This window comes from Telmatherina bonti, assembly GCF_933228915.1.
Source record: "Telmatherina bonti genome assembly, chromosome: 22".
Classification (NCBI taxonomy): Eukaryota; Metazoa; Chordata; class Actinopteri; order Atheriniformes; family Telmatherinidae; genus Telmatherina; species Telmatherina bonti.
The window spans coordinates 10,510,230-10,645,476 of NC_136631.1; the positions used below are offsets into that span (position 1 = coordinate 10,510,230).

The 135,247-nt window shown below is 39.2% G+C and overlaps 3 protein-coding genes and 1 pseudogene across 5 annotated transcripts; 3 read left to right on the plus strand and 1 right to left on the minus strand.

Moving 5' to 3' along the window:
* Positions 1–24,647: 24,647 nt before the first annotated feature.
* On the minus strand, positions 24,648–54,017 carry LOC306772743 (semaphorin-4E-like; the record flags this gene model as incomplete). The annotated part of the gene is made up of 17 exons (XM_079262345.1): positions 24,648–24,914; positions 25,511–25,624; positions 25,826–26,011; positions 42,778–42,840; positions 47,752–48,101; positions 48,214–48,260; positions 48,340–48,503; positions 48,650–48,768; positions 48,845–49,067; positions 49,160–49,310; positions 51,480–51,655; positions 51,942–52,090; positions 52,209–52,319; positions 52,551–52,650; positions 53,487–53,582; positions 53,701–53,763; positions 53,877–54,017. 17 exons carry the CDS (start codon positions 54,015–54,017, stop codon positions 24,648–24,650), a joined length of 2,520 nt encoding a protein of 839 aa, XP_079118471.1.
* A 2,130-nt stretch (positions 54,018–56,147) lies between these two features.
* LOC306772744 (serine palmitoyltransferase 2-like) lies at positions 56,148–91,919 on the plus strand (the record flags this gene model as incomplete). Its single annotated transcript, XM_079262346.1, has 12 exons — positions 56,148–56,300; positions 61,815–62,006; positions 65,514–65,668; positions 69,362–69,510; positions 73,462–73,586; positions 74,274–74,367; positions 75,780–75,885; positions 77,895–78,114; positions 78,930–79,056; positions 81,247–81,382; positions 86,511–86,640; positions 91,800–91,919. 12 exons carry the CDS (start codon positions 56,148–56,150, stop codon positions 91,917–91,919), a joined length of 1,707 nt encoding a protein of 568 aa, XP_079118472.1.
* A 12,654-nt stretch (positions 91,920–104,573) lies between these two features.
* LOC306772283 (alcohol dehydrogenase 1-like) lies at positions 104,574–110,242 on the plus strand (the record flags this gene model as incomplete). Of its 2 annotated transcripts, none has more annotated exons than XM_079261704.1 (9): positions 104,574–104,616; positions 107,803–107,904; positions 108,439–108,580; positions 108,678–108,765; positions 108,887–109,106; positions 109,223–109,483; positions 109,560–109,692; positions 109,901–110,039; positions 110,135–110,242. In XM_079261704.1, the coding sequence occupies 7 exons, from the start codon at positions 108,490–108,492 to the stop codon at positions 110,166–110,168; spliced, it is 966 nt and encodes a 321-aa protein (XP_079117830.1). In that variant the 3' UTR covers positions 110,169–110,242. The 2 variants fall into 2 exon arrangements, with proteins under 2 accessions (XP_079117830.1, XP_079117829.1); XM_079261703.1 differs by lacking the exon at positions 104,574–104,616 and adding an exon at positions 105,070–105,087.
* Positions 110,243–121,318: 11,076 nt separating this feature from the next.
* LOC306772746 lies at positions 121,319–133,103 on the plus strand (annotated as a pseudogene). Its single transcript, XR_013771849.1, has 18 exons — positions 121,319–121,415; positions 122,240–122,341; positions 123,424–123,565; positions 123,651–123,738; positions 123,848–124,067; positions 124,184–124,444; positions 124,521–124,653; positions 124,851–124,989; positions 125,085–125,103; positions 127,831–127,851; positions 129,000–129,101; positions 130,913–131,096; positions 131,230–131,314; positions 131,475–131,673; positions 131,788–132,048; positions 132,125–132,257; positions 132,455–132,593; positions 132,689–133,103. The product of XR_013771849.1 is annotated as an uncharacterized misc_RNA (transcript).
* The last annotated feature ends 2,144 nt before the right edge of the window (positions 133,104–135,247 follow it).

The following is a 135,247-nucleotide window of genomic DNA, read 5'->3' on the forward strand; positions in this document are numbered from 1 at the left end:
CATCAATCGCCCCCATGATGCTCCCCTATGATGTCCAGCGATAGGAGATTTTTGTTAGTCCTCAGACTTAGCTCAGAATTCATTTGCTTTACTTTATTTGTCACAGTAGCATTATGAGCGTACATGGATTTGTAAATCAACAGAGATGGTGATGCATGAAAAAAAACATCCAGTCTCTTTACATCCACCTCTCTCAGCCACTCTCATTTTCTCCTCATGTCATGCCACTATGATTGCGGTCTTATATTCAATCAAGCAGAGTGCTTAGCAAAATCGCACAAAATTTTTTACAGATTTTCGGATTCTGCACACACATAAGGCACACCAGCCTAAAAAGTGCACAGCTGATTTTTGCAAAAAGAAAGCAGCTTTAAAGTGTGCCTTGTGGCCCGAAAAATACGGCATGTGCACAATGGGCTTTAAACCGGAATAATTTCTTGCTCTTTGCTTTTCTGGGAAAATGTAAATACATTTAGCTCTTTCTACAGTGATCGTTTTTTTGTCTGTCTGTAACTTTTTAATGGGCCTCGTGGGTCCAAATGTTCCAAGCTGAGTCATGCATATTTCTGCTCTTTCAAACTGAGGTGTACACTCCCACTTATGCTCTTACTGGTGATCAAACAGCAAAATCAAGTTGAACATTTTGTTAGTCAGAAGCACGGAATCAATGTCGGTGCCTTCCACTGTAACCACACTGAAAGTGACGGATTTATGTGATGCAATAGAAAGCTAATCATAACAAAAGCGCTGAATCAAGCTGAAGGCCCAATTCTGCTCCCTTGTACACATAAATGCGGACGTCCATTTTAAATGATGTCATATGTTGCAATCCTCATATCTTCCATGCATCTTTATGTTGCCAAAGTTATTAAATCAGTTTATCCTCTAGAGGGCGGTACTGAGTTCACTTTGGTATTTTGACACTGGTTGGTAGCAGCTCCGCTATGAAGTTGTTTATGATTCTATGTTTTAAATGTTTCTATGCTTTTTTATGTTTTAAAAAAAAAACAGAAAAGCACAAAATATTTTTCTGCTCTCCTCCACTTCTTCTGCGACCTCATCGGTTTCTCTATTTGGTGGTTTCTGCATCTTTTTTTTCCCCCTGTTTCTCTCCTCTACTTTGTTCCTTTTTCTTGTTGCATGTCAGCTACAACCCTGCACTGCCTCTGTAATTTCAGGGGGTATTGCTTCTTTTACTGTGTTGAGTGTTAGATAGCTTTGCCACTTGAAAATGAATCCAATTGCACATGTAACCAAATGCAGGGGACAGACGAAACTGTCTGCCCCTCTGTGTATCCATCTTCTGCATAAACCGTAACTGTGCCTTGAGACTGTAAATATGTCAACATTTAAGTCTCCAAATCTAACCATCAGTGTCAATTTAAAACATGTTAAATTAATTTGGCTATTCAACGCTCATCTTCAGCCATTTCTGATGATTCAGTTGATTTTTGCTGAGATCATCCTTATATGAACAATCTGTTTATCTCAAGAATGAGATGTTAAGTTTGTCCAACAAAGCATCGAAGGAGCTCCAGATATGTGCTGTTGGTCCTGGTTGCTTTTTAAGCTGTGCACCGAATGGTTAGGGAGTCTGCACTCTTATTTAACTCAGAGCTGATGTTATAAAGTAACCCAGCAGAACTAAAGGGCAAGAGCTGTGAGCTGGGAGTACGTTGTTACACAACCCACTGATATATCACGGGCAGTAAAGTTGATATGAGCAGACATAATATTTTTAGGCTTTTCAACCGAGCCTGGTTCAGAAAGAAAAGTGCTTAAAAGCTTCAGATGTCTATCTTTCATCGTAGAGGTGCGCTGACAGTGAGCTCTGCAACATCTTAATTATTTTACCCTTCCTTTTATTTCTCTCTTATCGTGTCTGTTACTACAAAATGTATGTGTAAGTCAAATTTCCAGTGGGTTACTGTTATAATAAATATGCAGTGTAGGTTGAATACTGACTTTATCAATGTTATGTTGATTTTCCAGTTTGACTGAGGCTATATGTCTGTTTGAATTGGATTTCACAGACAAATATTAGCATAAGGTTGACAATGTGTATGGCACCCTTGTGCAATATGTGTTTGTGAAATGTTGTATTTAACATAAAGCATGATATTTTTCATTATCAAACCAGGTTGGATTCGTGGCTAAACAAAACAAAACAGAAGGTGAAGTGGAAATGAAAGATAGGTGGCGTTCACTCATAATGAAACATGTAGGTCTAACAATGAGGTTGTTCACATTTCCAGGAAGAAAGTCAAACTTTACCTGAGTGTTTGCATGCTTAGTCAAAAGGCAGCAGATGTATCAAGACAAAAGAGGTTTTCTGGATATCTCAAAGGCCAGAAACATTGTTTATGATCCTTTCGTCTTTGTTTTATTGTTTCTTTTAGTCCTTGCTCCTTACCATAAATTCTGCATTCAATTTATGTATGTTTTGTCTTTCAATCAGTTTTCCAAATTTCTGTGAGGATATTCAGTTTTAGATTTATTGCAATCTCCTTGGACACTTTGTGATACTGACATCTGCATTGGGCCTGGAGCTCGGACACTGGTAATCATAAAATGTCTATGTTTTACAGGCCCATCACATGAATATGACAAGAGAAAGTTGTAGACTAAAGTCTGCTGGGAGCATTTCCTTGGATAAGTCTTATAGAAGACTCCTCAATCCTGCATGTGTCTCAGTACAATTCAACTCAAGAGGTGAGATGGAAAATCAAGTCTCAAAGGGGCAAGGATGTTATTAGTGTTGGAATGAAGCCTTCTAAAGTAAAACTGCCCCCACCCCACCCAAAATAAAACAAACACAGAGATGTCCAATATTATTGGCATACCAATATTGTCAGCGGATATCAACATTAAAATGCAATATTAATGACATAACCTTTAGACAACGTGCACATATTATGTATTGAAGTCTTTAGCAAACTGTCATTTAACTCAAAATTACAAAATATGAGATGTCGTAGTTTTCCAGATATTTTTGTTTGTTTGGCACAACTCGACAAAAAAAATGTCTGTATCAATTGATACTGGTATCGGAAATTAGGAGTTGGACAAAATCAAAATATCGGATATCAGTAGAGAGAATAAAAGCTGATACAGAACATCTCTTTTAAAAAATATTAAAATATATTTTATTCCAAAAATAAAAATAACTACTTATCAAATCAGTAAGGATATGGCTTTCTCTGTGCCTCTTTTCTATGATGCTGCTAGCCATCCTCACACCCAATGAATAAAGCATATAAAGCACAAGAAGCCCAACAGCACTTGGTTGAAAATACCTTACAAATACAAAATCACTACATCAGCCAGTTAACTTCAACTTTTCTATTTTATTTTACTGTGAAAATAAACCAATATGCTGCTACCCGTGGGACTACCATTCCAAAAGAAATGTCTGCATGTTATCACTCTTATTGCTGTCGGTACCAAGGCCAAGCCTGTCAACACAAAACAGGATCACGTTAAATCTTAACACTGCCGTCTATTTGTTCCAAATGAAATTGCATGTGGGATTTCAGTGAATTAAACATTTGGGTTTTAGTTTTTCTGTGGAAGAATTAGCTTGTATTGTTTCTCCTGCCTGTTTTGCTCACTGATAATGATCTCAGACAGGTGTGATGAGTTTCCCAGGTGAGCTTCATTGAAGGGAAACTACTTAAGGAGGTTGTTCCACAAGTTGTTTTCGATGCAATCTGAGGGGAAAGAAAAGTATCAGCCTGCACTTCAAAAGCATGAAAGTTTTTATCGAAATGAACAAAAACAATCATTTTAAATATGGTGAAATCATGTGGATTCAGCTCTCTGGGCCTCACTATTCTATTTTACTTCCTTTATATCTGCTTTGTTTTCATCAGCCCACTTTTGAATCTGAACTCAATTGTTTATCAGTTTCTGTCTTGCTGTGGAAACATCACTTTACTGTTATATACATGACCAACACAACTCCTGCTCATCAATTAATCACCATTAAGGCATCATCTGTTTAATGTTTTTTTAAATGAGAAAACCTTTAAAATAACTTATTTTAACTTTGGGGTTTGTTTGATTGAAACTGTGTTACTTTGATATACTTTTAACAAAATGCATCCAAAAAAAAAAAAATTTCTCTTGTTTGATTTGCTTCCATCCTTTTTATTTTAGGCCTGTTGATGTTACTGTTAAATCAATGCCATTATCCCATTATTATCAATGCCATTTGCTTTTGTTTTATTTCATATGCAAATTGTTCAACAGTTTGAGCAATGAGGTGTGCTCAGGCTATTAGTTCCACTTTAACATTAATCATTAAGGGAACAACAAAGAGTGGGAAATATGGGGAGCCGGCGCTATGTCCTAAACATCAAAATATACGTTTTCAACCTTGATAATATATATGAAGTCTGTGGCAAAACTTTATTCTAAGAGAAAATTGTATATTTGAAGACAATTATAGAAAATATGACTATTCAAACTCCAGGGAAAAAAAATGGTACAAAAATGTTTTCACTGACAATCCGGCAAATTAAACTTTAAAAAAAAAAGGAAATTGCAAAAACACTGAAAAGAATTAGGAAGTGATAGGGTGTGAAAAGGGGAGAAGTGTTTGCTTTTATGTTAATTCCACAAAGATGAAAAGTAATTCCACAATTGGTTCCAGAAACCACCGGCAGATTTTTACACAATTAAAATAGCAAGATGTGTTCACTCAAAGTTTGAACAGTTCAGAGCAGGGATTTGGAGGCCGTTTTCCCCTGTTTGCATAATGAAAACGGACAGCAGCACTAATGGCAGCATGACAGTTACTGCAGCTACTTTAGAGCCAAACTCTTTAAGAGGCTCTTAAATGTTTCAGTAAGGTTGAATGCAGCACAACTACCTATTCACTGTGTGAGTTCACTAACCATCATAGATTCTTCTCCTGTGAGGAAAGCAGACAGTATGTGTATTTTGCAGTACCTAGACTAATGATGCAGCAGCATAGCTCTGGGGAGCATGAACAGCAGTTGTGTTTTAAACTATGACATGCCAGCATGCCTTAAATGAAGTAACATGCAGTTGTGTGCAAACATTGAGGTTCTCCTGAGGATGCAACCGACTGACTTTGACGCAACTTTTCTTAAGGTACTACCATGATACCCTTAGTTTGACTGAATGTCCTCATGTTTATCATGTGGATCACACTGTGTCATCTGGATAAAATAATCTATATACTGTCAATGCAACATCCAAACTATCCAAATCTGCTGGACTGTAAAACATTTGGACAGACTTTCAGGTGAAACCTGATTATGTAAACCTTTTGATTTTCTTGTGAATACAATTTAACACCCATAAATTTACACTGAACAAATATGTAAAGAAGACTTTCTCGTGAGCTCCACTCAAAGATCTAAAACTTTTTCTACATACACAAAAGAGAATTCCCTTCAAATATTGTTCACAAATCCATCTATAACTGTGTTGGTGAACATTTCTCCTTTGCTGAGATAATCCATCCCACCGCACAGGTGTGGCATATCAAAACGTTGATTAGACAACATGATTATTGCGCAGGTGTGCATTAGACTGGCAACAATTGAGAAAGCATGCTATTTGGCATTCTGACTGTGAAATGTCCACCAGAGCTGTTACCAATGAATGAATGTTAATTTTTCAACCATAAGCAGCCTTCAAAGGTGTGTTTGACAACTTGGCAGTGCATCCAACCCACCTCACAACTGTAAACCAAGTGTAACCAAACCAGCCCCTCCCACATCCAGCTCCAAGTTTACCTCCACGATCATCTGAGACCAGCCACCTGGACAACTGCTGAGATAATCAGTTTAATTAAATAAAGAATTTCTGCACAAACTGTTAAACTGCCTCAGGAAGCTCATCTGCATGTTTGTCTTCCTTATCAGAGCCACACCTGAGGTGGGATGGAATATGTCGACAAAGGAGAAATGCTCAATGCTAACACAGATTTAGACAGATTTGTAAACAATATTTGAAGGAAATGTTTTTATGGATGTCATAACCAGAAGACAAGGTCACATGTTGGAAAAGGTCAGAAGTTTTTTTTTTTTTTTTTTTTTTTCTTTTTCAATGTATTTATTTATTTAAACCAAAACCACACAAGAAGTACTGCAAAGAAATTGTGGGATTAAACTAAACTAAACAGAAATTTCAATGACAGTGTCCCCTTTTGTCCTCAGACCAACACAGAACTCTTGCGGGAGGGGATCCAATTTGTTTCCATCCCACAGAGGAGTGGAGATGGTTGACATGTTCTCTGGTTCTACCAGGATTCTAAGTTTCCCATCCAGGAAACCCCCAGATCTTTCACCCCAGTCAGGGTTTTGTTGGTAGTCTGTAGTGTACCACTTTCAAGTGGGATAAAAGTTTACTTGCTTCCACTTCAGTGAAAGTAGTGGAGTTCAGTATCCTCCCAGCGTTTGTGTGAGTCATTCTCAGGTGGGTGTTGGTAATTGTTGTGCCCAGGGCCATGTCACGTAATGGAATCTGGACAGCTGCGTCTCTCCAAACGATGGAGGGCTCAACCTGGTTCTGAGGAGAGAATGACACTTCACATCTCCAATTTAGCCAAGCCTTTCATACTCTGCCCCCACCCCCAAAGAAACCCTATACACATACCTGGAGTATTTTAACACAGGTGCTGCCTCCCCATTAACTACAGCTCTGCTTAAAGAGGATATCTGAAAGATTACATGAGGGGGGGAAAAAAAGCTGGTGTATATATTTACTAACCTAGATAACCGATCTTTCTGCAGAGTTTTGAAGGGTCCTGAATGTCGTCAGTGTCTTTGGCCACAACTGTGGCAGGATGAAGGAGTGCCAGGCCAGCGTCTTGAAGCTCTTCTGGCACAAAACTGGTGCTTCCCAGGAAAAGCTTGTATTCTAGGTCATATTAATAAAATATGGAAGCTTTTGCCCTTTAGCCTGTAACCCCTCATCCAGTGGGTGTTTCTCAATTCAGGGTCTGCACACTTCCAAGTGTGTATTCGTCAGCTGCATGCGTAACAGTGACGGGCCAAGTTCTGTCCCATTTTCAAAGTCTCCTTCGAGTCCACCCTTCAATTCCACACTTGTTTTGGCTCCAGATTAGCTTAACACAAAGGGTACAAGGGTTGTATCTTATGCGCCCTCTCCATCCCAAAATTCATTGCGCAAAAGATGGCAGATAGTGAACAGCTGGGCGGGAAATCCGAACAGTACGTTTTCAAGTATTTAATTTGTCTCTGTAAATGTGACAGCAACCAAAATGATTGATTGTTGAATAAAACAAATTGTGCCATATCAGTGGATTCATAAGTGTTGCATGGTGTGTGGTGAGAAGTGTCCGCGATAAATTGGCAGCTACCAAATTTGATAACCGTGAACGATATAATACGCGTTTAAAGTCAAGATCAAAATCAGAGATTATAGCAACTTAAAATGTTTGGCATTTGAATTGAAAAAATGAAGATAAATCTAATCTCTTAGGTTTCTCATTCACAAGGTCATTAGCAAGTAATTATGTTAATGTAGTTCACAGGTTCAGTCTATTACTAAATTCACATAAGACAGTGATGTCATTATACAACAATTACAAAAATCCTAATTATAAATGAATGACATGTCTACTATATACCAATAATGGTATTACATATTTATGGTATATTATATGTCAGTGTCTATTAAAGTAGTCAATGAAATCCATTTTAAATAGTCATATAATGCAGCTGGCTATATCATGGCTCTATTAATTTTTTACAGGGATGAAAGACCAAACTGCAGCCTTCATCAGGCTAAGGGCAGAAAATGAAGAGCTCTACACTGGAGCTAAACATTCGGCCAGTGTTGGTTGGAGGTCTGTTCAAGAAAAAAACTTCAAGAAAGTCATGTAATTCTGTTATTACATTAGCACCCAATAACAACCTAAGCAGTTAATTTTAAAGCACCTCACACTTTTTGTTGTGTTTGCTCCTGCTAATTCAAAATGACTTGATATGCTTGATTCATTTCTGTTCCCTGTTGTTAACCAGAACCATCCCAGAGAAAATGGGCCTCCAGGACAAGGTTTCTGCTGGGCAGGCCAAAAAATGGGACAAGAGAAAAAAAAAAGTATAAAGTATGTACAATATGAATCATATAATTTTCCTCTTCTCTATTGCACGATAATGAACAAATGAATCTTAAAACATCTGTTGACTGTTATGAGTAATGTTTGTCTCCCTTAGGACTGCAAGTACCCAGGTACTAGAGAAGGTGTGTCAGGGAAGCTCATTGCTGCAACCTGGCCCTGGTTTGTCCTCATGGACAAGGTGTTAGGACAGAGGCCATCCACCAAGCCCCCTGTTGTAATTGCCTCAATTAATGAAGACACACCAGTGCCAAGTTCAGCAGTGGACAGCCAGTTGGTGGAGGAGGAACATCCCCAAGCACACAGAAAATAGCAGAAGGAAGAGGGGGACCAGTGAGGAGCTGGTGGAGCTCATTCAGGAGGACATGAGGCTGCAGAGAGAGGCAGGAGAGCAGCAGAGAGCAGAGCGATGATGGACAGGCTTTTCTGCCTCTTGGAGAAAATTGCAGCAAGAAAAAAAAATTTGTTAAAGATGTTTGAGAATGTTTTTATTTACATAAAGATTGAAAAGAAAATGCACATAGACAACTATTTACAATAACCCTGCAGGGAGGTCCTGGCAATGCTTGTGGATTGGGATGCCACAGTTGAAATCCTGCCTTTGGGGCGGTCTCCAAATACTGTTATGTCCATGGCATCCTCCACTGGTTGGGTTTGCACTGGACTTGCAAAGTCGATGCCTGCAAGGGCACTATTTTCATAAAGGGACATTATCAAATCGTAGAAACCATCATTAAGTCTTTGCAACACTGGTTGTTCACCTGGTCTATAATTTACCTCTATACATACTGGTGGTCCAGGGGCACTTCCTCCAGGGCCGACACCTCGGCTGACAGTTGATCCTCCCAGGCTGCACCACTGTATACCTCCAACTCCATCACCTCCGCATCCTCTGACTCATCCTCCACAGGCTCCTCCTCGGGGTCTACAATGTCCCCCATACCCAGACAGATGTTGTGAAGGATGGCACATGATGTAGTGATCTTTTACAGGAGAGACTAAATCTTTGCCAAATCACTGTATAGTTTAGTGGAAAACAATCATCCAGTGTTAATTTAACTCACGTATGGTGCAAAGGTGTGGCGTACTTCCAGCACATGCTGGAAGATTGCATGAAACCTGCTCTTCATCATCCCAAAAGCATGCTGTACTATTGAGCGTGCCCCAGAGTGATGGTGATTGAAGCGCTGGGCTCCCACACCTCGGAGTGGTCGCTTGTAGGGGGTGATGAGGAGGACTGCCTGCTGAAGGCAAGGGGACCCACCCTCAGCTACAATGAAGTGCCCTGGTGGAGGGTGTGCCACAGCACCCGGAAGTCATGAACTGACCCTGGCCATCCCACGTATGTGTCAATGAAGTGGCCCTGATGATCACTGACAGCTTGCAGAATAATGGGTGAAAATAGCTTTCACTGGTTTTGTGCATGCTCCTTACCTTGTCTTGTCCTGATGACACACACACTCCGCATAGTTTTGCCTCCTGTCTTTAGACTATTTTCTTTCTCTGATATTGCCTAAAAGGGAGATAGTATGCTCGTGTCAAGCTGGTGTCTCAATATAATGAAAATAATGGCAATACTGGTATTTATTATGCAGTTGTCCATGTTACGACCAAAAAGACAAGTAGGAAGCAAACTTTGTTTTTTTTTTGTTTTTTTTTTTTGTCTTGTCCAGCATTTAAGCAGGCAAACTTTATTTTCCGGTAAACACAAGTATGTCACGCCCCCCTGTCCAATCAGAACCCATCCCAACCTGCCAATCTAAAGAGGAATTAAGGACATGCATCCATGTAAACCTCAATTCAGAATTATTTCCACGTAAACTTGTAAGAGAAAACTGTTCATTCACAATTATTTAGTTCCAAATTAAAAAAAACATCATGTAACCATACCCAGTGTGACTTGAATAAACTTACTAATTTGGAAAAAGTTAATTGGAGATTCTAAATTGACCCTGGTGGTTACTGTGAAGAGAAAATTCATAGATGCATATAACTTCATCTTATCTGGTGGAATAATGTTTGTATTAGTGTATTTTTGACTTAAAGAAAAAAAGTTTAGTTTTTAAGTTTTTGCTTACAGATGCCACACATGCTTAATATGTCTGAAAAAAAATGTTGTGGTGCCTGCCTTGCTGTGTGGGAGTGCCCATTTCCCCGGCAACAAGATCCTCACCAGTTCCTCATCAAGCCATCAGCTGCAGCAGGAGAAAAGACCAGCTCAGCCATCCAGTCATCACCAGATTGTTATTCACCTAATGGTAAGTGGTACCAGCTCTTGGCCAACTGCAAAATCGTTCGACTTGCTTTATTGCCCGTCTAACGTGTTTTTGCGTGTTTCTGACCAGAAGATCCTGCCTGCCTGTCTGCCCGCTTCCTTGTCTGTTTGCCTGCTAGCCAGCCTCCTACTGTTGCCCAGAAAACCAATAAATCCTTATCTGAATCTACTCATTGATCCATGTCTGCGCTTGGATCCTGGAAGTCATAGTTCCCATTGTCACCTACAGCAGGCTAAAACCAAAATTTTGCTGCCAAATAGTTGTATGATAAAATGCCAGTAATACAATAAAAGAAAAAAAAAACTGGCATTAACATTAATTGGTGTAATACTGTTGTGGCTATACTATAAAGTGGGTTTTAGTCACTTTTAGGAGTTCTGCGTGGACTTGTATGGGAAAATTATTCTGTAATGTGGAGAAAAAGTCCATCTGTGTTAAAAATAATTGAAACAAACACATCACAGCAGTATAAAAACAGGTTCATGTTTCGAGGAATCTTTATTTTCCCTTGGGGACTTGTCAGTCCTGCAAATGTTAGGAGTCTCTCTGCTGCAACACACCTGGCACACATTAGACCCAATTAGCAAACTTGTTCAGAGCTCGACATCAAACTCTGCATAAGTCTAATTAGCCACTGATTTGAATCAGGTGTGTTGCAGCAGGGAAACTCCTAACATTTGTAGAACTGTGGCACTCGGGGACCGGAGTTGCCTACCCCTGGTATAGATCTTCTTTAAATCACAAATAATGTTTGTGATGGTTTACTATTAAATGAATTTAACATTGTAGTCAAAAGTAGGGTATGTGTCTGATTTTGAATCCTTTGTCATTTTGACACTGTTGTGTGTTATGAGATTTTTGCATTGATAAAACTCTTAACTTTTTTCCATAATGGTTTCTAATATACATCCTTTTGCCTTGTCAGAGCATTTCTTTTTTTCATATTGCTGAGAATCATACTGCTTTATGTGCTCTTTATGTTTCGGTCTAAACTCGACATTTTCCCTATAGGAATTTCTGATGTATGACCTTTGTCTGTCTCAAATCAATGGCTAATTAGCAGACTAGTGCAGAGTTTAATGTCAAGCTCTGCATCAATCTCCTAATGAAGTCTGATGTGTGTTTGGTGTGTTACAGCAGGGAAACTCCCAACACTTGCAGGATTGCAGCCCTCAAGGACTGGAGTTTCCCACCCTTGACTTAGGGTCTTTATTTGTGCAGCATGCAGACTACTGCTTGTCACACAAACTTTGAACGTTGCAGCACTCAGCTGGGAGCAATGAGTACAATCATGCACCTTGGTATGCATGGAAGGAGCTTCAATAAAAAGTGATATGCCGTCATGAATTTATGTGAAACGTGTTGGTTTCAAATCAGCAAAGGTCAGTGTTGCATGTAGGAGCAGCTGCACACGTACATGTCTGTTGTGAGACACTGTCACAGAGGTACAGCATGGAAGTTGTCAGTATTTATAGGGCTGCAATATACCAGACAATGGAAGCTGATGCAGACCTCTAACCCCTTCTGAAGCAGTTTGCAGATCATTATGCACAAAATGGACCAATCACTGAGAAAAATGGAAAAGTTAGAAGGACCAAAAGCCATTGCACATTTCTCCTGAATGAGCTTAAGAGTTTGAGTGAAGTGACACAAAAGATTTGGAAGTACTGTGCCAAAGTTTTGCAGAAAAGACCCCAATGTAGCGGACACTGAGAAACTGGTGCAGACCTCTGAACCCTGTTGAAGCAGTTTGCAGCTCATTGTGCAAAAACTGGTCAATGGCTGAGCTGAATTTTTTTTTTTTTTTTTTTATGTCTTTCAAGCCTGAGTTTATTTTTACAAAAACGCTAAATATCTTTGTTACGTGCAAAACAATTGTGTAATCTCTTCTGAGTTGCCTAGTGACTAAATTGGAGATCTGCCCACCCTGTTTTTTCATTGGCTACTTCAGTATCAGATGTTCCAATCATCACTGGATGTCACCTTATAAAAGAGCAGCACACCTGATTCTCTTTTTCCTCTGCTTGTTTGTGCATGGAACAGGTATGTGGGGAAGATGAGGACTAGGTAACTGTACTAGTGTGTCTATAAAAACACATTAGGGCTACAGGTTGTTGCCACCCCCTGTATATGTTTTGATCAAGTTCTGTTTAGTATATGTAGTTAGGAGTTTTTTTTTGTTTGGTTCTGGTTTTCAGCTAGCTCCTGAGTTATCTTTTGTTTTGTTATATTTTCATTCGATTTGGCACAACCTAATGTCCCCTCCTTCCCTGAAGGTTCCATAATTTCGCCATACATGATTTTAATAAATGTCATACTCTTCTGCACTTTCTCTTGTCTCAGTCTTTGGTTGTCAGGTTGCACCCTTTCCAGGAGAAAGTTTGCCATGACCAAAGTCATAGCAAAATCCTCCTGAATTTGCTGAAGTGGTACGAACAGTTAAAGAGGAGTTAAGTGCATTAAGTATTAATAATAAAGCAGGAAAAAATAACAAGTACACAATGGTGTGAATATGATTCACTCCAGACATTGGCAGACTCCAGTGATGCCAATGTCTTCATTTTCATGCTCATATAGACCACACCATTTTTATGGGGAGAAATTTGTGTAACAGGGTTCATGGTTTACTCAGGTAATGAAATGAAATGTTATTTTGTTCACTTTTCATTTAGAAAAAAAAAAACACATTGATAACCAAAAAGGAAATAAAAGAAATGTTTATAAAAACGTATGAACTTTTGTGAAGTTACAGTCCAAGTACACTTTTATTGAAGGCCAAAATGTACATGACAACTTAGTTTTTTTAGTTGACATTAACTAATGTAATTTCCCATAAATAGAAAAACATTTCAAAGGAGGCATTTTAATGGAGATACAAAGCTGTTTATGGAGGCCCAACAGATAAGCCAAAAAACATCCAGACATACAGCCAAAAAACCTCAGAGCGACTCCCTGTCAAGGATGATGCACCGTGTCAGAGCTCAAACATCTCCAACTGGTTTCTTCAAGATAACAACATATACCATCAGCATCCAAAGTCTCCAGATCTAAATCCAACAGAGGACCTTTGCGATGTTGTGGAACGAGAGATTCTTATAATGGATGTGCAGAGCTGACAAAGCAGCAATTCTGAGATGATATCTTATAATAACAGTCTGCTTCATAGATGGTGAGATGTAAACTGCTCTTTACTTGTGTATTTACTTTTGCTTTTATCAATCTGCCCTCTGGGCAGCAAAGGATTTTTTCTGGCTTGCCTAGTTCTTATTCTCCATGTAGAGTAGACCATGAACACCAACAGCTGCAGAGTAGCCTGAAAATGCTGCCTTGCATTTCCAGGCTTGTTGATTACTAGACAAAATTTATTTTCCTCAAATCATATCTTGTGCTTATAAAGTTACTTCCTACACTTAATAAAATCTTTCTTTAATTTTCTTTTCTTTTTTTTTTTTCTTGGTGTAAAGAGTTCTTTGTGTGAGTGAACTTAATTGTTGGATTGATGCCACCGTGCAAACTTACTCTTTACCACCAAACAAAGAGCATCATAGTGACATCCTAGATGTATGCAAGTTCCACTTATTACACTCTAAAACAGCTCATATTCTCAAAATTGTATAGATGGAATATATATTTTTTTATTTATTTAAACTTTATTACAGACTCATGGTCCACTCTAAGAAACTAAAAACAAATACACAGACAACTAAAGACCTCTAAACTTTTAAGAGGCAGTCATACCAGTGCTTCCAAAACACAGATGAGTATCTAACATCACTGTATACAGGACTGGAACAATACAAAATCACATTATTAACAGAGTCATTCAAACGATTTATGAATTTGAACATCAAATTCCTCAGGACAGCAGGCAAAGTATTTACCCGGCTAGACACAAAAAGGTCACTAGCGCTGGTCCATCTTGGCTTTTTTAGGAAAAGCCTCAGTGCATCATTGTATGCCACCATAAGTCTTTTATAGCTGGCCTTTTTATAGCTCACCCAAAGATGTGCCGTGTACAGAGATGAACAAAATGCTTTAAACAGAGTCAGTTTCACCTCTACAGAGCAACAGGAGAATTTTCGAACAAGAATGTTTGCTTGAGCATATAGAAGCCGACACTGGCGATACATGTCCTCATCATCCGACAGTCTGTTATGATGTGACCGAGGTATTTGACAATACCTGCCAAATCACAGGGACAATATAATTTTTACTGATTGATAAAAGCTGCCTTTTAAAGCACAATAAAACATGGATTTATCATGCACGTAGATCCTATCATTAAAAGCACCAGAGAATCATGTCTTTTTATAAAAGGTATATGAAACAGCAGAAGGAAACTGCTTTGATGCTGATAATGATATCTGGAAACCAGAAGAAAGTGTTTTGTGCTGCCGAACTTTAATATGCATTGTTGAAAGGATCACTTGGACCTGAAAGTCTAGTCATCCTGCAAGATGAAGGCTGTTTAAGATCAAATATTTAATAGGCTGACGTCAGCTCAACACAAAGATCAGTGGCTCAGTAAATTAAGAAAACTACAGTTGGAGGGTTATATAAATGATTTATCATTTCTGTCAGAAGATATTCTAACACATTTAGCCTGAATCCCATGTCCACCACTTGGCCTTCCCCCTCAGTTTTGCATGCTCACGTTAGGGCAAGGGCTATCTTGATTATGTTTTGGATGAAGGAAAAAGGATAGGAATGAGGGTCACACAACCCTGCAAATTAAGACAGCCCAGGTCCACCCAACACACATCATACATTGGCAAAGATGACGACAGAGGGAAAGAGGGCCCATAAATGTATATTCAACATCAATAAAGATGTAAAAAATTATTTTAAAACTTTGTTCCATCTTGTGCCTATTTATGGTTACAGTTATCATAGTTGTCAAAATCCAAAAACTGCTACTCAATAATATACCGTGACTATTAAGGTTAGCTATTTTGCTAACTTTTATCAGCATAGCTCTCCGAGTGCTTTTTATGACACAAATGTTTTCATCTCATTGAAAACTAGTGCACAAATACTGCCACAGCCCAACAATTGAAACAATAAGTGAAGACTCCGACAGCTGTAGATGTCATCTTTGTTTGTGGCCTTCAGTTTGTAACAATTTGGCTCTCATATCTCGGCAGTCACTTGTTGATTTGTTTCATGTAGCAACTAGCGATGACTTTTGATGATGTATACCAATAAAGATGTTTAATTTCCAAGAGAAATGTTTCACCCCAACGCTCTTTCAACTTTATTTTTGGGACATGGAGGCGAGGAAAGGGTAAAAAAGAGAAAAGGGATTGGGTCTTAATCACACATCTAAGCATCTGCAGTAAAGCACAATGAACACTACATTTTAAGAATTTGGAGTGAGACATTAAATAAATCCTAATATAAAGAAGCACATCAATGACAAATGCAGCATACTGAGTGGCTGCATCATTTACCATGTTTATACCAAAGTAAGCATGTAGATGGATGTTTTTTAAATGTGGTTATCTTTGCTAAAACAAGTTCATTAAATCCCATCCATTAATGGTTACATCAGGTTTGCGCATATAATCACCATAGTGCAATTACATCCAGAAACTACTATTTTCTGCCAAGAGCTGGCACAGCAAACAAATTGAACAGGAAGGTATGATTACTTAATTACATTCTTATAGCTGTGTGGGCTATATGCATTCTTTAGCAGTTGAGTGGATAAAGGAAGACTGAGGGCAAGTGTCTAGGAGCAAAAAAATAAAAATAAAGATGTCACGGTTTTGGTGGTGTTGACTCAAATGCACGACAGAATGGCAGGAGACAGAAGAGTTGCAGGAACAGGGTTAAACCTTAAAAAAACAAAAAAAAAAAAAAACAGGTTGACAAGAAAAACTAATGCAAGAAGCAAACACATAAAGTTAATTCAATTCAGCTTTACTTGTAAAGCGCCAATTCATACATATCCTGTAATATAAACCAACTATTTGCATCGAATCATGACTTCAATCCAATCCCTTATCCTGAGCATACATGAGGCGGCAGTGGGCAGGAAAACACTCTTTTAACAGGAAGAAAACCTCTGGCAGTACCCGGCTCAGGGAGGGCAGCCGTCTGCCTCGACTGATGGGGGTGGAGAGGACAGGAAAGACAGATCAACATATACAGCTGCACTTACTCAGGAAGACCTGTGCAAAAAAGGAGAAATAAGTTGGAGATGGCAATACTATCATATATTTATACATTAATACATTAGAGAAATGGAGCAAGGTACTACTCAGTGCATCAGGTGACATCCCCATTGCTACATAAGTAATGGATGGCTAGACTACCCATAACTATAAGAGCAATGAGCATAACCTGGACAGTAAGATTCATGAAAAAGGAAGGTTTTCAGCTCGATCTTAAAGGTCTGGAGGGAGTCTGCCTCCAGAACCCACAGTGGGAGCTCGTTCCAGAAGAGAGGTACTTGATAGCTAAAGGCTCTTCCTCCCATAGTACTCTTTGAGACTCTGGGAACCACCAGTAAACCTGCAGTCTGAGAGCACAGTGCTCTATTTGGAATATGTGGAACTGAGATCTTTTATGTACAATGGAGCTTGGTCATGGAGAGCTTTATATGTGGGGAGAAGAATTTTAAACTCTATCCTGGATTTAACAGGGAGCCAGTGTAGAGAGGCTAAAACTGGTGAAATATTATCTCTCCTGCTAGTCCTCATACTGCTAATCAGAACCCTCACTGCAGTTTTTTGGATCAGCTGGAGACTTTTCAGGGCATATTTGGAACAACCCATCAATAAGGAGTTGCAGTAATCCAATCTTGAATAACAAAGGCATGGAGTAGTTTTTTTGCATCTTCCTGAGACAAGTTGCCCCTATTTTTTGCAATATTACGCAGGTGGAAGAAGGTGTTTCTAAAAACCTGTTTTTAAATGTGAGCTAAAGGACAAATCCTGGTCAAGAATAACTCCAAGGTGTCTCACAGTGGTACTGGAGGCCAGATTTATTACATAACTGGATAATTTTGTTCTAAGTTTTTCAGGCCCAAAGATGACAACCTCTGTCTTGTCTGAGTTTAAAAGGAGAAAATTCAGAGTAGTCCAGGTCTTGATGTCTGTAAGACATCTTTGTAATCTAACAAACTGATTGGTTTCATTATGTTTCATAGAAAGGTAGATTTGAGTGTCCTCCGCATAGCAATAAAAATTTATACCCTACTGCCTGATGATATTTCCTAGGGGAAGCATGTACAATGTGAAAAGTATTGGTCCAAGTACAGAACCCTGAGAAACTCCATGACTTACCCTGTATTATGATGGAGTGGAGATGTGGACCCAAACGCAGAGATGAGAAAGCGGGGAGGTGTAGATTCCAGAAGGTTTAATTAACAGAGGTACTCAGGGAGACTAACAACCATGTAAGGCAACAAAATGATCCAACAAACACAACTGAAACAGAGGGGTATAAATACACTGGAACAAAACGAGACACAGGTGAAACAAATGAACCCAGGTGAAACCAATGAACAGAAAATCAATTAAGCTAAACAAGAACCAAGAGAACTAAACAGGAAAAACTACAAAATAAAAACAGGAAACTAGAAACTAAGGCACTGAAGGAAACCACCACATCAAAACAGAAACCACCACATCATAACAGTACCCCCCCCTCAAGGGCCAGCCACCGGATGGCCCAAAAAAGTCCAGAGTCCAGAGACGGGCGGGAGGAGGGGGCCCGGAGGAGGGACCAGGGGAAAAGCAAAGTCCAGGGGCACAGGGCCGGGGGAAGAGACGACGGCGGCAGGCGTGGCTCTGGAGGGCGGCCGGGAGGCCGAGACGACGGGGGCAGGCCTGGCTATGGAGGGCGGCCGGGAGGCCGAGACGACGGGGGCAGGCCTGGCTCTGGAGCCCCTTCGTTGGACACTTGAGACAGAGGAGAAGGAGCGACCTCCTCCTGGGACCCCCTCGGGAACTCGGGACAGAGGAGGAGCGTCCCAACCTGGGACCCCCTCGGGAACTCGGGACAGAGGAGGAGCGTCCCAACCTGGGACCCCCTCGGGAACTCGGGACAGAGGAGGAGCGTCCCAACCTGGGACCCCCTCGGGAACTCGAGACAAGGGAGGAGCGTCCCAACCTGGGATCTCCTCGGGAACATGGAGCAGAGGATGTGGACGAGCTCTGGGCGCTGGCGTGGGAGCCTGCAGCGCCGGACGGGTTCGGGGCGCTGGCGTGGGAGCCTGCAGCGCCGGACGGGTTCGGGGCGCTGGCGTGGGAGCCTGCAGCGCCGGACGGGTTCGGGGCGCTGGCGTGGGAGCCTGCAGCGCCGGAGACGTAGACCTGGGTACTGGCGTGGGCCTCGGAGCAGGCGGGGACACTGGAGACGTGGGCCATGGAACTGGCGGGGACACTGGAGGCATGGGCCGTGGAACTGGCGGTGGTAGTGGTCCGGATGTGCGGAGCGTCAGTCTAGTTCCCAGAAAAGGGGACTGGCCAGGGCTCTCCACTGGGCCAACCAGTCGTCGGTGCCGTCTGCGCCGGTTTCTTTTGGAAGAGGTCCAGTGAGGCTCGTAGGTCGGGAGGTGTTTGGCCGCCTCCCGACGAAAAAAACTCAGAGTAATCATCTCTGCTGGGTCCTCGGTTGGTTGGATCATTATGTTATGATGGAGTGGAGATGTGGACCCAAACGCAGAGATGAGAAAGCGGGGAGGTGTAGATTCCAGAAGGTTTAATTAACAGAGGTATTCAGGGAAAATAACAACCATGTAAGGCAACAAAGGGCAACAAAATGATCCAACAAACACAACTGAAACAGAGGGGTATAAATACACTGGAACAAAACAAGACACAGGTGAAACAAATGAACCCAGGTGAAACCAATGAACAGAAAATCAATGAAGCTAAACAAGAACCAAGAGAACTAAACAGGAAAAACTACAAAATAAAACGGGAAACTAGAAACTAAGGCACTGAATGAAACCACCACATCAAAACAGAAACCACCACATCATAACACCCTGGTGTGTGAGGAAGACTTACCATTTACATTAACAAACTGAAATCTATCAGATAAATATGACTGGATACAGCAAAATGCAGTCCCTTTAATCCCAATAACACGTTTCAGCCTCTCTAGCAGAATGTTGGGATCAATGGTGTTGAATGCAGCACCGAGATCTAAAAGGATGCATACAGTCCTTTATCTGAGGCCATGAGAAGATCATTAGTGACTTTCACCAATGCTGTCTCTGTGTCCTATGATGGCTCTAAATCCTGACTGAAACTCTTCAAACAGATTGTTTCTGCTCAAATAGGCACATAGTTGGGTTGAAACTGTTTTCTCAGGAATTTCAGACATAAAGGGGAGATTAGATATTGGTTATAATTAGCTAAAACTCCTAGATGCAGAGTTGCTTTTTTAAGTAACGGTTTGATTATCGCTGTCTTAAAATATTGAGGTGCACATCCTGTTAATAGAGATGAATTGATCAGGTCCAGTATAGATGTACTGAAACATATTTCCTTGAATAATGTAGTTTGGAAAGAGCATGAAGGTTTAGATTCAGCTATTATGTTGGTTAACTCAGACATCTTTTGAAGATGATTTTCATTTTGACCGTTTCTATCCTGTACAGCTCTGTTAGGCTCCTGCAGATTAAATGACATTTGTAGTCTGAAGGTTATTACTGATTTCCTTCCTAATAGAAACTAACACTGTTAAAACAAAGAACCAGCAAACAGAACTGAAACAAAGGGCAATAAACACAGACAGAAACAGAACAAGACATAGGTGTAATGACTTAACTAATTGAGTCTAGGTGAACTTAATAAATGGCCAGCAAAACAGGAAACAAGACAAAAGGGAACTAAACAAGGAAAACTACACAATACAACAAGAAAATAGAACTAAAGATACAACACAAAACCTATCATGACAAAAGATCTATAAATACATTTGAAAGATGGCCCCCAGTGATGACCTGTTAAGCAATTGCCTCAGGCAGCTAAAATCAAGTGTAAGGGGGGAACCATCATAGAGGGATAAATCCCTACCACTGATAGACTGATAAGATGGCTGACTTCGAGGAGTCCTATCAGGGGCTAGAAAAGTTAGCCACAATCAAAAGTTTAGTTGTGTTGCTTTGAAGTAGCACTGTGTCTCATTCTGACTCATTTTCCTAGCACATTGATATTTACCACATGCATTCCTGGAGCCATCATTGCCTTGCAGCATCCAGAGGCGAAGAAACCCCACTTTGCAACATTTGTTTCCTGGATGCTGCAGTTGAGTTTAGCTTTATGCACATCACATGCTAGCAACTGGATATCAACATACTGACTGTTTGAGCCTGCACTGTGGCTGATTTATCAAAAAAAATGCAAGAGGACAGAAGTCCTTGTTGGCAGAAGAGAAAAAATGATTGAAAAGGACAAAGCAGGAGATATGACTATGAAAGTATTGGACCATTTCTACTCTCTGGGGAGACCTCAGAGTACATGTAGGTTGCAAAATGGATGCTGAATTAGTCCTTGTTCAGGGACCCCTACTGAAAAAAATCTGCCAAAGTTCTTTAGTGCTTCTTTAATGACACAAGTAATAGTTTCGGTTGTTCATGTGATAAACTACATGGAAAATCTAAATTTCAATGACCATGCCACCTAAACCATCAATCCCACAATGAATCAGGGCACAAGAGCCCTTTGTGAAAGTATGTAAGACAGATAAGTGTGAAATGGAACTGGGTCTTAACATTCGCGTCCCAATTGCTATTCCAACTACAACCTCAAACTGTCTTGTAAAAATAAATCTAGTTCTTAGACAAGTATCCTGTCATGGGCAACCACTTAAGAGTTGTGTAATGAGGCTGAATGATTCATTAGGCAGATCACGCCTCAGCATCATTTATTTAATATGTTTCCAGTGTTATTTAATTACACTGTCCTTATCAGTCTTGGGGTTGCTGTTCCTGATTTAAAGAGATTAATCCTGATAAATACTTCTATGCTCATTGCTCATTGGATAAAAGCCTTTTATTAAAAAAAAATAAAAAATCCTTTACGACCGTTTATTTATTCATCATTTTTTTCTTTATACTTCACTGCTGGAATGTACATATTCTGCCAAAGCCATAATCACATTAAAAGACAACACTGTTATGGTCATGGTTACCATATGCTGTTGTCGAATGATTTACATCCCCCTTCATCCCCGTCTCCCCCACCTCTCTATCTCCTGCTCTTTCTTCGCTTCTCTCTATCTTTCTCCCCCATGAATACTGAGTAGCACATCAAATATTCATAGCACATGCACACAACACAGTCACCCCTGCACTGGGATGCACATACCGAGACACGGCTTGCATATGGACTCTAACAAACGAACGGCACACGCCAACTCTGTCTTATGCGCTTGAACGCACCCATACGCACTTATTCATACAGCGCTGCAGTTATTCACATGCTATGTGGGAAAGAACCAGTTCAAACCAAGCGGCCATGAAAATTTAATACACAGAGTGTCCAGCAGATTTACAAATAGACACACACTGATTTCCGCTTCACATATCCTTCTTTAACTTTCGGCCATGAAAGTTTAATTTAAAGGATGTCAAGTGGATTCATTTTATTGAGCTGTTTGTAGCACCTGTATTTTTATAGTTCTTAAATATTTAAAACGTTGATATTCTAGGATACAGCCAACATCATCATCATAACCGCACTCACAGTGTGAGGTCAGGACTATTCTTAGTTTTCAGAGTCATGAGCTAGAGAAAACTAATGTGGCTCTTTATGGCGATAATCCCTCAGACACAAAGCTGTGCCAACCATTACAGTCTGCTTTGACACTACCTGCTGAACAAACACTTAGCCTTTGCTCAGATTACCCACAGTGCATCAACAGAGGGGTATGACAGCCCAGTAGATCCAGTAACCAAGAGCATATTATAATTGAAATATGTCTCACCAACTGCTTATTTAAAGCAATAGTGCACTATATGAGTAGGAAAAAGGAGAAAAGCCTCATCATCTGTAGTCCATCCAGTCATGAATAGTCACTGGTTCAAGCCACGGCTGTGGTAAGGTTTAAACAGCAGCCTTTCTGTGTGGAGTTTGCATGTTCTCCCTGTTGTCACAATGGCTTGGAGGTGAGGACCCAAGTGCAGGAGACAGGAGCCAGAGATGCAGAATCAAGATGTTTTTAAGATCACTGAACTGAACTGGGGCTGCACAGTGGCATAGTGGTGAGCACTGTGGTCTCACAGCAAGAACATTGGTGGCTCAACCCTTGGCTGGGGTGAAGCTTGGACAGTGGCCTTCCTGTGTGGAGATTGCATGCTCTCCCTGTGTATGCATGGGTTCTCACCGGGTACTCTGGCTTCTCCCCAACAGTCTAAAGACATGCATATTAGGTTAATTGGTTACTCTAAATTGCCTATGAAATTGAGTGTGAGTGGTTGTTTTTCTCTGTGTGGCCCTGCAATGGACTGGTGAGCTGTCCAGAGTGTACAAAAGGCTCCAGCTTCCCTGCAACTATTCATTGGACTAGGCTGTTAGGATAATGAATGAACTAACTGAACCAAAGCCACCTCTCAATGGCTGGCCACCAGGAGTCCAGAGATTGGTTTGGAGAAGGGGGCCTGGAGGAGGGACCAGGGGAAACAATGTCCAGAAGGCCCAGCTCTGGGGGACGGCCCAAAGGCAGAGACCACAAAGGCAGACCAGGCTCTGGTGGGTGGCACGGAGGCTAAGATGGCCGGGGCAGGCTTTGCTCTGAAAGATGGCCTGGAGGCATACACTAAAAACTTATTTTATTAACTTATTTTATTTAACTTAATGTTTATAAAAAATTGTGTTAGTTAAACACAATTTGAATGAGTTACCTTAACACATTATTTCATATTTTAATGTTCTAATTGTGTCCACTCTAGAAAATAATTCCTGTTGACTATACTTAATTTTAACAACTACATTGGTCCCACATAATTTGAATGTGTAAAACTGACATAATCTTATTACTTGTCAAAATCAACTAATTCTTGTTTAACAATTTTTTATTCATATTAAATTGCTTAAAATTGTCAGTTTAATGCAATATTTCACTTACATTAATAAAAATTTGTTATAAATCACTCAATTGTGCTTTAAGTACCTCATTTTTAAATTGTTTAAATTTCTGTCATTAAAAATGCAATAATATAAACCACAAAACATCATGCTAAGCACTTATCCCAAAGTGTATGCTGATCCATTAAATGTATTGTAGGTTTGATTCTAAAGTTTGCAACAAATAAAAAAAACACTGATTTCCACAAAAAATGCAATGACTCAAAGTTCTGTCTTTAAGCATTCATTAACCATAGTGGCTTCAACACATCAACAATACATGTTAACAATGATTGAATGAGAACAATGCCAACATTGTATTAGTTCTAGAGGGATAAAGGCTGTTTATTTTCTGCACAGAATGTATGTTTGATGCACCCATATACTACAGTTGTACTGAATAATATGCATTTGAAACCCCCAAACATCTCTTCAAACAGTAGAACAATATTAAGCCTCTAATTCAAATGTAGGACTGGGTAGCAAAAGACTAGATTTTGATTCAAAAATCAGTTTTCATTTGGACAGTCTGTTAATACTAACACAATAGTGCTGTGATATTTAAAGGGGTAACAGCTCTGGTGTCACTTTTCAATTTAGACATTTTCTGTAAAACACCTGTTGCCAAGAAGCCAAGCTTCTTTAGGTAACTTCTTTACCTTAGCTTCAAGCCAACAAATTTGGTATATAAAGTTATTTATTTACAAGGAAACCCAATTAGAAATTAAGATTTAGTAAAGGATATAAAACTTGTGAGACGAGTTCCTTCAATAAACTAGACATTGTACACAGCCCTAATTACTATTAAACTACAAATGTTGCCTGGAAAAAGTTAAACGTGAGAGAAAAAAAAACTACTGAAAAATCTTTTCTTTTTTTTAGCAGATTGCAACAATATAATAAAGTTTGTCATCCCAAGAGCATTAAAAAGAAAAGAAGGTTAAACAATGGACAGTGAATTCATTATTCACCACATAAAAAAAGCTTCTTACAAAAATAATACAAATATGAAGCAAGGAAAACAGTGAAACAATGTTTGAAATAATAAAGCAATAGCAGATGACAAGATTTTTTAGGTATACCGTTTTGTTTTTTGTCACTGGCAGTGCTGCTCTGCCATGTTTATTTTAGCAGCCTGTTTTTCAAAGCAAGTGCCTTGTTGGAAAGTTAGCCTTCATCCAGTTCCATGAAAATGTTCTGGATAACCTCAAAGGTGTAGCAGAGATCAGCAGGGTAGTTCAGGTTCAGGGCATATATCAGTCCGAACAGCACAGCAACAGCAAATGCTACATTATCAAGATTTTTCAGGACCTTGATCCCCTCCAGGACAATGCCAATGTCATCTGGTTCCTCATATGAAAAATTTTCTTTCACAACATAAATACCAATAGTAGTGTCCTCAATGGCCTCATCCATGGCTTCTCCACCCATGGCCTGTAGAAGAGAAAACGTATTGAGATATAATTACCTGTCCTTGGTGGATAATGAACAGGGATTTACTTGAGTGCTTGTCTTAAGAAACAAAAAACGTCAGATTTGAAATTATTTCATGACTAGCAAAACCCAAGACGCATTTTAATAAAAAACAATGGAGGAAAATGAGAACAGAAAAACACATACCACATATTCTTGCACAAGGTTGTCAGGATCTTCGCCTATAGATACAAAGCCCTTTAATGATGCACTCTCGTCCAGCATCTACATCGTTGCACTGAAAAGAAATATATATTATATGAATAAAGAAAATCTAAACTCAAGGATATTAGGGAGAGCCACAACTTCATCTAAGATAAATGAGTTTATTTTGATACCATTTACCATACCAACTCAAAAGAGGAGTTATTTTAGGTACTTTTTATTTTCTAACTTGTCCTGTCCAGCATCATAGCACACAGAATTATGGCTTGGCTGTTGTGTTGTAACAAACAAATTTTTATGTAAAAATGTTTATAACAGAAACTACACTAAATCTGAAACAAAAAAGATTGATATACAATACAAAGTCTGATTTTGAATGCTCAACAACTTACCTTAGCCATCTTTTCAACAACTTCTTGGAGCAGTACACCTAGCTTGCCACCTCTCTTTTGGAAGAGCTTCATCAGCCTGTCAGAATACATGTCAAGCTGGGACAGGAACTGTGACTGCAGTGGGACAGTAGTAATCCGTTTAAATTCTGCATTGACTTGAAAACAAATAAGTACATCACTTAATATGAGAGGAAAAACCTAGAATCAAATGTTCATAATAAGTTCATAAAAAAAAAAACCAAAAAAAAAACACAAGTAAAACTTTTTAAAATCCTAACTTTTCAAAACATATAAAAAAAGGTATATTCATCTAACCTCACTGACGTCAAACAGAGCAGGCCATCTTTCCATGAATTCCCCCACCATTGGTGCATCACGGGCAACTTCATGTCTTCTATGAGCGAATGTCCTTTCCATCTTTACCTTCACAACCTCTCTGTTCTTCTTCTTTACATCCAAGAGAAGAGCTTTCTGCATGGCCCTCCAGACTGTTCTCTGTTTCTGTTGATGGGTATGCAGGACAAAAGTTCACTTCTGCTCTTTTAGCCTTTTTCACACCAAAGGCTGCACTGCGGTTTCCTGCAGGTTTGTTTTTTAAAGAGTTAACTGTCACTTCTGGGCAGCCCAGCTTTCTCAGGTGTGTGCGGTAGTTTGACAGTTTATACTTCAAACTTGTTTTCCATTCACCATATCCAGCACAAGACCCCTTCTCAGTTAAACAGGGATGTTTTTTGATCAGATTCTGAGCTACTTGTTCCACTTCCTTATCTCTCACAGACTTTATATGATACATTTTCCTGCACCAAGGACTCAAGGATGGCTGATTTCAACTTGGGGTCTGGAATTAGTGTTGGGCCATTTTGAATGTAAGCCACATTTGCTTGCTGAAGTTTGATTTCAGCGTCAAAGGAGAACTTTGGTACAGAAAAGACATCAGGCCAAGAGGATCGAGAGCTTGTAGATTCATTGGATGACAGGACATCGGTATCAACAGTTCCACTTGATTGTGATGAAGAGTTATGCACACAAGAAGGTGTCCGATGGGTTTGACAAAGATTTTTGGTTCTTAGACTGAAAGCACCAGATGAAACAGAATGTAACTGAATATCACTTCGTGTTCCTGAGCAAAATCTACAGTAATATTCCACAGAAAACTCTGCAAAAACCCAGCAACACTATGTGCTCCCAGGTTATCAGCCAGAACACTGTAAACTGTCCCTTGGACCGACTCACCCAACAGTGGGACAAAAATACCCTGATCCTCCAGAGATTTTAGATCATGAAGAAGAGGCTCAAAGACTTTTTCATAACCATATGTTTTAACATCATCACTTTTGCACAAAACTGCCAAATAGATAGATGATAATGAAGAGTGGCACCCCGGAGGCAAGTTAGCCAACACCCAATATACAGCACAAAGCTTATGTTTTTTCATGAAGTACCCAAAGGGTTGCAGGTTTCAAAGTCATCAACATACAAATTTATGATGAACCTTGGCTTTTCACAAGCCAGAAAACTATTTTCTTTAAATATGGAACCATCTTTTAATGACTTAAAAACTCCAGAATGTGTATCGTGCTGCTTTTGATAATTCTTAACTTGATCAACAATGTCACTTCTACTTAAAAGCTGCTCCAATGTTTTTAAGATTGGAATATATTGAAAACTATGTTTGTTTTTTGCATCAAGACAATATTCGACTGGCTCTATAATTCTGAAGTTCTGCTTGCAATACTGCTTACGCAGGTATGCTGTACTTAAAGAACCCCCTTTCTATATTGCATTTTGCACAGGGCTGTCAGTAGAGATTGCCCTTACAATTTCATTAATAATGGTTTCGTTAACAGGCAGGTCTCTCTCGTCAAAGATGCCACTCAATATGTTAGAAGATAAAGGAGCAGATGCAAAACAAATCAAATGATAAAGTTCCTCTAAAAACTCATCAATAGCTTTGCTTGGAACATGTACCAAATGCTCCAACTTTAGTAAAGTGGCAGCAAATGTCCGCTCTATGACCTTTTGCAAATTCTCAGTTGGACAATGGTGGTTTGAATTAGCAGCAATATGTGGTTCTGGATCTACACACTCATCACTATCATCTTCCAATGTAGCAGGAGATTATACAGTTGCAACTACTCTAGGTTTAAAATCAGCTAAAGTGTGATGGCAATGTTTTCGGTTTTTGTGATTTAAATGTACAATAGATATTGGTTTTAAAGTCACACCCTAAAAACATGCAAGTGACAGTCTCATTTCTTTTGAGATATGTATTTATATGAGAAAAATAATCTGTTAAATTGCTACAAACACAAAGGTGGCAACTAAATATTCCCTTCTCTTTGTGAGTGACTCGTGCAGAATGGACTTTACTTTGGTGGACAATAAGGGCATTCCAAGACTTAAATGTACATGGACAGTGCTGATGTGTACTTGGAAAACGAGAACTACATCCAAAATGCGGATGCTTCAGCTTGTAGTGACGCAACAGCTCTGATCTACTTGACACAATCTGTGTGCACCCCTTACATTGCCACATTAGCACCTCTTAAATCTGTAAGAGATAAAGTTTGCATGTGAGATGGAGAAATATTCATTACATGCACTAGAAAAACATGAGTAAAAAAGAGTTCATACTTACCATTATAGAGCCTTTGAATGCAATTGAAGAGATAATAGGGCCATAGATGGAACCTGAGATACATAAAAATTAGAAATGCAGCTGTATATGTATGTTATTAACTCTATTTAAATATACGCTCACAGAATTACCTTCTACCATTTTCTAAAAGCAACAGCAGTCAGGCGCGGGTGATTTAGTCAAGTTTATACTGTGGTCTCAGTGAATACTAGATTTTTATTGGCTGCAGGGTGTCTGTTAAAAAATGATATAGTACAAAAGTAAAAAAAAAAAAAGTTCCATTCAATAGCTTAAATCATTGCGATGCCTCAAACTCAAGTTGTTAACCGTGGCAAAAGAAATGTTAAAAAAAAGAAATGCAAAAGAAACGGGCAGAACACTGCAGGAACAATCTTCATTAATTAAAAAGGTCCTTGTTGTTCACATTTTGTTGAAATATCTGTTCCTTGAAAGCAGCTTTATAAACTTGTGATATAAACTTTATAAACAAAACTTCAACAATGGTTTTCCGACATGGCGCTCACTTGCTATTTCGACACAAATGAATAAACATTTGAAAATGTAAAACACAGTGTGGAACAGCTTCGTGTGGAAAATGTAACAGACTAGATAATGTAGATACCAGTTGGGTTGACTTACTTGTTTAGTTAATCCGCCTCAAAGCACTTTTTCAGAAACAAAACGTCTCGTAGTTTTTGTGGCTTTCAACTCCCAGTAGCACGACTTCTTCTCAATTCTTCAATGGCGCAAACAGGTTTAGATCCATGAACTGCATTATCAATTACAGGTACAGTGTCAAGCTGGTTTAAATCACATTTATTTGATAGACTTCAGTTTGTTCATGTAAATGACAAGTCCTCCTCACAAACTACAGTAAGTCATGGAGTTCCTCAAGGTTCTGTACTTGGACCAGTACTCTTCACGCTATATATGCTCCCTTTAGGCAAAATTATTGCATGGAATAAACTTTCATTGTTATTCAGATAATACTCAAATATACCTATCCTTTAAACCAGATTAAACAAATCAGCCCGATAGGCTACAAAATTGTCTCATAGACATAAAGACTATGAGACAATTCTATGTCTAGAAATTTTCTCCTCTCAAACTCAGATAAGACTGAAGTAATTCTCATTGGATCTGAAAAACTCAGAGCTAAATTTTCCAGTTTTGTAATGAACCTGGATGGCATTACTTTAGCTTCCAGTGCTACAGTGAGAAACCTTGGAGTAATATTTGACTCTGACCTGTCCTTTGTCCCACATATTAAGCAGGTTACTTAAACAGCCTTCTTTCATTTACGTAATATAGCCAAAATTAGGGACATTCTGTCTCAGAGTGATGCAGAAAAACTGGTTCACGCTTTTGTTCAAGACTAGATTACTGTAACTCTCTATTACTGGGCTGTCCTAAATATGCCCTGAAAACCCTTCAGCTGATCCATAAATCTGCAGCCAGAGTCCTGACCAGAACCAGCATGAGAGATCATATTTCTCCAGTTTTAGCCTCTCTTCATTGGCTGCCTGTTGAATCTAGAATAGAATTTAAAATCCTTCTCCTTACATATAAAGCCCTCCACAACCAGGCACCACTATATATCAAAGACCTCATTGTTCCTTATATACCAAGTAGAGTACTTCGTTCGCAGACTGCAGGCTTACTTGTGGTTCCTAGAGTCTCAAAGAGCCGAGCAGGAGGCAGAGCCTTTGGTTATCAGGCCCCTCTCTTATGGAATAAGCTCCCAGTTAGTGTTAGGGAAGCAGACACCCTCCCCACCTTTAAGACTAGGCTGAAGACTTATCTTTTTGATAAGTCCTACAGCTAGGGATGGTTAGCATCCCTTAGATATGCTGCTATAGGTTTAGACTACTGAGGGACATTTCCTGATACACTGAGCTTCTTTCTTTTTCTCTTTATCTCTTTCTTTTACCCCCCCCCATAACAGTGTTGCATCATTAACATGTATGTCTCCTGTCTCAGCAGGTCCCCCTGGCCGGGAGTAGCAGTTCCTGTTGTCTGTTGTCTTTCTGTCCTCTTCCCCCCACACAGCAGAGGCAGATGGCTGCCTGTCCTGAGCCGGGTTCTGCCGGAGGTTTCCTTCCTGTTAAAAGGGAGTTTTTTCCTTCCCACTGTTGCCAGTGTGCTTGCTCAGGATGGGAGATTGAGTTGGACTCAACTCAATCTGTTGGTTTCCTTATATAGGCTATTATGAATTGGCCTTCATTATGTTTTCCCCTCTGTCTGTAAAGCGTCTTGAGATGGCATTGCCGTGATTTGACGCTATATAAATAAAGTTGAATTGAATTGAATTGAAAGCAACAGTTTCTCATCACCCATAGTGATCGGAGCACTGGGGGCCGTGTCCCCCATACTGGAGAAGCGGTTCCAACAGATTCCTGGTGAAACATCAGACATTTTCCATCCAGAGAAGCGCAGTTAAGATACTGCGTAGGAGCCTCTAGATCCCAGGACTCTGGTAGAAACCCGAGCTTGAGAGAGCTACCTGCGGAGATGGGAGGAGTATTGTGTGTGTGTTTATATATGTATGTGTATGTGTGTATATATATATATATATACATGCATTAGGAGATATTTAAGGTCTCCTGACTTTGTGCTTTTTCTCCATTCAGCGCAGCGCCTTGGAGTCTTGTGTGAAAGGTTGGGGTATCAGCGTGATTGTTGGCTAGATGAATATACACCATTTTGCTGCCAGACCCATTCAGCTCATCACTGGACATACATGGAAGGGCTCTCTGTTTGGAGGTGAGACAACTAAGAGCACAACCTCATGCTAATATGATTGCTGCTTAAATGTTCTTATTTTAATTCATTGTTTGAAAGAAATGAAAAAGCTCCTCAGACATGAATCAGTCAGCCTTGACTGCTCACGTCTAGCGCCAGACTGCGTCATATCAATAATCAAAAAGCATTCAGTCTCTTTACTGTTTTTCTTTCTCTTATGTTGGACCCAGGGTTTAAAGGTAAGGATGGTGTTCCTGCAATGGTTAATCTCAACAAGAAAGTGAAGCTGGATGAGTTCATCACTCACAGCATGACTTTGGACCAAGTCAACAACGCCATTGAGTTGATGAAACATGGCAAATGGTGAAATTTTATCCTGCTTAACTGCTCATGACCAATGGGCTGAAAGCAAACATGACTAAATCTTCTAACTCCTGTTTTTCTTTCTGCTCCACAGCATCCGGACAGTTCTGAGTGTTCCTGCACAATTAGACCACAACCTATCGTTAACAGAGTAATCAGTGCTTCCTGGTGCCTTTTACAGACATTGAACTTCCGGTGGTGCGCAAAATGCAATTAGATTGCATTTTGTTCTTCGATTCAAACAATTTCAATTAAAAAAATAAAATCTAGCACGAGCGTAATTATTTCTAAACATGTCAAATAAAACTGATTAGTTCGTGTTCAAAAAGGAAACCCACGTTTATTGTATAAAATAAACTTAATTCATTATAGTAAATCCAAATACCTGGCTGGTGTTCTCCTTTTTTTCAGTGTAGAGGAACGGGGCAGGCTTGGCTCTGGAGGACGGCCAGGAGGCCGCACGGACAGCAGCTGAGTCTCATGAGGGCAGGTAAAAGCTGAAGGTGAAGGAGGAGCGACCAACTCTGACACTGGAGCAGCGTGGGATATTGGAGCAGCAGTGGATGAAAAAGTGACGTGAGAACAGGAATCAGTGGAGGAGCATCTCTTTTCAGGACCCCATTAGGCACAGGAATAAGAGGAGGAGCGTCCTTTACCCCCTTAGGGACCCTGCCTCTCACCCAATGATTGTTGGGCTGGATGTCTCCAGCTTGCTGCAACCCTGAACTTGGATTAAGCACTTAAGAAAATGGATGGATGAATATTCCTCCTGTAGCTTCTCGTCCTTGGCTCCTTGTTAAGTCCAGAACTGAATAAAAAATATTTCTTCCCAAATTGACAAGACATTGCTCCATTGCATAGCATATATCTAATAGTTCCATGTTTTCCCAACAGATCACTTTGCTCTCAGACAGCAGGTTTACTTTGGGTTCCTTTTTAATAAATCTTATAGATATAGGATGGTTAGCCATCTCTTCGTCATTCTGAAATGTCCCATGATGCACTGAGCACTTCCTTCCTGTTTCATCTCTCTGCTCTTTATTTTCCATGTATAAATGTATGATGGTGTTGACATCATTAGCTTGTATTTCTCCTCTTATATTTCTGCAGGTATCCCCGGCTAAAAGCCATTTGGGGTAGATACCTGCTCTTCCCTGAGTCGGGTTCTGCCGGAGGCTTTCTTTTAAAATGGCTTTTTTTTCTCCTCTTGCCTGTTGTTCGCCGCTCCGTGCATTCTCCAGGGGAGAGGGAGGGTTTAATCGAAGTGAAGGTATGATGCAATCCATTAGTTTCCTTAGATAGGCAATTATCTTTTTATGAATTGGTTTATATGACCACAGTTATTATGAATGTAGATCTGCGTTAATTGGATCACAAAGAATTGGCTTGAACTGATCATGTGTCTAAAGTGCCCTGAGATGATAGTTGGGAAATGCTGCTATACATATAAAGCAGAATCCACTTGACAGACAGACATCCTGAAATGAGCTTTTGAAGCAGTAGCAGTTCCATATCTCCAGAATCTGAAACCAGTCCTGGAACTCCATCCTCTAGAAGATGTTTTCCCCCTCTGAGTTGTGGTCATCACAGAGTAACCCCAGGATGTGGGAGTGGACGCGTGAATGGCCAGCTGCAAGTCTAGACAGCTGTGTCTGCCTTTTAGCATAACATTGTCATTGCGACCAAATGTAGATTTACTGACCAACTTCAGTTGTATTTGCCTGTTTTCTGATACTGTTACATTAAAGGTCCCATTTTATGAGAAAACCTTTGAAAGTGAATTTTGCATATGTGTCCCTGTAGCCTGTGTATGAGGACCAAGCTCTAAAATCACCAAATTGGCGCAGCTCATGCACAGTTAAAGTTTCAGGGACAGGAAACAGCCCGTTCTCGGTAGAGCTCATGAGAGCAACTTTATAATGGCTGAAATGAAGGACAAAGGTTAAATTTAGGGCAATACACTTTGAAAACAATGTTGTTGGACCTCTGACACCCATATAAATTTCCACAACTGACCTTTAAGAGTCCTCACAGATTCTGCAGATCTACTTTAGATGCGAAACTTTCATGTAATAAAATTTTTTTATTATTCATCAAGCTGGCGTGCAGAGCTCTATTTACCTCCAAACTACCATTCAAATCACCTTCCTCAAGTAATAAACACAATCTGAGCCCAATTTATGTCAGCTGTTTATGCCAGCGTGACCACAATGGCTGACCTTCAGCAACTCTTGGGAAGAAATGGGATGCCATCCCACAACAAAATGTGACCAGGCTGGTGACCAGCATGAGGACGACATACCAAGCTGTTTTGACTGCAGATGACTTTTCCACACTACTGAAGTCCCTGACTTTAAAATAATTAAAGTGCAAAAAATGGCCATGTGTCTTTTTTTCATTATTATTGCAGAATGAAATTATCTAATCCATCAAGCAAGTGAAAATAAGAGTGAATACAGGATGATATTGCAGGTAATTTTGCCACATATTTTGGCAACACCCACACACTCCTTCCACAGAGAGATGCTCTATACAGGTTATACCAGCTCTAAAGGTGTCAAATAAGGATTTCCAATGAATAATATGGCACCTTTTGGTATTAAGGGGAAGAAAAATGAATCAGGTAAACATAGATGTTCTTCCTTCTTTGTTAAATTTAGATCTTAAGCAGCCTTGTTCTACAATCTATTGCAGTATCCACTACCACTGTAGTAAAACTACTCTACTAACAAAGACAAACTCAAATTTCTGCTACTCATCACTGTTTATTCACATGCTGTTATTCTCTGTGAACCACAATGTCTGCAGTGTGATATATACTTAGAGCTTTGCATTTTGTCTCTCTCTCAGCTCTTTGAAGTTACACAGAGCTGGGTGGAATTTGCTGATCTCTTAAGATTAACCCAAATAGCCAAGTATGCAATGATTACTTCCCACTATGTACACAAAACATAAATAATTTATTAAGTTAGCATTTAAGTCAGATTGTAGTGTGCAAATGTTCATGTTGCTCCAAGCATCTTAAAACCTAAACAACGATATACAGCAAAACTTCAACATGCACCTTTAAGTGAGTGTAAAAAAGCATAATCAAGGTGAAAGAAAAAAACAAAGCAAAAGGAACTTTTGTTGGACCTTTTGGAGTTTTTCATCACTGGTCTTTTTCTTCTTTTGGAGAAAAAGTTTTCACCTGTAAACATGATTTGAGACAATGAAAGAAAATTTGGTTTTGCTTGATCCATACTAAACTGCAGAGCCCTGCAAGAACATGCAGCCTGACCAGCAGATACATCACACTGCAGGTGCTGAGCTTCCCTAAACACACCATAAAGTACATAGTTGTTTGATTTTGTACGAATGAAGATACCAGCCACCCAGAGTGGATTTTAACTCCAACTAAAAGTGCTGGAACAAACATGCATTCTATAATAAAAAATAAATAAATAAAAGTCTTGAGCTGCTGCTTGTTGCTGCTGTTGACAGCTAGAGGGAGGTGAATCATTTTTCTCACAGAATTATAAGTATCACTTAAAAAGAAGCAGGTTTCAGAGAGCCCTTGATTCAAGAGGGAAAACATAAAGACTCCAAATGCAGGATCAAAGTCGTGGAGTTCTCAGTGTTTTTAAAAAAGGAGGAAGAAAGTGGGACAGGGGGAAGATAATGCAATCAAGCGGAGAGGGGGGAAAGTATGGTGCAAAATCAGGAAAAAAGACTGGAACAATAGACTCAGTGTAGACTTATCTGTAATTAGTGAGATGCTTTTGAAGTTTGGGTAAGTGGATGGTTAAAAGTGTTTGGACATTATTTTGTTCTTTGTTTTTTTTTTTTTCTCCATCTAGCAGCAGAGATTCTCAGCCACTAGATGTTTGTTTGACTGATTTTGAGGAAATAAGGTGTTTTATTTCATCTTTTTTGTGAAATTGGTGTCAAGCACAAAATCACAATTACAGGATGAACCAGAGTGAGCTCAAACCAAATCAAATGATTCTCTTACAAAATTCCAAGGACTGTATTTAAAAGGAACAAAGAATTACAAAAACTTTTTAGAAGCTAGAATTGAAAATATGTCTGTGGTAGAAGAAGAAGATGTGAGTTTCTGCTCAATAAATTCTGTGTCTTTCGAAATTTCAGCTCAGCCATAACTACTGATGATTAAATGGTCTTCAGGCTCAATCCGTTGCCTTTGGACATGTCAATAAAAGTAACTGCTGAAGTAAAAACTGCATTCATCACAATCCGTGTTACGTGATGTGGGGCCTGCTATATGCACTCTAAAAAAAAAATGAAGGTACCTGTGTGTAATAGAAACTAAAATTGAAAAAAAAGGAAGAAAAAAATGTTTTTATACAACAGAACCAAAATGAAAAAATTCACACCTATGATTTCTTTATTTAAAAAGTATTCCAGAAAACAGGGACTCACTGATCAGAGAAAATGAGTCTGTTCAATCACAAAACATTTAATTACTCAAGTAAATGGAAAATAATTACAGCATGGTTAAAAAAAAAAAAAAAAAAGGTCAGCACCATGGACATCTTCAACGCTGCTGAACCACTGAGATCATTTTCAGTCATATTCCCTGTTAGGCCACTGAGATTTTTACACCTGGGTTGGATGGCCTGCTCTGCCCACCGGACGTTTACTGCCTACTTACAAACGTATCCTAACTGCACAGAGAAATGGTGATTCTTACTCTCTCTGATTACATGATCACTGTTGCTTTCTGCTCCGTATAATTGCTCTAAATTGAGTGAGAAAAAGCTTTTGTTCATTCTGCACCTTCTGCTTGGAAAATGTTGCAGGAAGACTTAAAACTGAGTTAATTGTTTTTAAATCCAAACAGAATTCTTGACACCAACTCTACAGCATGCACTTGTTTTTCATTTGCTTGTAGAGATAATTCTCTCTTTAACTGGGTAACTTATGTGACTATTTGTTATATTTTTTTATTTGTTGCTGCTTATCTTGGACCAATATTCCCTTTGAAATATGTTTTTAATATCGATAGGATGTATTTTCCTGGTTAAATAAAGATTATATAAAATAATAGGATAAAATAGAATACACAAAGTTTATTCATTTATTTCAAATGTGTAAATAGGAGTATAAGACTGCAATTTTTTTGTTTGTTTGCTTGTTTTGTTTGTTTTGGGGGTTTTTTTTGCAGGTTATCTTTGCAAGCTGATACATTTCTCTGTAAAAAAAAAAAAAAAAAAAAAAAAAGCTATTTTAGTCAAATTTAAATGTCTCATACCTGTTCTGATTGAAGCAAAAAGAAAAGATCCAGGTTTTTTTCATCCATTGATTACATTTTAATCCACTCAGACATGCTCCTGCCACACAAATTGTCAACCTGATAATTTTCAAAGCAAATGAAACTGGAAACAGCTGATAAAGTGCATTTAAAATGTCAAACACCAAAAAAGGTCTTTATTCTTTCTATAAAACATATATTACAAGTAATTTCAGATGTTTCCTTATAATCCCATTTTCTAAGCTTTTCCTTTTTCTTATTTATATTATTTATCATCATATCAGTGTTATCATATCAGTGTTACCATGAAGTTGCAGTTGTTAAAGTTCTGGATCGGTACGGTGCCCACCTCACCTGAATTTCTTGCTACATTTCACATTTTTTCACATTTTTATCCATTGAGTGGTCATAATGTATCGGTTCTTTTTTTCCACATTCCTGTCAGCATCTCTTTCCTAACATTTCCTGTTCTTCAGTTTGTGAAATGATGGAAGGCAACTCCACTCCCTCATATTTCTGCTGGTTTTGGCCAGTAAAGTTTATTTCCCGGTGACATCCTAAAGTTGTTATATAATCTGCATTGAAGCCAGAAAAGGAAAAAAAACATTGGGGTCTCATTCCTACTGCAATATTGCCAAGTTTTCAAGCCTTATTTGTCTCAAATACACATGTAAAATTATACAATATTAAATAAATTCTATTACAGGTTGGAGCCTTGTCATTAATTTATACTGGAACATAAAGAATCAGCATTAAAAACGGGCCTGTATTTAATTAGGACTTTATCCAGCTGGGTCTTTGGTGACAATAAGATGTATATGCAGTCTTAGGGCAAAACTCAATAAAGTTCAAGTAGTTACCCTGGTGTGTCATGGTGTGTTTATAAAAAAAAAAGCTTGGGCTTGCATGTCTCTCACCCATGATGCAAGAATTTGGCGAGGAAGGAAACCATGATCAAATATCCTGCAGGACTGAAGACGTGTGATTAATTTACGTTCAGCAGCAGTCCTACCATTTGAATCTCTGTGTTCAAACTAGACAATCTGAGCTGAAGGTTTTCAAATAAAGGTTGAAAAACATTTTCCAGTTACTTTCAGCATCATACGTTCAAAGAAAACTGAGCAGGATTTTTGTCTTTTAAAAAGAAAAAAATAGAGAGAGGGGGCTGTGGGGGGTGGACTGGAGTGTCCGGTGGGGCCTTGTTTTTGATTGTTTACATCCCATCCAATCCTAGGTGACCCTTCAGACTCTGCTGTGTTCTTTGACCCCACCCTGAGCAGTTTTTCCTGCTTCTGCGGGGGGGGGGGAGGCTGTAAGGTCCTTAGAAATGTTTATGTTTGAGGGAATTAAGGTGTCCATGTGAACACTAGAACACTGTAAAAAGTAAATATTGAGCTTCATTGCATCTTAAAGTCATAGCGGTTTGATCAATAGTCAAACTGAATCAACCATTTCCAATTTTGTGCTTTTCTAAATGTTATCCTGTCCAGCATCACAGCAAGTTGATGGTGAGGGCAGATGAGGTTGGGTTCTACAACATCATGTGCCCTCACCATCAACACCGGAGCACCGCAGGGGTGTGTACTTAGTCCTTTCCTTTACACACTTTACACAAATGACAACATCAGTCCTTCACCTCACATCAAGTACTTTAAATACTCAGATGATACTGCCATTCTCGCATTACTTAAGGACAATAACTCCACCATGGACTTGGACTATAACAACACTGTCATACACTTCACCAAATGGTGCACAGACAACCATATGTACCTCAATGTTAATAAAACAAAGGAACTCATATTCAGCTCTACTTCACCACAGCAACCCATTGCCATTGACAATCACACAGTTGAAATCGTGGACAGTTTTAAATATCTTGGAGTAACAATAGACAGTTCACTTACATTTGATCAGCATATTATGAACATTCAAAAACGAAGCCAACAACGACTATCAATAATCCGGAAACTGAAAGGACTCTATGTTTCTCCACCTCTACTCCTACGGTTATATCAGTCCATTATCCAGCCTGTTATTCTGTACTGTTCAACTTGCTTTTTCAATTTGTTGACTGTTAAGAACCGGACTAAACTCATAAAGGTAACCAACACCGCAGCAAAAATCATAGGACTCCCCACACCAAGCCTTACAGAGCTTAACAACAGAGCCATTGGACGCTTTGCACTTTCCATGGAGCAGGACCCCACACACCCCCTTCATGAACAACTCACCCCTCTTCCTTCAGGACGGAGGTACAGGGTGCTCAGGTGCAAAAAGGCTCGGTTGGGAAAAAGCCTGATCCCCTCAGTCATAAGATTTCTAAACAGCAGGGGGCGCTGAGTGTACTCTGTTCATTGTATTTGTATGTTGTTTCTGTGGTCTGTTGTCATTGTCCTTTTTGTTGTCAAACATGTGCTGTGTACGTGAAAAAGAATTTCCCTCTGGGGACAATAAAGTCTAAGTCTAAGTCTAAGCAGGAAGATGTTCTAGCTGGCATGTTGTGCCGAACAAATTTTCTTTGCCAAAGTGAAATTTCACAGTTATAAAAGTTTTGTATCAAAACAGTTTGTTTTGATACAAAGCACCCTTTGTTACATTTAGCCTTTGTGTTTTTTTATTTCTTGATTTGATTGTTACTGAATTAAAAACATCCACTGGCCTCTGTAAGAAAGTAAAGCAGAGAATCTTCAAGAGCACCTAAGAAGACAAACTGAGCATAAACCACAACACAACACTTAGATTGGAACTGAATAAGCATGTTTCTGTGCATCAGAGGGTGGGTGTGTCTGTGTGTAAGTGTAAAATATAAAGAATGAGCTGTTTAACACAAAGTATGATCAGGAAAATGCAACCGCACCCTACCATGCATCAGAAGTAAGAGTTGGAAGTGGTTTATTTCTCTGTTAAATAGCCTTGTCTGCATTGTAGCGAAAGCAGATTAATACCTGTCCTGGAGCTGTTTTTTGAGAGACGTTGACAACAAAAGCCATGAAAAAAAAAACACATCATTCAAAGGGGTCATCATCCGGTGATGAAGTTAAAACGTGTGTATTGGTGTTGGCCAGAAGTGTTAACATCCCCATTCCAAAAGCATTGGTTTTATCACCAAACTGGAACACAAACTTTTAATTTCTGGCACTCTTATTTTCTGACATTTTCACATGTTGTGGGTAAAACGGGAGCTGTGCAGGATGTTACATTTGCTGATAAATTTTACTGGTAACACTTAGCAGAATGTGTGTTCCGGAGGCTGTAGTGTGTGTCGTCACTATTTACTTGATTGCTCCCATAAAGTCTGCTTGCAGAGGGTTCTGCATGTTACCGCTGAGGTGTGGACCCCCACCTGCTTTTATCTGGGTGGTTGCTATGGAAACAGCCTCTGTGGAAATGAGTGTCGGACTTTTGGTGCGTATGGATCTGAAATATGTTCACATTACATTTGCATCAAGCCAGATATTTATTACTTTTATTTTTAAGTATTTTTTTTATATACATGAAGTTTGTGGTAAGGCAAAACACTGTGTGTGTGCATAACAGTGTGTGAAATGAAATTAGTTTGATTTTAAAATTCTATGTTGTATATGTTGGTGTGTCAAAACCTGTTTTATTTTTTAAAAGTATGCAGAGCACTTTTTTGCGTTTGGCATGAAAGAGCTTTATAAAGTTTGATTTCTTCTATTGGAATCTTAATATTTTGGTGACTCATAAACTGCTGCTACTCCTACAATCTATAAATGAGATGATCTGATATTTTTTAACCCGTATTTGCAAATTTTAGTCCAGCACATCTCATGCCATGTGCAGCACCAGCGGTCTACAGGTAGATGTTGGCTGATAGACTGACCCGGCAATGCAGGCAACAACTGGAACACAGCTGTAATCAAGGACTTTCCACCCTCCCTTCAGAAGTACAGGTTTGTCGTTCTTTTCATTAATTTTACATACAGCAAATGATAATTAATCAAACACATATGCATTCTGGAAGTTAAGAGGCACTTTTATTTCTTGTTTTGATGTCAGTATCTGGTTCTGTGCAGAAAAGGACCCAGGCGACAGTAGCGAAAATGATGTAGGAGTCTGCACATCTCTTGATACCATGGTTCCAGGCTTCCCTGGTCCTAACAGCCATCACTGAAGAAGCCTCAACTCAGCCTGGAGGAACATGAAGATTTCTTTGTAGGCTTGCTCAGTGGTTCCAGAACCACAAGACACCACATTTAACCACATTTAACAAAAACTCAGCTACTGTGTTAACAGAATCAATAACTAAGGGTGAAAAATATCATTTTCATTTTATTACGTCAAAAATGAGCATTGATTTTAATTCTGTACACTAATATAGACATTGTGTTTTAATGGGCTTCACTTTTTACTCCAGCTTTATATTTTAAATTCAAAAGTCAGATGCAGAAATGTGTATATGGTAAAGTTGTGTATTTAATTTATTTCAACTACTTTTGTCTTTTGTTATATATTTGTTATATAAAATGGCAAGAACACGTACAATCATCTTTTACAGTTATTTGGCATTTGATTAGCTTTATTTCTGCATTTTTGGGTATAGAAGAGAAACTTCCCCTTCATTTCATCCAATAGGTAAATGTGCACAATCCTGTTTAGAAATGTTTATTGCATTTTGTAATGAAAAAGCATTTAAACAGACAGGTTCCATGCCAGGATGTTGAATCAGACACGGGGGAGTTTGGAGCTTCATTCTTCCTTCTGAGTACCTGAAAAATGAAAAAGACATTTTATTTCCTAAGCACAGTAATAAGTAATATCTTGTTTTGTCCCTGTTCTTTTTCTATTACCAAAATTTCCACATGTGCAGCTTAACATAGATGATAATTAGAATAACATAAAAGATGGTAGGTGATGATGCATATGTAAATCACGGGTCTACATTGGTCTGCAGGAAGTCTCATCAGGATATTGCAGCCAAACCGTGACGCTTTATTTATACAGGATATTTAAATTCATATTATTTATCTGTACAGTAACACGACCGCACGGTGGCTAAATAAACCAGAGATCTGTCATGTGGAAATCAAAACATTTTCCATACTTCTGCCTAAAACAACACATCTAAATAGTGTTTATCTTAATTAATTATCCTGATGGTAAATAAAACCTAAAGTAAAAACGCTTCTTTGTGCAGTCCTGTGTCGTTAAATGTGTGTATGCTTATCTGGTTGCCGGTAAGTTCAGTGTGGCATGAAGTGTAAGTTTGGTAGGGAAATATGATACATTACCTAATTTTTTACATAATTAACTTCGGATTTTTTTAAAAAGTACATCTGTGTTTATCCAAATCTCGCATGAAATCTCACAAGAAAAGTTTTGTTATGAATAAATGGTCAAAATAAGCACTTTTTAAACATTTTTTGGTTTAATAAGTTTTTAAACAATTATTTAAAAACAGAGAGACAGTGAAGACATGAAAGGACCAGGTTATGACTCCTTTAAAGTAGAGATGGGGATCGTGCATGAACAATGCCTACGGTTTTATTTATGCATACAGTAAATGCTGGGTTGAGTTTTATATGATTGCTTATTGCTTTCATTGTCAAAAAAGCAAATGAAAATATAAATAGATGCATATTAGCAAATATGGCTCTGAAATAAGTCATTCTTTTCATCGATGCATAGTGAGGCTTTCTTTTAATTAACAGTTCTCCAGATTTCCTCTTTCTGTCTGTCATGTGACATTTAAAAGCTCATGAGCAAGAGATTTGATTATATTATGATAATGGCTGCCAAATGACATAAATAAATGCATAAATCAGTAAGAGACCATGCTTAAAGGTGAGCTTGACTGTTGCTTTGCAAAGGAAAAGTCTAGTTTCAGGGGTTAAATTGAAACTCATCAGTAATCCATGACTGCCATCTTGTGCCAACATGAAGTTTTACTACTGGTTCCTGATGTGCATTTTAACAGGCAAGAAATTAAAAAGTGAGAAGGTGCATTATTCTCACTTTTTCTGCTGTTTTAAAGAATCAAATGCAGCTTGAGACATGTCAGAAACAAGTAAACCTCTGTTGGTTAACAGACCACTGACTGGGGAAATATGAGAAGTTGACTGCTTTCAGCCATCAAATCAAATCAAATCAAACTTTATTCATAATGGACTTGTCATAGAATAAAATGTGGAATTATAGTGCTTTATAGACTTTGAAAGCACTAAAAAGGAAAACACTATCACAGGAGCCATCTGCACCAAGAGTGGACCGGACCACAGTGACTAGGGCACCAACACAGGCACTGACCAATGCTGAGAAAGGTGACCGCGCAGCCAAGGCCAGCATGGCACCTGGCACAGAGGGCTCCTTCTGTAGAAACACCAGTGAATAAAAAATGATAACATCGTAAAAATAGTAAAACGGTGAAGACTTAAAAAAAAAAAAAAAGGCAAGATGAGCAGTAATATCAATTAAAAACATAACTCGTATTAAAATTTTTAAAAAAAAGTCCCTGAAAATAAAATATCCACAAGAACACAATATATAAAAGCCACATTAAAAAACTTGAATACTAAATGTACATACTCTGTACAGGTGTTACATAATTCATTTTTGTGATTTTTAATGAATCAAGCAAAAATGTAATTCAGTCTAACTATGTGCATGTTCTCTCCCTTTCCTTTTCCTTTTTTAAGATTTGATAATATTTCTGTCCGTTTTAAGACATATCCACTGACTATTCCCAGTTGCTCTCAAAGGAAAGGGGAGCTATTCCAGTCACAACTCAGAATACAAGAGGAAGAGAAAAACTAAAAAAGAGGGAAACTACTGAGGGAGACACAGAAAGCACAGATGCAGGGGAGGTGAGATGAAAAAAAAAAAAAAAGTGAGAACCAGCAGACAGCCGGAGAACAGATCTATCTCCAGAGAACTAATTACACCATTTCCACAGAGCTAAGTTCAAGTCAACTTTAAGAAAAAGACAAAAAAGGAACGAATTTTCTCCTCCCACATCTACAACTGCTCATAAAACACACAGGTATACCATTTGCTTCCTATGCTGCCATCTAGTGAGGCACAAAGATTTAAAAGGCTGAGAACAATTAAAAAAAAAAAAAAGATTCATCATGGCTTGAACACACATATGGCTATGCAAGCAATATATCCTCTTAAAACTACTGAACTGCAACATGTTATTGATGACAGGATCGGTTCCTATTAACTGAAATTGCATGCACACTGCACAAAGAAGGTTAAATATTTCTTACCCAAGAATATTCAGTGGGAATGTTCTATAATGCCTTTTTTACGATATACAATATATCGAACTGGTGCAACCAATTTCCAATACCGATATAAATTGATACTGATATTTTTGGAGCGAGTTGTTCCAAACAAATAAAAATATTTAGAAAGTTATACGTGACATCTCAAATATTTTGTTGCTGTTGCTGAAGAGTTTGATATATAATGTGTGCATGTTGTTTAAAAGTTGGGTCATTAAAAAAATTTAAATTGATACTGATAATGTTTGATATTGCACGTTAACCTAGATGGGGATGGTAGTGGCTCTGGTGGTAGCAGTGACAGTCTTGTGACTTGGTGGTCAACGATTCAAGTCCTGCTCCCACACAGGCCCATGCAGGATTTAAGGCCGGTCCTAAGCCTAGATAAATGCAGTCAGGTAGGACATCTGGCGTAAAACATGTGCCAATTTGCTGTGGTGACAAGCTGAAAGGAGAACAACAACATGCTAATCCAGATATCAGATGAGAAATCAGTCGGCTGACAATATTGGTCTGTAAGCAAACAGTTATGTAAAATGGGATGGACATCCATATTAAAAAAGAGCTACAAAAAAATCTGTAATGACCAAAGTCCCCATTAAGTTCGTTCTGCACAGCAGCGTTATACAGATAGTTAAAGGTTCGGGGAACATCACTGCTGTTTAACCCTTTATCTGGCAAGTGACTATTTTTAATCACTTTGTTTTCTTTCATTTTCAGCATAAAACAATTTTTTTTTAAATGTAACAACAGATTGGAGGTCTTGGTACATACCCTAAGGACAATTTTACGTTAAAATTTCTCATTTCAAAGTTTTTTTTTTATTGAGTGCCCTTTTAAGGGTTAAGCCATTAGGCATTACAGCCATAAGTGAGACTTATTTCATATTGATGTCTGCATCTGTTCCCATTGTGATGCTCCACATGCTGCTAGTAGTCATAGCTCAGGGAACTGGTAAACTGGTTGCTTTACTGTTGATTGGAAGTGTTCTGATGTAGACTTGATTAAAAGCCAAATAAAACTGTGACAGTGATAGAAGTGTGTGGGTGGAAACCAGAGCATCCTCAAGGGGAGACTGGAAAATAAAAGTTTTAAGCGAACCACCCCCAGGAAAATCCGTGTTTTCTGTAAAAGTGGTGGGGAAGTGGAATTCCCTTCCCTCATAAGCTGCTAAACTCTGTCACAAGGTTTGAAAAACTAGTCATTAATCACTGACAAAAATCGATACAAACTGCAACCATAATTTTATGCTTTCACTCACTTATTTTGCATGATTGAATCAGTCAGGGCTTTATCCTTTCAAAGACTTAATGACAATGGAAGTTAGGCCTTTAAATATTATTTACTGTGTAATCACTATCTATGTCTTGTATGGTTTACAGTTTTACCTTTGTTTTATATAGAATAGGTTGTGTTTATTGCTTTAAAGTGTCTGCTTCATTATTAAATCTGTCAAATGTTTTATGTAGTGTTTCTCCATTCTGTATTTACTGTTTACCTGCCCAGAGACTGCAGATATAAATGAGCTCTTTGCTAACTCTAGCTCAGACATTTGATTGTGCATTGCCCCTGTCAAAACAAAAAGTTGTTTCCTTTCTTTGTCATTTTTTTCTATGCAGTTTGTTGGGATGTGCACTTTTGTTGAATAAACACTTTGAAAGACATGTGCCATCTTTCAGCCACTCAGGTCACACATAGTAACCTAAAGTTTTCTTGCAATTTGGTAGCTATTTACAGCTCAAACAACTACTTGGAACACGCAGTGCCCCGTAAATGAGCAGCTACACAGTTAGTGTATGCAAAAGTGTCATTTTACAGACAGAAGAAGAGCAACAGACAGTACAGACACTTGTTCCTGCTTTTACTCAGCTTGGAATGACTTCACACCCACACTGACCAATTTCCAGCTGTAACATTGACTCAAGATTGAATCTAATTAGTGGTATTACATTATTTAATTGTTTAATTGTTTAATACTGTAAATATTACCACTTGCAAGGTTTCCCCTGTCTTTCCAAGTCAGAAGCTGAAACAGATTTTGGGGTCAATTATGTCAAGATCACAGTTCATTAACAGTTGTTTTGTTTGGTTTTTTGGTTTACATTTTGAGCTCGTCAACAATATTCATAACTACACCCATCCAATAGCTATACCTGCATTGTGTTTTTCAGAGCCACTTTTAATGAACAGCACATTTGTACTTTGTGGTTGTCAGCTACATGTGTAGCTACAGCTGTGCTGGGAAATAACTGGAAGAAACGTCGTTAGCTAATCAGGGCTAACCACGACCTCTCTAAAAACCACAGTATATTCATTATTTGGCAGGGACAGTACAAGAATACATTGCCACCAAGGTGGCCGATGCCTTGTACATAAGGCTTATAGCCGCAGGCTAATTTACAGCCCCCGTCCCTGGGTAGGCTTTTTAAGGTGTTAGTGCAGTAAAAAACACAAGGTTAATGAAAAAACACATCCTAAAATAGTATACATATATTAAAAAAAAAAAAAAAAAAAAAAAAAAAGACAACATTTCACATCCCGAGTCCATACAAAGTTCAGTGCTCCCACTTTTGGCTGCTCTTTAACCAGAGCTTCAGTTTTAATATAAACAGTCTCAGGTTGGATTGAGACTTCAGCTCCAGAAATAAAGAGTTCCACTGTTGTGTCCCTTTCACTGAAAATACAGATTGACCCAGGACAGTCCTGAACCTCTTCACTCTGCAGTTACCACTGACTCCAGCTCTGGTTCTCACCCCTTCGTTGGTGTACTTATGCACTAATTGGCACATTACAGGGGGTGCAAGACCATTAAGACACTTGAATATATTTTTCACAAAGAAAAAGTAATAAAATTATCAAATGTCAACATTTTATATTTTTGAATAACAGTGCAGTGATGCCACTTCATTGGTTTTTGATCAAAAACGTTTAGAGTTTGCTTACACAGTGACATCAGAGGCTTTAGGACTGATTTTGTGGCCCGACCCCAAACAAATCAAACAGTACGACATATCTGATAAAACCATAGCATGTAAATACACTCATATACCAGCGATGCTAATACTGGTAGGTGAAGTGTCTTGTCTAAGTACACAACAACTCCTTAAGAAGGATCAAGTGGGATTAAAATAATAAATTGGACTTTCAGTTTTTTTTTTGGTGGAGCGATTTCATTGGGCCATGAATAAAGTGGCGGCACTTTTATGAGTAATGTTTCTTATAAACATACACAAATAACAAAATTAAGAGAATAATTTCAGGTCTGTGACAGAGTGGCAAACCTATCCAGGGTGTACCCTGACTCTCACCTGATGATTGCTGGGAAAGTCTCCAGCTACCCAGCAACCATTAATTAGACTTAGCAGTATAAAAAGTGTTTAAATGAATGTTAGTGTGAATCAGGAAAAACCTGATAACCTCTAATCATCTTCCTGATCCATCTTCCTTTTGACTTATTTGTCATTCCATTAACAATATAATAAATGTATTTTAACTTAAATTAACCATTTAAATGCATGCAAATAGTATTTGATACATAGTTTCGGGGACGTATTGCAACATTTTATGGTAAAGACTTTGCTCAAAACCCTGTTGCACACCACCTGCCCACTGGTGGAAACTTTTTAAGTGCTATAAATCTTACATATCACACATTAATGGATGGTACAGACATGCAGGTTGTTTTTGTTTTTTTTTAATAAACTGCAACAAAGTTATTACTCCTACAGTAATAACCCACAGCTTCACCTCAGTTTTTATCTGACACTTAAAAACCTGCATGCTGTTGTCAGGCTACCGTATTCATGACCATACTTGAATTATTTTCATATGTTTTGTATTTATTAAAGCAATTATGCAATAAAAACATTCCTTCCACAGTGATGAGGACCTTTTTGAACGTATGCACTTCGGATCTAGTTGTAAAGAAAGAAAAGTTTCACTTGTCAGAGCTTTGGATGCCACATCCAACATGGCTTACCTTTATCCCCTTTACCTGTCTGATTATAACAAATGCCAGCAAACCAGCCAAAGCAGCCACACCAAGCACAACTGCTTTCAGCTTACTGACAACACTGGAAGGATCCTGAACCTTGACGAGGTATTGGATCACGACCTTTCTGTGCACCCTCCCTTTCACTGCCTCCACTGTCTCGCACGTGTAAAGTCCTGCATCACCAGAGGAGGGTCTGATTATAAGACCCTGACTGAGTAGAATATGTCGGGGACCAGGATGGACGAGGTCATCTAAGAAGCGCCAGCTGATGGGGAGGTTGGCATCTGGGGAGCATGGGAGGAACTGTGCTATGTCGATGGTTAGGTGGACAATTGCAGGTTCCTTTTCCGCTGTGGGAGAAGTTAAAGAAACACAGAACATCTTACACTACCATACCCCCCTTTTTTTAAATCAATTTTTCTCTGTGTTCTCATGGAAATGCATTGAGGATTTTTCACTTACAATCAGTTGAGCACATTTTGATATCTCCATCACTGAGACTCTGAATCCTGCAAGAGAAGTAGTATCTCCTTTTATCTGCGGTTCAACACATATAAAAAAATACACATTGTAGGTCATTTGACTTACAAAGATCTGGCTGTTATAGCAACAGAAGCACACTGGCCTCTGATTTGGTCCCAGCCACAGTATGGGTCTCTGGCAAGAAGGCAATCATCGCACAACGTGTAGCGACTACAATCCCTTACATCAACCTGAACAGCACCATTTTTTGAGGCGCTGTACAGTTGACCCTGTAAAAAAACAGACTTTAGACTTTCAAGTGTGTGTTGGAGCATGGAGACAACAAAAACCTGCAAGATACCAGCCCTCCAGGACTGCAGTTTGACACCCCTGATACAAGAAATCTACTGAATGGCTCAGCTGAGCTGAGTCGTACTGTTTTAGAAGACAGCTGGAGGAATTCCACTGGCTGAGGACTTTTAAACAACTGCAGCTCCTCAATGATGCGCCCCTCTTCACCATCAAACTTCACTGCCTTCTGCAGCCAACCGGAGTCTAAAGCAGAGAAATTTTAACCAAACATGGAGTTTGTGTGTATTCTCAGGGTAGATGCATGTCTACAGATGCGTACCAGTGCCAATCCATATAATCTGATGCTTTTGCCCGTCTGCTGATGTTACTTGGTCCACAACGATCCTGGAAAACCGAGTCGGTGTCTGGACTAGCAGAGGCTTGCCAGTTATTGGTGTGACCACCCCTTCCATCAGAGGGTGGTTCTTCACAAACAGCAAGGTTGTGTCGGAGAGGTTCAGCGAAGTCATCACACCTTTTTCCTGCATTTCATTGTTAATGCACTATGAAGACAAGACAGGAACAGTTTATATTGGTGCGATCCTATTCACCATTTAAATAGCTGGATTATGGTTCTCCTCAGCTTCGTACTTACTGAGCCAGGGTAGGGGAAAGGCTCTTCTCCTGTGTGTGTGTCCCAGCTTCCAGTATTGCTCTCAGTCAGAAACTTTCCTTTGAACACTTGGCTGATGTCTGACAACTTGTACGCACAGACAGCAGACTGGCTGCAAAGACTGGAGGGTTCTCTGTGATAAGTACCAGAAAGATTTTCTCTTACTTTCTACCAGGACGCTACATAAATGTTAAACCACTGATAGGTATTTCTGGTTAGTATTTCCTTTTAAAGTTTGTATCGTGCCAGCAGTTTGAGTTAAAGGTGATTCTTTTAAAATATTTCCACCAAATGTCAACATTGGCTTTCAACACGGAAAATAATCCGTAACTTCAATTATCTGAAGCAGGGTCCATAAGGAACTTGGAGGAACTTGATTGGCCGATAGAGTCCTCTGATCTCAAATTTATTGATTGCCTTAATGAAAAAGAGCACAGACTGCAAGACAGGCCTTCTAGTCCAACATTAGCATGTTACCTTACAAACACACACCTGAAGGAATAAACACGTGTCTAAACCTTGCGGAAGGCTTTCCTATTAACATTGAAGCTGTCACAGTTTTTGTTGTCACAAATCTCTAACTAATCACAAACCGGAAATTTCTTTTCTACTATCCATCTAAGGCCCAACCTGAGTGTTTGGTGAGGTTTCCAAAATTAAATTCTAATAGCTATTTAACCTCAGACACACCACCAGGCAATTTCCTTTCTTCTTAACTGAGAAATACTCAGAAGCTCAACACAGGGATCTAGACTAGCCTGGAAATGCAACACTAAACAAGAACGCATTCTATTTCTTCAGGAAGCTAAGATGCTTCACAAGCTGAGTTTCCATTAAATATGGCAAAAAATAAATTAATCATTTAATTAAAAAATCCTAATAATCTGAGATGGACTGGCGAGCTGTCCAGGGTGTACCCTGCCTGTCGCCCAAAGCTAGCTGGGATAGGCTTCAGCTTCCCCGCGACCCTAAATTGGATTAAGCGGTTCAGAAAATGAATGAATTAATGAATGAATCCTAATAATCGAAACACTAAAATGGTGGAAAACCTCTCAAATATCACTAATAACTTTTTACGCTCCTATAAGGTGGTTTTTCAGGCACGTCGATGTTGAAGTATATCATAAAAACGTAACGGAACAAATGTAATTTTCACTGGACGTGACATAGGGGGTCACATGACCAGTTTGTTTCTATTAAAAATTACTTCAGTGTCAGGGATCTGGGTTTTCTGAGGTATTTTTTTAGGTTCCACCAGAGGGTGCCAGAGGAACCTTTATGGAGGGGGATGTTTTTGTGATCAACTCCCCAGCACTATATCTGGAACTGGCTGCCAGTCCTTCGTCGCTTGAGCGATGAGCCTTGTGGTAAAACCTAAGCTCTCCAGTGATTTCTTGTGTATTCTTGCTTTCTCAAGAAACTTTAAGAATTGTTTTTTCCAGAAACTCACATCTTGGATTCCCCTTAGCTCCCCCGTGATTTTTTTTCCCGGCGGTATTCATCTCCAGCAATAATATCCCACCAATCACAACCGAAACAGCAGCTCCAAAATGCAAAAGGCTTTGAATTTCCATCCTCCTCAAACTGGAGTCTTATGAGATTTTATGAGAATTACGGCGCCTGCAGACACCGTTCAATGGAAACACCTGCATATCGCAAAGGTTCATTTCTAGAAATAGTTTTTATCTTGTGAAAATTTGTAATGACTGTTGTCTGCACCACGATGTTGCATATCTTCTCGAAACCTGTTGTAGAAAGTGTGATCTGCTATGCGACCATCTGCTGGGGAATAGCATTCCCAAAGAAACGATTATTAAAGGCTAACTGGAGCTAACTAACAACCCAAGCAACTTTGTCATAAAGAAAGTATTTTAGTTTCCTCCATTTCATTTCTGTCTAGTTTCTGAATCTTTAGCTATTTTTTTTCTTCTACCTGTGCTTAATCATGTGTTAACTTTTGGTACACCCAATGCTTCTTTGGAGAGAGCTAACCCCGTTTCCGGAAAGTCTTACTGTGTAATACGGCTTAAGAAACTTTCAGTCTGGTAGTAATTTCATTCCATTTTTTGTATTTTAAAAAGTCACCTCAGTCAGCTGTTTACTGATGGGATTCTGCATCTCAACTATATTAACAGGTAAGAAAAAAACGTCCACAGATTTATCTCATGAGTCAGTAAAACCTATCCAAAATTGCAACTTAATTATCTACAACCTTGAGAAAATTTGGAGGATTTAAGACTTTGGTTTCAGACCTTTTTACTGTCCAAAGTGAAGAGAACCTAAATGGTTTGATGAAACTTACGGGTTGGAAGTGAATGCAGCGTAGAAAATGCTGTTACTCAGGTCGTTTTGGTCCCTGAAAAGAAACACATCCTGAACTAGAGCTGGTGAACCAACATCGCCAAACGGACAGTCCAGCCGGGCTTTTAAGAAAGAAGTCCATCTCTTTTGTAACGTCCTTCTGCCGCCCAAATCGCTCTGAATCAACACAGATATCAAGAAAATCTCTTGGTGTGACACTATAGCAGCAGATTCACGATCAGCTGAGGCTTTAAAACAGTTAATGTCTATGCTGGAATAAAACATCTCTATGAACTGTGCTCTGTTCCTCTCTGAACTTTGATCATACAACAGGGACTTTGCTAACAAGCATGGGCAGAACTTGTGCAGGAATATTAAGGCACAAAGAGAAAGTTAGGATTTGATTCATTAATACACACTGACAGCTGTGCGGTTGGTGCAGATGTTTGGCGACATGCTGTACCTTACACACACGTGCTATCCTCGACACCAGGATGTTGGCACGACGTTCCTCTACTGCGCCCTCCGTGAAGAACAAGAACACGTGGTCATCTTCACCATCCTGCTTGTCTCGGCTTGCTTCAGCAACAGTTATGGAGATCATGGTGGGCTCTGTTGTTCAAACAAATGAAACATGAGACCACTTTATGAGGAGCTTTACGGGGTAAAGGTGATCAGATTTTCCCCATAAAAATGACAACTTTTATTGGATTATTTGTTCGGTTTTAACCGTTTAGCCAGGAGCGTTTCATTTCGGTCTTGACAGGATCCAGCCCATGTCTCTGGAACACCATTTCTGAGCCCAGGAAGTTTGAAGAGACGGCAGAGTACAAAGTGTTTCCTGCAGAGTGAGGAGCAATGAAGGCGTTCACACAAAAGCCTTCCGCACTGGAACCAAGGCCTGATCTATTTTTTTAATATAGGTCATTTACTTTCTAAATATTTTATGGTTTTACTGTAATGAAAGAAACTCCAAATAATCACGATTTTAAATAAATCACATGTAAGTTTTGAATAATATTGTCACAGGAACTTTTACAAATGGCATGAGTCTATAGACTCTTGTGCTCACCGTCCATGAGGGAAGCAAAGCGTTGGTTTGGGTCAAAGGGAACTTTCCCCCTACCTTCCTCCACCCTTCTTTCCAAGGAAATGCTTCCATTGATGAAAGTCTGTTAAGGGAAGTACAGTGATGATCTTTTAATTATTTTAATCCAACTAAAGCAATGATTGATTCCTTTCAGAAGTTCATTCTTCAGTAAATTCACTATAAAACGGAGCAGAAGATTAGTTCAATTTACAAATCCTCAGCTATTTTATCCACTTTTTAGGATCTCTGAAACATGTCTTGCAAAGCCAACCAGCTTTATTTTTTAGCAGCCAAGAAAGCTGTTTTATTCAAGCATAGAACTGAACTTTATCCTATAAATTGAAATATTTTGCTGCTGATGGGGTAACATGGTTTTAGCCACTGTTCACTAAACCATATGAACCATCTGAACTCATCTTCATTAGCTTCAGATCATCGCCAAGACTTCCTCCTTTCACCCCATCAGTCCTCTCCTGCAGCAGCTGCACTGGCTCCCGGTTAAATCACACATTCAAGGCCATCCATAACACCCCCTCCCTTATCTGTCAGATCTCTTACACATAGCCACCCCCTCCCACTCCCTCAGATCATCCTCCTCCATCCACCTCACTGTTCCCTCTAGCCGTTTCAGCACCATAGGGAGGAGATCTTTCAGTCACTCAGCTCCTCCTCTCTGGATTTCCCTCCCACCAGTTTGTTTCGGTTTAAATCCAGCCTCAAAACAGACTCGTTCAAGACAGCACATTGTCTCTAATTACTCTGTCATATGCTTTTGTTTGTATTTTTGCTATTTTTGTTTTCTCTGCCGGTTTTTATTGTACAGTGACCTTGAGTGACCTGAAAGATGCTCATAAATAAAATACATTATTATTAACTTTTATTCTTATTAAAGTCCTACAAAAATAGTGGAAATCTCACCATGTGGTCACATGCAGGATTAAAAGCATTGGTCCCACACACAAGCATTCTGCCATCGTTCATGGTGTGCAGCACCCTGATGAAGTTATCACATTCCTGTTACATGAGCAAAAACATTTCAAATAAATGAAATTTGATATTGTTATTTATATTTGAATTGAATTTAATTGAATTTTGAGGAAAAATCTGAAATTAAGTGACTGTTCTGCCTTACCTCAGGACTCTTGCCCTTCATTCGACACAAGGTTTTGTCTGCAGGGCTGACAGTCCATTTGACCTGAAAAATAAATAACTGAGGTGACAAGGAGTACTGTTCATTGTGTATTTATTGAATGTTGAAATTTAGATAGCTCCTAAAGTCGCTGCCCAGCCCAGTTCTCTTCTGCGTACTTCACTGGTCTTCTGGGTGATGTCGTCCAAGCTGAGGGTGAGCACTTTCCCTCTGACTCCAAGGACAAGCTGACATATGTCGTCTCTGACCACCAGAGAACTCAAACCAAAGTCAGACTCTCCGAACTGTTTCAAGTTCATGTCTATGGAAGATAATCCAACAAGTTCCACGTTACATTTTATGTCGATGCATATTGATGTTGTCCACCTCAAACCGCTGCTCCCACACTGCAGAGTCATTTCAGTATTAATCCTTTATTTGTTCCTCATACAATGTCGTGGTCTGTTTTCTCACTGCTGCATGTCGTCCATTTGTTGATTTGTCTATATTATAAGGTGAGCAATGCGGAAAGTGTCTTGGACTGGACTATATATATGTGTGTGTATATATATATATATATATATATATATACATATATATATATATATATATATATATATATATATATATATATATATATATATATATGTATGTGTATATATATATATGTATGTATGTGTATATATATATATGTATGTATGTGTATATATATATATGTATGTATGTGTATATATATATATATGTATGTATGTGTATATATATATATATGTATGTATGTGTATATATATATATATGTATGTATGTGTATATATATATACACATACATACATATATATACATATAGATAGATAGATAGATAGATAGATAATGTATATGTGTATGTATAAAACAGCTCCTGCAAAAAAGTCATTCCTGCACCTGCATTAGATCATTAGATGCCATACCTTTGAAGAAAATGCTTCTGCGGGGTTTAATGCTTTCTGCAAAGTCTTCAGTAATAAGGAGGAGGACATAAATGAGCATCACCTGAGGTCTTGTCATGACCTATGAGCAAGAAGTAAAAGAAAAAACTGAAAGAGATTGGGCTTCATATTTTATTTCTCTCTGTCATATATCTCTCTGCTGCTGGACATCTCAAATTACTACAGCTCTGAGTCCTGTCATCGTCAAAAATACTCAGATAGCTCAGGTTCTCCGATGCAGTCATGGGGTGTGTAAGTAATGGTAAAAAGTACTGTCCCCCAGCAAACACAATTGCAAAGCTACAAACCAATGACCAGGAGATTCTTTTTGTATTTCATTCAAATGTGGCTTATTAATATATACAGTATGTCATTCCAGTGAGGAATGTTAAACTCTGATTCAGTGCAAACACACAAGTCAAGCCCAAAATTGCTGCTGCTCAGTCATTAAAATAAGGGACCACTGGTCCTCGAAGCCCTCTGTCCTGCAGGTTTTAGATGTTTCTCTGGTGCAACACACCTGATTAAAATTAATTATATCTCTGGCATCTTTGTGTCAAGCTCTGCACAAGTCTGTTCATGATTCACCCATTTACATCTTTTTAAAACCTGCATGATACGACTTGAAGAGTCCCAGATTTAAATCAGTTTTAAGCTTAAAAGTGATGTGTACACTTTAAACCACAAGAGGGCGCCCGTGAGCTATACTTTCCTTTAAAAAAAAAGGGCTTCACTGTGACTGCAATGTCAAATCAGAAGGACAACATTGGAAGTATAAACATAAATGTATGGCGATGTTTTTACACAAACAAGTCACTCTTAAGGCCCAAGCATTTTTTATTTATCTCGCTTTTGTTTCACCTTGTTATTTGGGCTTGTTTGAACCCAATTAGAATAAAATCAAAGGATCATGTTTACTTTTTGAAAAAGATTATGTCCACTTGTGGACATAATTATATATATATATATATATATATATATATATAGATATAGATATACGTATATCTATCTATCGATAGATAGATAGATAGATAGATATACGTAGATGTTTAGAAATGTTTTATGACTTTTTAAAAATTGTTTTATGCTTTTTAAGTTTTTTCATCACTAAGTGTAGCCAGCTTCATTTAGCGGTCATGTAGACCACGCCCCCTACCCCACTGTGGCCACGCCTCTTCGGACATTCGCTGATATGATGGGTAACGGGGCGTAAATTTCCGGTATCCAGTGTCTGGATTTTCAGGTTGGCTGTGTGCGCGCGCGCGCGCGCGCGCGTGTGTGTGTGTGTGTGTGTGTGTGCGTGCTTGTGTGCGTGTGAGAGTGAGCGTGAGTGAGTTGCACGCCCATGTGAGCAGTGTGAGAGAGTTTGCGATGTGTGTGTTTTGTTGACGTTTCCCAGCTCAGATGCTGTCACCGCTTTGCACCGCAGGCGACCTCCTCGTTCCTACATGCAAGTTACCGTCGCGGCTTCCCACTCGTTGCCCAGCGATGACCGAAACCCCCGCTACAAAACCAGCCAACGGTGAAGTGTGTCAACATGCGAGGAACGGACTTAAACCGGAGAGAAACGGCTTCGTGAAGAGCCTCCACTGCAGCCACGAGCGGCCGCCCAAGCAGCACTGCCACCCGGACGAGGAGGAGGTGAGGCCCGGGATGGGACGGGGCGGAGAGGGGGGTGAAGCCGGGGAGGACATCCATTGTGTGGACCCGGAAACATCCCGTTAATGCTGTCACATCCACCAGCTCTTTTGTTGTCATATGAATATGCCACCAGTGTGGCTCACTGAGCATCCTCCCAGTTTGCAGACATCAATTTCTAATGACTCCTGAGATTTCTGAGGAATAAACGTGAAACTCCTTAAAATAGTACAGATTAAAGATTTCCGAGGCTTAAATGTTGTGATATATGCTGCTAACCAAGCCAAGTCAGTTTATGTTTTAAAGCACTTTCTGACAGCAACTGCTGAACATAAAATAACTAAAATATTACTACATGACAACTCCAACTCAAATCTCTGTCTCTATCATGAAAGACCATTTATTAATTCAGCATGATAACATTTTCACCAAGCAACTTTATGAATGAGTTCATGCTGCTGTATCCATCTGTCTTTTTAATTGACTGTTTAAAAGAGACCGCTGCCACATGTCTGAATTGATATTGTGCTGAATTATAAATTTAAATAGTTCATAGTATGCACAGAACTTAAGATGAGGTCATTGCAAACTGCCTGACTTCAGTTACAGGTACAAACTGGGTCAAAACCAGTAGGCTATAACTTCAAACTGCTTCAAGTGTGCGTGCATCTCACCAGAGCCAGCAACTCTGGACAGTTTATATATTTCTGCCTCACATCCAGGAATGGATTGGCTGCTTTCTTATCATCTTTGCAAAGGTTTGTTTAAAAGTCTGGAACATTTTCACATTCATGAACTCTTTTCAAAACTCTGAGTTAGTGATTTGGGAGACAGTGAACCAGACCACCTGTTCCTTCCAAACCATCTGAGACATGCATGTCTGTACAGTTAAATTGTTTTTTGTTTTTTTTTAATGTTTTTTTTTTCTTCTTCTTCTTCTTCAAAGATGCTAATGAAATTTCCACCCACGGGTGCACCCTCAGTGACTGCCCCAATTACCAAATCCCCTCTGAGATGTGATTTAATCTTGTTAGACACATGGGCATTTATACCAAATGCAAGTCTTTTTTTGCATGCTGATCAAAGTCTGAATGTTTCAGCATCTCAAGAGCGTAGTAATTCCCGTCATCCGTTGATGTTCATAAGTAAAATCAGGTCAAAAGCATGGCATTATGTCATTGTTCTAATGTTTAGACAATGTGGTTTCTTCTGCTGCACTGGTCTGATAGATTGGAGAACTCGATGCCTGGTGACTGAACCTCAGCTGATTAGAGTTCATGTGCATGACAGTGTTGCTACTCCAAGGTATTTGAGGAAAAAAAAAAAAGGCATGACTGGTCACATGTAGAGCCAAACAGCCATGAGGGCAGAGGCGACCATGATGGGAAAAGCGAATGGCTCAATGCCTTGCAAGGAAAGCGTTTCTGTTTGACGCTGTCAGCTCATCATGATGGAGAGGATTGCACAAAAAATACACATGAAGGTGAATTTTGTGAGCTCACTTTTACATCAGCACAAGCTGTCCCTTCTTCATTTGGCAGTCAAATGTTCCATCTCAGGTTTTTCTCTTTTGTTTATGTGGTTAGTCTCATCTGCCTCACATTTGTAGACTGGCCACAAAAAAACCAATTCAACGTAATTTCGAAGAACTGGCTGAAAAGAAACCATATTACCTTTTTCAAACTGGGACCAAAGAAGGTGGAGCGTGTGTTCAGATGTAGAAATTCCAACTTTAAGATCTTAATAATGGAGGAAATTTCTTGACATGGAGTGAGAAATTTCTAAGCAGAAAAACTTTTGTAAAAACAGCTCTTAAAAGTCCACTTTTTCTCTTAAAAGTCACTCCAGTACATTTCAACAGAGAAATTGTAACTTGTTAGCACTAACTCAGCTAGCACTACTTGATCCAGTTTGAACAGGAGCCTAGTTGACTTTAAAATGAGCTACAGCATGAAAATGTGGAGAAACATAGACTCTAGCAGGCTCGCTTCGTGTAGGAAGATGTGGTAATGAGGAGGAAGGGGGGTATATCTGACTTAGCTTTTCCTAAGTAGCAAGGACACTGACCAGGACAAGACGGACCCCAACTTCAGTGTTGGCAGTCCCCAACTGCTCCCACACAAGGCACTGTGGTCGGACACAAACATCCATTCTGTCACTGCCACAACCTGACAGTTGGTCAGAACTGCCATAAACAGAGAAGCCATTTAGTCCCCAATGAAAAAATACTGCTCCCCAAGACAGCCAGCTAACCTTGCTATGTGCCCTTATGAGCTGATTGCAAATATAACCCTTTAGTGATCCAGAATATTAATGTACTGCAATGGACTGGCAAGCTGTCCAAGATTGCTGGGATAGACTCTGTCTTTCTGCAAGCCTTAATTGAACTAAGCAGTTAAGAAGATGTATGGATAATTAATGTAAAGATATCTTTATCTATTATGTCTCTTTTTGTGCAGAGTTGCTCATTCAACAGCCACAATCCAGCAGGTTTTCCATGTTTCCTGCTCCAACACAACTGACTCAAATTAATGAGGTATTGTGCAGGTGGCCTGATAGGCCGGTAGATCCATTAAAAAACTTGTTTGATCAGGACTCTCATTGGACATGAAATGATTAATCCTGCGGGTATCTGTTAGAGACATCATGCCCAACCTCTGGGCACCCTGTGTATAAAGGTCCAGCTCTGCTTCTGATTGGATATTGGATAAGAAACCTACATTTTGAAGCTATCAAACAGCAAATCAAACACATCTCATTTCTCTCCTGTTCAGGATTCTGCAAGTGGAAACAAAGTCAGTAGTGCACATTAACTGAGCTTTCCACCTGAAAGTAATATGGAAATCTGCATATAAATATGATGTAAGTACACTGCCTGCAGGTATCCAGTGGAAAAAAAATGACCAAATTATTGCAGACTCACAAATGACAGTAAAAGATAAATGGAAACTGTTACGGACTTGCTGTGCACTCAAACTGCCATTTTCTGCATCATGATGAAGAGATAACAGAACAAATTGCTCCACAGTTTCCATTACCAACAATTAAAACTAGAAAAGCACTCGGAGGGTGCAGACCCCCACCAAGCAGCTCATTTCACCCATGTTGGGATTTCCACCATGTTTTATAGTCCTACATTAATATTATATACACTATAAGAATAATTTCTGCAATGGACTGGCGGGCTGTCCAGGGTGTACCCCGCCTTTCACCCAAAGACTGCTGGGATAGGCTCCAGCTTCCCCGCGACCCTTCATCAGACTAAGCGGTTAGGATAATGAATGAATATTAGATTAATTGATAATCAAAACATACTTTTAGCATATGGAATAACAATGAGATAATTAGTCAGGTATTTATTGAAAGCACAATTCTTTTTTTTTCTTTATTTCAACAGTGAAACAACATCAATATATTTACTCACTAGCGTTATGTAGGGCTGGGTGATTACGATCTCAATTACAATCTGGGTTTTCAACGATCATAGAAATAAAAGGGTGTGATTATTTTTCTCTTTGCAGTTTCCTCTCCTGCTGTCTTCAGCTGCTAATCGAGCGTCTCTGGCATTGCAGCGCTGTGCTGTAAACTCCTCCCACAGCCGCTTTGCTTTCATTCAGACACTGTTGCCAACTTGGCAACTTTCTCACTAAATCTGGCAACTTTTGTGCTAAAAGCAACTAGCGACAAATCTAGCAACTTTTACTGGAGTTATTAGAGACTTTTCTGGTGTTTTGGCGACTGACTTGAAGGCACATATCGTTCTGCAGTTACTGTAAGGAAGGAGCAGCGGGAGCCTCTCCCGTCCTAAAGCACTCCCAGGCGGCCAGTCTCAGTCGGCTCCGGCTGCAGGTCGATGTAGAATAACTGCAGTAGGTTGTGGAAGTTCATTAAACATAGTTTATACCGTTGTCAGTGAGAACTGGCTGCATTATTTTCCTATACGTAGTTCAGCGAGTTAAACACTGTAATATCCCTCAGTTACGGGGCGTTACCATAGCAACGCTTTAATCAGCTGGTTCAGATCAGCTGTCTTTTACCAGGTGAATGAGAGAAACGCGCTGCAGCCTGACAGCGGTTGCTTGGCACAAAACGTACAACATAAAAGTTCCTATATAAGCGGTAAAAGCGGATTAAACAACTCGGAACCGTGCATTAGACGGTTATAATGCACGACACGAGTCGAGAACACCACGATGTGCAGCGTTGTTTAAAAATACTGGATAATTGTGTATAATTTTTGTCATCATCGAGCAGCCCTAGCGTTTTGTATGCAGACTCAAAATAAAGACAGAATATGCTCGGCCTAGCTTTTTTTCACTGTGTGCAAAATAACCAAATATTTATTCAGTAATTTTATTTGATTATTTTGTTAAACCCTTGCAGACAGACTCTGTTCAGACATTTATATAGTTTTTAAAAACAATTCTAAACTAACCAGCAGCTTTATTCCCCTCATATTTTGATGCACACCACAAACAGTTATCCTGTTAATGAACATACAACTGTATTCACCATAATATTACTGCGTTCGCTGCGAGACGTATTACCCACCGAGTATATCTCCAGACCATTTGGACATGTGAGTATAATGACGTTGCGTAAAATATAATGCAGTTTCTCTGTCTTGGCAGTGGGAAAAAAATCCTTCTAGAAATTCCTGTGTCCACAATTGTTTCCATATCGCTTCCAAAATGAAATGAAATCCAAGTTGGATCAAAACTCAGAAGAAAATCCACTCAGTAGTTTTTTGGGTAATGTTGCTAACAAGCAGACAGACAGATAAACACAGACAGAAACATAACCTCCTTGGCTTAGGTCATAAAAATGTTTATCACTAGGAGGCTTTACCAGTGGGCTGAAGGTGTTTATCTGCTTTTAAATGGGGTATAACTAAAAGCACATACAGTATATTGTCAGTATGACTTAGACAGACAGATGGATGTCCGTTCCTTTCAGTCTGCACATAAATAATAAATAATACTTCACTGAATTAATTCTCACTGAACGTACTGACTATAGATGTTGCATTTGATGCAACTGTGTTTATGTTATATAGTGATTTTATGTGGGTCAAGGACTATATGAACTCCACCTGAAGACCAACACATGGTGCATGTAAAGCAGAGGTATGCCTGCATACACGAGCAGATATTTGTGTGCATACAGGTGGGATTTTTTCTACCAGAAGATCCTCATCTTGTAATTATGAGAAAAGGTTAAGATGGTTATTAATCATCCCTGCAGTGGAGGGAACAGGAGTGACGGGTCTTCCTTAATTAGTGGAAAGAATATGAGACATGAATATCAACCAGCTTTAAAGAGAAAAGTTTCGTAACATGAAAACGTTTCTGTGAAAACAGGAAGTATGATGTTGCAACGGTTCATTCTGCAGCGTGAACGAGGGCAATGGATGCAAATCACAAGATAATGCTTCAGTTTTGGAGATTGCAGCATATCTTACAGGGTGTGTCATGGATAAATACTAAACTTAAGTCTCATTGTTTTTATTTGGTGCAGGTCCATCCGCCGCATCATGGCAGCTTGTGCAGCCGGCCTTTCATCGAGTGGTTTGAAGAAACGCCCATGCTGGTGGCGGTCCTCACCTACATGGGCTACGGCATCCTCACTGTGTTTGGCTACCTTCGCGACTTCCTCCGTCACTGGAAGATCGAAAGGTGCCACATCGCCAGGGAGCGGGAGGAGCAAAAGGTGGAGAGATATACAACTGCACACATTCTCCCATTAAAACTTGCAGGGTTGTTTCTTTGGCTGTGCTCCACTTTCCCACTAAGACTCATTAAATTAGGTTAAGTAGTTTCTGTGACATGAGACATCAGGGAAGTGATTTTTTTTTTTTTTAGCGCCAATCTAATGTTTTAATTTCCTGAAAACTAAACTGTATCTATATTTTAATCATATACCACTTTTCTTTCTGCAGTTTGTCATTCTTTTGTGTTCAGGTTTATCCATTCTGGTGAGATTTGTGGTTTTTGTCTGTCAGTGTTTGACTGGTAACCAGTCCAGGGTGTATCCTGCCTCACCTGGTAGTTGCTGGAAAGGCTCCAGCCCCTCTGTTACCATGAATTGGAATAGGAAGGTGTGGAAATTGGATGGATATCACCGAATTGGAGATTTTACCGAGTCAAACAGCTTTTGTAATGTTTGCACACATGGTCTTACGAGTGGTGTGAAAAGTTCAAACCTTGTGGACTTATATTTAAAATGAAATGAACACCAGGTCTGCTAATGTTGATGCCAGAACTCTTGAGAATAAATCCAATATTAGAATAAATGAGACAGTGATTAAATTTCTGCTTTCTATATTAATAGAATTAATGGAGTTTTTTCTGCTGAGATTTCTGGAAAAGACGGTGAAAAAAGTTACATTTGTTTAATTGTAAAACTTCTTTCTTTACTCTTCTTGATTTTGAGTCATACAAGTAGAAGACATCACATTTTCAGTTCCTTTGTCTGTGTCATGTTTTTTTCTGAGTAATTGATGTTGACTATACCAATCCATGCAGGATTATGAATAATTAATCTGTTGGAAGCAAAGATCTGATCTTTATGCATTAACTGATGGGTTTGAAGGCAGTTTGTGTAACAAATTATAGGTCATGAGATGAGGTTGCAGTGCAGAATACAGAAGTTGGAGGATGAAGTAACTTTATTTGTTGAGAAATTGCTCTAAACTGATCGAATTAGTTGATAATAGATGTTTAGGATTGGATTCAGGTTATTGCACGAGGAAACTACACAGCTCATTAAGCTGGAAGGCTGATCGTTGAAAGCAACAAATGTCTCTGCAGTTTAAGTAATATGATTACATTCTATATTTACATTTATTTATTTACTCTGGCAAATCCGACTTGCGTGTTTTGTTTGTTTTTTATTCGCTGAACTTGTTAGTAAACAAACTGAATGCATCACACTGCTGTGACAGTTTAAATCTGCTTTGCTCATTTACATTTTGAATAATTAAAATATGTGTGATTTAAATTAAATTTAAATGCAGAAATTTATGCAATTTATGGGGGAGCGGGGTAAACTGTGTGGAGTTTACTCCCCATTTATGTGGGGAAAAGCACTCTAGCTTCCCTCCAACAGAACGTGTATGTATCCAAAGCAACTTACATACAATAAGTGATCAATTAACCATAGTAATGAGCCTATCATGCATGTCTTGTGGGTGGGAGGAAGCTGGAGTACTGGAAGCTGGAGTATTGGAAGCTGGAGTTTTTTTCTTTGCTAAAATGAAGAGTCATCTGACAGGCAATTATGTATGTATGGATGGATGGATGGATTTCTTGTCTTCAGTTTTTTGGGTTTTTTTTTAGTTTTGTGAATTTTAGTCTGACTTCCCTGTCCGTAGCTGACAGCAGTGATAACTCATGTGGTCTTTTGTTGCTTGTAGCCCTTCTGTTATAACCCTCTGATGCATGAATTATTTAAAAATAATTTAGCCACATTTTCTTTTAACATTTTATTTCTACAGACATGTACTGAGACACTTTCTCTATAATCATATTTGGCTTTTTTTTGATGGATTATTTTATCTATTCTATAAGAATATTTATCAAATAATATATTGCCATATTTATTTAATGGAAATATTCTATAAAACGTGACTATCATTAACTTGTCCTCTTAGGTAAACTTAGTAATAATGTGTACATGTATTATGCGCAGTTCTATACTATATTAGTCTGTTCAGTGAGTGGCAGTGTGTTGGGGGACTCTCCTAACGTCCACTGAAGTTTCACAATTGCAAATATAGCATCTTCACTTATGGATATACTAGAAAACAACCTTTAAATAGGTGTCCACTGTGGAGGACATGATGCATGACAGGGTTAAGGTTGGACGTGTTTGTGTGTTAAAAGATGGTGTTGTGCATACCTTGGTTGGAACCAGTGATTAATTAACTGTTGCCTTTCGATCATCTCCAACCAGTCTACCCATTTCCCTCTGACTTCACCACAGCATGCTGGTCCAAACAGCTGCTGCCAACTGGATGTTTTCTCCTTTCAGACTATTCCCTGTAATCCCTAGAGATGGTTGTGTATGAGTGTGTGAAAATCCCAGCAGATCAACAGTTTCTGTAAGACTCTGAACAGCCTGTCTGGCAATAACAACTGTTACATTCAGTCACTTAAATGCTCTTTATTCCTTATTCTGATGCTACATGATTAAATGTAGGGTGTTGCTGCCATGTGATTGGCTTAAATATCTGCATTAACAAGGAACTAAACAGTCAAACCTAATAAGGTAGACAGTTGGTATAAGGAACCAGGTTGGTACAAAACTGTAGTCAACTTTGTATAAATATGTCCATGCTTGGGAGGAATCGGTTGGTAGACACACTATGCAGACTGTTTGGAAAACTAACATGAGCTGTGCTGTCTGCATACTTTGCATAAACATAAAATAATGGTGTGATTTGTTTTTAGAATGGAAGCAGGTTGGGTTTCATGTGTTAAATGCAGCTGAGCTGTAATAAGGTGTTGCCTGGTGACTGGACAGTTGCTTTGTTCACGTTGAAGGCGTAGTTGTAATTAATTGGAAGAAGTCTTTGTATTTTATGTATTATTCATTTTATTTCTTGTTAGCCAAACTGAACAAAAGGGATATTTGCACAAAAATTAGCAGCGTTCGTGTTTCAGCCCTTTGAACCAGTAATTGTAAGGAAAGCGTACTGCATGAGATCAAAGCTTCTGATTGCACAAGGATGTAAAGAAAGCATGCACGTTGCATAGCAATGTGCATGCTTGAGTCTGATTTTTTTTTTTTTTTTTTTTTCTTTTTTCTTTTTGTTAGTCTTGGAGCATGTGTTTGACCAGTCAGACTGTTTTCAGACTGGTATGTAATGTTAGATAGTGAAGGCTATTGTTTTAAGTCGGTGGTTATGTCGAGGAAAGGAAGCTGGTGGGATAAATGAAGGGAAGTCATTAAATGACCCCAAGGATTCAAAACGGATGTTTTCTCCAAGAATCTAGGAAAATGAACTTGCTTCCTTTTGTTTTAAAGCGTTAGAATTAAGGGGAATGCATTTTTCCTAGCTATGCTTTCCTAAAGCTCCAGTGGCAAGAAGTTCCTGTGTTTCCACGGGTTGTACAAAGACCTGCCAGGGACCACTACGATAAAATTCCTTCATACTTTGCTGCTCAGATAATCCAACGCATTCATTTTTATTCTTCTCTGTTCATTCCCGTGTAGGACTTTGTGCCACTTTACCAGGATTTCGAGAACTTTTACACCAGGAACCTTTACATGCGGATAAGAGACAACTGGAACAGGCCAATATGCAGCGTCCCAGGAGCCAAGATGGACCTAATGGAGCGGACCTCTCACGACTACAACTGGACTTTTGAGTGAGAAAGACATAGCTTTCATTGAAAATTGCAAATGTTATCTGCAAGCTAACCGCAAGGTATTCAGACGCACAATAGCTAGAGGAAATAGGAATTGATACCAGTAGTGCCAGCTCTTGTGCCTAATATCAAGATAAGTGACAGTTTTAAAGCCTGAGTCATGCTTCGAGTCTGTAAAATCCAAACTGGATTACACACCGTTGGTGGTCACCAGAGCTGTCCAGAAGCAGCAGCATTTTAAAACCATTTGATGCAGTTTAGTTGTACGAAAAAGGAAACTTTCTCAGAAACTTTGGAGCTTGACTGAAGTGAAAAATGAACCTTCTTTAGCTTGTAAAGGTTAAAATATCAATATGCCCTGAATACCACAAGCAGATTTTGAGCATACCTTCGTACTACCAGGTTGTGCTTGTATTTGAATCACACAGCTTGAACTCCTTTTTAAGGGTTTAAAGATGTTTCCATTCCTGGTTTGGTTCAGGGATGGATATTTGAGCTATTATTTGATTTAACCCGTGAAAAAGAGGCCTGACTTAATAAGCAGAAGCAATGCTGAACTTATGACACATGAATCCAAGCTGGGTAAACATACCTGCAGGTAGCGCTGGTCCTGAAGCAGTCTCTGTGTCCTTTCCTGCATGGCAGCTGCGTTATCCTTCGTAAGTCTCTGTTGCATGCACATCCGAGTTGCACTTAACTTGTTTTAGTCTTTTTGGCTGCTGTGATATGAGCAATAAACTGCATAATATTTTCCTTATGTGGAAATGCATGATATTCATGTTGCTGGTTTACAGTAGTGGACCAAGATGTGTTCTTTTTGCTGTTGCCGTCCATCTTCCTCCAGCTTGGATGTGCTCTTCACCTTAACATGCTTTCCTGCTCACCAGTTACATGAACTGCAGTCGATTTTCTGTCCGTAGCAACCAGCCAGGCCCTTTTCTTCTCTGACCTCTCACGTCAACAAGACATTTCCATCGAAACAACTTCCTCTCACTGAATGTTATGTTTTTGTTATTTTTCAAACATTCTGAGAACTCCGTTGTGGTGTTATGGTGTACATTAAGACAGTCAACAGTCATAGAAATACTCAAATCACCATTTTTTGTTACTGGTAATCATGCATCTGAGATTTTTCTCGTCAGTAATATTAAATGTGACTTACTCATGTTAGCTTCTGACCTATAATGCAAGATTTATGCCCTCCTGCAGCAACAAATTCTGATAGGAAGACAATTAAAAAGCAAGAAATAAGGTCATGAAGTTATAGAGGCACTTTTAATTAACATGACTTTTAATACTAGTTTTTTTTTGTTGTTTTTTTTTTTTTTACATCCATCTTAATCAGAAATGTTAAAAGATTAAAAAGAAAAAAATGGTGTAAGATTTTAATGTTCTCAAGTATATTACAACCTTTTTATTAGATTAAAAATAATCAGCTTATTAATTATTAATTTTAGGGGTGGGAAAATCAAATTGGAAATGGGGATTTTTTTTGCTTCACAATTTAAAAAAAAAAAAAAGTTAAAAAATTGTTTTTTGGGGGGGGGGTTACAGAAGCAGAATGATTGTCTGGCTACTGTGTTGTTTTTTTCCTAATTGAAATTAAGAAAAATGATGAGCAAAAAGTTTTATACTTTATTTTTTTTTGGTTTTTTTTTTTTGTTTTTTGTTTTTTTTTCTGCAAAAAAACGCAATATCGAGCAATTTAAATTGAATCGGCACCCAAAAAATCTAATCAAATCAAGCATATTGTCACAGCGCTAATTAATCTATTATTATAATCAGGTTTATTGTAAAAATTATGGGACATTCACTCAGTTTGACAGATTTACAATAAATAAAGTCTATAAATTCTGTGATGTACTGTAAGCAACAAAAATGAATAATTTTTTTCCCCTTTCTTTTATTGCTAATTGTGAAATATTCACAGTGGAAATGTGCCAGCGTGAAAGTGCAAAACAGTGGCAGAAAAAATATGAAATAATGCATCAAAACAAATCTGGAAAATCTCAAGTGTTCAGGTTATGTGGAGCCACATTCCTGTGTTGATGAGATGTTTACATATATATGAATTCCAGAGGAGAATCAATATTAACATTACTGACTTTAACAATATTTGCAACAATAATAAGAATATTAATGAACAACACAGTTATAAGACATGTGGTGACCAAACCTCACAGTATTAAGCTTTTTTTTTTTATTATTATTATTTTTTCAGTGAAAATTTGCCTTTTTATGTGACACAGATCTGTCCAGCTGTACTATTATACTTTTTGTGCAGCTAGTTGTACAAACCTGTTGGTATGAAAGGCTAAACGACTGATTTGGTGCCCAAAAAGCTTTCCTCTCTATATTTATATCAATTAGTTTTTATGAACAGTTAAATTTGAGGTTTGGAGCATTGCTATTTAACATTAATACGGCTGCATGTATTAAGATCCTAAACACAGATGTCTTTCACACCTCCCACTTCCTAATCTAAACTTCTCTGTTGACTATCAAGCCGACCACACACATTTGTTTGTCAGTGTGTGCCGTCCCTTGTTCAGTCATTGGTTGTTGCGCCCTCTACTGTGGCTTCACAAACACACTCCTTTTGTTTTAGAAGGTATTGCTACCATTTAGGGGTAGTCTCAGAAATATCTGAGCTCTGGGCTGTTCTTGGTGCCATTCCTGGTGTTTTAGCTTAAGAAAAGACTGACATCAAAGTGGACAAAACTGACTAAAATAGATTTAAGTTTAAAGGTGGAGTATGTAAGATTTTCAATATTTAAAAAAAAAAAAAAACTACAATCATAATTAGATTTTTAAAACATGTAGGTTTCCAGTCTGTCCATATTTGATGTGTTATTAAATTACAAGTTTAATTAATGACAAAGACCCTTCTTAAATGTTTGCCTACCAGTAAAAAGAAAAAAAGGGCTTTTTGTCATTTGTCATTAATTAAACTTGTAATTTAATAACGCATTAAATAGGAACAGACTGGAACCTACATGTTCAAAAAACTTTCTAATTATGATTGTAGTTATTTTATTGGTTAATTTATTTTTAAAATATTGAAAATCTTACATACTCCACCTTTAACGTGTGGCATTGTGTCTGGAGCCTATCCACTGTTCACCTTTTAGAGGACTGAGCGTAGAGAAAAAAGCCCATCTATAAGACCTGAGAGCAACTTCCATGGATATTTCTGAAAAGGCATAAAACTGCCCTAAATGGGCCAATATAATCAGGAGTGACCTGATCAGTGGAGGTGTGTTTTAAAGATGCAAATCAGGCTGCTTCTAAATGACAAATAAAACACAAATTATGCCAATCTGTCTTCATGTTTGAGTATTTGGCAGGAATGTTAGTATGAACTGATGCTTTTCATATTTTTGGGCTACTGTCTTGTTTTGTTTTGCATGCCACATCATGTGACAGTAGAGAGCTGGTATAACATCAGTCCATCTTCACCCCCCAAAAACCTGCAGAGAAAGGTGTTTTGTAGAAAAGCAGAAAGTACCGGAATAATGGGATGCAAGGCAGGAACGAAACCCAACCTCACACCCCCCCTTTTATCTAGGTTTTACTTATCTGTACCCATTAATCATATTATACTGACAGACAAAGCTAACAGACTGCCACCATCAACCGCTTCCTCTCACTGCTTGTTTTTTGTTTATTTATGTTCTTCTTTCCCTCCTCTAGGTACACGGGTCAGGTTGTACGGGATGTGATTAACTTGGGCTCGTATAATTACCTGGGTTTCGCAGAGAGCACAGGTCTGTGTGCTGACGCTGCAGCTGAGGTCACCATGTCGTACGGTGTCGGAGTGGCCAGCACCAGGCAGGAGATTGGTACAAGCACACAGCGAAACACACACACACACACCTGTTGTCTTTGCCATTACTGCTAAGAATATCCAGAATTGAAAACGGCAAAACAACAGTTATATAAGTCAGTATGTTCGGTGATGCAGTGGTGCATGATGGGATGCAGCTGATAGGAATGAATGATCAGTTCCACAGATTGCCTTCAAACACCTGCCTCTAGTTTTACCTTTAAATGACTGACTGATCAACAAGATCTCCATACTAATCAAACATTTTCCTTACTCAGTAAATTAACATTTTATTTTCTCATATGTTTAAGTCGGTTCCATTTTACACTCGTATTATGTCATGTTGTTTTTAATTAATTTCTATTGCCCTGGACTGCCAACAACCGATAATCAGTGTAGACCCCTGAGTAAAGCCCCAACTGCTTCCCAAATACTGAAACATGTCAGCCCACTGACCTGTAGGTTATCTAGAGATTCATCTCATCAGCTAGGGTTAGGGTTAGGCAGCTTCAAGAGACTTTAGGAATATGAATGAATAATTTCTGGGATTGTGGTTTATTCTGGTGTCGTTGAAATAAAAAAAAAAGTCTGTATTTAAGTTTTGTAAGGTAAAAGATTTGGGTAGTTTAAAATAAGCTGTTGCTTCCACCTCCATCCTCTCAGTTGCATCGGCCAAATGATTCTCACTTGTAGCGATTGCAGTGCAACATCAATCCATCCATCCCCCCATCCATCCATCCATCCTTCCATCCATCCATCCTTCCATCCATCCATCCATCCATCCCCCCATCCATCCATCCATCCTTCCATCCATCCATCCTTCCATCCATCCATCCATCCATCCTTCCATCCATCCATCCCCCCATCCATCCATCCATCCTTCCATCCATCCATCCCCCCATCAATCCATCCATCCCCCCATCCATCCATCCATCCTTCCATCCATCCATCCTTCCATCCATCCATCCATCCATCCCCCCATCCATCCATCCATCCCCCCATCCATCCATCCATCCTTCCATCCATCCATCCCCCCATCCATCCATCCATCCTTCCATCCATCCATCCATCCATCCATCCATCCATCCCCCCATCCATCCATCCATCCTTCCATCCATCCCCCCATCCATCCATCCATCCTTCCATCCATCCATCCCCCCATCCATCCATCCATCCATCCATCCCCCCATCCATCCATCCATCCTTCCATCCATCCATCCCCCCATCCATCCATCCCCCCATCCATCCATCCATCCTTCCATCCATCCATCCATTCCCCCATCCATCCATCCCCCCATCCATCCATCCATCCTTCCATCCATCCATCCATCCATCCATCCATCCATCCATCCATCCCCCCATCCATCCTTCCATCCATCCATCCATCCATCCATCCCCCCATCCATCCATCCCCCCATCCATCCATCCATCCTTCCATCCCCCCATCCATCCCCCCATCCATCCATCCCCCCATCCATCCATCCATCCTTCCATCCATCCATCCCCCATCCATCCATCCATCCTTCCATCCATCCATCCTTCCATCCATCCATCCATCCATCCCCCCATCCATCCATCCATCCTTCCATCCATCCATCCCTCCATCCATCCATCCATCCATCCATCCCCCCCATCCATCCATCCATCCTTCCATCCATATTTTTAAGTGCTAAGTCCAATTAAAGGTCGCAGGGAAGCTGGAGCTTTTAAATCCAGGTTAAAAACATTTCTTTTCTCATGCGCCTTATGCATGACATTTGCACAGTAACTTTTACTTAATTCTGCTTTTAATTATTTTTATATAATTTGTGATTTTATTATGATTTTATTTGTATTTTCTTTTATGCTTTTTTTTTTGTAATGCTTTTAATGTTTCATGCAAAGCACTTTGAATTATTTTGTACATGAAAGGTGCTAGACAAATAAACTTGCCTTGCCTTACCTAATCATTGGGCGAGAGCCAGAGTACACCTGCACAGGTTGCTAGTCCATCACAGGGCCTACACAGAGATGCAAATGACCATTTGCACTTACACACATTCCAAGGGACAATTTTAGAGTAACCAGTTAACCTAACATGTGTGTCTTTGTACCTGAAGGGAACCCATGCATACACAGGCAGGACATGCAAACTCCACACAGAAAATCCAGTGCAAGGTTCTTGTGTCACAAAACAAACTTTCATTCATTCTTGAGTAGGATGCACGTGATAATTTTCCAGTTAAGAACAATAATAACAATCATAATAACAGTCACAATAATAATCATAATATAGATGATGGTGGTAAAAATAATCTTAGGATATTGAACAGTTCATAAACCTTTGTGAAGAATAAAGTCTGAATGTGGAGCTCCAGTCTTGATTTGAAAGCCTTAGTCTGAGAATGTGTAAATTTCATGCAGTGTAATAATCCCTGAAGGGAAGTTTTTACAGTGTAAATAGTTGGGGAACTATAACTGTGATGTAAATACCCAATCAGAAATAAGTTAGTAATGTATTGGAAAGTTGAACTTGGTATGGCATGGCATGGTGGAAATCTCCAAGAGTCACCATGAAGGCATTTTGGGGCCATGGTCAGAAGATAACAGAGATGAACTTTCAAATTGAAAAAAAGCTCAGTTTACCTCCACTCACCATCTGTTGTTTACAGGCATTGCAACCTTTCCATCTTTAGTTCCCACTCTCTCTGCCCGTTATAGTCAGAAAGCGAGGTTGTTTGATGCTGCTGCTGAAATAAATTATAAGTTGTTTTCATGTCCCTGCTGTGTCCCTGTCAACTCTTTATCCATGTCCATTTTATCTGTGATCCTACCCTTAGTAGAGGTTTATCATTCCTTCCCCATGCTCCATTGACTGCTTCTCTACATCTTGGATGTCTCCTTTCCAGCTTGTCTAGATTCCAGGTTTTATGAAAACTATAACAGCCCATTGCATTACAGATTATTTTCATTTTATAAAAACCACCAGAAAAAAGGGAAAAAAAATTCTTTTCATAGAATAAAGCTCAATGGAAAATCGCAAAAAGATGCAATAAAAACCACACGTGTAGAACTGCAACTCTACAGGGCTTTTCTGCAGATTGACTGGAGCAACAGAATTAATGCAACTTTAAATTCAACTTTAAATCAACATGATTAAAGGTGTGAAAAGCATTTCTCTCAACATGTTATGGCATTTGATGCAGATTTGCAGACGTAGTGCAGAGGTTCAGTACAAATAGGGGCCAACATGAACGTTGCTATGGCATCTCTGGTGATGAACATGTAGTGTGCCGCTTTAACTCACAAATTATTTTGGGGAAAACAAAATAGATATTAGAAAATCTGATAAAATATAGACTGCTAAATAAAAAGTCCTTATAAAGTATTATTAGTTCAAAATTTGACTTAAATAATTAATTGTTGATAAAGTAAGTTAAAAACCCTGCATCTGGCATCTTCCTAACTGTGGTGCTGTCAGTTTCATTCCGTATCTGGTAAGATCCAGATCAGTCTGCAGGAAATGAAATCCAGCCGGTCATCTGGTGAGCAGATTTACGCTGATAGAGGAGAGAAGAGCTGGAATTCAGAAAGAAGCCCATCCTCCTTTATAACATAGAAGGCTGTGTAGCGTGCGTCATAGGCCATGAAATGTCGGCTGTAAATCTGAAACGTTGATGCGTGCCTGTAACATACAGTAGATGACCTTTTGTATAAAACAGAAAGACAAACTGGCACTTCTGACTTTATAGATGTTTTTAGGTGAAGTGGATCTCAAATATCAGATGTCATGGTTGCTTGTGAATTTTACTGAAGAACTAGTTAGCAACAAAAAAACCAAATGGAGCAGCATCTGAAGAATTCCAGTCATTTATTTACTTAACATTCAACAAGAAGTCAGTTTCTGTCATTTCAAATGAAACAGAGTAAAGACCATTGAGAACCTTATTGGTGTCTGATTGTTTGGGTTTGTTTGTGTGCATCTCAGGTAACCTGGACAGACATGAGGAGATGGAGAAACTGGTGGCGAAGTTCCTCGGTGTGGAGGCAGCCATGGCGTTTGGGATGGGGTTTGCAACCAACTCCATGAACATACCAGCACTTGTTGGCAAGGTCAGACGACAAGCTGTTTCTTTTATCTGCTTCTTAGCTTCCTGTTTGTCATCCAGATTTCAGCTTTTCACTCACTTTGCTGAAGATAAAAACAGAAAAGTTAACCGGCCAGCGTTTTTGGTAGCACGATGTTAGGTGCAGCGTCTTTCAAGCGCATTCCTTAGCATCATGTTATCTTAGGCCTCCAGTAGCACTGAGTACACCCGCCGACGTCATATCAGGAGGAAGCAGTTCCTGCTGTCGTAACCAGATTAAACAAAGCGTTCAGGTTGTCTGTTGTGTCACATTGCTGCTGATGTTGTTTGGCAGGTTGGTACTTCAACACATCATCAGTTTCACTGTTGAGTGAAACTGCTTGCTAACGATGTAACGGCTCCTAGCTGCTTTCGTCCTTGTGAAATGATGCAAACTCGCTGGTGAAAACGTCTAGCTTTAATGCACAGCAACCAGCAGGGAAGCAAATGGCATCCTCCGTGTAATTCAACCAGTTCTGATCATTACTTAGAACTGTAAAATGATAATCAATCACTCAGCAGAATATCAGGCATGCAGACAAAATTATTTCAAATTATTTTTTTTTATTTTTTTTAAAGTAATCTCATGCAGTCATTGTTCAGATGGATTAAAATAAATCGTAAGCCATTTGTAAATGACTTATTGAAATTGTTTTGGTGTGTTGCCCTGAAGGGATGCCTGATTCTGAGTGATGAGCTGAACCATGCCTCTCTGGTTCTGGGAGCCAGACTCTCTGGGTCCACCATAAGAGTCTTCAAGCACAACAGTGAGTCACAAATGGGTCCTTGGATCACATGGTCTCCTACTCGCATATAGTTTTTATGTCCACATTAGTCTTCATGTATCTGGCAGCCTTAGACTTCGTGGTTTGCCATTGTTGTTATACCCGTTTCCTGGACACATGTAAAAACCTACTTTTTGTTTCTAATTTAACACTGAAGTTGCATACATGTAATTTGCCTTCCTCTGTTATTTATCATGATATAATTTAGCTGTCAATTAATTTTATTCATAATAATTTTACTACAATTTATGGATTTGCAAGCAGAGGTGAACTGGGACCAAACAAAAATCAGCCCTGAAATTTCAGCCCAAACCTACATACATGAGAAAGCACACCAGAAATCTTTTTCCCTCTTTAAATGTAAAGTAAAGCCCTTCAACCAGGTAACTTCTTAAAACTATGTAGTGAATTAGCAGGAATCAGTGAAAGTGGCCAATTTAAATGCCAATATTGTAATTTGTTTATCATTTTTTAACATAATGATCAAGAATTACTGGATTCTTCGACGAAGAGGCAAACAGCAGCAGATCACACATTTAAATCCAAATGGAAGCTGGCTGTCAATGACACAACCAGTAAGAAACATGCAGGACAAAAGTTCTGACTATTTGGATGAATGAATTACTGGCACAGAGGCCACTAAGAAGGGGGCAGGAATTTAATTAGCTTTTAGTTAGGTCACTGGTTGAGTTTTATGGACTAGTCAGACCAGTAAATGAGCTGCGTCAGCTCAGAAAGATGCCTGTGTACCAGACAGACTGTAAAATGTATAAGAAAGCTAACCACCTTGTAATGTTGGCTAAGAAACCAGAATAAATACATAGATATTTTATTCAGGAAATATAAAATGGCTTGCATCTTATTAAGCTTGATGTGCATCATTTATATTGCTTTATAAACATAAGTAATGGTAAAATATTTATTTAGCAACCAATCTAACTAGCAGCAACACTTATCAAAATATTTTGTTCCATCTCAGCTCCACATTTAGGAGATGATCCATCTGGATGAGCCGTTAGAGGATAGGATTGAATAAAGCTACGAGATTTTATGTGATAATCTTTGTGTTTAACTAATTTCCATTAGCTAGTTAAGGGTAAGCAACTGTGTAGCACAGGAAAGGTATACAGCTAAAACCTTGATTTCTTGCCTGTTTTCTGCAAACTGAGGCCAGTAACGTGACCGTTTTCTAAATTAACAGGGAAATTAAATGCCTTTTAAAAAAAAAAAAAAAAAACTAAAAAAAAAATTATTTCAAAGACCACAAAGTTCATCTAACACTCCAGCTTGTTTGAAATTGTGATGAAATTCCTACCTTGTATTGGCCCTTTTTCTTCTTCATTTATTTAAAATAAAACCTCTAAGATTTGATTTTGAGTGTTATTTTCTGTCAGACATGCAGAGCCTGGAGAAACTGCTTCGAGAAGCGATCGTTCATGGCCAGCCAATAACTCACCGACCGTGGAAGAAAGTTCTCATTGTAGTGGAGGGCATTTACAGGTATTTACTTGTTTTTATTTATCTTCTTATTTTTCCTTTTTTTGGTAATGTACTTTTTCCCTCTTTTATTTTGACCCTCTTCATCGTTTGTAAGAAAAAGAGCGGAGACAAGAGTTTACAACTGGGTCCACCTTCCTTGTAGGTCACCTGTAGCTCAGGAGGAAGAGCAGTTTTCTTTCAACCAAGTGTCCTGGGGCAAGACGCTAAAGCCTGCATGCCTCCTGATGTGTCTATCAGAGTGTGTGTGTGTGTGTGTGTGTGTGTGAGTGAATGTGACATGCAGTGTAAAGTGCTTTCAGTAGCTGATTGGAAAAGGCCTGTATAAGTTAAAGTCCATTTGCCATTTGCCAAGGTTGACCCCATTTTACCTTCAGAACTTAATACCTGATGGCATAAACTTAAGATGTGTGGAAAGTTGTTTAAAGATTTCACTCCATCTTGACTCGCTAGTACCACACAGCATCACACACATGAAAATCCCCCCAAAGAATACCCTGTTGGATCTGGTGACGGTGGAGGTCATTGGAGGGAATTAAAATGAGATGATGCATAATCCTGCTGAAAAGGGATAAAAGGGATGGATAGCAACCGTAGGCTGTGGTGTTTAAACCATGCCCAAAGAATGCCAGAAAATATGGCTCATACCATTACAACACCAACAGCCTGAAGTGCTGATACAAAGCAGGACTGATCCCACCCAAGGGCCGGTAACTCTAGTCCTTGAGGGCCACAGTCCTGCAAGTGTTCAGGGTTTCCCTGCTGCAGAACACCTGACACAGATCAATGGCTTATTAGCAGACTGGTATACTCTTACTCACTGATTTGCAGGACTTCAGTCCTTGACGGCGGGAGTTGCCCACCCCTGATCTAACCCGTGGTTTCACATTGACAACACCAGATTCTGAACCTATTTCCAACCTTCTGCTGTCTGATTTGGCTCAGTCTGTGTGAGCTGTTGCCTCAGTTTCCTGTTCTTTGCTGACAAGAGAGGCACTGGGTGTGACGTTTTACTTCTGTAGCCCATCCTCATGAATGTGCAACACGTTGTGCATTCAGAGATGGTATTCTGGAAATCTTGGCAGTAACATGTGGTTATCTAAGTTACTGTTGCCTTTTTATCATCTTCAACCAGTCTGTCTGTACTCCTCTAACATCAAGAAGGCCTTTTGCACCAGATCACTGGATATTTCCTATTTATCAAACCACTCTCGGAATGGTTGTGTGTGAAAATCCCCGTAGATCAGCCGATCTGGCACCAGCAACAATACCATGTTCAAAATCACTGCTCAGTTAGAACTGGTCTGACTTGCATGTTCTGATTAAACATGCTGAAATGCATGGATTTGCTGCAATGTGATTGGTTGACTAGTTTTTAATGTTGACAAGCAATGAAACAGTTGTACCTGATTGAGTTATTGTTGAGTGTATGTTTTATTTTCAGAAATGGGAGGTTCACATTTTAAACCTGCAATGGTTTCCTTGTGATCGATCAGAGTTGTTCCCATCAGTGTTTATTAGGGGCGGGAAAATCGAATTGAAAAATCGGATATCGGGATTTTTTTCTTCACAATTATGAAATCTTTTTTTTTTTTTCTTTTTTTCCCAAATAAATAAAATTAATCCACTATAAAAATTGTCGTTTTTTTTTTTTTTATTGATCATTTTACTTGTCTTCTTGGGCATTATAGCAGCAGAATGATGGTCTGACTACTGTGTTGTTTGTTCCTCATTGCAATGAAGAAAAACGACGAGCAAAAAAAAGTTTTATACATTTTTTGTTTTGTTTTTAATCTACAAAAATCAGCAATATCAGAGAATTGTGAGAATCACAATTTAAATCGAATCGGCACCCAAACAATCGGAATCGAATCGAGACAAAAGCATATCGCCACAGCCCTAGTGTTGATGTAAACAGTCTCTCTGAGATTGATAGAAGTCACTTGCATGCTAGTCTGACTGGGTTTTTGAGAAAAGAACTGAAACATAGTCTCCCTGTTCTCTCCTTGCAGCATGGAGGGCAGTATTGTGCGCCTGCCAGAGATTATTGCTCTGAAGAAGCGCTACAGAGCCTACCTTTACCTAGATGAGGCCCATAGCATAGGAGCTCTTGGTCACAGAGGAAGAGGTGTGGTGGATTACTTCAGTCTTGACCCAGGCAATGTGGACGTTATGATGGGCACCTTTACCAAGAGCTTTGGAGCTGCAGGAGGATACATTGCAGGGAAAAAGGTGAGAATAGAAGGTTTTAGGTTAATTTTGTTCTTGCAGCTAATTATTCTTTGAACAGTTTAAAATGCAATTTCCAGTTTACAAATGTGTTATAAAACCAGTCCTTTAACTAAACTGCTCTGGTAAAGGTAAGTTGTGTTTAATGACAAGTAAAAACTATGATATTTTATCAGAAGCTCGCAGCTCTGTGGATTTACAGCCTGAGTGTGGATGATGCTTCATTCCTGACATGTTTACCCTTCTGGATCACATGCCATCAAAACAACGCTTACATTTTCTAAGTCCTGATGTCAGGAAGAAGCAAATTTTTGTCTCCATCAGATTGTGACACCTTCGAAACTGCAGAGGCTCCTCAAACAAACTCAGGAAAAAGAAAGGAAAAAGTTGGACTTCAGTGTTTACTATGCTGGCAAGATATGAGATGTAGTTTTCAGTTTTGTGTTTGTAATCTGGATGTTTTTCAGACTATCAAAGGATTCATAGGATCAAATTGAGCTTTGCTTCTTTTACAGATAGATTTGTCTTATCATCAGCATGTTACTAATCTGAAAAAGAAATCTTTTGATATATTGTTGATATGACTCAGATTTTGTGGGAAAAGCCAGCTGGACACTTGACACTGCCTGATGTAGAACTACTATTTTTATCCATTGTTTCTTACAAGTCGTCTCGTTTTTTTTCTCCTGAACACCAGGAATTTCTCCAGCAAAACCCTCCAATACTAAACCTGTCTAGTTCGAAGAGACTGCAGTGGAATTGCAGCTGTGTTGTCTGTGAATTTCTAGTGACTTCTCCTGTGTATCTGCTGGCTTTAGGAGCTTATCGAGTACCTGCGCTCCCATTCCCACAGTGCGGTTTATGCAGCCTCCATGTCTCCTCCTGTGGTGGAGCAAATCATCACTTCTATGAAGTGTATTATGGGAGCGGATGGAACGTCGATGGGTAAGTCAGATTTAAGTGGCACAGATGACATTTTTTTACAAACCAAAAAGGTCATTTTAGACTCTGATTGTGGGCATTGGTTTTAGCATTCAAGCTTTAATGGCTAAATAATCCTGATCTCCACATAAACAACTGCAAACCTGCATCACAACCCAGCGTCACGCCAACATCAACAGCTTAAAACAAACAAAAATAGAATCATACGGCGGGATGAATGGCGTTGCATTCACTGTCCCGTGTTTTAATGTTATGGCTCATTGGCGAATCCACAGGATTATAAATATTATTATTACTGTTTTCCTGTTTTTACCATCATATTCTAAAAGCTTAAAAGTCAAAACAGACTCTGATCAGAAATGACTTCATGGAAAGTCAAACTCGTAAAGAATGTCCCAGTCCATGCAAGTCTAAAGCTGTTTTTGCATATTTATGTTTACATGCATAGAAGTTTGTTTTTACACATTTAAATCAAATTCATTCAAATTTTGTTGCATTGCTTTTTTTTGTTTGTTTTTGGTTTTTATTTTTTTGTTTTCTTTTTTTGATTTTTTTGTATTTTCTTTTTACAATCACATCAAGTTTAGAGAAATAAACTTCTCTGTGAAATAAGTATATTGCTTTATGTGTAAAATCAATTCAGTAAAATCAGGTTTATAATTAGGTAACCTAAGAAAAAGTGACAAAAAGAAGAGAAATGACTTCTAGCGAATCTCTTTCTTTTTAACCAAATAAAACTTTTCTACAACACAAAAGTATGATGCATGATAACATGTGAAAGTATTTCCTAAATACATGTTGCATAAATGCATAAATACAAAAAATAAATGCACCTTTTTTGTATTTGGACTTCACATATTATTGTCCGTTTTAAGCCTCTGAAGCTGGTTGGTAGGATAAAATGAATATTTTTTAACAAAACTGGACTGAATTGGTGGGAAGCAGGTTATTATTTTTCATATAAAGGTCTTAAATGGTCATCTTCCATTTGAGAGATAAAAGAAAAAATCCATTTCAGTGACTAGAAGAAAGAAGCTTAAACACGACTACCTACTACACCTTGAAGAAGTATTATGAATAAATAGTTAGCTTTCTTTAAAGTGTGTTTTTTTTTCCATTTTGATCACATATGTGTGTAATACTTCAACACTAATTAAATGTATTAATAGAAGCTTTATTTTCTTTCTGAATCAGCTGCTGTAAGTCTCCTTATTGGCCACCAGGGGTCAGTACAAACTGCTAAAATGCAGGGCAGACTCCTCCACACATACTACCCAAACACTTGGTGGAAAGGCAAGCATGCAGTATATTCTGTTTATTCATGCAAGTTCAAATGAATATATTTACAGCTGTTTATGCACCTTTCCCCCATTAGAGGCTTTTGTGCTATTTTACTGCTTTAGCATTGAGTTTGGTCTCCCGCTCAGCTCCGTGGTTTCCCTGGCTGAGCTGAACTGAACCTGGAAATGATCCGAACAATAAACTCTTCTTATCTTTTGCACATATAAGCGGCGCCTTTCTCAGCTTTTCTGTGAAGAAGTCCTTCTTCTGATAAATCTCTTGCTCACTGGCGAGTCTGTTGTGTTGCGTTTGCTGTCATTGCATTTCAAAGAGCTCCGCGAATCTCCTGATGTCCTCTGGGAGAAGGAAAATACATTTCAGAGAAACTTAAAAACTAAATCTCCCCAAGGTGGCTGGATGCTGTAACTCTCTGGCATTTTTCTCACTCATCTTATGAATGCCGTTGTGTTCAGCTGCTTGTCAGCCTTCCTCTTTCATCTTTTCAAAGAATTGTCTGTCTGCTACTTAACCACCCAGAAAGAGAAGATTTGGGGGAAGATGAACTAGGAGGAGGAGAGCAGCCTCACTTCAGCTCTCTCAGGCGTTCACAAAATTTTTCTTTTTGAATTTAAGCAGTAAATTCTACTAAGCGGAGGTGTGACGAGGGTATCATCATATAGTTCTGTAAATATCTATGAATAGTTCATGAATAACGCATCAGCAGGTGATGAAAGGGATGCAACTTGTTCAGATTTAAAAGACCAAGGTGACACTAGTCATTCCTCTGCGGTGTAAAACTTAAGACGGTCATTAATTATACATGATCTCCGAACACGCAGTAGACGCGTGGTTAACTTACATTGCATTTGCTGTCAGCGCTCATGTGTCAAAGTCTCTTTTCATCACCTCCAGGGTGGGAACGTGTGCGGCAGCTGGCAGAGAACACAGTCTACTTCCGCAGGAGGCTTCGAGAAATGGGTTTCATCATCTACGGTAACAACGACTCTCCTGTCGTGCCCATGATGCTCTACATGCCTGCCAAGATAGGGTGAGCCCCGAACAGTGTTACTCCTGGTACAACATCAACCCGCCTCTACGCAGAATCTGATAGTTTTATATATTATGTACAAATATTCTATTGCGTATTATTAATGTACTTCTCAAATAATAGTAAAGTTACTGAATTAATTTATATATTTCTGGGATAAGAAAAAAATAGGAGTTATTTTAATTTAATAAAAACTACCAAATATTTTTTTATTTTAAAGCAACACAAAAAAAGAAATTATTTTCTGTTTATTTTTTACAAAGTGGGGGATGCAGTTCCTACGGTGAGTCTTTAATGTCAAAGGCAAGAATGGCAACAAAATTAGACTATTTCCCCCTTTTTTGTTATCATAAATCACTAAACAAGCTTTGACATGCTCAAAACATTTAGTCATTTTAACCCTTTGTACTCCTGTTTGATTATTTGCATTATTTATTTATTTTGAAATAATACACAAAGAAAATGGAAAAACAGCTGAATCAGGTCGAAAGTGGTAAAAAATCAAATATCACAACTTTTCTTTCAGATTAAATGCTTACGTTACACATGACATGATTTTAAACTAATGGTGAGATATAAAAAAAATCAGTTTTAATGGAAGTTAATGGGGCATTTTTAGAAAGAAAAGGAGAATCGGACACTGCATAAAGATATGAATGCAAAATGTATTTTGTTGCTAATCTTTCCATATTCAAGACTTTAATCAACACCAAAGTCTCCTTTCCCCGCTGTCCAGTTCTGAAGTTTAAAAGAAAATGCATTTTAATAAGATCTGGAAAAAGAAATAAGTGTGATGCAGTCTCCTGTTTATGGACATATTTCAGTGCAAAGGTCACTAGAAAATGCAAATTAGGCACTGGCGTCAAATAAAAAAAATGTACAAAAATACCACAGGAGGACATTAACTAGGGGAAAATATTGACTGAATAAATTTTGTCGACACCGTCTTGTTGACCTTCATTTCACAAAAACTCAATCCGCATTTGTTTTTTTTGTTGGCTTCCACTGTCATCTTGAATAGTGGGCTGAGAGAGCTCCATCAGTTCTGCAGGGGTGCAACAGCAGCAGCAAAGGTTAAGACCATCTTCGCTTTTATCTCATCCAAGCAGCCGCCTCTCGCTTTTCCCTGCTCTTTAAATCGTGCTTCATAATGTTTCCCTGCAGGTGAATTTAACCATAAACAGCACTGGGCTTTTCAAAACCAGTAGAAAATCATTTAGCTGTTACTTAGCGTGTCCAGTAAGATCTAACATGCTGGGTAGATTTGGCTAATTTAGTCAAAGTGTGTTGTTGGTCTGTGCTGGTCATGGCAGACTACAAAGCAGTCAAACCAGAAGTTGAACTTCAGCTGCATTAAAGTGAATCCACCGATGCTTGTTTTAAAGCTTGTTCCATCCTCCACGAGAAGCATGTACTGAGTTTTTGCTCTCGAGGCTGCAAGAACAAGAAAAAACGTCTTGTTCGGCAGGTCCGTACATACTCCATGAGAAGCACGTCTGCAGTGTGGAGGGATCACTGCGGGGGGGGCGATGTCTGCTTTTATGTGCAATGAACCCGGTTGTTACCTCCGCCGAGGAGGTTGTTTTTCCCGGCGTCTTTGTGCTCAAGATGACTCAAAAGGTTACGGACGGATTTTTATCAAAATTTGACGAGTTGTTGGAAATGTAAAAATGAAGAACTGAAATTTTGGTGGTGATCCGGATCACTGTTTGGATCCAGGATTCTTTAACATTGTGCTTGGCGAAGGTTTCTGCTCTAAGAGTGCTTTTCTAGTTTCATATTTAACAAACATTCGTCCACGGCAGGGCGGTTTCGTGCACGCGGCTGGGTTCGAGTGTTTTAATGCCACATGTAAAAATGTTGGTACTTTCTCACCACCTCGATCAGCTGTTTTATCAAAACAATCCGTTTTACCTGCAACAGTAAAAACGCAGAAGCAGCAACTCCGCTTCATGCTTTCTCCGTGTTAACCACGCCCACCTCTAATGTCCGACCAATCACATGATACTTCTCGGAGCCCCGCAAGAAAAAAGTTCTGCCAGCCCGATGTGTCAAGAACTGTCTTCAGACACGTCCGCGAGAACAAAATGACGTAATTTTCTTCTCAAAGCCTCGAGAACAAGAAAAAAGTTCTCTCTTCATGTTGAGGATGTAACGAGCTTTATCTGGGACTGGAATTTCACCAGGATAAAACAGATGTTTTCAGTATTTCAGGCAAAAATTTGACTTAAACTCTTTTAGTTTTGCTCCCTAAATAGCCTGGATCTACAGCATATCTTTTCCAAACAACACATTGTTGACTTATAGAAACTTTTTACAGTTGAGTACAGTATCAAGTCAAAACAGTTTTTTTCTAAAAAGCAGGGGCCTGGATTGTGATGTGGTCTTCTTAATTAACCCAACATTGGGGATCTCGGTAAGCAGAGTAAGTCTGCAGGTTATTAAGTTGACTGTTCAACCCAGGTTCCCCAGCTCTGGATGTAACCTTGTGTAAGTTAAACAGATGGAGAAAGCATCTGAGTACCGGTTGCAATTACACAGCAAGCTCAGGCTGCTGCAGGCAAAGCAGAAAGGAAAGATGACGAAAACAGGGAGAAGTTTTGTTTTTTTTAAAAAGAGAGAAAAAACCATCACTGCCACATCATCAAAGCACGACTAGATGTGATTGAATGAACAAACAGTTCAGGTTTATTCTTTAAAGTATGTGAGAAAGTTTCCCTTTTTATTGTCAGAGGACACACTGGTTGCTTTAAATCCCTCTTCCATCTTCTCTGTTTCTTCTTTTCCTATTTGTCTGATCCCTTCAGGGGGTCGCCACAGCGTCTCCATCCAACCCTATCTTCTGCATCTTACGCTCTTAAATCAACTAACTTCATTTGCTCTTTTACTATAGCCATGCATATCCTCCTGGGTCTTCCTTTAGGCCTCCTGTCTGCTACTTTCAACCTCATTGTCCTCTCAATATATTCACCATCCCTCCACTTTACATGCCCAACCCAGGGGAAGTACTCTGGCCTCTCGGACTTTGTCATCCCTCTCATGTGATCCTTCCTGATCCAGTCCATCCAATGATCTTTGCACCAAATGGAAAAAAAAAAAGCATAGAATTGATTAAAAAGCAGTCATCGGTTTTATTGTTAATGTCTACATTCTTAAACTGCTAAATGAGGAGTTTTAATTGTCTGAAGATTTTAATTAGTTCTTAAAAAGCTTCATAAGATGGATGGAGATGTGGATATGAATGTAAAGACATTATTTGATGTCATTTTTTGAACTTGATAAGCATCAAGAGGAAATACATCTTTAAAAGTCTGCAGAAATAAGTTTTTGGAGCATAAACTCTGTTTTAGGTGACTTAAGCACTTTCTGCTGCTGACACGTCTCTTATAAAGATAATTTTATGTCAAAGTCAGACACGGAGCTCTTTCTGTGACCTGAGTCCCTCAGAGAGGCTCACTTTTTTTTTTTTTTTTTTCTCATTTTCTCAGTACTGAAAAGGAAAATAGCCAGTTTTTTTTTTTGGCTATTATTTGTCCTTGAACCCTAAAAAAATCAAGTAAGTTTCACATCATTTGAGAAAAAACTGAATTTGAACAAATCTGAAAACCTGAATGTAATGGAGTTTGTTCACCACCAGCAGTTCAATATGTTCAAAAGGCAGCAGAAAGTGCCGCTACTTAGCAGAAGGGTAGAGCTGTCATCCTAATGGAAAGATTAGTGCGGTCCTATCACGTTATGATGTGATAATTTATTGTAAAAACATGAAATTATCACAACATAGCATAAGTTTTATTGTAAAAATGTGAAACGTATCACGATGTTGCGTGATTATTTGTCTTGTAAAAATGTATAACCTCTTGAATGCAGCTAAGATGATGTAGTTTGTATCCATAGTGATTCCCGTGCCGCTCAAGTTGATCAGTCAGAAACGATGCCACGTCAAGAGGACCGGACTCATTCTTCCTTCTGTACAGACCCATACCTTTTTAAACTGTCCTTAAAGTATGCATACTTATTACAATGTCATCCAAAGTTTTACCATGTCTCTCAACCCAAGCATGAAGTCAAACTTTATAAAGTCCTGTAAATGAGCCATTTGTGATCTCCTATTCACACCCCGCACACAGTTTCCTCATCTAAAGCCGACAAAAATCACATCCTCAAACTTATCACTATAAAACATGATACGTTTCATGTTATTACAATTTTTTATTGGATGACAGCTCTACGCTTCTGTAGTAACCATTACAAAACAGATTTTTTTTTTTTTTTTTATTCTAATTTGAACAAATTAATTTCATATTTCCATGTTGAAGGTAAATAGATTATAAATCCCTCACATGAACTTTGAAGGACGACCGCAAAGGACAGTCTGAATGCAAGACAACTTCTGTCCTCATGTGTCTAAATGAAAGTTAATCTATGAGCACAAAGACATTATAGGGTTGTCTGTCATTTCCAGGGATATTTATTCACACTTATTTATTTTTAAGCAGCTGTTTATGCAGCGTTAGCTTCCAAGTTCGTGCTTGTCGGGGAAACATCTTATACACTCAAAGTTTCTTTTATAGAACATTAATAGAATCACATAAAGGATTTCCATCTGATTTTCCTTTAGAGTTAAGCAGGTTTGTTGGACTAATTTCATTTTACAATTATTGGATTAATTAAGTTTTTAAATATAAATTGTATTAATATAAAATTAGTGTCAACTCCAAGTTGGGCTGAAATATAGTATATTTGTGATTCTAATCCTTCAGAATAGAACTGGGCCCAGTCTTATAAATTGAAACACATAATATGAATTAAATTCGATCGAGTGTCAGTAGATGAGTTTAATTTTTAATTAAATTAATTTGTTCGATCACATGGATCACATGCTTTTTTTTTTTTTTTTTTTGAAGTGTAACAGTGTGCTTTTGTGTTGACATGGCAACCTAGCATGCCATGCAGAGGCACACATTGCCATGGTGATAGATGTTGATGACTTCTGACCCTGAACCTGCTCAAACACTCTCAAGTGACATGAAATGACACATCCCCTCTCCTCTCCTGAAAGTGCTGAAAAGAAAGAGGAATAAAAACTGTGTTAATTCAGATAAATCTGATGGTTTCATGTCGTCCTCAGAGCTTTCGGCAGAGAGATGCTGAAGAGGAACATCGGGGTGGTGGTCGTGGGCTTCCCAGCTACACCCATCATCGAGTCGCGGGCGCGCTTCTGCATCTCTGCGGCCCACTCAAAAGACATGCTGGACAGGGTGAGTAATCACCTTCACAGAGTTCCTCTCTGACGGAGGGGACGGGACGTTTGTCACTTCAAGCTTTCCTACCCATTGACTGGCTGTATTATCAGAACAAATACTGTAATCTGCTGAACAAGCAGGCCTTCGAAATATCTAACCTGGCCATTTTAATGAAACAACTTTCTCTTTTTTTTCCTTTTTTTTAACATTCTTTATGAAATATTTATTAATTACATTTTTTTTATTAAAAAAAAGATTTAAAAAAAACCTTTTTCATCGGACTGGTGACTCTCATTAGTGAAATTATTCTCCTCCTGCTGCCTTGTCAAAAGAAAAGCTACGCTGGTTACAGCACAATGAAAACAAAAAGGAGAAAATGCACGAGCATTAAGACTGTAGCACGGTAGATCCACACACACACACACACACACACACACACACACACACTGGTCCAGACCGGTCTCGCTTCGCCCCATCTCACTGTTCTCTGCTCACACTGGAGAAAGAGCCCACCGAAGCCATTTCTATTCAGAGAAAAACCCTCTTTGGGATGTTAGAATTCCTCTAATTAGTCCAAATTGTTGGTCCCAAGCCTCGCTGCTTTAACCTCACTGGCTGAGATCCAGAGGGTCGTGTCTAATTATGCACACTAAAAGTTTTTCAGTGCGTTACTTTTTTAGCTCAACTTTACTTGGAAGACCTATCCAAGTGGTTCTGGCTGGTACTGGTTCCGCCTTTTAAAGATGGGGCCCTTGCTGTAATGACCTTCAGATTGTCTGAAACCAAGTCAAGACATCAGAGGGACGTTTAAAGAGAAGCAGGGCTGCATAATGTGGGAAGAGGCTGTCTGTTTCGAATGACTCGCACCATCTCTTGTGACCTCAAACAACGTCTTTGAGATTAAAGAATTCTCTTCTGACAGACTTTGTGTCTGTCATCCAGAGTATCAGGAGAAGTTGGACTCGGTGCAAGCTGCTCTGCAGGTTAATGTTCGGTCTTCAATAAGTGTTTTTCTATGTAAACCACTAGCTTTACTGTGTGTGTGTGTAGCTTTGATTTCTCTGTACTGGCTGCAGACCCTCCTGCTCCTCCACTGCTAGTATTGATCTCAACTTAAAAACTCCACAGTCTGTTGCTTATTTTAACAATATTTTATGAAATAATCTGATTAAACTTTATTTTCCTCAGAAATCGTTCATGGACAACAGAGGAGCAATGCTCCAGACAGTTAGCCACACAGATGACTGCAGCATCAGTCAGGTTAAAAAGAGGAATTAGAAAAGAGTAGTAACAATAAAAATTATGTAGTCAACTAGTAATGTATAAGTTGATCCTGGTATTCTGCAGGAAATAAACCAACTTAACCAAATATGATCAAATTAATTAAATATTAAAATGAAGGATTGTTTGTAGTGACTATTAAAGTTAAATTGAGAAGATACAGGCTTTGGTGATGTAAAATAACCTGCCTGTCCAGCACAATCATTTCCTCAAATAGAAATAAAATTATCTGCTTTAGATGAGTGAGAAATATCTTAAAACAAGTGGTTAAACGCCCATTTTTAGTCCCTCGTGGAGTTAAAAATAAATAGCCAGTCAGTGCTTCTGTCAGTTCTGACCAGCTAGACTGACTTACGTCGCAACACAAACTAAAGTCAGATGTTTCTAGTTAGAAAGATACATAAAACATTCCAAGTTATCCCTCTGTTTTTATTTTAATTCAGTTCTGAGAGTGTCTCTAAATGCTCCCATATCAGAAACACTGGAGTAAAAAAAATTTTTAAATTACAACGAAAGGCAGAAATAAGACATTGACTCTCAAACTATGATGAATAATCCTTAACAGCCTGCTCTTCCCTCGTAGAGCAATCTGTAGACGAGATCTAAAAGACTTTCTGGCCTGACATGAGCTTGTAAGACTAGTTGGATCGCGGTGCTAACATTCTGAAGCTGTGGAGACGGCCGCCTCGGTGAAAAATCAGCTTCAGCTTGAGGCTTATTGTGATTTTTTTTTTCCTGTTTGTTGTATTTACATTTCTTTCAGAAGTCCTGATCGTCTCACTGCTTCTCTGTCTGCTGCTCCGTTGTTTTCAGTGTCTCTGCAAAGTGCACAGAGCGAGCGCCGTCCTGATTACGTTACGACTAATCACTGTTTGGATTCGCTTACACGGATCCGCAGAGTTCGGACAATGCGTTTTTTTGGTTTTTTTCCTCTTTCATTGAACGACCTGAAAGCAGATCATGTCAGATTTAAATGTTCGTTTTGTCAGGTTGCCCACCCCTGATGATAATCATCCAACATGGAGCTTTAATCATCTCCTGCTTCTAACATGGGTGGGTCGAGTCTGCTACATCTGAAGCTGTGATCCACCCCCATCCTCCTTATCGCACCTCAATAAAAAAAAAAAAACATGAAAATGAGCTGAAGATGGGGGGGTGTGGGATTATTGTAATGTTTGACTCTTTCATCTGTCATAATGCAGAAAGGATTCTCTGTTAGCCGTCTTCTCTGCATCATCCTGTCTTTGTTTGAAGTGTCATGTTGAATTCTTTCATGTGCCGCGGAGCTGTGTCTTCTCATGCACACACACACGCACGCACACACACACACACCTTCGAACATGCACATAGTCCAACATTTATTATGCTTGTGTCATTTCACTGACTTCATCTATATGCTAGCCTTAAATAGGCGAGTCTTATCCGAGCGCCAGATGCTCTGTAGAAGATGGTTATGAAGGAGGAATTTGACTCTTTAATCAAAATTCAAATTGAAAAACTGAGTTAGATTAATGTGTTGTTCAACAACAACACAGGACCCCCCCCCCCAGAAGAGTCAGGGACCCTGGCTCTGAGGGGTCTCTGTGGATTAAGCTGAGCTGTTTCCAGCATCATTCAGAGATACGTGATTTATTGCTGTCTGTGTGGTCTCGAGGTCGAGCCAACGCCTCGACCTCTTCGCTGTGTTCCTACGACCGACTGTCAGGTCGTCTCTGGGCGCATCGTCCCTGCTGCCATCCAGGAACGCTGTAATCATGCCGTTCAGCGTGAGATGAGTGGTATGTGTCGAAGTCTCATCATCACATGTCCTTGACCTGAGCTTCCAAGCAGAAGTTTTTCATGTTATTTTCTTCAGCTGTTCGAGCTTCTTTTTTTTTTTTTTTTTTACTTTTATACCAGCTGCTGTTTAAGATGACTGAAGCCATGTTGGTTTTCAGAATCAGTTTACTATTATTACGCCGATAGTGACCTATTCAGCAACTTTTTATTTATTTTTATTCACTTATGAATAATTCTTTGCCATGGCAAGAAATCATCCCTTCAATAGAATTCAGTTCAGCTTGATTTGTGCGGCACTTTTAAAGATGCAGCCCGATTCAATCCAATTCACTGTAGCTGCTGACGGGTCTCTTCGAAGCTAAAGCTGGGAGCTACTTAGCTTGTGGAGAAAACCATAAGACTCTGAGCCAGCTATACTAGAGGTGGGCAACTCCGCTCCTTGAGGTCCACAGTCCTGCAAGTGTCAATAGTTTCCCTGCTGCAACACACCTGACACACATCAGACTGGTGCAGAGCTCCACTCTGCACATGTATCTAATCATCCATTGATTTGGGTAACACACACACTATTTCTGACATTTGCATTTTTATTCTGGAATCATTAAACATAAATTAAATGGAAATTATGTAAAACCAGCTCTTTTTTTTTTTTTTACATGTGACAATTTTGATATTGTGGCTTCTTTACTTCCACAAACTGACACAAAACAGTTTCTTGGAGGCAGTATGAAAAAAAACCTCTCAAACAGGAAGCGTAACTCCAGCAGAACCAGACTCAAGCAAGGTAGCCGTCTGTTTTGACCATTTGAGGGGGAGGGGGGGGTGATGGGTCAGAGGGCTCAACAAGTGCAAAGGAGACCCTTGGCTTTGTCATTAGTGACTATAAAAATGCCATTTATTTAAACGTGAGGTTAAAAAAAAAAGAGCAAAGAGATAAATGGAGAGAAGTGTACAGTGCATCGTGGGATATCTCAGCTGTCTGAGCTTATAGCAGCACTGAGGAAATGGATGTATGGGTCACACAAGCCAAAGGCCAAACCAAAGCTTTAACTTTAAGCTTTATAATAAAATAAAAAAAATAAAAAAAAAGGTTTAAGCCTAATCTTAAAGACATAGGTGTCTGCTTCCTGAACCCAAACTGGAATCTAGTTGCACAGAGAGGGGCTTGTTAAAGAGACTCTTAAGAACCACAAGAAAACCTGCTGTCTGACAGCAAAGCACTCCAATTGGACAATATGCAACCACAAGATCTTTAAGACGTAAAGGAGGAGCTTTGAATGTGAGAAGAGTTTTCCATCTTAAGCTGGATTTCACAGGGATGGAAATGAAAAGAAGCTAACGTGGGAGAAAGTGAGGGACACATCATATCACAGCAATAGAAAGCAAAACCACCAGTAACGTAACAGAACCTGAAAGTACTGCGTTTGACATGTTTTTAGGAAATCAGTGGACTGAAAAAAACAGATGAACAAGAAACCCGTCTGTTATCTGTTCAGAGGATCAGACCCACACAGGATCCTGGCCCAACTCCACTCTGCTCTGTGGAAGTTTATTTGCAGCTTTTTTCAGCCTGTTTTGGTTCAGTCTTAATGCTTTAAAATGATGGATTCTTCCAGACAAAGCAGTCGTCTCGTTTGAGAAGAAAACTTATAATAAATGGTTTAGTGCTAGAAAACAGGCAGACAGCAAGGTGGCCAGGTAATGTTCAAGCATTTTTGTTCATTCATATTAAATATGTCACTCAATTGACTTATAAAGGTAATATGTTGACATATTGACATATTGTTATTATTATTCATTATCATTATTATTATCATTATTTTTATTATTATGACACTTGTCTTTGAGCCACAGTGAGAATTTCTTGCTGACTTGACATCCTGCTGGTCTCTACACCGTCCTGCTAAATATTTGGACTGAAAAATCTTACTTTAAGTGTTTGTGATTTTCTCTTCCATCTTATTTCTGTGATTTAATGCTCTAAAAAGCCTTTTTCTGTGAAAACTTGACCTTCTGCTGATTTAAATTCCCTCGCGCCGCCTGTTGTTCATTACTCCCTTCACCTTGACAGCTTTTTTTTTTTTTTTTTTTTTACTGTATAAATGTCTCCACAGGCTCTGAGTGCCATCAGCGAGGTAGGAGACCTTCTTCAGCTCAAGTACTCACGTCACAGGATACAGCCGTCTTCGCCGCAACATCTTGACGATAACTTGTTCGAGGACATTGATGACTGATGAACCTCTGGCCTGCTGAAGTGCTGTAAGTCGCAACAGCCACTGAAAATACAGGCAGAGATGCGTCATAGGTCTTCCATGAGGACGTAGATGTGCGCACACACCCGCACGTCACTAGCCATGTCACGCAACTTCACAACAAATGGAAACCATCATTGAACTTTGCCTTATTGTAAAACACTGAAAACGGCAACACTGTATGTTTTTTCTTTTTTGTTTTTTTTTTTTTGTTTTTTTTTTTTTAAATTCCGTGCCTGAAATTTTTACTTTGGTCGTACATTTTTTTGTAAGTGTTGTTGTGGCATTCATCATTGTAAAGCTTTGTTACACATGAGACAAATGTCAGCTTTCCAAATGTAAAAGGTTACTGCTGGGATTTTTCTTTTTTTTCAGGATAGGAATCTAAAGTGAAGTTCAGAAGATAAAGTTATATTATTTAACCATTAAAGGCCCATTTTTTTGTCCTTGTTGCACTGTTCAGGTCATTGATTATCACAATAACTGGAAAGTATTGACTTTTTTTTTTTCTTGTTTGTTTGCACAAGACCACACAAGTGGCTTGGTTGCCAAGCAACCTTGACTGAAGTTGTCATTTCCAGGAATTTAGTCTGATTTTTAAAAATCAGCATTGGTTGACAAAGCCCTGCTAGCAACACAGTCAACAGTTTTAAGAGAAAAATGGCGTGAATTTTGGGAACTAATCATTCCTTTCTTCATTCTAATCTGGTTTTGATCAGGATCATTCATGTCTGTATATCTGAAGCTAAAATTTGGAGGCACTTAGCTCTGCTTGGAGAAAACCCCAAGATTCCCAACCATCTAAACCTTGTTTCTGCCATTTCAGTTTTTCATATGGAATCATTAAGCATTTCATTTAATGGTAATTATATGAGTTTAAGGGTGTTGGACAGTCAAACCAGCTCTTTTTTTCCCATGTTCCAGTCTTTAAGCTAAGCTAATTATATGCTAACTAAACACAAGAGGTACCTTGTGATGTCTGAGCATCCAGTCAAATAACACAAATCTCTGTAGCATTGCTTTGTATTTTACTGAAGTTACAGGTCATTTACTTTAAAAAGTCCACATACATTGTTGTTAGCTGCTTCATGGAGATTTTTTTTCTACCAAGCTAACCGCTGCATTCCTGCTGGAAGCAACGTGACTTCTGCTGCCACCCAAACTTCAATTATTGTGACTGAGCATAAGACCCTGTTCTCCAATCTGGATAAGGCATCAGGTTTACATTTAACCACACTATCAGGAGAAGGAATAAAGAATATGACTTCTACTTTCTGTGCATGATACTTTGGACCAGGGGTGTCCAAAGCCGGTCCTTGGGGCCTGCTGTCCTGCAGGTTTTTGATCTGTCCTCGTTCCAACACACCTGGCTGACATTAAATGGACCAACAACCGATGAAGTTCTGCATGGTCACTGATTAATTTGGGTAAGGTGTGTTGGAAAAGGGGATGCATGGAAAACATGCAGGATTGTTGCCCTCAAGGACCGGAGCTGGACACCCCTGCTTTAATCTGATGTGGTTTGCTATGAAGACAATACAGCTGAATGTGTGTTCACTTGCTTAATGGAGATCTTTGCTTTGTTATTTCTGCTTGAGGCAGAAGCAAACAAACATAATTTCATTTCTTTCACAGTTAATTGACCCTTTACATGTCTACAGCCCCCCTAGAGTGAGCTGAAGTAATTATCTTAATGTTGTTTCTTCAGTAGAACACATGAAAATATAAAAGTAATGCTTGTGAACTTTTTTTTTGCCTCAGTTGGCATCAACTCTTGAGTCAACACAGCCATGCCAAGGTGGAAATGGATCAGAGCACACCCACACGTAGGAGTGAACGCCAAAGCAGTCTGAGGCTGATGTTGCATCAGTGAAATTATCCATGAAATCCTCCAGCTGAAATGTATCTACTCTAATCAGAAGGATGAAAATATTTGTAGATACAGACAGATAAGAAAGCAATTAGTCTTAGAAATATTTAATTGCAGCATATTAGCAGTGAAGGAATTATCACAGACAAATAATGCTATTTTTATGTTTATGGTTTAATGTATGGTTCCATTAAATCCAGATTACTGCCTGTTTATTACAAAGAAAGAGGCAAAAAAAAGATATTTATGACAGTTTATTTACTCTCCATGTTTTCCCCCATTGTTGTGTTATGTCACCATTACGGGCAGCATTTGTTTTTAACTTGACCACATAAATATATATCTTTTTATTCCTCACCATGGGGTTTAAACTTGCTCATTGTTGCTACTTTTTCTATTTTCCTCATTCGTTGAGCTCTTTCTGACCTATTAATCACTGAGAAACCAGGAGATTGTGGACACAACGGTTATTTGTGTCCGATAACTGTCCTTTTAATGCCTTGTAAATCAGAGGGCTGTCTTTGTGCTGTGGCTCAGAAGTCATTTATGGCTTTAATCATTGTGCGACTGAAGATGGATGTGTGTTCACCTGCACGCTTTGTGGTTAAAAAAAAAAAAAAAAAAAAAAGTGTGCTGTTGCACTTTAGCCATGCTTTTCATCCAAGAACACTCGTCTTTTGGACTCCAGGTCTGTTACTGCGGCTTGCCACTGAACTTTGGGACAACATTCCTCACTGAAGGCAGCTGCAAAAGAAAGGAAAAAGAAATCCTACATGCGTAAATCAACACTTGCACATCTGCACACTGACAAGTATTGTGCAACCACTGCAGCCAATACTAATACATGCACACAGTGATTGTGTTACTGACGCTACTCCACACAGATAATGGTGCAGAATGTTTTGTTGTTCTGACTTTTTTTTGGGGTTTTTTCCCAATTCATTTGAATTTGAAGCATCTGTCAGGGGAGCTTTTTAAATAAAACTGTCAATGAAAGATCATTATTGGTGATTAGATGAGGTAGTCCTCATGCAGATGCAGCCTCCTTTTTTAAAAAAAAAAAGTATGTCTGCACACAAAGAAGTGATCCGATGGTTGTGATCATTTTGTTCAGGATCAAAGTGTACTCTGTTAAAGTACCCAATCTCATGACCTAATGTATTGACTGACTATAAATCAGACTTAATTCAGAACCCTTCAGAAATGGTGATACTTGATGAAGACGAACAGTTCTGTCTGTGAAAACTATCAGCCATTAATTCTTCTCTATTCTTGAGGGGGGAAAAGTTACAGAAAGCAAAATGAGCATCTTGCCTTGGTTGGAGTTACACAACATGAAATTCCACCTTTGAATGTGGTTTTTATTGTTTTTTTTTTTAGTTACTGGTATGTGTGAGTGCAGATGACGTTGTTGCTGAGATGATTATTTTCTGATAAACAGTAGTGCCTTTTAAAGCAAATGGATTTTCTAATTAATCTGATGACCGTGTCAAACTTGGGTTGTTTATCTTTGTTTGACCGCTAACAGTAGGCTACTATAGTTTGTAGCACTTGGTGCGTTGTCTGACTAATCACCATGCACTCAATCATAGAAGATGCACTATTTGCAGCACATCAGCAAAACATCAATGTGTAAAGTGTCACCATGTTGGTTAAAATCAATAAATCATCAAAATACAAAGAAGATTTGTCTTTTTAATGCTTCATTTTCCTCCCAACAATGTGTAAATGAGAGCATCTTCAGTTCAGGGTGTTTTAAAGTCCAAACCAAATGGACATATTTTACTTGTTTTGCCAATGACTGAGGTATCGGAAACATCTCACATGTTCTGGTTAGTCTCCTTATTCAATTGGCTAAAAAATGCTGATGCAATTTGTTTTGCAGATAGGTTTGCTGAGTGTAATAACAGCATTTTTTTGAAAACTACTGAAGGGTGAAATAATGGTTTTGAATATGTGAAAACCTTCTTTTCTGCCATTACAATGCATAGATTCTGAAGTTTGTCTAGCCTTACAGCAGGCAGAAAGTATCAAGAAGAGGGACACATGGAAGATACAACAATGTTTAAGAGAGAAGATAGTAAGAATTGATGCAATGATCTCCAATAAAAACAATTATTACATTTTTTTATTGAGTAGTATTTGGAGTGTTTTATGTTCCAAAATCAACAGGTTTTTTTTTTTTTGGTTTTTTTTTTTTGTTGTTGTTAATTTTATATCAGAAGCTAGAAATATGTAATCTGCTACAGAATTAGCAAGTCCGTTTACTACAGCAAACATATCTAAAAATCTGTGAAACTCAGCCTGTATGGACAACGGTTTTTACCTACAGCCCTTACAACATCATGCACATGAACAAAGTTCTGAACTCCCTTTGTTTTCATGACCACCCAATATGGTTGGTAAACTCCTAAAGGTACGAGCCAACCATTTTTTTAAAATTGGAAAATAAGCTTGATTTAAAGTGGAACCATTGTGTGCATTTCAGGCTAATTTATTTTTATTTCTGAGACCAGAAGGGCTGGGATTGATCGAGTTATTGTCACAAATTGCTTTATTTACTTCAGACCGACACTCACCGTAGGCTGTCAGATGAGCCTGCGGGCAAAACGAGTGGATTGAGACTCTTCCGCATTAAGCCCTGCCTCCCCCCACCGCGCTACATCGGAAGCATGCACCGCACCTGCTTTCGCCGTCATTGTAACATCTCATAACCAGAAGGATTAGGATAAAAAAAACAAAATACAATGTCAACACATAGCGTACAGCCCTACATGTTGGAACCTGAATCAGACCCTGAAAACGAAGTGGAAAACAGCAACCCACAGCAACGAATGCAGCAGGATGTCTCTCTTTGGTAAACTCACCAGCCATCGTTGGAAATAACTTTATCCCACGTTTTCCACCCGCCTGATGTATTTGTACATGCCCTTGTTAACCAGTAGAAGGTAACCAATCACCGAACCTTATCCTCCGGGACGTCACAAGGATTTCCAAGTAGAAAAAACTCTCTAAAACGACGCGTTGTTCGTTGCCATGGAAACCGAACGGAGAGCGTGCTGGAACTCAAACTCAAACATGCGTTTAGGTGATAAAAAACAGTGCCGTTCACATGTCTGATGAGGTTTCAACTCTAACACTGTAGAAAGCTCAGAAAACTTGAAATACCGTAATAGCACCCCTTTAAAGTTTAAATGATTTTTTTTTTCTTGTTGAACATTTAAAATTCTCCTTTCAAGCAAGGATCAATATAATTTAAATTTATCTGTTCATTGATCTACATTTTATCAGGCAGCTTATAAATGACACCACACATGCTCAAGTAAGCACACAACATCATGAAAGTGTTAAATGGAAATGGTGATTTGTTGCATTCATTATGGTGTTGGAAAGTCTGGCTCTTTTAAGGGGTGGGGGGGTCCCTTAGGAGGTCCAGCTGTTATGGTTCCACCTGTCTCTCATTTAGCATTGGTCTGTGCTTATTCTCTTTTGTTGCAAAACTAATAAAGCTGCTGTTGGACATCATTTGAATCAAACCTTTAAATGAGCAACTAAACACATAAAAGCCAAGTCTGAACATTGTCACACTTGAAAATATTGCGGTGGCTATTCTCCTTACTGCCACCACCTGCCTGTAGCACAGCTGAACAGCTTGACATTTAGCTCTCCCTCTTGTTTGCCTCAGAGGAATCAGTAATTCATCACCTGCCAAAGTGGTATGTTAGTTACGACTGAATTTTAACCCATATTTGACAAGGTTGTTGGGCATTCATTTAGAGCTTTGCACATAAACAGGCAGATAATGACACTGAGGTGAATGGAGATGATGCGTGACCAAGACAGGATTTTTACGGTTGACCTCTGTGTTGAAGGTGAACAGGAATGGGGAGAGCACGGTGCCCTGTGGGGCTCCAATGTCACTCCTTCCCACATCAGACAGGACACTGCCCAGCTGGACAAACCCTGCCTGTCTGTCAGATAATCAGCAATTCCGGAGACTGAGGACTTACCGACACCCATCTGCCGCAGCTTCTCACATAGTAATGAAGGCTGGATGGTGTTGATGCCACCGGAGAAATCAAAGAATGCGACTCTTACAGTGCCTCCACCATCATCTAGGTGTGAGTGAGCTCCCTGCAGCAGATACAGGAATACTGCAGAGGGTCAAGAGATATGGCTTCAGGTGGGCCAACACCAGCCTCTCCAGCACCTTCATCACATGGGATGTGAGGGCAACTGGACAGTAACTACTGAGGCCAGATTGTCACAAAGTCATGGGTTGAAGACCAGTCTGATCCAGTGAGTTCACTGTATGAAGAGGCATTTGCATACAATAGGTCTGAAGTTTCATTGCCCCGAGGGGAGCAGTCCACATTGAGTGAAGTCATCCAGTGTTCTGTGTTGACACATTTAAAATCCCCTGTGATCACCATGAACGCATTTGGCTGCTGCATCTGCAGACGGGAGACAGTGGTGGTGATGACTTCAGCAGCGCCCTCGGTATCAGCTAGAGGGGAAACGTAAACAGTAATCACACTGGCAGAGGTAAATTCATTTGGTAAATAATCTCCAACTGCGGGCTGTAACCCCACAGTCCGCAGTCCAACATTTGGGCTGCAGAGACGTTTCTTGATGAGGATATATCTGGGATTGCACGACCAAAATTACCCATCAAGTAGTTCAGACTGGAGTGTGTTAGACTGAGCTCTCAGGTTAGGTTCAGTGTGTTTGCTCAGTAGCTTCATGAGATATCAGGTATAATTTTGTTGAAGCTGAATCAGTACTCACACGACAGATATCGTACTTTTCCTGCATGTAACTGCTTCAATACATTAAAACTAATAAGGAGAAGCAGATAGGATGAAGCGAAGTTGGCCTCTCCACCTTCTCCAAACAGCCATGAACTAAAAGGGATTTCCTCTTGTTATTTTGGAGTCAGATATATTGTTGAAAAATATATTCTGTGAACTAGTGCAAAATGTGGATGATGATGTTCTAAACTCAAACCAAAACTATGATCAAGAAGTGTTGGATTAGCATAGCTAACATGTCATGTAGGTTAGCTAGTTTCCTTAGCCCTAAAGTTGGCATAAAGCTAATGTAAGTCAGTCAAATTCTATAATAATTTAGGTTGGTAATGCAAGACAACAGTACAGCCCTCCCACCTCCGAACTTCCATAAAGGATTGTGTGAATTTCAGCTGCATTTTGAAGCCATTTTCACAAATCGTTAAGAAATGCCAGCAGACCTTGAACTGGTGGAAAAGAGAGTTTGCTTGTTTGGATCACAGTATGTTTCTACTACAACACATCTGACTCAAATGAATGAATCACGATGCAAAACTCCATTTGACTTGAATCAGGATTGTTAGAGCAGGGACACATCTAAAACCTGCAGGACTGCAGTCCTCCAGAACCAGAATTCCTTACCCCTGACATAAACCATAACATTTTGTCAAGAGCATTTTTTAGCATGAAAAATAAGAATGTACATGCAAGATTTATAGTTTTCATCTGTGGCGGTTTTTGTTATTTCCATCCGTAAGTCTCTCAATAATGGAGACAAAATTACATGGCTAAACTCACTAAGCTTGTTAATTTTAATTTGATGTGTTTACATCAGTTGCCATAGATGTTCATTAATATGCACTGCCCCTATCAAATAAAAAAAACAAATAAAGATAAATGAATTTTCTAAAAGTAAATGACCTCCCATTCAGACAAAAGGGCAGTTACAATGTGACAGAGAGTAGCGTGAGGATAAATAAAAAACATTTTCACTGAAACTGAGCACTGAAATGCCCGAGTGCCAGGCACAGAGATAAATGCTGAAATCTAAAAGGTGTCAGTACTGTGGGGTTGATTAACTGAGTGGAAACAGCTGATTCAGATTCAAGTGTAAAATAAGAAACTGGAACATTTTCTTTCATTTTGTAAAATTTTTGAAGTTTTATTTGGTTATTCATGTCAGATGACCAGTATCAATCTGTTTAAAAAAAACAAAAAAACAAAAAAACAAATTTGTAAAGACCCTGCCCACTTGCACAGTTGCACAATTACTTTTCCAGCAGTATTTAAACTTTAAGCCCAGATTTCCTCCTTCTCTTCCTCCTTCTGCAAGTTCTACCATCCTGTAGCTTTCTCGTTACTCAGCTCTTTTGTTTTATTTAATTTGGCTCTTTTTGCACCAGATATGTCCACAGCTGGTAAGGTAAGTACACAATAAAATAAAAAATACTCAAATGCAAAGCTGTAAGTATTACAGGTTCATTTTAAATGAGTAAATTTTGTTATCATGGTACAGTGTTAGCGTTTTGTTTTTTTTTTATTGTAGTGTTTTTGTTAAAGTTACTCGAAATATGATGATAGCCTTTTTTTTTTTCTTTTTTTTTTTCTTTTACCATAAGCAGGTCTGAAACAGACACAGATTGTGTCAAACTGTTGAAAGGTGTGATGTTGAATTTTGACTTGACTCAATTTTTAGCAAAGCACTGTGCCCAAAGCTCAATAAACTGTTTGAAACATATTTTTGTAAATGCATGTAAATTTACTCAAGTCACTTAAACAGATGCTTGTAACATTTCAGGAAATATTTATAATGCTGGTTTCACTGCTGTAGGTCATCAAATGCAAGGCAGCAGTTGCCTGGGAGCCCAACAAGCCTCTGGTGATTGAAGAGGTTGAGGTGGCCCCGCCTCAAGCCAATGAGATTCGTATCAAGGTGAGACGATCAATATTAGACACATTACAACACTCAAGTTGTGAGTGAGAGGTTGTAGAATTAATCTTATATCTTTCAATAGAAATTTAGAAATACAGTTTATTCTAGCATAGAGGAAATGTATTTGAGTGGATGATGTTTATCCTAAACTGTATCCACGAAAAGATAACTGAGTCTGAAGGAAATCCTGTATGACTCACAGCATCGGATTTTAAAAGAAAAGATGTGCTTTATTCAAGGCTTTGAAATTACAAAAAACTGAATTGCATGGATGGAGGCTATTTCTCTTACACACACACACACACACACATATATATATATATATATATATATATATATATATATATATATATATATATATATATATATATATATATATATATATATATATATATATATATATATATATATATACATACATATATGTATGTATAATTGATCCATGCCTACTTGCTAAAGAGGCATACTTCACTCCATGAATGCCTGGCAGCACAAATGAACCCACTCCTGAGAGATGGGACTCACCCTGAATGGCTGACCAAGGGACGAACAGTCCTGATACTGAAAAGACCCCCCACAAGGGATCAGTCCCATCAGACTACCAGCCAAAAACATGCCTCTCCACAACGTGGAAGCTCCTGTCAGGCATCATAGCATCTAAGGTAAGTGGACACATGGATCAATACATGGCGGAGACACAGAAAGGCATTGGCAAGGAACCAGAGGAGCTAAACACCAGCTGCTGGTTGACAGAACAGTTGGCCAAACTGCAAAACCAGACAGACAAACCTGTGCAAGGTGATCCATTGCAACCCGGAAGGCAGGATAACAGATGTGGAGAAAAGGTACAAGTACCTGGGCATACCACAGGTGAATGACAACCATGAAGAAGCCACAAGGAAAGCCGTCACAGCTAAATACCTGCAACGAGTGAGGCAAGTACTGAGAAGTCAGCTCAATGGCAAGAACAAGATCCTGGAGTCTGGAGGAACACGAGATGGAAGAAACATCATGAGAGGAAAAGCCCCTGCATGGGATGTACCACCGGCAGATCATCAAAGTGGCTGATATAAACAAGTCTATCAATGACTGAAGAGGGCTGGACTGAAGGACAGCACAGAGGCACTAATCATGGCAGCACAGGAGCAGGCCCTGAGCGATAGAGGCCTAGATCTTCCATACCAGGTAGGATCCCAGGTGCAGACTATGAAAAGGAGCCCTTGAAACAATCCAGCACCTCACAGCAGGGTGCAAGATTCTGGCAGGCAAAGAATACATGGAGCACCATGACCAAGTAGCTGGCATAGTGTACAGGAACATCTGTGCAGAATATGGACTGGAGACCCCTAAGTCACAGTGGGGAAACTCCCCCCTAGGTGGTGGGGAATGAGAGGGCTAAGATCCTCTGGGACTTCCAGGTCCAGACAGATAAAATGGTGGTTGCCAATCACCCAGACATAGTGATCATGGATAAGTAGCAGAAGAAAGCCGTAGTGATCGATGTTTCCATCCCCAAGGATGGAAATATCAGGAAAAAGGAGCATGAGAAACTGAAGAAGTACCAAGTCCTTAAGGAAGAACTGGAGAAGACCTGGAGGGTGAAAGCCTCACTCACCCTGATTGGTCAGAAGAGGTCTGGACGCGCTGACGTTGCGGTAACGTATTGTGTCATTTCCTGTTTCCCTAGCGTGTGTCACTGCAGATTGCTACGAGCCGTTGGCTCCTTTAACTTCTTTCTAACTTCTATCTATTGTTAACCAACCACTCACTTTAGCGCACAATATCTTCCCAAACCACTGTTCTATATATTGCATTTATTTTTGGGATCTTTGGCTTTCTGTTTACTGACTTAAACAGCTCAAGCACTCGGTTTTAGCATGGCTGCTAGCTCTCTTCCCACACCCCGGTCCCCTGCCTTTTCTTGCTCGGTGTGTCTGATGTTTAGCTACTCCTCCGCCTTCTTTAGTGATAACGGTAGGTGTATTAAGTGTAGCAGCTTGGCAGCTTTGGAGGCGAGGCTCTGTGAGTTAGAAGCCCAGCTCTGCACTCAGTTAGGGAAGCAGTTAGTCAGCAAGCCCCCATTAGCCTGTGCGGAGCTACCAGCCAGGGCAGCCATCCCGAGCCGTCCCTCAGCAGTTCCCGCGCAGCCGGGAGCCGAGGCGGGCTGGACGACGGTCAGGCGGAAGCGTAGCCCCAAACCAAAACCCACTGGCCACCACCGACCTGTTCACGTTTCTAACAGATTTTCCCCGCTCGGCGACACACCCGCTGAGGCAGAAACCCTGATTATAGGTAGTTCCATAGTCAGAAACGTGGCTCTAGAGACACCGGGGACCATAGTCAAATGCATTCCTGGGGCCAGAGCGGGCGACGTCGAATCGTATTTGAAACTGCTGGCTAAGGCTAAACGTAAATACCGTAAGATTGTAATTCACGTCGGCGGTAACGACACCCGGTTACGCCAATCGGAGGTCACTAAAATTAATGTTGCTTCGGTGTGTAACTTTGCCAAGAGCATGTCGGACTCCGTAGTTTTCTCTGGTCCCTTGCCAAATTTAATCAGCGATGACATGTTTAGCCGCATGTTATCCTTCAACCGCTGGTTGTCTAGGTGGTGTCCCGATAACAACGTGGGTTTTATAGATAATTGGAGCGCTTTTTGGGGAAAGCCTGGTCTTATTAGGAGAGATGGCATCCATCCCACGTTGGATGGAGCCGCTCTCTTATCTAGCAATATGGACTCTTTTATTAGTCAGCTAAATTGACAACTCAGGGTTGGGACCAGGAGGCAGAATTGTAGTCCTACACACTTTTCTGCAGCTTCCCACCTGCCGCCGCCCACCCAAAACCCCATTCCGACCTTATACAACTTCCCAGCAGTAAGAATTAAACAACACAAAAACACTTCTGGGGTTAACCATGTTCTTATTTTAATTCATTGTTTGAAAGAAATGAAAAAGCTCCTCAGACATGAATCAGTCAGCCTTGACTGCTCATGTCTAGCGCCAGACTGTGTCATATCAATCATCAAAAAGGATTCAGTCTCTTTTCTGTTTTTCTTTCTCTTATGTTGGACCCAGGGTTTAAAGGTAAGGATGGTGTTCCTGCAATGGTTAATCTCAACAAGAAAGTGAAGCTGGATGAGTTCATCACTCACAGCATGACTTTGGACCAAGTCAACAACGCCATTGAGTTGATGAAACATGGCAAATGGTGAAATTTTATCCTGCTTAACTGCTCATGACCAATGAGCTGAAAGCAAACATGACTAAATCTTCTAACTCCTGTTTTTCTTTCTGCTCCACAGCATCCGGACAGTTCTGAGTGTTCCTGCACAATTAGACCACAGCTTGAACATGCAGACTTTTATGTTGTGTACAAACTGTTTTGTACAACCATCACCGTTTCAGCAATCATTTACACAAAATGTTCAAGTGTACGATATTGTGCAAAAGCTGAGGAATTTATGGAACAAAGTTAATCATTTTACATGAGATCACGTGGCTTTGGGGATTTTATAAGTGATAATCACACAATTGAATTTAATGCATTGTTGGTCACATTCTTCTTGTGCTTGGCCATCTAATCTAAACACAAAGCTGACCTTCATAGCCAGGTAAAGTAATTAGGGTGAATACAATGTATAACTGGTGGCAGGACAGTGGTGCATCAAGGCAAAGTCCAATAACATGACAATTGACAAAAAATATGTTGTGTGTTTCACATGAAGTGTCCCACTAAATATGTAGATGACATTAAATAATAGAAAGGTTTTCAGTCTTTTTTGATTAAAGTCATTTTATATTAAAATTGTATTTATTTGTAGGAAATAATTTTGAGAACTTCTCAACCTAATGGAAAAATAAATGTCCGTTTTATGATTTCTTGACATTTTTTTAAAAAAAAAAATCAATCATGCACATTTGAAAGAAACATGACATTTACAACTTCCATTGTTCTATGAATAGAAAGAATACTACATGTGTATTTCCACAAGTAGCAGCAGAAGTTATACTTTATGAATTTTGTGACCTATTTTATTAGGGAATGGGAAAAGGCTCCCAGCTCTGACCATCTGAGGAAATTATTGTAAGTATCCTTTATCCTAATAGATAAAAAGAATAAAGTTCAGAATTTATTTTAAAAGTCCTAAGGATTCCAAAGAAGCCCCTGTTCACTTTATGGCATAAATGATTCAGTAAAAAAGTAGAATAATGTTGAAAACTAGAGGCGTCAGTACTGTGGGGTTGATTAACTGAGTGGAAACAGCTGATTCAGGTTCAAGTGTTAAATAAGAAACTGGAAGAAACTCCTTCATTTTGTAAAATGTTTGTAGTTTTATTTGGTCATTCATGTCAGATAACAAGCATCAAACTGTTTTTTAAAAAAAATGTGCATAGACCCTGCCCCTTTGCACGGTTGCACAATTACTTTTCCAGCAGTATTTAGCCCAGATTTGCTGCTCCTCTCGCTAGTTTGACCATCCAGCAGCTTTCTCTTTACTCAGCTCCTTTGTTTAATTTGGCTCTTTTTGCACCAGATATGTCCACAGCTGGTAAGGTAAGTACTATTGAAAATTAAAAGAACAGTACTCCAATGTGAAGCTGGTAAATATTACAAGTTCATTTTAAATTAGTAAATTATGTTACAACCTCAGTGTTTACTTCTAACTTGTATCACGGGAGTGTGTGCAGTATGTTAAAGTACGGGTATTTTAACGTGTGCAATTAGCTTCAGAAAATATCTGATAACACACGACAGCTTATGTGATGCTTTGTTTTTGCAGATGCAAATTTATTCTCCTTAGCTTAGAGTTATTTCTGCTGGAACCCATTTGTGTTTGTCCTGCTTTGACTTGGCAGACAATCTAAATCTATTGAGATATATTTGCACAACTGTGGATATTTGCAAGCAAAAAGCAGTGTAAGGCACAAAACAAAACAAAAAAACAATGAAGTCAATAAGTCTCTGTAGGTAACAAATCTAAATCCAATTCAGTTCACTGCATTTTCATTGATATTGCTTCTAAATGTCGTGTCTCTACATTTTATAATAATGTCTGAATATAATAATTGTTTAAAATAAAATGATGGCCTTTTTTCTATAAGCAGGTCTGAAACAAAGACAAGATTGTTTCAGACTGTTTAAAGGTGTGAAATTCAGGATGTTGAACTTTGACTTGATTCCATCTTTAGCATCAGAATGATGTAGCTCTGGTTTTAACGAGAACTGCAGGGTCATTTGATGGACTCGTGGATAATTTCAATCGGTAAAAAAATCTTGATTGTGATGGATGCTGTTGCACCGATACGAACCAAGAGCACCTTAAGCAAACAGAAGACACCACAGCAAAATACCAGTATGGTTGTAAACCGAAAATAAAAATGCAGAGAAGCTGAACGTAAGTGGATGAAAACAAAATTTCAGATCCATTATGAGCTGTACAAACAAAGCCTGCGAGGTTGTAACAATGAGCTGTGCAGGGCCAGAGAGCGGTATCTATCTCAGATGATTAACAAGAATGTCAGCAATTCCCACACTGTTTGCTATGATATTAAAAACTTACAAATCCTCCGAAACAGTTCAGCCCAGACTTCCCCTCCACTGAGAAATTAAATGAAATTGCCAACTTTTTTTGTGCAAAAATGAAAACAGACAAAATTTTAATGCCACACAGTCAAACAAGAAAACTAGTCTATTCCAAAACTTAGAAATATCTCTGTTATGCCACAGTTTAAAATAATTGAATTAATCATTCTACAAAATAGTCTGGCATCTGAAATCAACAACACACTCTTTGGACATACCACCCGATTCTTAAAAGTAGTTTTTACCTCTGTAGAAAGTGATCACCTGCTTATTGTCAACAGCTCACTGGCATCATGTATTTTTCCCGATCTCTAAAGATAGCTGCTATTAAGCCACTCCTAAAGAAAAGAACTCTAGATGGCTCTGTAATTACCAACTATAGACCTGTCTCAAACATTTTTTTTTTTTTTTTTACGTCCAAGATAATTGAGAAAGTTGAGTTTAATCAGCTTCATGACATCTTAAATGAAAGTGGGACTCTTGATAAATTCCAGTCAGGCTTTCGACCTCATCACAGCACTGAAACAGCTCTGGTCAAAGTCTTCAATGATAAGTTGAATGCTGATTCTGGACAAGTATCGGTCCTGGTTCTGCTGAATCTCAGTGTTGCGTTTGATATTGTAAATCACAGAGTTCTGTTGAACAGGCTGAAAAACTGGGTTGGATTTTCTGGAGTGGTCCTTAACTAGTTCAGGTCCTATTTGGAAGGCTTGAGTTATTTTGTTACAATTGACAGCTTTGAATCTAAGCGAGTGGCCATGACTTGTGGAGTACCTCAGGGGTCAGTCCTTGGACCTCTTCTGTTCAACTTGTTTTTGCTCCCTTTGGGTCAAATAATACAGAACTTTAACATCAATTATTAAAGTTATGCAGATGACACACAGCTTTGTGTGTCTTTGTCATCAGATGACCACAGTCCAATAGGCTTACTGTGCCAGTGTTTGGAGCAGGTAAACATCTGGATGAGAGAGAATTCAGATGCAGATGCTGCTGGTGTGAAAACATCACACCAGTTTTAAAATCCTGACACCACCTTCCAGTCAGTCACAGGATAGATTATAAAACCCTGCTGATTGTTCACAAATCCCAGAATGGTTTAGGACCAGAATACATCTGTGATATGGTCAGAGAATATAAACCAAGCAGAGCTCTTCGATCCAAAGACTCAGGTCAACCAGTCCACACCAGAATCCAGACCAAAGACCAGAATAAAGATGGACAAACAGCATTAAGCTGTTATGCTGCAAACAAGTGGAACAAACTGCTAGTGGAATTTAAACTCTCAGCTGATTCAGATGTAGAAACATTTAAATCCATGTTAAAAACATTTCTTTTCTCATGCACCTATGCATGAAATCTGAACACTTACTTTGAATTACTCTTGCTCTTAATTATTCTAATTTATAATTGTACTGTGATTTTGCTATTTGTATTATCTTGTATGCCTTTTTTTTTTTTTAACACCATCTGTCGTGATTTTAATGTTTCATGGAAATCACTTTAAATTTTCTTCTACATTAATGATGCTATAAAAATAAACTTGCCTTGCCTTACCCAAAACTCAATAAAACTGTTTGAAACATGTTTTTGTAAATGCACGTAAATTTACTCAAGTCACTTGAATGGATACTTGGAACATTTCAGGAAATATTTAGAATGCCTTCCATGCTGGTTTGACTGCTTTAGGTCATCAATTGCAAGGCAGCAGTTGCCTGGGAGCCCAACAAGCCTCTGGTGATTGAAGAGGTTGAGGTGGCCCCGCCACAAGCCAATGAGATTCGCATCAAGGTAAGGCTATCAATATTAAGACACGTTACAATAATCAAACTGTGAGTAAGGGGTTGGAGAATAATTCTCATATCTTTGAATAGAAATTTAGAAATGCAGTTTTTTTTTCAGACATAGATGAATAGTGTGAAAGTGAATGATGTTAATCTTAAATTGTTTTTTTAAAAAAAAACGTAACACGGTCTGAATCAGACTCTGTATGACTCATAAGTTCTGATTTTAAAAAACAAAGAAAAAGTAATTTCCAAGTCTGAAATGACAAAAAACTGAATTGCACAGAGGCTATTTCTATTATTTGTGTGTGTGTGTGTGTGTGTGTGTGTGTGTGTGTGTGTGTGTGTGTGTGTGTGTGTGTGTGTGTGTGTGTGTGTGTGTGTGTGTGTGGTATCCAGTTGATCAATAACGCATCCCATTCCCAAACCCAGAGAACACTAACTTTAGCTTAGAAAATGGCATCAAATGCTGATAGAGCTATTAATATACACACGAGTCATATAACGAAAAGCATGAGTGTTGTGTTTGTGTGCTGTGCAGATTGTGGCTACTGCAGTGTGCCACACAGATCTGTACCACCTGTTTGAGGGTATGCAAAAAGATGGCTTCCCAGCAGTTCTCGGCCACGAGGGAGCTGGCATTGTGGAAAGCGTTGGCCCAGGTGTCACTGAATTTCAGCCAGGTCAGCATCTGAGTGTACAGTCCGTAAATGGTCCCATTTTACCCAGGGAATTTATTTTCCTTAAACTGGCTTTTTTTTTTTTTTTAATTAAATTCAGGAGACAAAGTTATCCCCTTGTTCGTCTCCCAGTGTGGGGAATGTCGCTTCTGTAAGAGTCCGAAGACCAACCATTGTGAGAAGGGATGGTAAGTCCACCTTATTTCTTTTACTTTTTCTAACTTTATACGTCCCATAAGTGTTTTACAATACAAATCCATGTGATAGCACATATTAACATTTTAAAAACTCATAGCATTTTCTTCTTAGGGCTGCTGAACATTATCATGCGATGTCACTAGCAGACTCCAGGATCACCTGTAAGGGGAATAAAATTATCCAATTTCTGGGAACCAGTACCTTTTCTCAGTACACAGTGATGAACCAAATTGCTGTGGCTAAAATCGACCCTGCTGCTCCGTTGGACAAAGTCTGTCTCCTTGGTTGTGGGGTCTGCACAGGGTTTGGAGCTGCTGTCAATACTGCCAAGGTGTGTGTATGAAAAGTATAATGCATATTGTTGGAGACCTGACATCTAAACTGGTACTGCAGTTTATAACACCCGATACATTCAACCTCAAGTCCTACCACTCGTCTTCGTCTTAGGTTGAACCAGGCTCCACGTGTGCCGTGTTTGGTCTGGGAGCTGTGGGTTTGGCTGCAGTCATGGGATGCAAGTTTGCGGGAGCAAAGAAGATTATAGCCGTTGACATCAATCCAGACAAGTATGAAAAGGCCAAAGTGTTTGGTGCGACTGACTTTGTGAACCCCAAGGACTACAACAAACCTGTCAGCCAGGTTCTGGCAGAGATGACCAACGGAGGAGTGGACTACTCCCTGGAATGTGTTGGGAATGTGGCAGTCATGGTGAGGACAATGGAAATCTGAATATGTGAAAGGTGACTATATATCCTGATCGACTTTGTGCTGTTTTACCCTCCAGCGCAGCGCCTTGGAGTCTTGTGTGAAAGGTTGGGGTATCAGCGTGATTGTTGGCTGGACGGATTTGCACGACTTTGCTGCCAGACCCATTCAGCTCATTGCCGGACGTACATGGAAGGGCTCTCGGTTTGGAGGTGAGACAACTAAGAGCACAACCTTGTATTAATATGATTCCTGCTTAAATTTTCTTATTTTAATTCATTGCTTAAAAGAAATGAAAAGCTCCTCAGACATGAATCAGTCAGCCTTGACTGCTCATGTCTAGCGCCAGACTGTGTCATATCAATCATCAAAAAGGATTCAGTCTCTTTACTGTTTTTCTTTCTCTTATGTGGGACACAGGGTTTAAAGGTAAGGATGGTGTTTCTGAGATGGTTAAAGCCTATCTCAACAAGAAAGTGAAGCTGGATGAGTTCATCACTCACAACATGACTTTGGACCAAGTCAACGACGCCATTGAGCTGATGAAGCATGGCAAATGGTGAATTCTTCATCCTGTTTTACTGCTCATGACCAATTAGCTGAAAGCAAACTTGACTAAATCTTCTAACTCCTGTTTTTCTTTCTGCTCCACAGCATCCGGACAGTTCTGAGTCTTCCTGCACAATAAGTCCACAGCTTGAACATGCAGACTTTTATGTTGTGTACAAACTGTTTTGTACAACCATCACCGTTCCAGCCATCATTTACACAAAATGTTTGACTGTGATATATTGATCAAAGCGGAGGCATTTATGGAACAAAATTAATGATTTGAAGAGATTGAGTGGCTTTTGGGATTTTACAAGTGATAATCAGACAACTGAATTTAATGCATTGTTGGTCACTTTCTTCTAGAGCTTGGTCGTCTGAGTGTTGTCTTGCAGTTTAACATTTCACACAGTTGCTTGTGTTTGGACTAATCTTTGAACAAACTTCATCAGAAGATTCTACAAACATCGCTCATTGTCATAAAATGGATATATGTTCAAATAAAGCTTTTTCATTCAGCTTCTAGTCTAGTCAGTTCAATTCAGCTTAATTTGTATACTTCTACTTCACAACAGTGTTGTCTCAGGGCACTTTAGAGACACATATATTCAGACCAATTCATAAATAGCCTAGCTAAAAGAAACCAACTGATTGCATCAAATCTTGATTTTAATCCAATCCCCTGTCCTGAGCATGCATGAGGTGACAGTGAGAAGGAAAACCCCTCTTGAACAAAAGACAAAACTTCCAGGAGAACCCTGCTATCTGACTGGTTGTAGTGGAGAGGGCAGGAAAGAGATTAACATGTACTACAGCTTTTATCCCTACATACCTGCGGAAAAAGCAGAAATACAATTATGACGGCAATACTTTCATATATTTATACATGAAGGAAAAGGAGCACAAACTACTCAGTGCGTCAGGTAAAGTCCCATGCCTGCATAAGTAATGGATGGCTGGACTACCCATAACTATAAGAGTATCATTTGGACAGTTGAACCCTGTACATGCAGACTGCAATTCATGAGATCCTTGAGTCCTTACTATAAGATTTGTTTGAAAGAATGGTTTACAGCTTGATCTTAAAGGTAGAGTGGGAGCTTGTTCCATATGAGAGGAGCCTGTACCCTTAAAGACTCTGGGAACCACCAATAACCCTGCTGTCTGAGAGCAAAGCTGAGGTTCAAAGGAATAGATGGCTCAACAGCACTATGGCTCTTAGTCAGCCTGGTTACAGTCCTGAAGAGAAACCTGGGGTTGTTCTTGTTCTCCTCTATCAATGATGAATAATAAACTGTTCTAGCCACATGCAAGGATTTTGTACACTATTAAACTTTCTTTCCAGATTATGCAACACTCTTCTCAGCCAGATGAACGCCATTTTCTTTTCAAACGTCTTGATGTTTGTTTTAAAGCTTGAAGCTGGGAATTAAACCATGGGGCCCGCTTCTTCTGACTGGTTCTCCTTTTCTTTAGAGGAGCAACATTATCTAGTGTTATATGCATTAAAGCTGTCATTCTCGCAACACATTCATCAACCTGTGTCGGAGTAAAGCTCGGACGGGTGTTTTCTGTCAAGTTAACACATGGTATTGAAGGAAACACTGCTGAAATAGACTTCTTTACTTAGTTAACAACACTATCTGACAAACATCGACTATAATGGATTTTATTCTCAGCCATTTTGTAGTCAAGTAAAGTAAACTCAAAAGTTAATAAAAAAAAAAAAAAAAAGATCAGACAGGACAGGGTTATGAGGAAAAACTGTTAGTTGATCACTATTGATGCCATATGTCAGAACAAGATCCAGAGTGTGATGATGAGAATGTGTCAGTCTGTGGACATTTTGGGAAAATCCAATTGAATTTAATATAGAGTTAAAGACAATGTTTAAACTGTCATGTTCATCATCAACATGAATCTTAAAATGATGGTCTGGCTGCCGTGTTGTGCTGAACACATTTTCTCTTCCAAGAAGAACCTGTGGATATGAGGCTCCCCTTGGTTCTTAAGCTTTATTTTTCTACCCAGTGCCCTCCCACATTCCTATCCTTTCCCTCCCTTGATTCCCACCTACACACACACACACACACACACACACACACACAAACAGTTGTCATTACATAAAACAGGAAAAGACATTTAGTTCAACTTTAAATTCAAACTAATAAGAAACTGATTAGGTGAATTTGATTAAACTAATAGATTTTTGTCTAGGAAATGCTTTTGAGTGTGTTACTGATGTTTCGTGCAACTGTCAAGAGGCATGGGTTTTAAATGTGTTTTTTTTCCTTATCCTTGGAATATGTGTGTGTATATGTGTTGGACTTGTGAGTAAAGCTTTTGGTGTCAAGAGCTGATGACTCTGTGAAAATGAAAGCTCACAATGGGATTGGACTCTGTCTGCTGGTTAATGAGAGCCAGGTGGGAGCAATCAGGTGATTGGAACACAAACATTTCCAGGTCTATGAAAGTAGCCAAGGTGGAAGTGAGGGGGTGTGAGACTAAGGCATGTGACATCCAGAGGAAGACTCTTGGCGGCGATGGCGGTGGCTGGTCACGGAATGGATTAGAATTCAACGCTCTCTAAGTATATATATAAAGGAACGTGTGTCCGCTTAGTGGCATGGATGGTGCTGATCATTATTCAGCAATACAGAGACTGGTATGTTCTTATTGCTGCAATCGCTCAACAGCTGCTGTGGCCAAAGGGGGACGCTGCTGGAAGATGATCACGGAAGGGATTGATCGGCTTGGGGATTCAGGATTTCCCTTTGATGCTTCGGTGGCTTGAGTGAAAGGAACTTTCAGTTCCTCAGTGCTTTTCGCCTCCAAGTGTGCATGTGGTCTGAAAATTTCTAAGGCCCTGGAAGAAGGGGGATTAACTGGGTGTTCACTCCCCTACAGGAATGTCAGCAGGATAGACCAGGACTCTGCTGCTCATGAAGATTTCCTGGTGGTGGTTGACATCACGCCAGGCTGTTGCTTTTAAAGGGAAACTGGACTATTTAGGGTTGTGAGTGACTGAGACTGACCCTAGCCGTTCGAGTGGAAACTTTTTTTTTTTTTTTTTTTTTTTTTTTTTTTTTTTTTTTTTTTTTTTTGTACTGGTTGGTGTGGATCAACCAGTACAGGTGTTTTTTTTTTTTTCTTTTTTTTTCTTCTCTTTTTGTTCTTTTGCTGTCTGGAGCCTCAACCTGCTGCAAGGGGTGGGGTAGACTATTGAGGAAACTGGCCATAGTATCAAATTCCTTTTTGTTGTGTTTTCTGTTGTATTGTTTCCATTCGTGTGATTTTTGGGGTGTCTTCTTTTTAACAGGATTATTTGTGCTAGTTAAATCTTTTTATTGCATGGGTTGTTGTGTTGGGGGATTTTACTAAATGTATGTTTTTTTTGAAGGTCTTAGCCCTCCTTGTGGTGGAGATCCACTCTGCTGCTGTTCCAGATTATACAGTTTAATAAAGATCTAAAATTTATTAAGGCTACGTGTTGTCCGTTACTTGGGAGGATCTAGTTCTTGCAGCCACAACATAATTTTGGCGTTGTCGGCAGGATCCTCTCTAAGTACGGACAACATGGCAGACGAGGCACAGGGAGGGGTGGATGCAACCAATGTACTCGTAATGCCATGGCTGCTGGGGGCACCCTGGGTACCCAAGTTTGGAGAGAAGGAGAAGCCAGTGTGGTTTTCTGATTGGCGTGCTCAAATTGAGATTTTTCTTAGGGCCCCAAACTTAAATCTGGCACAAAAGGTTGATTTTGTGTTAAGTGCTCTACAAGGGGGATGTGAGACGGGAAATTTTACTGCTTCCAGCTGCAAACCGTGACACCCCTGGTAAGATTTTTGACACACTAGAGAACCTTTATGGGGATCAGGCGACCGGGGTCCAATTAAAAACACAATTTTTTACATGCAAACAGCTGCCTGGGGAGGAGGTGGGGGCATTCATTTTGCGGTTGCGTGAGTGTCTTGCCAGGTGGCGGGTGAAGGAGCCCGGGCCTGTGGAAGCTGACGATGAAATGTTGCGGTCCCAGTTGGTGGCCAGACTCTCTCATGGGCCTGTACATATTGAACTCCAGAAACTGGTAAGGTGTAACCCCACCCCTACATTCACAGATTTAAGTAAGGAGGTGAAGGTGGTGGAGCGGGAGCAAGAGGTAGGCGCACGGAGGGCTTATGCTCCCACTCAGACCCCGACCACAGCTCATGTTTCCATGTCTGCCACACCGGCAGATGAGTGGCGTGAGGCCCTGAAGGCAGAGGTGCTTACGGAAGTACGGCAGCAGTTATCGTCCCTGAAGGATGATATCCTTGGGGAGATGCGTGAACAGTTTCGCCGGAATCCTCCCCCCCAGCAACCAGGGACCTTCAACTGCAAAATCTAAGTGGGCTCAAGAGTCAGTACCTCACCATCGGCGAGATAGGATATTGCGGTGGGATAACCAGGGAAGGTCAATCTGTTTATGTTGTGGCCGCCCAGGGCATGTGCAGAGAGACTTTCCTCCGAGTCAAGCTCGGCCTCAGGATTTTTGACTGCCTCGGCCACTGCAGGGCAGGTGGCCGAGGAGGAAACCCAAACAGAGATTTCCCTTAAGCCCGCGTTGATCGGCCAGTGTCCGGAGGTTGAAATGAAGGTGCAAGGCAGCATAATCCCTTGTATCCTGGACACAGGGTCCCAGGTAACCCTGTTTAGCCAGTCACTGTTTCAACGTCATATAAGGCAAAAACGGGTTCAGGGGGCTGCAGATATTCCCTGGCTCTCTTTAAGAGCAGTAAATGGGTTGAACTTGCCATATGATGGCTATGCCATTTTGGACCTTGACATCGGGGGGATAGCAGTACCTGCCAAGGGGGTAATCATCGTGGAAGACCAATGTCTTCAGTCAGAATATGGGATTCTTGGGATGAATGTTATAAGTCATTGTTGGGACTCACTTTTTCAGGGTTGGCACCCTGGTTTGGTTGCTTTTAAATCAACCCTGCCTTATGCTGAAGGTAAGGCTTGGGAAAGGGCCTTCAAGGTGTGCCGTAATGTGCAGATCACTGGTCCCCTCCAGGACTTCCAGAGGACTGCCCGCTTGCAGACAATGGACAAGGTGGTCCTTGCTCCTGAAGCAGAGACCCTAGTGTGGGCACAGGTTCCGCAAACTGCTGGGCAGTCATATTGTTGCCTGGTAGAAGATCTAGACGGTAATGCTGGGGAGTGGAGGGTTGGGAGAGCTGTTGTGCAGTTACGGGATGGCAAACTGCCCCTCCGAATTTGTAATCCCCACTCTTACCCTGTTGAACTACCCCCTCATAGGCCTCTGGCCAAGGTTTCACAGATCGATCCCATGGACATACAAAGTCAAAAAGAACTAGTCTTGCGACCTGGAAATGACAACAAAGTGGAAGTAGACATTTGCTGTATTGGGGTGTACACCCCAAGGGTGATCATCCAGCTCTTGCCCTTCAGGGTGATGGGCTGAGTGAGGAACAGCAAGGTAAGCTGACTGGCCTGTTACAAAAATGGATCCATGTCTTTGCATCTCATGACGAAGATTATGGGCAGACAAGTGCTGTGCTGCACTTGATACCTACAGGGGATGCTCCCCCAGTAAGGGAGCGTTACAGGCCAGTCCCATCAAGTCTTTACTCCGAGCTGCGTACCTTGCTGCAGGGAATGTTGGCCAGTGGTGTTGTCACTGAGAGCTCAAGTCCCTGGGCTGCTTCGGTGGTGTTGGTTAGGAAGAAAGATGGATCATGGCGGTTCTGTGTTGACTACCGCAAGCTTAATGCAGTCACACATAAGGATGCATTTCCTCTTCCCCGAATTGAGGAGTCGCTGACTGGATTAACCTAGGCCATGTGGTATTCAACACTTGACCTGGCCAGTGGCTACTGGCAGGTCGAAGTTGACCCCTGTGACAAAGAAAAGACCGCCTTTACCACACCTATGGGTCTGTTCCAGTGAGAGCGGATGCCTTTTGGCTTATGTAATGCCCCTGCTACTTTTCAGCGCCTTATGCAAAGGTGCTTGGGGGTACAGGTCCACGATTTCCTGTTGATATACCTGGATGATGTCATTGTCTATTCAGTTGATTTTGACACTCATCTAGGTCACCTCAAACAGGTGTTTGCCCGGTTACAGCACCATGGCCTTAAGCTGCACCCTCAGAAGTGTAAATTGTTCCAGCGTGAAGTGCACTATTTGAGCCATGTTGTTGGCCAGCAGGGGGTTTCAGTTGACCCAGAGAAAACTTCAGCCATGCAGGGGGCTGTTCCAACTGTGGTCAAAGAGGTCCGTTCCTTTTTGGGCTTTGCTGGGTATTACCAGCGTTTTGTGCCAGGGTTTTCAAAGATTGCAGGGCCATTGAACACCCTACTGCAGGGGACAAAGGGAGCGAAATCAGCCAAGGTCACCTGGACCACTGACTGTCAAGCTGCCTTTGAAAGGCTAAAAAAGGCCCTCCTTCAGGCCCCAATCTTGGCGTATGCTGATTTTAAAACACCCTTCCGCCTCTATATTGATGCCAGCTTCCAAGGATTGGGTGCGGTGTTGGCTCAGGTTCAAGAGGGAAGGGAAAGGGTAATCGCATACGCAAGCCGTAGTCTTCACCCAGCTGAGCGGAATGATAATGTGGTGGTGAGCACACATGGGTGTCATGTGGCTCAGGTTGGCCCCTCCCTGCTAATCAGCAGGTACCTATAAGACACCAGCTGATTTTCTTCTCTGCTGGCTGATTCTGTGTTGGTGGTGGTGACTGGCTGCCCTCTGTGCTCTTCCTCCTGGCTTGGTTTTACTCAGGGTGGTGAGTAGAAACAGGAACTTGAAATGGAAAAAAACTAATTTTGTAGTTTTACTAATTGTGTTTTCTGTTTTTATAGATCCACCTGCTGCTGTTTTTATTGGCATAATTTTATTGTAGTCTCTTTTAATGAGTTCTGTTTGTTTCTTTTGCTTTAGTTTTGTAAGTTGATTTTTCTTTTGTTTGTTTCCTTTAGGCAGCTGAGAACCATTTGGGCTAGGCACCCGTGGTTGGGGACCCTCACGTTTGGTTTGGTTTGTTTGATGCACTGGGCATAGGAGGGCTCCACAGTTAGTTTGCAGTGAAGTGTGATTGTATTTACAAGGTAAGAGGTGGCAACACACCGGGACACTCCTTCCCTGTAGGCTGCCCTCCACTGGTGGTCCCAGCTGGCCTGGTTGCTTTGGTTTATATAGTTATTTGCTTTTAAATAGGTCTTAACAGTGGGTTTTATACGCTGTTAATTTTAGTTTTTAAATTTTTGTATCAAATCGTTTAAACTCCCTCCCTCGTCTCTTATTTCAACAGGAGCGACCCTGCATTTATTTCCTGGAGCCCTGTGCCCCAGGTGGTGTTGTCTGGCATTAGTATTAAATAAAAGTTAACTTTCTCATTTTACCTTTTGTTGTCCAGTTATATTTGTTAAGGCCTTACCACTCTACCACAATAAGAACTATAGCTCGTTCAAGCTGGAGCTACTGGCACTGAAATGGGCTGTAACAGAGAAATTCAAAGACTATCTCTGGGGGGCTTCTTTTAGGGTCTACACTGATAATCAGCCCTTGACGCATTTGCAGACCGCCACCTTGGGTGCAACAGAGCAAATTCCTAAAAATTTAGTGGGACAAACTGTCTCTGAAACAATAAGCCAACAATGATCCGAGGCTGGCAACAGGTACGCACTCTGGGGACGTATGCAGGCAGGTCATACATGTTACAAGTAAATATACGCACCAGTTTAGCCAATCGGAGGAGGATCCTTCGTCACCTTTAATGCGATGTAGTTTCATGAGAGAAGCAAATTCATTCTCGTAATTTAGCGCTTTGTTTTACTTTTGGTGGCAGAAGAATTGTGGTCAAATGTGAGTTCGTCACTACCGGTTAGTGCACGACGTCCAGTGTTCCATTTGGGACAGCACTGACCCATCGTAGTGTGCACTACAGAGAAAAGCGCGTAGTGCACACTATGCACTAACAAATTGAGACACAGCCCAGGACTCCGCTTCTCATGAAGATTTCCTGGTGGTGGTTGACATCACGACAGGCTGTTGCTTTTAAAGGGAAACTGGACTACCTGTACTGGTTGGTGTGGATCAACCAGTACAGGTGGTTTTTTTCTTTTTTTTCTTCTTTCTCTTTTTGTTGTTCTTTTGCTGTCTGGAGCCTCAGCCTGCTGCAATGGGTGGGGTAAACTATTGAGGAAACTGGCCATAGTATCAAATTCCTTTTTGTTGTGTTTTCTGTTGTATTGTTTCCATTCGTGTGATTTTTGGGGTGTCTTCTTTTTTACAGGATTATTTGTGCTAGTTAAATCTTTTTATTGCATGGGTTGTTGTGTTGGGGGATTTTACTAAATGTACGGTTTTTGAAGGTCTTAGCCCTCCTTGTGGTGGAGATCCACTCTGCTGCTGTTCCAGATTGTACATTGTTTAGTAAAGATCTAAAATTTATTAAGGCTACGTATTGTCCGTTACTCGGGAGGATCTAGTTCTTGCAGCCACGACACAACCACCTTTTGTTATTTAATAATTTTTTTGTTAGGTTTTGGCAACATAACATCATGTCAACATAGTAAAATCTCTGGTGTTTCTGTTGTTTCCTTATTTTGTTGATAAATTTGTTTAGGTTTGTTTGCTTTCCATGCATTAAAGCTGTGATAGGTAATCTTGCTCAGAGACATATTTGTTTTGTTTTTTTTTTACTCTGGGTGAAGTCTGAGTCCTGATAGTCTATACATTTTGTAATCATGAACAATAAGAAATATAGTAAGACCCCTCAGTTTACTGTAAATCTGTAAAAACTCTGATGAATCAAAATGTTCGAGCCAAAATGAAGTTGTTCATTTCTTATATTTTGTAAGCTTCTTCTTCCGGCTCCCCTCCTCCCCCTCCTGCAGCGCATACCTGATAGCCACACCCTTCATATGAATAGCATGATAGGATGAAAGAAAGTAGTGAAGAAGAAACTCGGAAGGCAAACATGGTTGAAAAAATGCTGGAATGATTTCACCAACCTGGCTCAGTTTATTTGCCTCCTCCCGCTAAACAGCCAATTTAAAGAGAAAATTGTTGGTGGAAAAAGCTGCGAACTAGAAAGAGCACTCGGAGAGCTCAAACCTCCACCACAGCCTTTAAAAAGTCCTGGATCCAAACAGTTTTCCGGATCCCCACCAGAATTAAACCAGTTCTTCCTTTTCACATTTCCAATAGTCCTGAAAATGTAATTAAAATCTGCCCATAACTTTTTGAGTTATCTTGAACACAAACAGACAAACAGATAAACACTGGTAAAAACAATCTCCTTGTTGGAGGGAAGAAAAAAGCCTTGGATCACGCAAGGAGCAAAACCAGAGAGGGAGGAGCCAAGACAGGGCGCAACTTTCAAATCTTACTCGTTCCCCAACATTACCTACCCCAACTTTAAGCTGGCAAAAGTCCATTACCCATTTCCAGCAAGCTGTCATGACCAGAACTCAGGAAACAAAAGCAGACTAAGAAGACAGAATTACTGAGTGAAGGTTTAGAAGAAAAAAATTCTTACACAGTTCATAGGGCTATGATCTGGAAGCAGGTGGATGTGAAACCAGTGACTGAAGTAGATTAAAGACGGTGAGCGGTTTCCTGACAAGCAGGCTTTCATACAGACCAAAACATTAAGAAAGATTATCTTGGCTGCAATGACCAAGCATGATTCCTTGACACCAAGAAAGTACATTTGAAAACAACTAGATTAACAAAAATATTTTCATCAAGTGTATAGAGTTTTGATAACTAAGGCCAGATCAGTGCATAGTTAAGATTGAACAATTCATAGTCAAATACAAGCTGGAAATTTTATTGTCCATAATGAAATTGTCGAGTAGTTCAGACTGGAATGTGGTTGACTGAACTCTCAGGTTAGATTCAGTATGTTTTCAGGTGCTTCATAAGATATCAGGTATGATTTCGTTGAAGCTGAACCAGTATTCACATGACAGAGATCTTACTTTTCCTGCATGTAACTGCTTCAAGATCATTTGAGACATTCAAACCAATATGAAGATGAAGGTAAGGTGAAACCAAGCTGGCCTATCCACTCTTTCCAAACAGCCATGAGCTAAAAGTAATGCGTCCTCTTGTTATTTTGGCAAAAGCAAGTCATATATGTCATTTAGAAATTCTGAGAACATGTGCAAAAATGGAATGATGATGTTCAACACTCAAACCAAAACTATGATTGGCAAAGAAATGTTGTATTAACATAGCTAGCATGTCATGTTGGTTAGCTAGTTTCCTTGGCCTAAAATTAGTATCAAGCTAATGTAAAGCAGTCAAATTCTATAATGATTTAGAGGTCAGTAATGCAAGACAACAGTACACCCCCCACCACCAAACTTCTAAAAAGGATATCGTTTGAATTTAAGCTAATTTTGAAGCTATATTTACTAAATGTTAAATGCCAGCAGACCACAAAATCGGTGGTGGAAAAACAAGTTTGTTTAAATGACAGTATGTTTGCTGCTCCAATACATCTGATTCAAATTAATGAGTCGTTGTGCAAAACTCCATTTGACTTGTATCAGGTGTGTTGGAGAAGGGACACATTTAAAACCTGCAGGACTGGAGCCCTCCAGGACCAGATTTCCTCACCCCTGGCGTAGACATCAAAGTTTTGTCAAGAGCATATGTCTGCATGAAAAAAAGAATGTACATGCAAGATTTATAGTTTTCATCTGTGGAGTTTTTTTTTAATTTTTTTTTTTTTTTATTTCCATCTGTCTGTCTCAGTAATAGAGACAAAATTACATGGCTAAACTCAAATGCTAAGCATATTAGCTATATTCTGGCGTGTTTACATCAGTTGTCGTAGCTGTTCATTAATATGCACTGCCAAATAAAGATAAATTAATATTCTATAAGCAAATGACCTCCTATTGAAACAAAGGGCAAGTTACAAGGTGACAGAGAGGCTAAATAAAAAAATATTTTCATTGAAACTGAGCACTGAAATGCCCGAGTGCAAGGCACAGAGAAAAATGTTGAAAGCCAGAGGCGTCAGTACTGTGGGGTTGATTAACTGAGTGGAAACGGCTAATTCAGGTTTATGTGTCAAATACGAAACTGGAACATTTTCTTTTATTTTGAACATTTTTAGCAGGTTTTTTTGGTCATTCATGTCAGATAACCAGTATAAAATTGTTGAGAAAAAAAAACAACTTGCAAAGACCCTGCCCATTTGCACAGTTGCGCAACTACTTTTCCAGCAGTATTTAGCCCAGATTTCCTCCTCCTCCTCCTTCTCCCGTTAGTTTGACCATCCTGCAGCTTTCTCTTGACTCAGCTCCCTTGTTTGTTTAATTTGGCTCTTTTTGCACCAGATATGTCTACAGCTGGTAAGGTAAGTACTCTTGAAAATGAAAAGTACCATACTCCAGTGTAAAGCTGTTAAATATACAAGTTCATTTTAAATGAGTAAATTATGTTACAACCTCAATGTTTCCTTCTAACTTGTATCACGGAACAGTGTTTGAGTGTTTGCATTTTTTATGGTAGTATGTATGTTAAAGTAAGGGTATTTTAATGTGTGCAATTAGCTTCAGAAAATATCTGATAACAGACAACAGCTTATGTGATGCTTTATGTTTTTGCAGATGCAAATTTATTCTCCTTAGCTTAGAGTTATTTCTGATGGAAACCATTTGTGTCTGTCCTGCTTTGACTTGGCAGACATTCTGAATCTATTGAGATAGACTTGCGCAACTGTGGATATTTGCCAGCAAAAAGCAGTGTAAGGTAAAAATAAGAAAAGAAGTACACAGTCAATAAGTCTATGTAGGTAACAAACTGAAATCCAAAACTAATTAATTACATGCATTTTCATTTTTGATACTGCTAAATGTCTTTTCTTTACATAATATAATCATGTCAGCATAAAATATTATGCTTAAAATATAATGATAGCCCTTTTTTTTTACCATAAGCAGGTCTGAAACAAAGACATGATTGTTTCAGACTGTTTAAAATTGTGGAATTTCCCAAAAGGTTTTGTTGAATTTTGACTTGATTCCATCTTCAGCATAACAATGTGCCCAAAACTCAATAAAACTGCTTGAAAAGTGTATTTCGTAAATACACTTAAATTCACTCACGTCTCTTGAATGGATGCTTGGAACATTTCAGGAAATATTTATAATGCCTTCCATGCTGGTTTGACTGCTTTAGGTCATCAAATGCAAGGCAGCAGTTGCCTGGGAGCCCAACAAGCCTCTGGTGATTGAAGAGGTTGAGGTGGCCCCACCTCAAGCCAATGAGATTCGCATCAAGGTGAGACGATCAATATTAAGACACATCACAACAATTAAACTGTGAGTGAGGAGTTGTAGAATTAACTTATATTTTTGAATCAAGATTTAGAAATAGTTTTTAATGGCATAGATAAAATGTGTGATGTTAATGATGTGTATGATGTTAATCTTAAAATGTTTCCAAAAGAAGGTAACTCAGTCTAAATCAAACCCTGTATAACTCATAACATCCGATTTGAAAAGAAAAAGAAAAGGATGGGCTTTTCAAGGCTTTGAAATGACAAAAAATTCTGTGTGTGTGTGTGTGTGTGTGTCTGTATACATATACATATATATATGTATATATATATATATATATATATATATATATATGTATATATGTATATATATATATGTATATACGTATATATGTATATGTATATATATATATATATATATATATATATATATATATATATATATATATATATATATATATATACATATACATGTGTATATATATACATATATATATATACATATATATATACATATATATATGTATATATATATATGTATATATATATATGTATATATATACATATGTATATATGTATATATATACATATGTATATATATATATATGTATATATATATATATGTATATATATATATGTATATATATATATATATATATATATATATTTTTATATATATATATATATATATATGTATATATATATATATATATATACATATATATATATATATATGTATGTATATGTATATATATATATGTATGTATATGTATATATATATGTATATGTACATGTATATATATATATATATATATATATATATATATATATATATATATATATACATATATATATATATATAATAAAATTATGTGTGTATGTATATATATATATATATATGTAATATATATATATAAAAGTGAGTGTTGATTGTATCCAGTTGATTAATAATGCAGCCCTCTTCCCAAACCCAGAGAACACTAATGTTAAAATGTTAACTAATGTCAAATGTTAACAGAGCTATAAATACACGTGCAAGTGATGAAATAAAAAAAACCTAGTTTTGTGTTTGTGTGCTGTGCAGATTGTGGCTACTGGTGTGTGCCACACAGACCTGTATCACCTGTTTGAGGGTATGCACAAAGATGGCTTCCCAGCAGTTCTCGGCCACGAGGGAGCTGGCATTGTGGAAAGCGTTGGCCCAGGTGTCACTGAATTTCAACCAGGTCAGCATCTGTCTTTGTGTGGTTGTGCAGCACAGAAGTGGTATTTGTTTCCATTCAACTTGCCTTTTTTTAAAAATAAATTCAGGAGACAAAGTTATCCCCTTGTTCGTCTCCCAGTGTGGGGAATGTCGCTTCTGTAAGAGTCCGAAGACTAACCAGTGTGATAAGGGATGGTGAGTTTACCTTAAGTTTATCTACCCCATAAATGTTTTATATTACAAACACATGGGGTAGCACATCTTACCAAAATTTTAAAAACTTTGTGCTCTCTGTTCTTCTTAGGGCTGCTGAACATTATGATGTGATGTCACTAGCAGACTCCAGGATCACCTGTAAGGGAAAAAAGGTGCTCCAGTTTATGGGAACCAGTACCTTTTCTCAGTACACAGTGATGAACCAAATTGCTGTGGCTAAAATCGACCCTGCTGCTCCGTTGGACAAAGTCTGTCTCCTTGGTTGTGGGGTCTGCACAGGGTTTGGAGCTGCTGTCAATACTGCCAAGGTGTGTGTATGAAAAGTATAATGCATATTGTTGGAGACCTGACATCTAAATTGGTACTGCAGTTTATAACACCCGATAAATTCAACCTCAAGTCCTACCACTCGTCTTCGTCTTAGGTTGAACCAGGCTCCACGTGTGCCGTGTTTGGTCTGGGAGCTGTGGGTTTGGCTGCAGTCATGGGATGCAAGTTTGCAGGAGCAAAGAAGATTATAGCCGTTGACATCAATCCAGACAAGTATGAAAAGGCCAAAGTGTTTGGTGCGACTGACTTTGTGAACCCCAAGGACTACAACAAACCAGTCAGCCAGGTTCTGGCAGAGATGACCAACGGAGGAGTGGACTACTCCCTGGAATGTGTTGGGAATGTGGCAGTCATGGTGAGGACAATGGAAATCTGAATATGTGAAAGGTGACTATATATCCTGATCGACTTTGTGCTGTTTTACCCTCCAGCGCAGCGCCTTGGAGTCTTGTGTGAAAGGTTGGGGTATCAGCGTGATTGTTGGCTGGACGGATTTGCACGACTTTGCTGCCAGACCCATTCAGCTCATCGATGGACGTACATGGAAGGGCTCTCTGTTTGGAGGTGAGACAACTATGAACACAACCTCATACTAATGATTGCCGCTTGAATTTCTTTTTTCACTTGATTGTCTGAAATAAATAAAAAGTTCTTCAATAATTTAGCCTTGACTGCTGACGTCTACGGCCAGACTGCGTCATGTCAATCATCAAAAAGGATTCAGTTTCTTTTCTTTTTTCTTTCTCATGTGTGGGACCCAGGGTTTAAAAGTAAGGATGGTGTTCCTGAGATGGTTAAAGCCTATCTCAACAAGAAAGTGAAGCTGGATGAGTTCATCACTCACAACATGACTTTGGACCAAGTCAACAACGCCATTGAGCTGATGAAGCATGGCAAATGGTGAATTCTTCATCCTGCTCTACTTTTCATGATGAATTAGCTGAAAGCAAACATGACTAAATCTTCTAACTCCTGTTTTCGTTTCTGCTCCACAGCATCCGGACAGTTCTGAGTGTTTCTGCACAATAAGTCCACAGCTTGAACATGTGCACTTTTATGTTGTGTACAAACTGTTTTGTACAACAATCACTGTTCCAGCAATCATTTACACAAAATGTTTGACTGTGAGATATTGTGCAAAAGCTGAGGCATTTATGGGACAAAATTAATGATTTGAAGAGATTGAGTGGCTTTGGGGACTTTATAAGTGATAATCAGACAATTGAATTTAATGCATTGTTGGTCACATTCCTCTAGAGCTTGGCCATCTAAGTGTTGTCTTGCAGTTTCACACAGCTGCCTGTGTTTGGACGAATCTTTGAACAAACTTCATTACAAGATTCTGCAAACATCTGTCATCCCTTAAGTCATAAAAGTCTGACATGTGTTCAAATAAAGTTTTTTCACTCAGCTTTTACTGTATGAGTTATAGTATCCTTCTGTCCTACTTTCTTTCCTGTATCTAAACACAAATATGACCTTCAGTGGCAGGTGAAATAAGTTAGGTAAATACAGTCTCCAACTGGTGGCAGGAAAGTGGTGTATCAAGGCAAAGTCCAATGACATGACTATTGACAACAATTATGCAGTGTGTTTCACATGAAATGTCTCACTGAATATGAAGATGACATTAAATATTTTAAAGGTTTTCAGTCTTTTTAGATTAAAATAATTTTATATTAAAAAAATTTTTATCTTTAGAAAATAATGCCAAAATGTCCCAGGAACATTTCATGCTAGGCCCTTGTGAGTTAAAACACACCAATACAGACAAGTTGTTAAAAAAAAAATTTTTAAAGTTTGGAAAATTTTTCTTTATTGAATCCATATTTCTTGGTAACACAGGTGATACCAAACCATCCAGACAATGATTTCTGTTCACACAGAGTTTTCTTTGTCAAACTATGCCTGAGACCTGTGCTATGAAACTGGATTTTGTCTTATTGACAACTTATCCGTAACTTCAATGTTATTTCTGGTCTTCTGTACTAGAACGATGATTCACTTCCTATCTGTTTAATTACCCTGGTAACATGTTGAACAGCTCAGCTATATATTGTGAATAAGATATCAACAATCAACAACTACAAAAACACCACCACCTGACCAATGAACTCTATTGGAAACATGTCATTCCCATTCTGACAATGTTGGAGTGCTTCGGAGAGAAAGACTTATCAGTAGGTATGTTCTTTATTGCCTTTTTTTTTTTTTTTTTGCCAACATCCAACACACTGATTTTGTCCAACTCTTTAGAGGAAACACAGCTAAAGAGTTGATGCATGTTGATATGTGCAAGTTGTGTGAAAGTTGTCACTCCACTGTCCGAATGGGTAGTGTGTTTTACCATGTAGTATGTTTTACCAATGTGAGTGTGTGTAAAAACATGAGTGAATGTGTTTGGCTTTGGATGAGTTATATGTTTTTGTCTGTCAAGGCTTGTTTTTAATTTTGTTTCAGTTTTGCTTTTTATTCTGTAAAGCCCTTAGTGCTGCTTTTGCATGAAAAGTGCTTTAGAAATAATGATTGATTAATTGATTGATTGATTGATGTAAAACTGATCCCAATAATTTCAAATACTGCACTTTAATGCTGATATTGGCCAAAAATATCAGGCATCTCTACTTATTAGAATGGAGACATAAAGCCTCATCAATAACCAGTTTGAGGTATGTTTTTATTGTATTGGTCTGGATTTGTTACCATGTCAGTTTAGCCCCACAAGTGTTGAATCTGAAATGATGAGATCAATAAAAATGGTGACAGATGGCAGAAGTGCAGAGCCATGAATTTATGGAATCCTCAGCAACTCGTGTCGTCATGGTGAGGAATTGATAATCCAACACAAAACGCTGTCTGGGCAAGAATGAACTGAAATTGAGTGATCAGAGTGCTGTCGGTTTACATTGCCTGATGAATTAATTTGCTGTTAAGTCATAAGTTTATGCTTGAACAGAATCAGCAGTTTTCTGCCTGCATTCGTTCCAGGCTTCTGCTGCAGGAACAGTGTTGCTTTTAATCTGGATGATCTGTTTAATTCTTCATACTTCTGAAGAATAACCTTCCGCTCCTTCATGCTGAAGCGTGCTGCTCTGACACAATGTCTGTGATTGGCCGGCGCTGCAAAAACCACCTCTTTCAAATAAACTCTCTGATCTTACTGGACAAACGGGATAGAAATTGATAACCAGCTTTATAATACCATTTATACAGATCCTGAATGTCTGGGTAAGTGTACCAGGTAACAGAGAGATATCTTCAGTATGTTCGTCCTGCTTTGTAGTCCCTTATTAAACCTTATGTTCAAATATGCTCACATAAAAAATGTGACTAGTTTTATCCAGAGTTCATGTTTCTGGTGATTAACTAAATCACCTATCTTATTGTTTACTCATTAGCTAAGGGGGTCCTAAGATTGTCCTGGTTGTTTGAAAACTTTTAACCCAGTTCTGATATGATTTCTCAGGTTAGTAAATGAAAGAGGAAGCAGGCAAAAGGTATGATTAATGTTCTTCAAAGCTAGTTTTGGTTAAAATTTAGAATGTCAATGTCATCATCACTGTTTGTAAAGTGGTTTGCATCTGTTCTCACAGCTTTGTTCATTCTGCCTAGTGGGGTTAAAGTCTTTATTGTTTCATGACAAATTGCTTATAAATTGTGTCTCTTTCTCCATTCTCCAGTCTTGCAGCTGCAGTCGTCCTTCAACTCCTCTCTGAATTGTCAACCCTCTCATTTGCATGAAAAATGTCAACAGCTGGAAAGGTAAGAAAACTTAAGCAGGTGCAAATTTGATCAGGACAAAAGCAGAGCAAATGTTACAGTTTCACACATGCAGGTGCAAGGTGTGTTTGAGTATTGTTAAAATGATTCATTTTATATTAACAAAATGCAACATTACTTCCCGACTGCACAATTTCAAGACACCTGCGTGTGTCTTTTTCTGAAATTTAACACAGGTTTACTTGGTATACTGTTTGTTTATTACAGGTTTTGTCTGAAGTTTTGCTTCAGAAAGTGATGGCAGAGAAAGTAAACCTAAAAGCTAAAATTCAATTAGATGCCAGACAGTTTTGTTTCAATCAATATTGTTGCAACATGATTCATTTTGCCTGGTAATCTGGTTGGATTTGTAATCTGTAGAATTACATAATCCACAAATAACCGCCGATTGTTGTGTAATTTTTTATAAAGAGGTTGTGAGACCTAATTATACTTGATTATGCTCTCTATACTTGTGAGGCATATGAGTGTACTTGAAAGCTCCATGATACTGCAAGTACTCAACTTGAAGTTGAAGAAAAACAACTTTAATAGGCGAGGCAAGTTTGTTTGTATAGCACCTGTCACATACAAAACAATTTAGTGCTTTATATGACACATTAAAAGCATTACAGATGGTGTAGTAAAAGCATAGAAGACAAACACAAATAGCAAAATCACAATAAAATAATAAATTACATTAATACTTTGGCTTCTTGGAAATGCAGCCTTTTATTTTACAACTGCAGTTGTTAATGAGAGAGAATACTACATGTGTATTTCAACAAGTAGCAGCGGAAGTTATACTTCATGCATTTTGTGTCCTATTTTATTAGGAAATTGGAAAAGTCTCCCAGCTCTGACCATTTGAGTAAATTATTGGATAAAAGTTAACCTTCACTATCCTGATAGGTAAAAAGAATAAAGTTCAGTCTTTATCTTAAAAAAGAAAAAAGAAAAAAAAGTGCAATGCATTCCAGAGAAGCTCCTGTTTAGTTTATGGCATGAATAATTTAGAATAAAAGTAGAATAATGATGGTTTGATTTAAGTAAACCAGCAAAGAGATTCGTGGCGCTACTGAAAAGCAACGACAGATGCAGAATGACAGCAGCTCTGCAGGATAGTTTTACTCTATCTTGCTGCCTTTTAGGTCATCACGTGCAAGGCAGCAGTAGCCTGGGAGTACAACCAGCCTCTGGTCATCGAAGGGGTAGAGGTGGCCCCTCCTCAGGCCAATGAGGTCCGCATCAAGGTAAGTGATGATGACTGTTTAGACATTTGTTGTAATGAGGTTTTACATGAAAATGTTATAACTATACAGACAACTAACAGAAGCTAGACGAAAACTTCCCACCTAAACAAGAAGAATCTTCATTACTTAAAATTTTTCAGGAAAAGACACTTAGTAAAAATTTAAGTAATTAGAAACTCATGAGGTGAAGAGCATAGATTTTTGTCTGTAAAATGCTTTTGAGTGATGTTCAATGCAGCTAGTTTTGGTTTAGTTTTGTTATTACTTTTTTTAAGGTTCAGACAACATGACATCATTTCTACATAGAAAAATCTCTGATGTTTTTGTTCTTTGTTTCTTTATTTTGATTTATTTCATTGTTTGTTTTCTTTGCATTTAGCTGGCAAAAGTCCATTTTTCATTTCCTGCAAGCTGTCATGACCAGAACTCAGGATACAAAAGCAGACTAGGAAGACAGAATTACTTAATAAAGGTTTAGAAAAAAAAAAAATCGAAAAATAAGCATTCTTACACAGTTCATAGAGCTATGATCTAGAAGCAGATGGAGGTGAAACCAGTGACAGAAGAAGTAGATCTGAGATGGTGAGCCATTTCCTGACAAGCAGGCTTTAATACAGACGAAAACCAGAGAAAGTTTATCTGGGTTGCAATCACCAAGCACAATTCTTTGACACCAAGGAACTACATTTGAAAAGAACTGGGTGTCATATACAGGTCATGTATACTGGAATGATTGGGTGTTACAGCATGAGGCGGTGTGTGTGTGTGTTCTAACTAATGTCGTACTTTAAGAGTTGTGCATAAAGCTGAGTCTAAACAGAGAAAATCCAACTCTCGATCATTCTACACAGGGAAGCTTGCAAGGATTGCTTGCAACCTGACTGTCAACCCACTGAGACTTAAGGATCCAGCACCGAGCAGTGGTTAGACCATTAAAGAAATGGTGCTAGAGTAAAAGAAATAGTTGTAGCAGTATTTTCCTAACTGAGATGAAAAACCCTGCCCACCACACTTTAATACATGAAGCTATATAAGTATACATCCCTGCATATTCCAACAAAAAAATTAATATTTCAAATTGGATGAATTCCCTTCAGATCGACTCCTCATGATCTCAAAATCTAGTTTCTGGTGTGTTTTGCATTGACAAATTTTGACCACCTGTTTAAACCTGCCTTTTGGATGTCTTGCTAGTGAATAAAGCTAAAACAGTAGCTCAGTTCATGTGTTACTTTTGTGTTTTGCTTAGCAACCACATGAGTAAAACAAGGAAGCATCTACGACTACTAATGCTTTCCATTTCTGTGAGCTTTAATTTATCCACAACATAGCAGTAAACAATTTACAAACCTTTAATTCTGTGATTGCTAACACGGCTTTAACTCGGCTTGATTTCATCTTTGAAAGGTTGTCGAGCAACTTTTCTCAACATCTTTTGCTCAGTTTAATTTCTTAACTCTTAACAAGGAACCCTGAAATAAACTTAATCCATTTACAGATTTGAACACTTAAAATAGCACAAAACAATGCAAACATCAGGCATTTTCCAGTGAGCATGTTCACCTTGGACTCAGCTCCACAATGAGCTAAGCTGATCATTACTTTATGTTACAGCTTGCCAGCTGGATGTGATGTTATATGAACATCTGTTTGATACATCCAGACACTACATAATACATTTTATTTCTTGTATTCCTTGGTTTTGTATCCAATTTGATTAAAATCTCCCAGTTAAGTACAGAACTTAGCAAACCCAAAACCAAAGTGCTGAAAAGACACAGGCATCAGCATTGTGTGTGTATGCCTTGCAGATTGTGGCTTCGGGCCTGTGCCATTCAGATCTGTACCACCTGTTTAAGAGTATGAACAAAGATGGCTTCCCAGTGATCGTTGGGCATGAGGGTGCTGGAATAGTGGAAAGTGTTGGCCATGGTGTCACTGAATTTCAGCCAGGTGAGTCAGCATTTAAAATGTATAATTGCTTAAATTGCTTCTGTGCTACAAGATCACATCAAATAGATCTAAAGTTACATGTCTACACTTATGGCTCTTTCATGTTCTTGGTTTTGTAAGAAGGTAAATAAGTACACGGGTGAAATATATGTGACATATTTTGTTCGAAACTTAGGAGACAAGGTTATATCTTTGATCGTTCCCCAGTGTCGAGAATGTCGCTTCTGCAAGAGTCCTAAAACCAACCTGTGTGAAAAAGGGTATTAACTTTATATTTCTACCTCCTGTCTCCTGATTTCCTTCATCCTAGAGCTGGTACATTTGATGATACATTAACTTTGTAATTACTTATTTGTGATAAGATTTTAACCTGGGATAAAACATGTTCTGTTCAGGACTCCTGGGGGGGGGGAAAGGCAGGATGACCTTTGCAAACTCCAGGATTACCTGTAAGGGAAAGAAGGTGCTACAGTTTTTTTAAACAAGTACCTTCTGTCAGTACACTGTGCTTAAGGACATTGCTGTTGCGAAGATTGACCCTGCTGCTCCATTGGACAAAGTCTGTCTCTTCGGTTGTGGTATCAGCACTGGGTTTGGAGCTGCAGTCAATACCGCCAAGGTGTGTCTATGTGTACCATTGGGGGAAAAATAAATGTTGCTTTTAGAGAGCATATTATTGAAGTTATACAAATAACCTGACCTAAAAGAACAACAAAAACTACTTCTCCTTTAGGTTGAACCAGGCTCCACGTGTGCCGTGTTTGGTCTGGGAGCTGTGGGTTTGGCTGCAGTCATGGGATGCAAGTTTGCAGGAGCAAAGAAGATTATAGCCGTTGACATCAATCCAGACAAGTATGAAAAGGCCAAAGTGTTTGGTGCGACTGACTTTGTGAACCCCAAGGACTACAACAAACCAGTCAGCCAGGTTCTGGCAGAGATGACCAACGGAGGAGTGGACTACTCCCTGGAATGTGTTGGGAATGTGGCAGTCATGGTGAGGACAATGGAAATCTGAATATGTGAAAGGTGACTATATATCCTGATCGACTTTGTGCTGTTTTACCCTCCAGCGCAGCGCCTTGGAGTCTTGTGTGAAAGGTTGGGGTATCAGCGTGATTGTTGGCTGGACGGATTTGCACGACTTTGCTGCCAGACCCATTCAGCTCATCGATGGACGTACATGGAAGGGCTCTCTGTTTGGAGGTGAGACAACTATGAACACAACCTCATACTAATGATTGCCGCTTGAATTTCTTTTTTCACTTGATTGTCTGAAATAAATAAAAAGTTCTTCAATAATTTAGCCTTGACTGCTGACGTCTACGGCCAGACTGCGTCATGTCAATCATCAGAAAGGATTCAGTTTCTTTTCTTTTTTCTTTCTCATGTGTGGGACCCAGGGTTTAAAAGTAAGGATGGTGTTCCTGAGATGGTTAAAGCCTATCTCAACAAGAAAGTGAAGCTGGATGAGTTCATCACTCACAACATGACTTTGGACCAAGTCAACAACGCCATTGAGCTGATGAAGCATGGCAAATGGTGAATTCTTCATCCTGCTCTACTTTTCATGATGAATTAGCTGAAAGCAAACATGACTAAATCTTCTAACTCCTGTTTTCGTTTCTGCTCCACAGCATCCGGACAGTTCTGAGTGTTTCTGCACAATAAGTCCACAGCTTGAACATGTGCACTTTTATGTTGTGTACAAACTGTTTTGTACAACAATCACTGTTCCAGCAATCATTTACACAAAATGTTTGACTGTGAGATATTGTGCAAAAGCTGAGGCATTTATGGGACAAAATTAATGATTTGAAGAGATTGAGTGGCTTTGGGGACTTTATAAGTGATAATCAGACAATTGAATTTAATGCATTGTTGGTCACATTCCTCTAGAGCTTGGCCATCTAAGTGTTGTCTTGCAGTTTCACACAGCTGCTTGTGTTTGGACGAATCTTTGAACAAACTTCATTACAAGATTCTGCAAACATCTGTCATCCCTTAAGTCATAAAAGTCTGACATGTGTTCAAATAAAGTTTTTTCACTCAGCTTTTACTGTATGAGTTATAGTATCCTTCTGTCCTACTTTCTTTCCTGTATCTAAACACAAATATGACCTTCAGTGGCAGGTGAAATAAGTTAGGTAAATACAGTCTCCAACTGGTGGCAGGAAAGTGGTGTATCAAGGCAAAGTCCAATGACATGACTATTGACAACAATTATGCAGTGTGTTTCACATGAAATGTCTCACTGAATATGAAGATGACATTAAATATTTTAAAGGTTTTCAGTCTTTTTAGATTAAAATAATTTTATATTAAAAAAATTTTTATCTTTAGAAAATAATGCCAAAATGTCCCAGGAACATTTCATGCTAGGCCCTTGTGAGTTAAAACACACCAATACAGACAAGTTGTTAAAAAAAAAATTTTTAAAGTTTGGAAAATTTTTCTTTATTGAATCCATATTTCTTGGTAACACAGGTGATACCAAACCATCCAGACAATGATTTCTGTTCACACAGAGTTTTCTTTGTCAAACTATGCCTGAGACCTGTGCTATGAAACTGGATTTTGTCTTATTGACAACTTATCCGTAACTTCAATGTTATTTCTGGTCTTCTGTACTAGAACGATGATTCACTTCCTATCTGTTTAATTACCCTGGTAACATGTTGAACAGCTCAGCTATATATTGTGAATAAGATATCAACAATCAACAACTACAAAAACACCACCACCTGACCAATGAACTCTATTGGAAACATGTCATTCCCATTCTGACAATGTTGGAGTGCTTCGGAGAGAAAGACTTATCAGTAGGTATGTTCTTTATTGCCTTTTTTTTTTTTTTTTGCCAACATCCAACACACTGATTTTGTCCAACTCTTTAGAGGAAACACAGCTAAAGAGTTGATGCATGTTGATATGTGCAAGTTGTGTGAAAGTTGTCACTCCACTGTCCGAATGGGTAGTGTGTTTTACCATGTAGTATGTTTTACCAATGTGAGTGTGTGTAAAAACATGAGTGAATGTGTTTGGCTTTGGATGAGTTATATGTTTTTGTCTGTCAAGGCTTGTTTTTAATTTTGTTTCAGTTTTGCTTTTTATTCTGTAAAGCCCTTAGTGCTGCTTTTGCATGAAAAGTGCTTTAGAAATAATGATTGATTAATTGATTGATTGATTGATGTAAAACTGATCCCAATAATTTCAAATACTGCACTTTAATGCTGATATTGGCCAAAAATATCAGGCATCTCTACTTATTAGAATGGAGACATAAAGCCTCATCAATAACCAGTCTGAGGTATGTTTTTATTGTATTGGTCTGGATTTGTTACCATGTCAGTTTAGCCCCACAAGTGTTGAATCTGAAATGATGAGATCAATAAAAATGGTGACAGATGGCAGAAGTGCAGAGCCATGAATTTATGGAATCCTCAGCAACTCGTGTCGTCATGGTGAGGAATTGATAATCCAACACAAAACGCTGTCTGGGCAAGAATGAACTGAAATTGAGTGATCAGAGTGCTGTCGGTTTACATTGCCTGATGAATTAATTTGCTGTTAAGTCAATTGTAATGTAAATTACTTATTTGTGATAAGATTTTAACCTGGGATAAAACATGTTCTGTTCAGGACTCCTGGGGGGGGGAAAGGCAGGATGACCTTTGCAAACTCCAGGATTACCTGTAAGGGAAAGAAGGTGCTACAGTTTTTTTAAACAAGTACCTTCTGTCAGTACACTGTGCTTAAGGACATTGCTGTTGCGAAGATTGACCCTGCTGCTCCATTGGACAAAGTCTGTCTCTTCGGTTGTGGTATCAGCACTGGGTTTGGAGCTGCAGTCAATACCGCCAAGGTGTGTCTATGTGTACCATTGGGGGAAAAATAAATGTTGCTTTTAGAGAGCATATTATTGAAGTTATACAAATAACCTGACCTAAAAGAACAACAAAAACTACTTCTCCTTTAGGTTGAACCAGGCTCCACGTGTGCCGTGTTTGGTCTGGGAGCTGTGGGTTTGGCTGCAGTCATGGGATGCAAGTTTGCAGGAGCAAAGAAGATTATAGCCGTTGACATCAATCCAGACAAGTATGAAAAGGCCAAAGTGTTTGGTGCGACTGACTTTGTGAACCCCAAGGACTACAACAAACCAGTCAGCCAGGTTCTGGCAGAGATGACCAACGGAG